Here is a 115,000-nt window from a genome sequence, read left to right as displayed (position 1 = left end):
CCTGGACTGCCATTTTATTTGAGTGTCTGAATTCTGTGTCAGAAAATATGCACTTCAATTCACACGATGTTCAGAGGATGGACATATCTTCTCCACAATGAATTACATACAGTAGATGTGAAAAGGATCTCTACACCTGTGATGATGCAAAATGATAATTATTAATACCTTTCTGTTCCAGGCAGGCCTTTCGTTTCTAACTGTCCTGACTGAGCGTGTGGTGTTTAGAAGTCTTAATGCTCCTGCAGTGATATTTCAGACAACAGTGACGTTCAGAAGTGTGGAGGCTGTAAGCAGCAATGACTGAACTGTTTGGGTTTCCACATATGTTTGCCCCTGGAGTGTGGTATTGTTTTTATTTACCCGAGTTTTGAGAAATCACAGCTCCTGCGGACTCTTTAAATATCACCTGTGTATGACATCATCCAGGACCTTCTCGTGTTGTCTGTATATAAATAAACATGTTATGTTGTAGATCAGTGGCTCACATTAATGTTAAACACGTTTATCGAGAGAATCAGGAGTTTGAGGCGTCGCAGAAAGAAAACTGTTTGCAGACTTGTGACATCCATCGTGCACACACGGACTTACTCTAATTGTTTTCTTTACACTTGTGTGTTTTTGTCGTTCTCCTGCCCTGTGAGAGAAGGTGAGCGCAGCGGGCTCTACACATACAGCTACTGAAGCCTTGTTAGAGCTTATAATGAGCCATAAAAGTGCTCAACTCTACGTAGCATGCATGTGAATATCACCTGCCTGCACACACACACACACACACACACACACACACACACACACACACACACACACACACACATCAACACACACACACACACCGCTCTCCCGGAGGAACAAATAAAGCCATATTGTCCCCGGTCTGATTGCTGTGATAATTAATGTAACATACGAGCAGAACAACACACTGAGACCAATTACACCCGAGGCAGTGAAAGAGGGAGGAAGAGATGGGAAGAAGAGAGAAGAGCGGATGAAGCAGCATCCAGATGTTTTACTGTGTGGAAATACTCTGTTACAAGTACTGCATTCAAGTTAAGTACAAAAGTATTAGCATCAAAATACATTTAAAGTACCAAAGATAAAAGTACTGATAACGCAGAATGACCCATTTTCAGTGATATACTGTATATATTATATTAGTAGAGATCACTAAAGAATTATTCTATAATATTGCATCATAATGAGTAAGTAATAAGATAAGTAATTTGTGGCTAAATGTAGTGGAGTAGAAGTAACAGAAAAGGGAAGTAAGGAGAGGAAGTGATGGAGAAACAAAGAGAGGGATTAAAAATAGAGGGGAAATGTACTTGATGATTAGTCCTACTTTTCAAGAAAAACTTCTGAATTACTTTGCTAATAAAAATAATCAACAATAACACATATGATACAAAGAATCAAAACAAGTTGTATTTCGATCGACTGGAGTTCAAACCTGCAGAAGAACATCCTTAAATATAAAGAAAGGCAAGTCCAAAGACTTCAGATTTGTAAAAATGTTCTTTTCCTTTCATAAGTCATAAAGAATAACATATATGAGAGGAATAAGGGATCTCTCTCTCAGTCGCTCCCTCCCCCTAACACCATTGGTTACATTGAGACTTTAGGAGTGACATCCAGGTGTAATTAAAGCAGCAGAGCCACTTTCACCTCACAGCCTGGAAACATGTGGCAACTTGTTAATTTACCTCTGTCCCCCTCCTCTTCCCCCGTCCTCCCCCTCAGTGTCCCTGTGGAGATGAGACAGATGGGCTGGGAGTCACCTAAAGGCAGCAGCAGGAGAGAGGCAGGAGACTAAGTTTAGTTTTCAAGCGTGAACAGGTATAACATATCTATCTATCTATCCTTATATCCATCCATATATCCACCCATCTATCCATCCATCTATCCACCCATCTATCTATCTATCTATCTATCTATCTATCTATCTATCTATCTATCTATCTATCTATCTATCTATCTATCTATCTATCTATCTATCTATCTATCTATCTATCTATCTATCTATCTATCCATATATCCATCCATCTATCCACCCATCCATCTATCTATCTATCTATCTATCTATCTATCTATCTATCTATCTATCTATCTATCTATCTATCTATCTATCTATCTATCTATCTATCTATCTATCTATCTATCCATATATCCATCCATCTATCCACCCATCCATCTATCTATCTATCTATCTATCTATCTATCTATCTATCTATCTATCTATCTATCTATCTATCTATCTATCTATCTATCTATCTATCCATCCATCCATCCATCCATCTATCATCTGTCTATCCATCCACCCATCTATCCACCCATCTATCCATCTATCTATCCATCCACCTATCCATCCATCCATCTATCTATCTATCTATCTATCTATCTATCTATCTATCTATCTATCTATCCATCCACCTATCCATCCATCCATCTATCTATCTACCTATCTATCTATCTATCCATCCATCCATCTATTATCTGTCTATCTATCCATATATCCATCCATCTATCCATCCATCTATCTATCTATCTATCTATCTATCTATCTATCTATCTATCTATCTATCTATCTATCTATCTATCTATCTATCTATCTATCTATCTATCTATCTATCTATCTATCTATCTATCTATCTATCTATCTATCTATCTATCTATCTATCCACCTGTCTATCCATCCATCCATATATCTATCTATGAATCTATCCATCCATCTACGTAATACATACTTAATAGAATAAATGTAAATCAATGTAGTTTGTGGATGTAACAAAAGTTCTGGGGAAATGGGGTTTTGGGATATTGCCATCAAACAGGGTTGCATTGGTGGTGTTGTGTTGTTACCAAGTAACGGTTAGACTTTAAATTAAACTTGACCAGAAACTTGAAAATGGAGATTATTGTGTTAAACAGGAAATACAGTTACATGTAATGTCAACATTTTCATGAGACAAATACAATTATATCATGTTTTATAAGGTTGTGTCGTAAAAATAAGCGCAGCGGAAGAGGATGTCAGTTTATATTAATATATATATTAATATATATATCTGGAGCTCTGTTTAAATTTTAATGAGGAAGTCGAACTTCACATCTTTATTCTTATACTCTATACCTTTTTTCATATTTCCAGTTCAACTACCTCCTCTTAGAAGAGCTATTAAATCAACCTGTTTTTAAAGATCTTGAGGTAAATAATGTTTTGTTAGTTTCAGTGGAATAAAAAGCACTAACAAATCAAGTGGGCTTCAACATTTTACACTTCGTAACCTTTAATCATGCACAAGCCTCTGCTTTTTATTCACCCAAACATCTGCTCGCTGCTAATATTAGCTTTTACAGCATTCTCAGGAACTAAACTCAAGTAAAATAAAAGTTCCTGTTTGCCTTTCCAACATAACTGATGAGCAATAAAGATTCCAAAGAACAAAACAATAATAGAGAGCAACAACACAGAGTCCTGAGGTTTCATTGTAGTTTACTGTTGTGTTGTGTGGCACTGGTGTTTGATTTGGTGTTAGACATAACCACATTAACACATATAGATAGACAGACAGCTTGAACAAATAAAGTTTAAACATTATATTTTACATTACACCAAAATGATACTCCCTAGTCATAATAGTAATATTAACATACTGTCTGTATGGATACTGTTCACAAGTTGAAGCAGCCATGAATATTGTGTTTTACCAATAATTGATGTTTTGTGCAGCAAAGTTCACCCTGATGGTTGCTGGTCCAACAGTAAGTGCTACCTACAGACCAGGGAATAGTATAAGGGGGGCACAAACTGCAGTCCATGAACAAGATTTAGACTCCAGATAAAGCTCCTTAGTTTCGAAAAAGCTTCTAGAAATATTCCTTTTATGGTAAAAGGTCAAATTAGTCATCTGTTTTGTGGCTTCATGCTAACATAAGAGTTGTGTGTCGTCTGCATAGAGAGACAGGTTATACCAAGGAAATGAATTAGGCTGCTAAATGGGAAGTGTTCAGAGAAAAGTAATGGACCCAGTGACGAGCCTTGAGGGATGCCAAATGTGTAGGAAGGAACTGCTGACATATGCTGAAGACAAACTGGGACTAACTTGTTGGAGCTAAAAGATGATTGTGTTGTGGTTGATGTGTATTGGTTGCGGTGGGTATAGTTGATGTTGTTGTTAGTTTTGCTGTAGTTGTTCCAGTGGTTTTTGTATCTGTTGTTGGTTAAGTTGTTCAAACTATCGTGGTGGCTGTTTTTGGTTGATTTGTTTTAACTGTTGTTGTCAAATGCTTAATATAGCTGGAAATTTAAGGAACTAAAGGAAGTGAGATGTAATATTAGCAATATTATAAACCTTACTGCTTTGTGTTTTTTGAGCGTTGATGTGTGTCAGTGTTGTTGTTTGTTTAGATGCAGGTGTTTTTGAGTTCTGCACGTTGGTGATTTCATGTGTTTATTTAATTACATAATTACACTCTATATCTATTTACATTTGTGTACTCATTGTTTTAATTGACATCTTCATGAATCTATAATGTATGTGTGTATGTGAACGAGTGTGTCAGTTATACTGTCAAAACCCACTCTAATATTCTCCAACCTCTGTACTCAGAGACACACTCGTCCTCTCAGCTTTGCTAGCAGGATTGTGTGCAAGTACTTCCCTGGTTACCGTGACAACAGCACTGTGTGTGTGTGTGTGTGTGTGTGTGTGTGTGTGTGTGTGTGTGTGTGTGTGCATTTACTGAAGAGTCACCCAGTTCAGAGTTGATGTTTTTTTTTATGTCTTATATCCATGTTTGCAATGTTTGTGTGCATGTGTTCTGTTTTTAGGGAGTGTTCACCAACTTGAGACCAGTGCCCTATGGTGCAACATCACCAACGGGCACTAGAGGCTCACTTCCTCCCCACATGTTTATTGGCTTTTCTGTCCATATTTGATCTAAATTAATATCTATAACTGTATGTAACAGTACTTTTGAGCAATACATGACAAATGGACCAAGATTAAAAAAATATATATCGTTTTTCTGCATTTTTAAAAGACCAATCCTTTTCTCTTTAAGGTTTACTCGTTCAAATGTCGAATTCACCAAACTCTCTTAACTGCACTGACTTCTCTCAAATCGCTCGCTTCATCCTGATGAATATATATTCTGTTCATGACCAGGTGCGTGTTCTTCAGATTTAATCATCAGTGTAATCAACGGCCCTTATAATTGCCTTATAAGGTGACCTGTTTTGGAAAGTTTCATTCACAAAAATGTAACCAAAAGAGTAAAGAGAAGACTTTCACACTGCAGAGCAACACATCCTGCTGCCAGAAATCAGCAGACAAAAACATAACACATTTTGAAGTGTCAACATAGTTAGTAATCATAGTTTCTAAATAATTAGAAAATATTAATAGTAGAGCTGCCAACGTGTCACCAGAGCAGCTCTATACTGTGACGTAAAGAAGGAATGTTTTAACGTGACGTTAGATGCTAAAAACGGTCGCTAGCAGCACTGGACTGTGCAGCTCTACATTAGTTTCCTCAGAATCAACACCCGCTCCTGCTTTGTTCAGCGATTCAAACGTGTCGTCATCAGCTGGTAGGAGAAACAAGCTAGCCAATCAGATCATCTTCCTGCAGAGCCACCTCGCCATCTCCACGAAAATGTATGTGAACGAGATTGACAGGAGGATGTTGTTTGTCAATAACAACTCTTAAATTAATAATTACGACAAAGCATAAGCTTTCTTTATCTATTAAAATTATGTCAACAGAATTTGTCGAACATCACCAAAATGTCGAGTTTAATAAATGAAGTGAAACAAGATGGCATTTCAGTCTCATCAGTCATGTCATGAAATGTGTGTCATGCGTATCCACTGAGGAGAAGCACAAGATGTAGACAAAAAGATGGTTAGTGGACCAAAGTACTTTTTCCTAGGTCAAAAATGAACTTAATCTAATCTAATTTAATCAGAATCATATGAATTGCCAAGCATGTGTCCACATTTAATCCAATTTGACTTTTTGATTGTTTTCGCATTGCCCTGAAAGAACAGAACAGAAATAACAACAGATAATAACAAGGGCAACAAAACTGGACAAATAAAGTGAAATAATAGACAGAATGTAAGAATAGGTGTATATATAAATATATTAGAGCTCAAATCACAAGCAAATAAGTGTTTCTGTTAGTTGTAAACAATATGCATAGGGCAAAGAACTTAGTGTTGTTATAAAGAGCTTGTAGGAAGAGAAAGTGACAGTAAGTAAAGTTTCAAATACTAAACAAACATTTTACAGATATGCAGTTTGATTAACATTATACCTAACTGTTTTAACATATAACACCAGTAAACATGTGTTTTTAGTGTGTGTGTGTGTGTGTGTGTGTGTGTGGTGTGTGTGTGTGTGTGTGTGTGTGTGTGTGTGTGTGTGTGTGTGTGTGTGTGTGCGTGTGTGTTTGTGTGTGTTGGTGTGTGTTGGAGTTGTTGAATCTCCCTCTCTTGCTCTGTGTCAGTGGTTATTATAAATACACTGACATGTTGGCTGGTTAATTAAAGCGTATAATTCTTGTTGTTCAGTGCCGTCACATGAAGAGAGATGATAATAGAGAGTGTGTATGTGTGTGTGTGTGTGTGTGTGTGTGTGTGTGTGTGTGTGTGTGTGTGTGTGTGTGTGTGTGTGAGTGTGTGTGTTTGTGAGTGTGTGTGTTTGTGTGTGTGTGTGTGTGTTGGATAATAATTGGATGAAGGTTGGTGCTGTGTAGTAATTGGATGTCTGAACTACAAACACGGTGACAGCAGCAGCAGCCTGCAGGCTTCGTTTGTGTTTGTTGTAAACGTAAAGGGAACAAACAGCAGCGATGTGTTTACTCCAACTGACTGTAAACACACTAAATAAACAAGAGAGGAGGACGAACAACAGGACACACTGTTCCATACCTCTCTCTCTCTCTCTCTCTCTCTCTCTCACCTCTCCTCCAATAAGACTCATATCCTCTCACTCTCTCTCACTCTCGCGCTCTCACACTCTCACTCTAGGATCTCTCTCACTAACTTAGATCTCACTCTCTCATCATCTCTCTTAATCTTCTCTATCTATAATCACATCAATCTCTCTCCCTATATCAGCACTTCTCTCTCTCGCTCTCTCTCACTCTTTCTCTCTCTCACTCTCTTCTATCTCTCTCTCTACTCTTCATCTCTATCTCTCTCCTCTCTTCTCTCTCTCTCTCACCACTCTTCTTTCTCTCTCGCTCTTCTTTTCTCTCTCACTTCACTCTCACTCTCTCTCTCTCACTCTCATCTCTTCTCGCTCTCTCACTCTCTTCTCTCTTCTCTCTCTCTGTCTCTCTCTGTCTCTCTCTCTCTCTCTCTCTCTCTTCTCTCTCTCTCTCTCTCTCTCTCTCTCTTATCTATCTCTCTCTATCTGCAAAGTGATACCTTTTTATTTCTTCTGTTTATATTTTTTATTGCGTTAATTCTTCAATGTTGTTAGTTTAGTACATTTTTATAAAGATATAATTCTGATTATGAGTATATTAATTAAAAAATTATATATTCCATTGAGGGTTTTACTTGGCTCAGTTGTTTTCACCGCTTGTATTAAAAATACAGTGATTAAGTACAACAAACCAATATTATAATTGTTAAATATTATATCAAAACAAAATTTTATATTTAAAGCTACATTACCATCCACATCCTTTGATCTTTGTTTTTAATATTTCATTCAGCACAGATTTAATTGGAAACATAACAACAACAGATATAATTTAAGTAATCTGACCTGAATATGAACAGTCGTCATTCTGCGGTTCATTCCCTGTTCTCTGCTGCCATCTACAGGCTGCTACTGCCACTGCACGCTCACAGCCTGACGAGGAGACACCAACACACACACACACACACACACACACACACACACACACACACACACACACACACACACACACACACACACACACACACTCTCAAACACAACACCTTGTGTGTTATTTGCTTACTGATTCTGACCCTTTGTTATAATCTAAATCTCATTATTTCACAGTATCTGAGAGGGAGAAGGAAGCACTGAGGTTTCAGGAAAAAAACAATATATTTGATTTAATTTTTCTGACAGTTGTCTCCAAAAGTGGAGAGATTTTAAAGTGTATTTTTTATCCAAATGTCCTCACTCGCTCATTTGGTGTTTTGACTCACAGATAGATTTATCTGTTCAGGTTTTGAGAGTTCTGCCTCAACACAATGGAGGTGAAAGGAATTTAATTTGTGCAGCTCATTTCAATCACATTCAACAGCAACATCGTTGTTCAGAAACAGGAACTGTCACTCCACACGAACTCACCGGAGACCGTCCTTACAGCGACTCTCCGCTCTGTAAAAGCAGACGTTAGAACTGCTCAGAGATCCTCTGATTGAAAGCGCTGCTTCAGAAAGCGTGTGACCACATGGTGTTTATTACCAGGAGAGCTGCAGATGTAGCTGGTCAACATTGTGAATGTTGTTTCAGAGTATATAACATATTTATATTCTTAAAGTCCAACTGAAACCGAATCACAGCAACATATCTGCTCTGTAAATCACTTCCTGAGTTCTCCTGTGAGAAACAAATCAGACACCAATAAGGGGAAATTTATATTTTATACTTATGGTTTTGGAATTTGGAGGCTGTTAAAGGGGCACTGCGCCAATTTTCAACATTGTTTTACTAGTTGTGTAGAACTGTAGACAGATTGTAGTGTTGTATAACTCCTAATGAGGTTACCTCAGTTTAGGCTTGGCACTAACAGAGGGTCTAATGAAAGACTATCAAGTTGCATTATGGGAAGTGTAGTCTCCAGGAGCTTGACTCAATTTTTGAGAGCTAATTTCTACAACAAGTCCCGTGAATGTGTGTAGTTGTTGAATAGTAATAAGTAAATAAGTAAAGGTGAGTACAGGGTTGCAGCTAGAGGTAATGTTTTCAGTTGAAACATTATATATAAAAACATAATTGATGAGCTTATAAAATTCAACGCATTGCAGCGTAGTTGCCCCCAAATTGACTTGTTATACTTTAAATACATTTGGATTACTTCTGTGAATACTTCTTCCCCCAATGATCATAATAGTACTGCTTCAAAGTGACACGATGTTTAATTTTAAACCTCTCCGTGTAATTGAAAGTGTCGACACTCTGGGGTTTTGACTCCCGTCTGATCTGCAGATTGATTTTAACTGCCGCCCATGAGGGAATATTCTTTACCGTCACGGCCAATCAAACGAGGAAGTATTAATCCTGTTGTCGTCTATATGTCTGGGTATAATGCTGCGCTTATTAAAACGTATCTTCACTCTATAGATTCATCTGCAAAATAAACACATTTTCATTTGCAAACATTTCAAAGTCAGTCTCTTAATTTTAGCTGTTTAAAATCTTGTTTTAAATACAAAGCATGCTTTTGTCCTTCCCCATAAAGCCTGTGTTGCAGATGCGTGCTTTCCACTTTCCCCCATGTGTGTCATCCATATGATTATGTACCTTCTTCCATATGGTCAGAGGTGGGAATTGAACTGGAGGCGTGGGAGGGCGACTTACCACTATCATTTATTTAAAAAAAGGAACTTTGTCTCCGTTTCTTTTACAGCTCTGATTAAAGGTGCCGTCACCGTGTCATACCTATGATTATGTCTGCTGTCAGCGAGGGGAGTGTGACAGGTCAGTGAATACCAGAGGGAGCCTGCTCAGTAATGTGACTAACACAGTGTACATCACAGCGCGGTGAAGCTTGACAACATTAATAATAGCTTCATCAGCCGGGGAGACAAATTACCTGCCTCTGTGTCACAGCCTCCTGGAGGCTTCAGGGTTCATGAACCTCACACGTCCACCTGCGAATAATGAGGCGGAAGAAATAACAAACTTTAAAGATCAGTGTTGGAAAATCCGATTAATGCAACAGCAAAGAGAGTAAAAAAAGTACGCTGCAGCTCTAAAATATCGTCATTATTGATGTATTTTTAACTGTGAATTAATATGTTCTTGTATATTTAGGTTCCTGAAATATATAATAGGGTAATATTAAAACACTTGTCAACGTGGGACATAAACACAACACACTCCTACGCGATACCTCAGGAACACTCGGACACGAAGATGAACTGATTAGATTTTAGAGGTCAAAGGTCAACGTGACCTTACGTCCCTCCTATTCTTGTGAATGCGATATCTCATGAGGGAATTTCTTCAAATATGGCGCAATCCACTTTTGGGGGGGGTCAAAGGTCAAGTTCCCTGACATGTCCCATCTGTCCGAGTCCCGTGAACGCCACGTCTAAGGAACGCGTTGAGCGAATCTCTTTAAATTCAGCACAAACATCCCGTTGGATTCAATGATTAGACTTTGGGGTCAAAGGTCAAGCTCGCTGTGACCTCACGTGACACGTTTTTAGCCGTGTCTCACAAATTAATACGCTAATTATGACAATTTCACACTAATGTCTAATAGGATGAAATGATGGAGTGGTGACATGTTGGACAGACATCTTTGTAAACTGGTTGGCACAGGGCGAGGATTATAGTATATAGTATTATAGTATATATATAGTATATAGTATAGTTCTATACTATATATGGTCTATATTTATATAATATAATATATATATATATATATAGTTATACGTGAATTAGGAGCTCACTAACATGCAAAATTCAGGACAATGAGGAAATCTTCTTCTTCACCTCCCTCCGTGACCTCTGACCTTTCCTCTCTCGCCTCTTTAATAGGAGGCTAGCCACCTCCGGCCACTCCATCAACAGTCCGTTATTACCCTGGAGTCACTTCCCGTGACACTTAACATGTTCAAATGCACATGTGAACATCGGGGACGGAGGAGGAGACACGTGTTGAACAGACAAACGAAGGTTGACAGTTCAATTCAGTGTTTATGTGCTGACATGAGACAAAAGAGAGAAAGAGAAGAGGGACGTAATGGACATCAGTGTGGACACTAACACCACAGACACATGTGGCACCGTGGTCAGTTATGTGCTGCACTAACAACCGCTTCTCTGGTTTCAGGAAGTCGTCAAATAGTGATGGAAGAAGTATTCAGATCCTTCACTAACTCTGAAATCCTGCATTCGTAAGTAAAGTAAGTACAAGTATGCAATTAGTATCAGAACAATGAATGTAAAGAATAAAAAGCATTCATTGTGCAGTAAAATGTTCCCTGTTAGTGTTTTACTATCATATATATGATGTTTCTGGATTAATATTACTGCTGCATGTATGTGTATGTTGCATTTACATACTGTTGTGTAGTTTAAACTACAGCAATGCATCACATTCTATAAGATCATCACATGTTTGCAGCGTCTACTTTTCATGAGCTTATAAAAAAAGATTTGTGATTATTCATTTTCCAGCTGGTCGGTTTCCTCCATTAATTCCTTATATATAGATATGTATATCTATATATATGTCTGATTTTTATTTACTTATTGTAAGTTACCAAACGAAAGCTCATTTACACGTGCAACATTTGATAATTCTGGGTACAAACGTTAAATCTGCACATACAAACGTTGACATAATGAGGCCCAATGAACGACTGAATGCCGTCTTTTAAAATCTTTTTATTTTCTGGGTCTTTCTACGAAGAAATAATACAGCTGGGAGGTTTTTTTAAATGTGGAAAGTTCCTGCCGTCTCTTTGACAGGCAGATATTCTGTAAATTCCCGTTTTTTAACAGAAGATCAACACAAAATGTGTCAGTAACATTAAAAAAGAGACAAAAGAGAAGCTGAAATAAGCCACAAAAAAAAAAAAAAAAAAAAACCATAGATGGAAAGACAGATGAAAAGAGAGAGAGAGACGGTTGGATGGATGGTTGGATGCAGCTTGACTTGCCACTGCGCCCTGCTCTGAACCCTCTTTTGTACCAAATTAGGGAGAGCATGAAAAGACAGAAAGAGAGAAAGTGGCTGCTCTCTCCTTCTGCTTCTTGTTGTGCGGTTTAATTTCCCCCAGCGCCGGTGCTTCAGCCGAAATCTAATTTGAGTGAAAAATGGCAATCCAGCTGTTCGGTTGACAGAGCCCAACCAAAACATGGTTTTCTTTCAGTGCAAAAACATGCGGCGGCCATCTTCATCTGCACATCAATGGCTGCTGAGCGGAGGCTGAGCGCCGCGCAGGGTAGTAATTACAGTGTTTTTGCATGCGTGCACGTGTGTGTGTGTGTGTGTGTGTTGTACTTTCAGTGTGTGTGTTGCAGTCGAGGTAATTTGCGGCTCTGCTCCTCCTCTCTTCTCTCAATGACGAGTGAACGAATACACAGAGAGAATAAGGGTATTGAGGCTGCAATGATTGCGATGAGAGGGAGTGGAAATGATTTGGTTGGTGCCCTCTCTCCCTCTCTCCCTCTCTTTACCTCTCTCTCTCACTCACCCTTCGTTTGCTTTGTGTCGTCAGGCAGGATGAGATGAACTGAGAGTTAAATACCCCCCCACTCTCCACCTCCCTCTCCTTCTCCCCAAATCTATTATGCAAACAGAAGTGGTTAATTGTCCACATATTTGCATGCAGCGGGTAAATGAATTATACAGTACAAGGGCTCCGTCGCTTAGGCAACTGCCCAGGGTGAGAGAGGGGGATGAGATTTGTGATTGGAAGGTCTGGGATGACATCAAGGTGTCATGGAGCACGCTGCGAAGACAAACAGAAGACGAAGAAGAAGAAGAAGAAGAAGAAAGAAGAAGAAGAAAAGAAAAAAGAAGAAGAAGAAGAAGAAGGAAAGAAGAAGAAGGAGAAGAATGAGAAAAAGGAAAGAGAAGAAGTAAAAGAAAGGAAAGAAGAAGAAGGGAAGAAGGAAAGAAGAAGGAGAAGAAGAAGGAGAAGAAGAAGGGAGGAAGGGACGAAGAGGAAAGAAAAAGGAGAGAGCCTACTGAGCGAACAGACGGAACGACGCAGAAGACAGACTTCTCAGACATCGCAAGTATCCTAACATGCACTCCTCCTCTCCTCCTCCTTCGACTCCTGACCGCCGCAAGGACCGCCGCCGGCCCGCCTGACACTGCCCGCGACCGCAGACGGCGATACGTGCCACGCCTTCCGACTGACGACGCATTTACTCCGCCGCCTCCCCTTCCCTCCTCTCCGCCGTCTCCGCCGCAATCCGACGCCGGCCCTGCGCCGCCGCAGAGCAGGGCGACGACCCTGCGCAGTGCTCCGCCGGACATAACGGACGCACACTGGCCCGTCTCCGCCTGCCCGACGGCTCCTCCGTACCTCCGCGCCGCCGGCACGACCTCCTCCGCTTTCCTCTGCTCCGGTACCCCGCTGCCGCCGCCTCCGTCCCGCTCCGGCCCCAGCACGCCGTCCCGCCGCAGCCTCCGCCCCGCCGGCCCGGCCCTAATCTCCAGCCGCCGGCCCGCCTGGCCGCACAAACGCCCACCACTCCCCTCAGCAGAGCAATCCGGCCCGCCGTCTCCGACTCCTCCTCCGCCCGCCTCCTCCTCCTCCCCCTCCCCTCCTTCCCTCCTCTCCTCTTCCCTCCTCCTCCTCCTCCGCCTCCGCCTCCCTCCTCCTTCTCCTTCTCCGCCGCCTCCTCCTCCTCCTCCTCCTCCTCCTCCCCATCCATCCTCCTCCTCCTCCTCCTCCTCCTCCTCCTATCCTCCGCCTCCGTCCCTCCTCCTCCTCCTTCGCCTTCACGCCTCCTCCTCCTCTCTCCTTTTCCTCCTCCTCCTCCTTCCCTCCTCCTTCTCCTCCTCCTCCTCCTCCTCTCTCCTCCTCCGTCCCTCCTCCTCCTCCTTCCTCCTTCCCTCCTTCCTCCTCCTCCTCCTTCCCCGCCTCCTCCTCCTCCTCCTCCTCAAGAATACTACTACAAGAGCCTAATCCACCCGAGCTATCGATCCGAGTGAGAGGAAAACAAACAGGAGGTTGTCGGTCGTTGAAGTAAACAACAACAACAACAACAACAACAACAAATGAAAAACAGTTTTGTTTTATTTGGTTTTGTTTGTTGACCTTTGGAACACAGATCCTTAAAATACTGTAAACTTCAGGTTCACTTCCTGCAGCTTCCTCCTGAGGCTCAACATATTCAAACCCTCTCGACTTTTATTTCTTTTTATCTTTTCTTTTTATTTCTTTTTATTATTTGTATCCATATTGTGTGTGAAATGTGATATTATAACATTGATGGCCACTTGCTTTTCTCTTACTGTGTTTATTGTTGTGCACCAAAACACATGTCCTTGTATGTGTACAGCAGAGCTGAGCTGAAAGATGGACTCCTGTAAAGTTACATGAGATATCCTGATGCTCCTGTCCTCTGGTCCTCTCTCTGTCCACGATATGAAACCGTGTGAAGGATGATGCAGGATGACGCTGGAAGGTTTAATATAAAAAGCTTTCCTGCCCACGACGCTAACACCTGACAGGTACGATGCTGCTCATTCTCAGGATGTCTCCATCTCTTCATATCGTCTTCCTGCGTTTGCAGACAAACGGCTCAAACTGTGTCTCTGCAGGTCTGCCAGCTTTATGAGCCTCATCACCGTTAATACCGTCAGTCTTCCCCTGCCTCTAATTGGCTCTGCACCCCAATTAGCTCCGGCTGTTAGCACCTGCAGCTCCCCCGAAAGATTAACGGCGCTGAGTTTAAGACCCAGACAATTAATCATTATTAGGGAGGATTGACGCCAGGCATTGTGGGACTTTAGTTTGAGGTGTAAAATTTTGACATTGGCGGGAGTGTTTCAGGTGTCAAACAGTGTTGAAATGTGAGTCATTTAGCGGTGTGAAATATGAATTATTGAGAAAGAGTTAGCGTGTTAGCGGCGGAATCATCTCGCTGGTGACGAAAAGGCACTTAGTGATAGATATGAGAGAGAAGCAGCGGCTGTGTGAGCAACACGGCGGCGGTTTGAGAGGTGAACACAGCTGATCCTCTGACTGTTCTCATAGTTTATTAAATGATGTTATTCTCACTATTACTGACTGACAAGTAAAACAAAAAAACACACAGGCACAGGCTCAAGTATGCTGTAGGCCCCAAATACTTTCCCAGGGTGCATTTCAGGAGTCAGGTTTTAAATGACTAACCCCCAAAAGGTTGAATACTTTGTTATATAATGAACGTCTGAAAAATGTCCCCAGGGTGAAGTTTGTGGACATTTGTTTTAGATGTTTTTGGATAAAACTCCAACATACATGCAGATTGTTGAGTGTGCTTGTACTGTAAATGGACATACCTACCATCGGGCTGTAAGGGCGCAAAATATAAATCTGTGTGAAAAAATACTACAATTGAGTAAAAATACTGTGATTAATGAGGTAAATCCAGTTGATACAGTAAAGACCAGCCTCATCTAAACACATCACATAAAGCTTATAAAAGTTGTTCAGTGTGTTAATGTTGGTCCACACATCTATAACTCATTACAGCAGAAGTTAAGTTAAGAAGTTGTCATAATAAATGTTGGGTAGCGTGTTCATATTGTGCGTACTGCGCCTTTAATTAAATCTTCAGTATTTGTATCTAGCTGAATCAGGGCTTTATTGCCGACGCCTTCTTTCTGCTTCTGGAAAAGATTTAGCGAAACACTTGTACGTCGCACAACTTGAAACGTAAGTTGTTACAAATATATTCTGTGTTCCGCTGAACGTGTTGTCGTGTCGTCTGCACAAACGTTTGTCTTTTTGCACGACTTTCTAATTCAACTGAATGATTTATACTGCAGTGTGCATCGGGAGAGGTCAGGTTAGCCTCGCTTCAATGGCTTCAAACATGCAAGCATGCACAGGTACACACACACACACACACACACACACACACACACACACACACACACAGAGAGCAATCTTCACAATCATAAGAAAACCTCTTGTTGTTTTGTCGAAGCTTTAAAGTGATTCATCGTTGTTGTAAAATCTAAACGCTGCACTGCTCTTTACCTGCTTACCTGTTTAACCTTTTTAATTTAATTTCATTGTGGCTCATAAACACTATGTTATCAAGTCAGAGCTGATCAGATCATTATTTCATTATTGTGACATCGTCTCCGTCACAGATCCAGATTAACGGCTGTGTAATCAGTCGTATTGACAAACGAGGGATCACTGAGAAGGAAGATTGCCCTCCCAACTTTACTGCCACACATAACCTTTATTTAATCAGGCACACACACTCAGATCTGTTTTAAGTACTGCGACACACGACAACACACACAAACAGCACGAGAAACAAACAGACGTCTTTAAAATAGTTCATACACGTATACACGTTTTACCAGCTTAATGTGGACTTCCTCATTAAAGTCATTAAATCTACAGCAACAAAGCATCTGTTATCTAAATGATTTGCAACCAGTGGTGGAAGAAGTAGCAATAGTATATTAGAGAAATACTCTAAATGTGATAATATCATATTTTGAATCATTAATATGAATCTACAAAGAAAATAAAGTTTTCAAATAAATGCAGAATATTTACCTCTGAAATGTAATGGAAGTATAAATACATATATATATATATATATATATATATATATATATATAAATACATGTTTAGCACTCTCTGGGAACCATCACCTTATCGTGGTGGAGAGGTTTGTGTGTCCCTATGAACCTGAGAGCTGTGTTGTCTGGAGCCTAGTGCTCCTGGTAGGGTCTCCCAAGGCAAATTGGTCTCAGGTGAGGGGCCAGACTAAGAATGGTTCAAAAACAACTTCATGAAAGAAAGGGAAAGGAAAGGAGAGACCCTGCCCGGAGGAAGCCCGGGGCCCCCGTCTGGAGCCAGGCCCAGAGGGAGGGCCCGACAGCGAGCGCCTGGTGGCCGGGTTTGCCACGGAGCCCGGTCGGGCACAGCCCGAAGAAGCTACGTGGTGCCTCCCATCCATCCATCCTGTGGGCCCACCACTCATGGGGTGGTGCGCTGTCACATGGGTGGCAGTGATGGTCAGGGACCTCGACGGACCAGACCCGGGCAGCAGAGGCTGGCTCTGGGGACGTGGAACGTCACCTCTCTGTGGGGGAAGGAGCCGGAACTAGTGCGGGAGGTGGATCGCTACCAGTTGGATCTGGTGGGGCTTGCCTCCACGCACAGTCTTGGCTCTGGAACCGTACTCCTGGATAGGGGTTGGACTCTATTCTTCTCCGGAGTTGCCCAAGGTGTGAGGCGTCGGGCCGGGGTGGGGATACTCACTAGCCCCCGGCTGAGCGCCGCTATGTTGGAGTTTATCCCGGTGGACGAGAGGGTCGCCTCCCTACGCCTTCGGGTTATGGGGGGGAAAACTCTGACTGTTGTTTGTGCCTATGCCCCAAACCGCAGTTCTGAGTATTCGGCCTTCTTGGAGACCCTGAATGGAGCCCTTCAGGGGGCTCCAGTAGGGGACTCCGTAGTCTTGCTGGGAGACTTCAACGCACACGTGGGAAACGATGGAGACACCTGGAGAGGCGTGATTGGGAGGAAGGGCCTCCCTGATCTAAACCCGAACGGTCGTTTGTTGTTGGACTTCTGTGCTAGCCATGGAATGGCCATAACAAACACCATGTTCGAACATAAGGATGCTCATAAGTGCACGTGGTACCAGAGCACCCTAGGCCAAAGGTCAATGATCGATTTCGTAATCGTATCATCTGACCTGAGGCCGCATGTTTTGGACACTCGGGTGAAGAGAGGGGCGGAGCTGTCGACTGATCACCATCTGGTGGTGAGTTGGATCAAGGGGTGGGGGAAGACTCTGGACAGACCTGGTAAACCCAAACGGGTAGTGCGGGTGAACTGGGAACGTCTGGAGGAAGTCCCTGTCCTGGGGATCTTTAACTCACACCTCCGGCGGAGCTTTTCAGCCATCCCTGTGGAGGTTGGGGGCATTAAACCTGAGTGGGCGATGTTCAAAACCTCTATTGCTGAAGCTGCGGTGATGAGCTGTGGTCTCAAGGTCTTAGGTGCCTCAAGGGGCGGTAACCCTCGAACACCGTGGTGGACCCCGGTGGTCAGGGAAGCCGTCCGACTGAAGAAGGAGTCCTTCCGGGTTATGTTATCCGGGAGGACTCCGGAAACAGTTGCAGGGTATCGAAGGACTAGAAGGGCGGCAGCTTCTGCCGTGTCAGAGGCAAAGCAGCGGGTGTGGGAGAAGTTTGGAGAAGCTATGGAGAAGGACTTTCGGTCGGCACCAAGGTGCTTCTGGAAAACCATCCGGCACCTCAGGAGGGGGAAGCGAGGAACCATCCAAGCTGTATACAGCAAGGGTGGGACCCTGCTGACTTCAACTGAGAAGGTTATCGGCCGGTGGAAGGAGCACTTTGAGGAACTCCTGAATCCGACTAACACGCCCTCTATGGTTGAGGCAGAGCTGGAAGCTGATGGGGGATCATCGTCAATTTCCCTGATGGAAGTCACTGAGGTAGTCAAACAACTCCACAGTGGCAAAGCCGCAGGGGTTGATGAGATCCGTCCAGAAATGCTGAAGGCTTTGGATGTTGAGGGGCTGTCTTGGTTGACACGCCTCGTCAACATTGCGTGGAAGTCTGGGACAGTGCCTAGGGGTTGGCAGACCGGGGTGGTGGTTCCCCTATTTAAAAAGGGGGACCAGAGAGTGTGTGCCAACTACAGGGGTATCACACTTCTCAGCCTCCCTGGTAAAGTCTACTCCAAGGTACTGGAAAGGAGGGTTCGGCCGGTAGTCGAACCTCTGATTGAAGAGGAACAATGCGGATTCCGTCCTGGTCGTGGAACAACGGACCAACTCTTCACTCTCACAAGGATCCTGGAGGGGGCCTGGGAGTACGCCCATCCGGTCTACATGTGTTTTGTGGATCTGGAGAAGGCGTATGACCGGGTCCCCCGGGTGAGGTGCTGCGGGAGTATGGGGTGAGGGGGTCACTTTTGAGGGCCATCCAATCCCTGTACGCCCAAAGCGAGAGTTGTGTCCGGATCCTCGGCAGTAAGTCGGACTCGTTTCCCGTGAATGTTGGCCTCCGCCAGGGCTGCGCTTTATCACCAATCCTGTTCGTGATTTTCATGGACAGGATATCGAGGCGTAGTCGTGGAGGAGAGGGGTTGCAGTTCGGTGACCTGAGGATCTCATCGCTGCTCTTTGCAGATGATGTGGTCCTTATGGTATCATCGGTCTGTGACCTTCAACAGTCACTGGATCGGTTCGCAGCCGAGTGTGAAGCGGTTGGGATGAGGATCAGCACCTCCAAATCTGAGGCCATGGCTCTCAGCAGGAAACCGGTGGATTGCCTACTCCGGGTAGGGAATGAGCCATTACCCCAAGTGAAGGAGTTCAAGTACCTCGGGGTCTTGTTCGCGAGTGAGGGGACAATGGAGCGAGAGATTGGCCGGAGAATCGGAGCAACGGGGGCGGTATTACAGTCACTTTACCGCACCGTTGTGACGAAAAGAGAGCTGAGCCAGAAGGCAAAGCTCTCAATCTACCGGTCGATCTTCGTTCCTACCCTCACCTATGGTCATGAAGGCTGGGTCATGACCGAAAGAACGAGATCACGGGTACAAGCGGCCGAAATGTGTTTTCTCAGACTGGTGGCTGGTGTCTCCCTTAGAGATAGGGTGAGAAGCTCAGCCATCCGTGAGAGACTCGGAGTAGAGCCGCTGCTCCTTTACGTTGAAAGGAGCCAGTTGAGGTGGTTCGGGCATCTAGTAAGGATGCCACCTGGGCGCCTCCCTAGGGAGGTGTTCCAGGCACGTCCAGCTGGGAGGAGACCCCGGGGAAGACCCAGGACTCGGTGGAGAGATTATATCTCCTCACTGGCCTGGGAACGCCTCAGGATCCCCCAGTCGGAGCTGGAGGATGTGGCCCGGAGAAGGGAAGATTGGGGTTCCTTACTGGAGCTGCTGCCCCCTCGACCCGATCCCGGATAAGCGGTAGACGATGGATGGATGGATGGATGTTTAGCACTTAAAATAAAATGTTAAAAAATAGGTCCTTCTATAAGAATAAAACTGCATTATCAACATAAATATAAATATCATTTTATCAATGATTTTGAGGAATATGTTCCTTTAAGATTGTTTTAAACAGAAATCATTCAACATACATGTTATGTTTCTTTAATGTGCAGTTGTGCATTTGTACTTCTAAATTACCTCTTTTTTAAAATGTAATGTATCCATCCTAATAATTCTTTTTAATTGTTCACCTGATTGGAAACAGCTTCTGCCTCCTGATTGGCTGAAACTGTTTGTCCTGTAGCCTCTTTCACTTCCTGTATATGACATGAAAAGATCTCCAGAGGCTCTTTTAGAGTCTTTTTCCCGGCGCGTGATGAGACGACAGCACACAGCAGATGTCACTTCCAGGTAAGCCTTCATCACCCACTCCACGTCAGATTCCATATCCCTCATCACTTCACTCATTTCTCTTCAGTGCTACCATGTCCCTTCATTATTTTAATGTAACTCTTTGATTTGAACTTTTTATGTCTCGTCAAAGGAGGTGGTGTTTCCTGCTCGGTAAAATGACGGACAAACAACCCGATTTTGGGCATCGACTCCACCGCTGATGCCCATTCTTGGATTAGCCGGAAGTTACACGGTGGTGTCACTGCCAAGATGGCCCACTTTCAGGAACCTATGGGTGACGAGAGATCAAGGCCACATTTTATACAGCTGATGTTCTGCGCTCACTTAAACCTGTTCTAGTTTACACATATATGTAATACTCTTTGTACATATTACACATTTACACATAATAGCACTAAATGTTTTCATTCCCCCACATTGTCCTTGTATAATAATGTGCAATATGTGACAAACAAAGATGGATTTTGATTTGATTTAATTACAGCTTGCTTGAAAAGAGCTCGTACAGTGCAGGCTTATTCTCTGCCTGACCCTTGTAGCTCCTCATGTTTGTTTTCTCCTCAGCAACACATTGTTACGTCCCAAACGCTCGAGCGTACACACAAACACACGGATACACGCCGAGGCAGTCACGCACACTGTATACACACAGACACACACACACACATACACACACACACACACACACACACACACGTACCGCAAACATTTCCTGTTTGCAGTGTTGAACAACAAGCTGCTGCAGAGAATCCACACAGGAGAGGGAGACTTTCTATTCTCTGCCCACGTTCACCCAGATTGTCAAACAATATTTCCATCACTGCGGCCGTGTGTGTGTGTGTGTGTGTGTGTGTGTGTGTGTGTGTGTGTGTGTGTGTGTGTGTGTGTGTGTGTGTGTGTTGGCTACATGAAATCAGGCCTCAGTCTGAACTGAAACCCCAGCAGGAAAGTCTGACCCAGAAAACAGGTTATTATTGTCATTATTAGAACCATATAAGGGCATACATTATTTTTTTAACATAAAGTCTTTTTTAATTTGCATGTAAACCTAAAAAGTGTGCAAATAAAATACTTCACATCCCTGACAAAAGAGCACATGTTCTCACACGTGGCGCTCACATGTGGAACATGTAATAATCCCATCTGCTCATATCTGGTGAGTTTATCTCATTTGAAATGGAGCATAGCTCTACGGAGAAAACTGAAATATGTCAACAACTATTGTTAATGAAATGTGCTTCATCTTTCAGGTTTGTCTGAAGGATGAAATGTAATAAGTTTGCTGATCCTACACATTTTCATGGAGCTCCTGCAGCGTATAATGGTGCCGACAGGAACCCAATAGGAGAAATGAAAATGTAAAATAAGAACAAATATAAAAAGAATATAGAAAAAATTTGTAAAAGTGTGTATGACAAATTATAAAACATGTGTCTGTGGTAGTATTGTGCAAAAATGTGCAAAATAGTGAGAGGAATATGCAAAAGTTCACAGTACAGAGCGTGAGGAAGAGTTTGTAGTGTTCAGATATATGTACATAGTACACCTGCTAAACATCTGCACGTTCCTCCACAAAACTAATCAAACTACATCTTCATCTGTTCTACCTTCAATGATGAATCGTTGAATTTGGGTGAAAAGCTTTACATGCAGCGAACTGAAAAGACAATTTGAGGATTAAATGCATCCCCTCACACTCATGTTGGTCATTAGTTAAGACTCAGTGTGTGTGTCCAGGTGTTGGATAAAAGATGCAGATGTTGTATATAAAGTAGAACAACATGTTCAGTGTGTGCAGAGGGAGCCGTGTGCATGAAGACCACAAGGAAAGTGAGAAGTTAGAAAGTAGTGAGCACACCAGACCCTTCTGCAGGCTCGAGGCTCCGGGACACATTAGCTGCTACTAGCACAGGACACGATCTATCACAAGCTACCGCACAAGAGGGAGAGTTGCATTGTGGGAAATTTTGGGGCTTTCAGGTTTCTGACAAGGGATAAAATAAATGACATCTCTGGTTCTGCTGCATTGATTCTGATCATGTGTCCAGTTAGAGGAGAGTTCACACGATGGGTGGGCTAACACCATGAGACTGACACACACACACACACACACACACACACACACACACACACACTCAGGGTCATGTGACGGTGTGTTAATCTGTCTGTGTTGTTTTTCTCTCAGCGGTTGAACCTGCCGTGACCTCTGACCTTTGGCCCGCTTACATTTTTCCAGCAGGTCAAATACTGTTGAGTAACGTCTGTACTGTACTCTGCCTGTGTGTGTGTGTGTGTGTATGTGTGTGTGTGTGTGTGTGTGTGTGTGTGTGTGTGTGTGTGTGTGTGTGTGTGTGTGTGTGTGGCTTTACTACACAGTTTTCTACAAACAAACACTCTGTGATCCCCTCAGGCTTTAATTCAATCTGTAAACTTGTCTGTATGTTTGTGTATCAGCAAAGCATCACTCTCACTCACACACACATACACACACACACACCCCTCCTTTCAAATCCCTCCCTTCTCTCTTTTCCCTTTTCCTCTCCCCATTTCCCTCCCACTCATGTTGTTTGTGTCCACCTTTTCCTCCTCCTTCCCTTCCTCCCTCTCCCTTTCTTCTCCTTCATCTATGCTCTCATCTATCTCCTTTTCACCTCTCTTTCAACTTTTTCTCCCACATATAGTATCTCCCTTTCCTCCCTTCTTTCTCTTCCTCCCTCTGTTCTCCTTATCTTTCCCCCTGTCTCCTCCCCCTTTCCTCTCCTGTCTTTACTCCTCTTCATCCATCCCACCCATCCAATCTCTCCCTCTCTCCTTCCTCATCTCCCCGTTCTACTGCCTTCCATCGTCTCCTTACTCTCCCCCTTTTTGTTCTTCCTGTCTCCTCTTTTCTCCTCTCATACTTCTTCTTCATCCCCCCTTCCATGTCACATCTCTCCCTTTCCTCTTCTTTCCATTTTCTAACCCTCACCTCTTCCTCCTCCCGACATCTTTCAATCCATAGCTTCCCCTTTCCTTCTCCTTTCCTTCAGTCCCTCTTCATCCTCTACCAATTTCACTCCATGTCTCTCTCTTCACCCCTTCTTTCTTTCATGCCTCCTTCAACTCTTCTTTCTTCCTCCCTTTCTTTCCTCCCTCCATGCCCCCCCATGCTCCTTCCTCCACCTTCTTCCCTCTTCCTTTCTTCCTCCTTTTACTCCCTCCTCTGCTGCTCTCTTCTACCTCTCTCTTCCTCTATGTCTCTGTACTACCTCCTCTCATCATCCCTCCCTCCTCTCCCTCCCCTCTCTCCCCTCCCTCCCTCTCCCGCAGCGTTGCGTGCTAGCTGCTCTCCTCTCCGTCCGGCTCGCTGCTCTGACGTTAACTCGCTGTGACATGTTACACTGAAACTACTTTATGGAATCAATATTAAATTCACAGCCAGTGACACTGAGGGCTAAACACACTGCCTGTGTGTGTGTGTGTGTGTGTGTGTGTGTGTGTGTGTGTGTGTGTGTGTGTGTGTGTGTGTGTGTGTGTGTTATACTGGAGCTGGGTCACGGGTCATTCACGTGTGTGTCTGTGAGTGTAAAGAGAGAATGTGTGTGTGTGTGGTTTTTTTATACTTCTGAGGACCAGAAGAAGGGAAGCAGAAATATGAAAATTAGTAAAAGGCAAAATAAATAAAGCAAAATAAAATGTTACTGGAAGTAATTTTACCAGTTTAACTAAATTATATAATGTTTACTATCTAGAACTTTATGGATTTTTTATTGTGATTAATGTTTTTAAATAGACATAATAAGAGAAAATAAAAAAAGATTAAAAGCAAGTACTGCAAAAGTCAATAGTAAATAGAAGAAAATGAAGAAATACAATATATATAATTTTAAAAATAAAGAGCTGGACAGTTTTGTGAAGGAATTCGCAAATGTTCGCAATATGAAGCATTAATAAAGTGAACAGAGATAATAGTTATCAGGTATCTAATTAACCGGATTATCCATAAAACATAATTCACTGTCTGTCCTGTCTTTAAAAACAATTTTTATACAAATGTATAAACGCTTTTTGTTTTTTTCTTGAAACCCACCCCTGCTATAACAATCAGGCTGTTCTGAGGTTTTGGGAACCAGACCTGCAAGTAAAACTATTTTACTATAAGTAATAAAATAATAACTAATACAAATCACACTTTTTAACCACATTTGTTATGAAATGTGTCCTAAATGTCTTCAAGAACCTAAAAATAAAGACATTTAAATAAAAATAAAAATAAATGTTTTAATCAAAATATGAAGTGTTATGAGTAAATGTCCTCACAAGTCTAGTGTCTAAGTGTGTGTGTGTGTGTGTGTGTGTGTGTGTGTGTGTGTGTGTGTGTGTGTGTGTGTGTGTGTGTGTGTGTGTTAGCAGACCGGACTGTTCATTCATTCATGTGTGTGAGTATAAAGTGAGATTGTGTTTGTGTGTGTAAAGAAAGAATGCGAGTGAGTGTGTGTGTGAGTGGATATGAATGATCATTCAAGTGTGTGAGAAAGCAAAAAGCCATGTGTGTGTGTGCGTACGCGCGAGTGTGTGTGTGTGCGTGTGTGTGTGTGTGTGGTGTCCTGGGGGTGAATTAGAGCAGAGGCAGTCATGTTTGATAGCAAGGTCTCGACATCGATGAAAACACTCTAAAACGGCACGCAAACTCTGAACGAAAGAAAAAAACAAAACAGCCAGGAGGTAGGAGGGGTGAGGAAGGGAGGGGGTGAGATAAGAGGGGAGGCAAGGGAAGGGAAGGGGGGGAGGAAAAAGATTAGGAGGAGAGAAAAGAAAGAAGGGAGGGTTAGGGTTAGAAGAAGGTGAAGAGGAGGAGGAAAGAGGGGGGAGGGGAAGCAGGTAAGAGAGTAAGGGGTGAGGTAGAAAATGAAAGGAGCGAGGGAAGGAGAAGAGATGGTGAAGGTGGAAGGAACTGGACATTTGTAAAAATAAGTACAAATGGGGAGGAGAGGAGAGAAGACATAGAAAAGGGGGAGGAGTAGGGAGGAATAAGGGGTAGGGCGTCTCTCGGCTCCATGCCCATTCGTCCTACTGAAGACGTAAATCTTTAAAAACACAAATATATAGTAGTTTCTTAAAACAGCTGCTCACTGTAGTTTGTATCAGCAGGAGGAGGTGGTGCAGTTGTTGGGTACTACTTTCAGCAGCGGATTAATTCACACTTTATGATCTGACTCAGACTGAACCTGCTTTTTTAAATGATAATAACAAGTTTGTAAATGAATCTTTCTTACATTAACACTAACCAGCCACAGGCTCTGTTATTAACTCAGGATCATCTCACGCAGCTGCTGAATCAGCATTAATAACAGCATGAATTAAATATTCATCATCACACAATTAATAAATCACCATTCGAGCTTTTTAAAAGAAAAATTCATGAATATTGCTGGTTCATTTGTCAACTCTGTTTTTAATAAGTGTGCCCTCTGTGTGCATGTGTGCTGTATATACGCTTAGCCTTTACATATATGCTGTGCGTGTGTGTGTGTGTGTGTGTGTGTGTATGTGTGTGTGTGTGTGTGCGATGTATAATTCATATCTTCATATAGACAACAGCCACTAATAAAGCCACTGTTGTGTGACCTTGTGACCCCAGAAAGATAATTTATCACATATTTCACAGACACATTTATTAAATAATGAAGATAATACAGAATAATAAAAATGTTAAATAGGTTAGAGTTTTATGTACATTACAGAATGGTCAGTAAACATTATCAAAAGCTACATTTAGAGGTGCACACATTGACCTCTCCAAAATCACTAAACATCTTTTATGTGCACTAAATATTGTCTCTTTTCACTTTACTCAAAAAATGCACCAATAATGTTGCTGAAGGTAATCTGGGGTGTGGCAAGTATTTTACATAAACCATTTTATTCATGCCACATAAAACTAACAACTATAGATGATAACAAAGTAGAGAAACAACATTTTGATTTTGGGACGGTTTATATCCACTCCAGGATGGTGTGTGAATATTAATGAGAGAAGAGAAGAAAGTTCTGATACACAGATTTGTTTTCATTTTTTAGATTTCAGATTATATTTATAGATTTATGAAATATCAGGTAGTTTTAGTTATTTGGGCCTCAAAAAGTTATTGAAATTAAACTATTAGAAGAGTTTAAAACGTTAATCTCTTTGCTTTCACTGCTTACAACTCATTCTCGTGTGACATGCAACAAGGGGACCCAACTACACAATACTTACAACTCATACTCGTGTGACATGCAACAAGGGGACCCAACTACACACTACTTACAATTCATACTTGTGTGACATGCAACAAGGGGCCCCAACTACACACTACTTACAACTCATACTCGTGTGACATGCAACAAGGGGCCCCAACTACACACTACGTGCAACTCATACTCGTGTGACATCCAACAAGGGGACCCAACTACACACTACTTACAATTCATACTCGTGTGACATGCAACACGGGGCCCCAACTACACACTACTTACAACTCATACTCGTGTGACATGCAACAAGGGGCCCCAACTACACACTACTTGCAACTCATACTCGTGTGACATGCAACAAGGGGACCCAACTACACACTACTTACAATTCATACTCGTGTGACATGCAACACGGGGCCCCAACTATACACTACTTACAACTCATACTCGTGTGACATGCAACAAGGGGACCCAACTACACACTACTTATAACTCATACTTGTGTGACATGCAACAAGAGGACCCAACTACACACTACTTATAACTTATACTTGTGTGACATGCAACAAGGGGACCCTACTACACACTACTTATAACTCATACTTGTGTGACATGCAACAAGGGGACCCAACTACACACTACTTATAACTCATACTCGTGTGACATGCAACAAGGGGACCCAACTACACAGTGCTTATTTCTAAGGTTGGAAATAACAGGTTCTTTATCCTAGTCAATGTGTCATATGTGTCTTGTAATCTTTTAATCTGAAAAGTAGTACCGTCAAAATAAAAGTCGTGCAGTAAAGCAGAATATGTGCGCTCACAGACCATATTTGGCAGCAGCTGTAGTATCTTCCTGGTGTTTAACTCGTCCATGTTGGAAAACATTTCACTACACGATGTTGGTTCATTCATGTGTGTGTTTGTTGTTTCTGCACAAACTTCAGTAACTCCCACGTGGACTGCTGATGCTCAGAGTGTGAAGGAACAGATTTAACTGGCAACACACATCCGTACACACGTACACATACACAAATACACACACACACACACACACACACACACACACACACACACACATTCAACAGCAGAAGTGTGACCACAGCAATGTGTGTTTGTGCGTGTGTGTGTTTCTGCATCAGTGAGCTGCAGCTGAAGGATGATGTTTGCACCGACAGCCTGACAGCAACAACACTGTGCAAAACGGTAAGGATCACACACACACACACACACACACACACACACACACACACACACACACACACACACACACACACTTTATTTTACACACTTTATTTAAGTATTAATATCTTATTGGCTGTAGTTCTGTTCAACAGTTCAACAGATGTTTTAAAGCAGTACAACATTTATTAACATGCAGGTAACCATAGCAACAGTGCTGATGCCTCGCACTTGTTCAGCCACTTTAGTCCAGAATTAAATATTTTCTACAACTGTTGGATGGATTGTCACGACACACGTTTTCATCCACCTCTTTCTATGCAAATTTAAAATTCAAAATACATTTTAAAAGCGCAGAAATTTAAACAAAATCTGGAAATATTGCAAAGAAGTTTTGCTGAGGGAGGAAAGTTGGTGAATCGATAAAACTAACATGCGACAAAGTGGTTAAATGATGACGTAGATCTGATGTAACCTCCCTCATATTAATAAAACAAACAGAAATGTTATTATATCCAGTTTCCTACTTTTGTTTTACCGTTTGAGCTTCGACTCGTGTTCTTTCAATTCCATCATCTTGTTTCCTCCTTTATCTGCCAGGGTATAAAGCTTTTCTGACGCCACCTACTGCTAACGTCGATACAATTTCTAATAATGGCATTATGGTCGAGGATGGAAACAAGCGTTCGTTCACATTTTCTTCTGCAGATTGTCCCAGAAGTGTTGGTTGGAAGGATCAAATAACATCATATTCATGAAGAAGAAATATGTAAATTTAAGAAATACTTCTGTAAATTGCTGGCTGCGTACATCTCATCCACACCCGTCCCCATTTATGTGGCCGTTTGTCTGATGCTACGTCTGACTGCTCGATTGTTTGTCCAACCAGTGGGGATATCAGCTAATGACCCTGTGAACAAATGTGCAGTTTAGCGCCGCGATGAGGTCTGTGCTTTAGACTGAAGTCAACATTGCATTCGTCAATGCTTTTTCAGATGCTATTAATCTTTTATTTTCATACCTTTTCATCAGTTAGAGTTAAGAGTATCCTGTGCACTTGTGCAATGCATTATGGGATGACACATTGGGATGTTATCGATTTGTAAAAGACACAGCTTCAAAGTCCTGTTCTGTTATTCTAAACATCGACTGGCTGCTGAGATAGTGAAATTTGGGATTTGGTATCTGCTCATGCACACAAGTACACAAGCACACACACACACACCCATACACACACCCACACACACACACACACACTCACAGAAGGAGACACAACCATTGAAACCTTGACATTGCGGCTCCAAAAGAGACTAAATGTTTTTTCTGTCCTGCTGAGACATTATTCCATTTATACCACTGAGAAACACACACACACACACACACACACACACACACACACACACACACACACACACACACACACACACACACAGTCATTAATGACACAGAGGTCTGAGCTGAGAGCTGAAGAGTGACAGACAGCTCGTTAAGATCGTCATCATGCTGAGGCCTGGACCTTGTTAGTGCAACACACCACACACACGAGTACAAAACACACACATATACACACAGTCACTAACAAAACACACTCACACACCTACAAAACACACTCAGAGTGTTTTTTCAGACATGCTGGATTGAGGCCCTGGGCTTTGTTACCGAGTCTGAATAGAGGACCCCGAGAGTGAGGGTGTGTGTGTGTGTGTGTGTGTGTAGTAATATCCCTTAACTTTAAACCTGAAAACCTTCATTGTTTTACCAGATTATAGTTTTATGGGATAAAAGAACTAAATTTGAGTCTAAATAATCTGAAAACAAGAAATAAAATTGTATTATATATGTTTATATATATGCTCCACAGTTTCTTTTGTATGAGATTCTCTACAAACACAGTCCTTAACCCGCCTCACTGCTGCAGAATACACCGTTTATAGTATATAAATACATGCACAACCCCAATACAAAAAAAAACAGCAACAAGAAGGAGCAAATGAATTGAGAAAATTCCCTGAAATTATTTCTTAAATTAAGAAATGTATCAGACGGGACAGGTGGCAGGTTAAGAGAGTTTAGCTGCCTGAGGATTATATTGTAAATTTAAAGGTACAGAACGTATTTTATCGGCTCAATCAGTAATTGGACTCAATATATTTGTATTTGATTATTTATAGGCCAATATATAATAATAATAATAATAATAATATTAATAATAATAATGATAATAATAATAATAATAATAATAATAATAATAATAATAATAATAAAGAAAGGCGAAGTATGTCTCTTTATTTCCTAAACAGTGTATAAGACCATTTTTGGGAATACAATTTACAGAAAATACAACTGGATGTATATTTCTATAGATAAAATATGTAATTTCTTGCTTTTATCTTTTCAGTTTACAGTTCTTTATTATTCTAGTCTTTTAATCTCATATGTTGTACATATTTTTTATTTATTTGTTTGTATTTATTTATTTGCTTATTTTATATTACGTTTGTTTTTTGTTCTACTGTGAGACAAAAGGGACAATAATATGTTTTTTCTATTCCATAATATATTTGTTTTTTTGTAATTTTTGTGTAGTTATTCATTATTAATTTATAATAAACATAGATTTTATCATAATAATAGATATTATTCAATTCAGAGGTTTATTGAGAGGCTCATGCTCAAAAATGAAGTAAATAAGAATGAAGTGACAACCTTTGATTTGTCTCTTGATTTACTGAGGAAATTAAGAGTTTAAATCATGTATTTAAAAAGGTCAGATATTACATATTTTTAAATTAATCACTAATTCACAGTTCACCAGTAAAAATATCATTTTTTTTAATGAAATTAGAAATTAATTTGATTTACTTTTGTGACATCAAAAGCCAAAGAAACATTTGTGCCGAATATTACGAACTGATTGTCAGAAGTAACTTTCAGTTAATCAATGAATTTATCAACTTATTTAAAAACTAATTGTTTGAATGTGTGTGTGTGTGTGTGTGTGTGTGTGTGTGTGTGTGTGTGTGTGTGTGTATGTGTGTGTGTGTGTGTGTGTGTGTGTGTGTGTGTGTGTGTGTGTGTATGTGTGTGTGTGTGTGTGTGTGTGTGTGTGTGTGTCTGGGTGAGATCAGACAAATAATATGTGCGTCTATGAACTCTCTCTCTCTCTTGCACACAAACACACACACACACACACACACACACACACACACACACACACACACACACACACACACACACACTTAGTGTATACAAAGGCCCTCTCTCTCTCTCTCTCTAATTGGATTGAGGCATCAGGAGGTGTCAATCAAACGTCTTTACAAACCGACAATCTCTTCAAAAAGCTATTATGTACACCAACGGACCCCGGGGGCCGGTGCACACACACACACACACACACACACACACACACACACACACACACACACACACGGTGAGAAGGGAAAGGAAGGTAATAATTAGTTGTTGGTGGTTTGATGGGTGCTCCTGACACCTCGAGGCCACAAGAAAATGTTCTCACAGCTCTCAGCCTGTGTGTGTGTGTGTGTGTGTGTGTGTGTGTGTGTGTGTGTGTGTGTGTGTGTGTGTGTCTGTGTCTGTGTGTGTGTGTGTGTGTGTGTGTGTGTGTGTGTGTGTGTGTGTGTGTGAAGTCACACTGGTTGGCAGATGTAGCAACCAATAAATAATCTGCTGTGTTTACAGCTGAACATTTCTGTTCTGTGGGACGTGTTTAATTATTTTCTTCATCTCAACATTGGAGAAAAAGGAGTCAAATGTATATTAATCATTGTGATCGGGATGTTATTCAGCTGTGACCTCCAACTACAGTACATTATATTGATCCTTCGTCTCTGTCTCCACAACATGAGAAGAACTGTAGATATTCTCCAGAATGACCCCTGCGACCTTTTTCCTATCGCCACCTTCAGGATAAAGTATATACACCATATATGTTAAGTCTTCAGGTCCTTTACTTTAGTAAAAGCAGTAAAACCACCCTGTGAAAATATTCAGAGAATGAGCGTTTTCCCATCATATATTGTAGGGTTATTATCACTCATGCATTAATGTGTAAGGAGCATTTTGGAGCTGATTCGAGTAAGTTTAATATACTTTAAGTAACATGTTTTTTTGTTTAGAAGGTCAAATCTTAGTGTGACAGGTTTAGTAAATAAAGCTGTCAGACAAATGTAGTGGAGACAATATTTTCCTCTGAGATGTAGTGGAGTAGAAGTATAAATTAAAATGTAAAATGTAAATAGTGAGCTGAACTGTGACTGCATTTACAGAACCGCTGACTTATCCCGGAGATAACAACACATCACCCGGCGAGCTGAGACTTGTCGTGACTCCGCCATGAGCCTGCAATGTAAACAGAGTAATAAAAAAAAAACAGCCTGTGCGAGTTCCCTGAATGTAACTGAGCTAATGCAGTGTGTTCCCTGCTCAGTCATGCAGCCTGATACTGAGACTGTAATATTTAAACCAGATTCAGCCTCTCAGCCCAGAGCGACGTTTGAGCGGAGCGTGTTGAAACCAAACATGCCGCCTTAAATCACACGTCGCTGATGCTGCTGTTGCTGCTGCTGCTGGAGCAATCTGCAGCAGCTGCAGGCGTGTTTCCTCACACACTGTCACAGAGCATCTGCTCAACAGCACTGCAGTGCAGGAAGACGAGGCGCCATCACTGCCGGGGTTGAGGGTTCAAATCCTATCCTAAACACACTGCGTGTGTGTGTGTGTGTGTGTGTGTGAGAGATTAGGAGGAGTTAAAGTTATTTAATGTTTTTTCTCTTCACACGTTGGTGAATCTGCAGCGTGTCGCTTTAGCTGCTGTTTGCACTGTAACCATGGAAACAGACAGTTAATCGCCGAGATTACTTTGACACCAAAGAAAACATCTAAATAATAATGATTATGAGGCAACATCTGAGCTCACAAGAGATTCTCTTGGGGTTAATCTAGGTCACTTTAAGACACTTAAGGAAGCAGTCTGCTGATAGTATTGTATTTAGTCAGTATTGTGTGGATATCAAAGCCTGGTGTATCAATGAGTCACACTGTGGCATGTTTCTTCATTACCATGAACCCACACACACACACACACACACACACACACACACACACACACACACACACACACACACACACACACACACCGTTCTGCTGCCCATACTATTCAGTGGAGGACCAAATGTGGATTAATCCGCCACCTAAAATAGTCCCCAACAAATGCTATTTCCCCCTGTTTTTTTTTTTTAATAAAAACTACAGTGACCAGCTGTTTTAGAAAATTACTGAGCCTTTAAAGAAAATGAAAAAATAAAATAAAAATGGATGGATGGATGGATGGATATATATATGTGTTTTTATATATTTACTTTTTATTTTATTTTCACACTTATGATATATGATATATATAAATATGTCCATGTGTTTATATCTTTGTGGTTACTTGTATTGATTTTTTGCATCGATTCTTGTTTGCCATATGTCATCATGTGTGTGTGCTGCTATGCCTGTATGACACGTGTATTTATCTATGTGTGTGTGTGTGTGTGTGTGTGTGTGTGTGTGTGTGTGTGTGTGTGTATGTGTGCGTGTGTGTGTGTGTCTGTGTGTGTGTTTGGGCCACCTGCTGTGTGTATGCATGTTCAGCTGCTCTCCCACTGAGTCTACAGCCAAATAATACTTCATTAAAATACCAATAAATACTCCAGAAATCACTCCAAAACCCACAGAGAAAGAAACTTAATTAAAATACCAATAGGCAATTAACTTAATTTTCATCACCCAATAAATCTCAGAAACTTCATCAAAATACCAGGCAGGAGCCAACTTCATTGAAAAAACCCCAATGAGACGCAGTGAAAGGAGTGTGTGTTGGTGCGGGATGTGTTTGTGCAACATCATACTGAATGTGTGTGTGACGTTACGTGTGTGTGTGTTCAGATGACGTTATGTGTGTGTGTGTGTGTGTGTGTGTATGTGATTTACATGGTAATAAGCTGGGCTTCGCTCTGGAAGTTTCTATCCACGAAAGATAAGATCCGTTTCATTCTTCCTCCGTTCATCCCACGTTCATCTCACAGCTGGACTTTTGTCTCTGTGCATCGCCTCCTCTCCTCTCTTTCTGTCTTTTCTTTCCTTCGCTCTTCCTCTCTCTCTCACACACATGCTAATCCGGGTTTCAAAAAAAAAAAAACGACAAAAGGTTGAATCTATAGACGTTGCTGAATGGGAATAGGAGAGATGGATGGTACTAAATGGTGAAGACCTTATGTGTTTGTGTGTGTATTCACATGATATGTGTGACACCGCCATGCGATCGTTTCATATAAACACTTTGAGAAGAGTTGGTTTAGGTAGACAAACGCTGATAAGAGATACATGCATACCATCCAATCATGCAAAACCTTGATGTGAGTGCCCTATTTAAATAAAAAGTGCTATTTGATAAGTAAAATGAGCAACATTGGGACAAACCCTCCTGGCAGTCAAGAACGTCAATATTGGACGATTCTGCAAAACTAAAAAAAACCTGTAAATCTGATCACTTGTATGAGAGTCATTCGAGTTTCAGGTCAGTCCACCGGCCTGAACTCAACACTTTTACTTTCTGCTTCACGAGGCATAGCAGGGCTCTTTATTCACATGTGTTGGGGGCACAGTTACATTAATACTTCACCTTTTAACATTAAACATTAAACTATTGAGTGATTACTAAATTGGGTTCAGTCTCAATTCATGCTAAGTCTGCTCAGCTTTACGTAACCATAGCGTGACCCTTCTTTTCTCTGCGATAGCCATGACGTTGGTGTTGGACATTTAAAAAAAAAAAACATCCCTGAAGGTAATCCAAGGTTTCCAAATTGTCCAATATCGACTTTAGTGGAGGAAGTAAAGATGGAGGGAGGGGGAAAGAACAGAAGACAGAAAAGGGAATAAAGAAGAGATGGAAAGACACATGGAGGGATGAAAGAGATGGAAATGATCCTGCTGCAAAATGTTGGGAAATATTACATATACACACACGCACACACACACACTTACACACACTGCTTTATTCCCCAGTGTCAGAAGAACATTGAAAGTGTGAAGAAATAACAAGGGGCAGAGTCAATTAATTTCACTTCATAGTGTGTGTGTGTGTGTGTGTGTGTGTGTGTGTGTGTGTGTGTGTGTGTGTGTGTGCGTGTGCGTATGGGTGTGTGTTTTCGTCGGTGGGTTCAAGTGGTTCGCAGCTCGCCGACATGGGGCCGATAATCAAGTCCCCACACTTTGTACATGCAGTCAGAGAGAGAGAGCCGAAGGTGACGGGAGATAATGAAGCTCGGCCGTCTGCTGTGCAGCGCAGGCCGACACGTGGAGCAGGTTTACCTGGAGGTTCACTGTGGGAACAAAAGAAGAGAAGCTGCGGCAACCCAGCCAGAATGTATTGTGGCGTTCACGTCCTGAACATGCAAACCTTCCTCTGTTCGTCCTTTGCACTTACTGTACATTCATCAAGTGGACACAAAGACACAGCTCCAACACAATGATCATGTTGCTCTGTGTGTTATATCAAACTTACCAGGTAAAAATTATCATTATTGTGTTTTCAGATTGCTGTGCTGCCCTCAAGGAGGCAAAAGAAACATCTTGATTACAGGTTGAAGCTTCAAGAAGGTGGTTTTGGTTGAATATCGAAAATATGAAATCATCTTGTCTTTTTCAACACTTTTCAAAAACACAATCACACTTTAACTTTACAAGAGATGAATAGAGTTCACGCACGTGTCGTCATCGTAGTTCTTTGGCTTTTTGCTATTAAACGAAGTGTTTTCAATCATCTGTGCTATATCTGAAAACAGCATCCCTGTTTGTACCATCATTGCGAGCGCTTTTATTTCCTCCCGACGCAGACCCTCCGTGCTCTTTCTGAATCTTTCCTTGTCAGAGTGTGGTCTCAGCGGGGCTCCGGAGAACGTTGCTGTGTGACAGACGGACTGACAGATCCATCTATGTGAGAATGTAGAATAATACGACCTGTACGCACGGAGTCATCACACACGCTCCATAGGAGACGGGGCCGACGTGGCGGCAGGAATGTAGATAAGGAGGTTATGTGCGAGGACCAATTTATTTTTCTTGGCAGGGTGGGAAGACCTCTGAGACGCATTTCACATGTCCACATGACAGCAGAAGTCTCAATAATGAAATCCTCTCAAACTGTATTCACATCCGGAGACACTTCAGGTCCAAAGATGTGACATGTGGGATGATCTGTAGGCTGCAGGATAATGATCCATCAGTCCCTTTGCATTTCCACCTGGTGTTTATTTCTCCGAGCACAGACCAGAGCTTGTTTTTCACATCAGACTGAGCGGAGCAGACTGCAGACAGTCAGTAGGTGTCGGTGCGTAAAACAAACACGGGGTTTGTCGGGATAGCGAGGCTTCTTTTATGAATCTTTTATAGGACGGGGGGGGGGGGGACAGATCCTCTGCTGTGACACAACAGTGAGGCAAAGCAGCAAAGGCTGATGGGAAAAGATGTGGAAGCGTGATTCCAATTTATTAATTCAATCTGTATGTAAAAAAACAGCCGGAATGTAAATATATTTACTCACTAGATTTAAATTTTCTTCTACTTTATACTTAATCTGAGAGGGAATCATTTGACTTTTTACTGACAGCTTTAGCTACTTTTCAGATTATGGTAAATGGACTGCTTTCATGTAGCGCTTTTTCAATCTCTCAAAGCACTTTACAATGTCAGTATTCACCCATATTCATTCAGAGGCTACCATGCTACTACTACATGCTACTACATGCTACTACTACATGCTACTACTACATGCTACTACTACTACATGCTACTACTACATGCTACTACTACTACTACATGCTACTACTACTACATGCTACTACTACATGCTACTACTACATGCTACTACTACATGCTACTACTACTACATGCTACTACTACTACATGCTACTACTACTACTACATGCTACTACTACTACTACTACTACTACTACATGCTACTACATGCTACTACTACTACTACTACATGTTACTACTACTACCACCATGCTACTACTACTACTACTACTACTACTACATGTTACTACTACTACCACCATGCTACTACTACTACTACTACTACTACTACTACTACTACATGCTACTACTACTACTACATGCTACTACTACTACTACATGTTACTACTACTACCACCATGCTACTACTACTACTACTACTACATGCTACTACTACTACTACTACTACTACATGCTACTACTACTACTACTACTACTACATGCTACTACTACATGTTACTACTACTACTACATGCTACTACTACTACTACTACTACTACATGCTACTACTACTACTACATGCTACTACTACTACATGTTACTACTACTACCACCATGCTACTACTACTACTACTACTACTACATGCTGCTACTACTACTACTACTACTACTACTACTACTACTACTACTACTACTACTACTACTACTACTACTACCACACAAGGTGCACATCAGCTTGTCAGTAGTGATAACCATTCACACTCACACTCACACTCACACTCACACTCACACTCCATCAGGAGCAATTTGGGGTTCAGTATCTTGTCCAAGGACACTTCGACATGCTGACTGCAGGGGATGGGGGTCGAACCGCCGATCGATTGGTGGACGACCTCTCTACCTCCTGAGCCACAGCCGCCCACAATTACAATCATAATTCTACAGTCAGATTACAGTTCTGCATCCCCTCCCTGTCCAGTGAAAACCACGTATCTCCAGATGTGTTGATTGTGAATCTTAGTGATAAACTGAAGCATGAAGTGTTTATGTGTTGAGAAAATCTCCTACTTCTTTAGTTAAATAAAATGTTTTAAAAAATATCTTGGATCAGATGGAAAATTCTTTCTCACAGCGAGGCCACACTCACATGTGATGATCTTATAGAATAAGATGCTTTGCTGTAGATTAAACTACCAAACAGTTTATAAAGAAGTTCAAATGAGCACAACTTTAAACATCTACAGCAGTAAATAAATGCAGCAGAAATATTAATCCAGAAACATTGTATATAATAGTAAAACACTAACATTTTACTGCACAAAGAATACTTTTAATTTTGATATTTTATCTACATTTTGATGATAATATTTATACTATTAAGTAAAGTTCAGAATGCAGTATTTTCACAGTGTGGTATTATCATTTTCCTCCAGTAAAGGATCCAAATACTTCACCCACCACTGAACACAACCACAAGGAAACCATTTCTTCTTCTGTGGGGACGTTGGGGGGAAGATATCTTCCTGCTTTTCTAAAAAATGCTGATGTGCTCATCTGAGTCACCTTTAATCATCCCCATGTGCTCACAGCAGCAGACAGTGCATGGAGCTTTTTGCCCTCAGTTTGGCCTCTCAGGTTCTCTACAGGCTACCAGACACTGATTGGTGGAGCTTCTTTGGGGACGCAGCTTGACAAGATTTGCAGAAAATTATTGTGACCTTTTCAGCACGTTTTGGAGAAGTACAAACATTATTTTAGAGTTTGATCAACCTGTACCCAAACCAGTCAGTAGGGGCTTGTACTGTGAGCTGTAGGGTTGCTGGTTCAAGTCATCGACCCGACCCCGATTCTATTCTATGTGTTTCAAATTTAAGTAATTGATAATAGATTATGAGATAATGCATTTGTTCTCCTGTGGTGGTGATGATAACGGACTCAAGTATTAGACGTATTGACACACAGACCTAAGAGGTTGTTGGTCAGACAAAACTATTTGGGTATATTTTACAAACCTAAAAATATATGGCTGTCTATTAGCGTCACCGGGTACCTCGCCAAGCTTCAGGGATGGATGGACGGACGGATGGATGGATGCTTTATACATCCCGAGGGATGAAAAAAAACCTTTAAGTTTTTACAGGAAAACGATGCATGTGATTCATTGTATCTTCTTGTTTACAGTTGACTCTCTTTACATGTATCAGAGTCACTGCTAATGCCGACCCAACAGATCCTCCTTCTGCTGCTGCACTGTAAAATCATCAGCTGTTAGCACATTGATTTTGCTCCGAAATCTCAGCCTTACAAATCTCTGTTGTTGTTACTAAACTGCTTCAGTCACATGTGATGAAAATAATATTCTGAGGTGAGTTACACACACACACACACACACACACACACACACATCATGTGTTTAAAATAAACTGCCCGCAAAATGTGTGATGTTGCATTTATACTTCTGCTGAGAGAAACATGTTGGCGCAACCGTTCGCTCTCTGAGCTTCCTTCCCCGTCTGAAGGCCTCCATCTGTTCTGACCGCGTTATGTTTTGTGTCTGAGCTCTGAATACTCCTTCTCACACACACACACACACACACACACACACACACACACACACACACACACACACACACACACACACACACACACACACACACAAAGTCTAACAGTGACACATCCAACCCTGTCGCCTTCCAACACAGCTCCACGTAATTATCCCTTCGCAGCAAAAGTCTGTTTTTTCTTTTCTTTTCATGAAATTGCTGTGTATCGCTGGAAATCTATTGAAAGCTTCAAACAAAGATGAGAAAAGGCAACTGTGTCTGCAGCCTGGATTCCTACACACACACACACACACACACACACACACACACACACACACACACACAGTCCATTGTCTTCTCCTCCATTATCAAAGCCAACAAAGTGTTCTTTTTCCTCCTGTATGTGTTTTGTGGTGGCAGTGAAGCCGACACCCAGTGGGAGAGCCCTCCTGCCGGGTGGGGGACAGATGGGTGTAATTTTGTTATTTTTACCTCCTCCAGGAGCTGGCTGCCAGCTCGGGGAAATTAGCATCACACCTGTATGTAATTGGCTAAATTAGCTTGTCGAGCGGCAGAGCTGAGACAGAGGTGGTCGGTAAGGTGTGTGTGTGCGTGTGTGTGTGTGTGTGTGTGTGTGTGTGTGTGTGTGTGTGCGAGGCAGGTAAAATCAGATAGGAGTTGTTTAGTGTGTGTCGGAGAAGAAGAGGCTGTCAGGGGAGCGAGATGTCACACCTGGAATCGAAAATGTCACCCAGCAGCTCCACACACAAACACACTCTGACACACATTCACACAACAGAAAAACATGTTAAAGGACAAACTGCAGGAGAAAGACACAAAACAAACAGCACACACAGACAGACAAACACAAACAGAGGACGACATAAACACACAAACAGAGCACAGAGGCAAAGGAAGCGTACATTATGTTCAGACACACGTGCAAATCGATTTAATTTCTCTGATTGTGGTCGAGAGAAACATGTGATCTGAGTGTAAATATCTGATTTGGATCAATGTTCATCAGAGGTAAATGCACGAAGAACACATTGGAATCAGATGTGGTGGTGACCAGGTGTAAATATCGTTTGTGTTCGTCCACTCTAAATGATGAACGCTCACCAAACTGCACCTCTCTGGAGCTACACACAATCCTCACCCACGTGTACCATGTTGTGGTCGTAGAGTCGGCTGTGGCTCAGGAGGTGGAGAGGTCGTCCTGCAATTGAAGGTTCGATCCCCGGCCCCCGCATCCAACATGTCGACGCGTCCTTGGGCGAGATGCAGCCGATGCAGCCTCTGCTGACATGTGTTGTAAAAGTGCTTTGAGTGGTCACAAAGACTAGAAAAATCACAATTTAAAAGTAGTCCATTTTTCCAATCCAGTGTAAGGCTGCATTCAGACCTTTAGAAGAAGAATGCACCCAATACACAGGTCTCTGGCAAAAACATTGTAGTTTTAACCAGGCTCAACTTTTGCCTCAACACAACGTCATCCAACGAGAAACACTCAAGCGCACACGTTCCTAATGGATTACTTTTAAACATGAACTCCAGATTTCTACTGAAAAAAACTTTGTAGACCTGTAAAATCTTGTCTCCTAGTATCATAAACCATGTGCACAGTGTTTCTGAGAAGCCTTAAAATGTGTGGATCTGTTACTCAAGCTGTACTTCACCTTTTATGCCAAATATAAATCCAGTTTAAGTCGTTTTTCTTAAAGACCTTTCTGATTTAATGCATCGCTGATGAAGCCGGTGTGGTTTGTCCAACTTTATTTTCAAACGCAGGTAATACTGATCTTCTCTAATGTGTAAATTCACCCAGATGTGTTTGTTTAAGGAAACTGCTTTGTAAAAGTTTTGTCTCGTTAGGAATCCTGTTTCTAATACAATACAAACTTGTGTTGTCTGCCCTCAAGCAAGGCAGTGTTCAGTGTGAAGAAGGAAAACTTCCATTGGAAAAACAAAAGATTGAGGAAATATGTATTCATCCCTGTATGTAGGATACCTCTTTTTCCCTGTTTCACTTACACACCGAGGTCAAAGGTCAATGTTTAGATCAACATCTGTGGTGCTGACAGGAATTTACAGATTCCTTCTGTCATGTCATGGACTGGCCTTCAGATGAATCTTAAAGTGGCCTGACCTTTGAGAAGGGAGGCGAGGTGGAGATGTCTGATCTGTTGGCTCCACTTAGTGGTGGTTTGTTGTAACAGCATCAGTGTGAAGCGTCGCATGTCAGGAAGTGGGAGCAGTGTGAGTCCAGCTTTTATTACTATTGATTCAGCATCCCTGCTGAAAAAAAGGTAACTCAAGTGTTTTAATATCAATCAACAGTCTGGGAACGTATCAGTCAGCCAGTGACGAGTGGTGTCATTAGTTTAATTTCTTGATTTGCCACAAATCCACTTCTCAGATACAAGACGAGTTAAAGTTTTAGGTTTACGGTTTTACCTGAGACTTTTATTCTATGTAGGGAAAGAGTGATATTTAGAACATGTTTGGATGACGTATGAGAAGAAATACAGGATACATTTATGTTGGTGTGTAAGATCAAGAGATTTTATTTTGTTTTATTTTGTATATCTTCATTGAAATAATAAAAGGCAGAACATAATTAATCCGGTAGGACCTAGATTCATTTTATTAATATTTTAGAAAGTCCTATCTTTTTATTTTTACTCAAATAATTCAGTTTAATCAGAAACATGTAGATTAATATATATTAAGAAATATTGTGGGTGCGATTTGAAGATGAACATTGCTTTATTTATTTTATTCATTTGTATTTTTTATTTATTTAATTTTATAAATTTTATAAATTTTATTTATTTTATTTTATTTTATTTTATTTTATTTATTTATTTATTTATTTATTTATTTATTATTTATTTATTTATTTATTTTATTTATTTTATTTATTTTATTTATTTTATTTATTTTATTTATTTTATTTATTTTATTTATTTATTTATTATTAATTTCTTTTATTTCCGCCCTCCAATAGGTGGCGATATTGTTTCCTCTCCATTCCTACTTCCGTTTAACCAAACTAAAGAAGTAGAAGAAGCGGAAGCAGTTGTTCGTAGGCTGCAGCTAGCTCGCAATCTCATGTTGTACTTTTGAACTTTTTTTAACAGTTAAAATGGACAAACTGAACAAACCACAGGAGTTTGATTCGTATGAGATCGAGGAGCCCAGTGATGAGGACAGAGCTGAGAGCAGGTTGGAAACAAATACAAACAGTTCGCCTTAAAAACGGTGCATCTTTAGAACCATGAGGCTAACGTGCGGCTAGCTAGCTGAATGCTAACATGTAAACAAACTCGAACAGGCGGAAAATGGGCAAACTGTTTCTCAGTAGCTACTGATTATAATTTACTTTTTCTCTCTGCATTGTTGTCTTTGTTAGGAACAAATTAACGCCCTTTATAAATACTAGTAGATGAAGAAGTATTCATATCCTTCAGTAAATGTACTAATACTACACAGTGCTGCACTACAAGTCAAAGTGATTCATTCAAAACCTTGCTTAAGTAAATGTATGTAGCCTAAGTATTATCAACTAAATGTACTTACAAGTTTGAAGTAAAAGTATTCATTGAGCAGTAAAATGTTGTCTCAGTATTTTACTATTATGTGTGGTGATTTTGGATTATTTTACAGCGACAATAATGTCTATATCGTATTTTACTGCAACAGTTTTGCAGTGAGGAGATTGAGAGGGGGGTTTGACTTGCAACAAAGGTTCCCAGTTTGAATCAAAACCAGCAACATTTTAGGTTATATAGCATGTAGCATGTGATGTAACCACAGAGGGTATCAATCAGGGGTGGATTTTTTTTTGTCTCCACTGGACTTGTTGCCTGAAGAATGTAAGACAATGTGAAACATTTCTCTCGCTGTGTTTCAGTTCGGAGGACGAGCTGGACGTGCTGCTAAACGGGACCCCGGAGCAGAAGAAGAAGCTGATCAGAGAGTATCTGACAGGGGAGAGTGAGTCGTCCAGCGGAGATGAGTTTGAGAAGGAGATGGAGGCTGAGCTCAGCACAACCATCAAGACCATCGAGGGAACCTGGACACCGTCAACAGCAGGTTGTTAACATGTACTTTACACTTAAATGTGAAGGCGTTGTTTTATCCGTCCATTGTGGTTAATGGTCGGCAAACTTGTTGTTAAAGCATTCCTGATATTTGTGTGTTTATTCTCCAGTAGAAACCTCAGGAGGAGTTGGAGGAGGTGGCGGAGGCGGCGCCCCCGGCGCCCCCCCTGGACTTCCTAACCCTGAGATGTACGATGACGTGTACTTCGACTCTGACTCAGAGGGCGAGGACATGCCAAGTAAGCATGAATGTTGTGAACTGTCCTCCACACATAAACATGTCACCACCATGACTGAAGAAGTCATCACTAATTCAATTCAATTTAATTGATACATTTCTGTTTGCCCTGCAGGCAGCTCCACTGGCCGGAAGCGGAGACAGCGGGCCGTACTGACCAATGACGAGCTGCTGTATGACCCCGACGAGGACGACAGGGACCAGGCCTGGGTGGACGCCAGGAGGAGACGGTAAGACGCTCAGGAGTCATTCAGCTTTCATTAATCATTTGTTTTTCCTCCTCTCAGTCATTGAGCCTTGTGTCTTTCTGTGCAGGTATAACGGCAGAAAGTGTACCGCCGCAGGGTCTCGGTCGCAGCCTCAGAGTTTACGGAGCAGCGACGCCGTGCTCAACTGTCCCGCCTGCATGACGACGCTCTGCCTGGACTGTCAGAGGTGAGGCTTTTAGGATTTGTTTGTTCCACACTGATGTGTAAACTTGACAGAACATGCTGCTCCCCAACTATGTGCTGCAAATGGAGACTGCTGTTCTAATAAATGATTGAGTGCCCAGACGGCTGCTGATTGGACTAAAACTCAGCCTGTTGGGATTTCATGCTTTCTGTTCTGTGTGGAAACGTTCCCCTTATCCAAAAACATTTTTCTTCTCACCGCAGTCTTCAGCTCAAATCATCAGTTAGTCGATCAACAATAATCGTTGATACTCGATTAATTGTTTGACGTCATTTATCAGTCAAACAGTCTCTTGTTTAAGACTCTTTAGTCTCAGGAGTTGTTGTTTTTCTCTGTTTTATATCCTTGTAAACTGAATGTCTTGGACACAGAAACAAGACGATTGAAGATTTTACTTTGGGACATTAATTTTAGATTATTCAGCTGCACTTCACAACTGATCTCATCGTCTGTTGTATTTTTTGTGTCAACTCAGGCACGACAAGTACCGGACGCAGTACCGAGCCATGTTCGTCATGAACTGCACGGTGAAGAGGGACGAAGTGCTGCGCTACAAAATCCAGCAGGAGATGAAACGGAGGAAGAGGAAGAGGAGGAGGGGACAGAAAACGGAGACTCCTCTGGACGAGACTCCGGACCCGGCGCCGGCGGGGTTGGTAGCTGATGAGATTTACCACCCTGTTTGGTGCACAGAGTGCTCCACTGAGGTGGCTGTGTTCGATAAAGACGAGGTCTACCATTTCTTCAACATCCTGGCCAGCCACTGCTGAGACAGACGAGCAGACAGTTTTTTTTTATTTCATGAGTTTGCCTGAGACTATTCACCTCACAGCAGCTGTTTCAGCTACAGTTTTGAAGAAGAAGAAGAAGAAGAAGAACCAGTCTGACTGCTTCTATCTGTCTGAGAGCGCAGAATCTCGCTGTGGCCGCTCTGAGTGCATCGATCAATCTGCCAGGATCGGCTCACAGACACTCTGAGTCATAAAATTCTGAATAGCAGTGGAATGTCGGCGGCACATCGTCTATCTGTGACATTTTTTAAATATGTCACAAAAATAGGAATTTGACACTGAAAATCTGCTTGTTTCAGCTCGAATGGTCAATACTGGAATGAAGACACAAAAGCCCCAATTTTGAGGAAGATACCGATATTAATATTTGAGAATTACAAAGGCTGGATAGCGATATATTGGCCAGTATCCATTTCTTTTTACCTACACACCCAAATATTTTTTATACGATTTGGTAACTTGGCTATTTAGCATTCATCAGTACATAAATATTAATCAAATGGTTTATAACACTCTATGGCTGTAAGCAGATATAATTGTTTTATTATTGTATTTGTCAACAACTATAACTCCTTCCATAAGTGGAGGCTGCTGTATAAACAGTTGTAATAATATAAAATGTCTCCAAAGGAGAAGTTCTAATTATTGACAAATACTGTCCATTAAAGTGCCCTTATAGCTGTGTACAACTACATTATAGGGTGTTATAAAAATAGTTATTAAATGTTTGTACATTGCTCATGAATGCTAAATAAAGGGGCTTAAAGTGAAATGTTACTATTTAAGATATGTACTGAGAGGGATATTTTACAGTCCAAATAAACTTGCCAGTGCTTTCTGTTGACCAAGCTGTGTAATGACGACATTATTTCTAAATGAACATGTTTGACATTTATAGAGCTAATATACATCGAAGGTAGAGTGACGAACACATATGTTTTCATGTATAAAACAGGCTCAGACACCTCCTAAAAAAGCTGCTTACTCTAATTAAACAGGAGGAAGATATTGCATTTCGTGTGTGTGTGTGTGTGTTGTAATGAAAGGCACATGTCACCCAGTGTGGCTCATGGTGTGTTTTTAAAACTTTGAACATTTCAAATATGTGGCACAGACGAATAAGACATACATTATCAGTCAATACATAAGATTAATGTATTGTTGGGTTTCCCCATAGGTGATTTAATACACAAGTAGAAAATGTATGAACATTTTAAACATGGCAATATGACAAAGTAATTAAACTCTGAAACTGTTAAAAGTCAGAGAGAAGACATGAGTAATAAATAGGAAGGAACACTGTGATTAAATATATTGAAACTAGCACATAATTAGTTTGTGTTCTAAACTTCTAAACATTATTTTGAAACCAGGATGTTGGAACTTCCTGGTTGCGTCAGAGCGTACGCCCGAACGCGGAGTTGTGATTGGCTGAAAACGTGCATCTTATTAGAAGTCATACGCCGCCTACCACGCATCGAGTAGTAAGAGGAAAAAACATAGAGGAAAGAAAAATAAATCGGCTCTCGTAAAGTTGGAACCATGGCCCTGAGTGACTTTTGGAAGCAGTTATCATGGTTTTACTACCAGTATATTCTTGTGACGGCGCTGTACATGCTGGAGCCCTGGGAGAGGATGGTGTTCAGTATCCTTTTCCGACTGGAGCAACTTCCGACTGTTGAACTAGCGAGCTAATGTGCTAACTTAAGCTAGAAGCAGAGCTAACCTAGCATTTTGCTAGGGTAACGTTACATAGCTGTAACTTTTCTAATGGATAATCGTATTTAATTTGTGTTGTGAATATCAGTCAATTTATTAACAAAGGTATAGGGGTTAATGGAAAATACTACATACAGTGATTGTACCGGCAATTATTTTACCTTGAAATGGAAACAAATCAAACTAGAAGAAAGAAAAATTGTATTCTTAACACAAATTAATATTTTTTTCATTTTTGAATAATGCCGAATTAAGAAACCTTCTATATATGTTTTGAAAAAGTCTAAAATGTTGTTCTGTAAGTTAAGTGCATTCACCAATAAGTGAAGGATCGTTAAATACACAGGATTTTAAAGAGAGCCTTGCGTGATTGACTGATTCTTATCGCTAGTCCCTAAAGTGTTGGCGGAAGAGGACAACCCTCAACACAAATACTTACAATACATAACTTCATGGTTAAGTGCCGAGTTAAAAACTATTCACTAATGGACTCTATAGTGTCTCAAACTTTGTTGTACTACTGTCGTACCTTTGCCTAAAAGTAAAAACGCACTAAAGAGGTAGACTTGTCAACGGAGTTCAGCATAGTTCAGAGAGGACTGGCGGCGTCAGGTGACACATGCTGGTGAATACAAGTTACATCATGTGCTTCTAGTTTTTTTATTTACGCAACAGAAACTTGGTAAATCAGGTTCATCTAAGAGGAAGGATCGGCGGTTAATAATTAAAGTGTATCTTGTTAATGGTGTTCTGGCTGTACTTTGATCTGTGGTAGTGCAGTATCACATTATGTACCTGATGTACAGTTGGTGTCACCCTCATCTCGTTTTTCCTGAGGGTAGGTGTGTCATTGTTATGCTGTTTGTCGTCATGCTGCTCAAGGATCACGCTGATGATTGTGTTATTTAGTAGAGTTACAGTGATCAGTAAAGGCTTGTGTAATAATACCAAATACTTGTTGATTTACAGCTTCCTAAACGCCAAGATAAACTTAATTTCTATTTGACATGAAGGCTGGTTTATCTGGCTGAAAATAGGGCCACAAGACATTGGGCTTTTCTTCCTTGTAATGGGAACTAGTCATGTTTACCATTATTTGAAAGACAAAAAAAAAGATCAACATCTGTTTGTCCTATTTTCTCATAGACTTGTGATCATTGTGGAATCTTGTTATTTTATAAACGGACACCAGAAGCCTGTGAGTCGGGTGCATTTCAGTAGGAAACACCCAATCACAGAGCTTGAAATGTTGTGTGTGTGTGTGTGTGACGCCAACGCCGAGATGATTGCACTTAATCAAACTGCAATTAAACTTCAGCAGTTGAATTCATTTATCTCTAGAACTGATTATAGATTTAGTCTGTAAAGTGTTAGAAAATAGTAAAAAAAGGTTTCCCAGAGTTAAAGGTAATGTCTTCAAATTGCTTGTAATGACCAACCAGCATTCCCATAGTTAAAGTTATTACATTTTCTATATGTTTGTGCATGAAAATCTACTAATTTGATGAATCCACTAGGCTAATTCAGCTCTAATATCATCCAGCCGTCATCTGTTGGCTGCATTAAAGTCCGTCTGTATAGCTCTGGTTGTGTCTTGTTGATTTGTGATTGTATACACAAGCGTGGTGCCACAGAGGTGTGTCTCTGCCAGAGCAACAGCTGAGCTGTGGTAATCACCTGAGATCACACCTGAGCCTCCACATGCAAGATCATATTTGTGATAGAACAGAGCCTAGTCTACAGAAATGCTATCTATGGCATGTAAATGTAAACATGCACACATACCTGCACAATCTAATTTGACAGCGTAACCTCCTTCAGTTCCTCCTTAACTCCTCCTCTTCAGACTCCCTGTTGGTCTCTGTGGCCGGCATGGCTGTTTACACCGGCTACGTCTTCATGCCGCAGCACATCATGGCTATCCTACACTACTTCGAGGTCGTCCAATGACACGATGACCCGCTCCATCCGCCCTCAGCTCCTGTCTGACTCTGTCCTCCGTCCACCCACCCGTCTGCCGTCTCCTGGGCTGGACGTGGGGATTGTTTCCAACCGTGTGGAGGCAGAACCTCTCTCCTCATCCTCCTGTTTTGCAACGCTAATTAAATATCTACGGTCAAAGCTCTGAACGTCGTGCTTGAGGTCACGCTGGACGATCTTATCACCTGGGACTCTTTGGGATTGTGAACAGTGTCGGGCTCGAAGGCAAGGCCTCAGAAGAGGGTGTGCTTGGTTTCCTTTCACATTGGTTTTATTTTTAAATCAAGCGTGCCTTACTGTTTTTGAAAATGTGTAATTATACGGTTGTGTGGAGAGTGACTGGACTATTGTTTGTTTTTTAATTCCATTAAGACGTGACACCATTGTTGTCTTAGAGTTAATGCATGAAACAAAGCAGCTGACGGTCCTTTTACTCCATAACTATAGGGAGGGGGGGGGGCAGGTTGTGCATAATAATATAACAACGCTCCAATCATGCAGCACCTGCACCGACCTGTATCAGGTGTTTCTCATCATTCTCCGCACGTTCCTGCTCATGTTAAAGCTCAACAAACTGGAGAAGATGGCAGAGAGCTAAACTGGTCCTCCAGGGTTGGAGTGGGAGTTGGAGTCGCTTCAGCATCTCTCTTGTTACCTGTTGACTTGTGGCTGCAGCTGCCTGTACACACACACACACACACACACACACACACACACACACACACACACACACACACACACACACACACACACACACACACACACGCATCACTCCGTAAGAGCTAAAGGTGGAAGTTCTCAGGCGATGCAGAAAGTGACACTAAAGGTGTCGTGAGGTCCTAAATGACACAATTGTTCCTTATTTTGAACCACTCAGCAGACATTAATAGTTTTCTCTTTGTACAGAAAGGATAAAAGTTTTATATAATCATATTTCATGATATGTACTGCCCCTTATAGAAAATTGTGATTTTTCTTTTCCCCTGCAAAAGTATGTATTTCTCTCAATTTTGTGTACATAATAGAATTAAAAATATGTGTGGTTTGTGTGAACTACTGATGCTAAACACTGTTGTATGATTCTGACATCATTAAAGGGATAATCACTTTGTTTTACCTGCGGTTACTTAGAACATCTGCAATAATCCCCCCCCAAAACCAGGAGATCCTGCTCACCTGGTTCTATCGGAGGCTTTCTGCAACAGTGTGCAGTTATTTAATCTTTTTGTTTTTGAGCGTAAGGATCATGTCGTTCGTTCAGTTCAGAAGAAGTGCTGACGTTTCGTTGTGAGGGAATATTCTGCTCAAGGATATACATTTGTTTTATGTTCTTATTGACAGTGAAAAGCCACAAAGTCTTAAATGTAAAGCTGATGAAATGTGTTCTACATGTATTAAGTTACCCCCCCCCCCCTGTATCTGCCGTTATTAGACACCAGGTGGAAGTGTTTCCATGTGTTGGACACGTTTCACAGCTGTGTCTGAATGTTTTCTTAAAGTAACTCAAAACAGACAATTAAGTTGTTTTATTTATTTAGTTGGAACTTTAATGAATGTGTGTTTTTCTTTCTAGACATCCAGGAAATGTACATGTATACTTTTTATTTTATAAATACACTATTGGTCCTTACAGTTTTAAAGAGCTTGACGGGAGAATCTGCTGGTTATTAACAGCAAGAGAAGATTTATCATCATTTCATTATGTCAAATAAAATGTATGATGAGCAACATTTTTAAAAGTTATCAGCTCAAACCTGGAACTCCAGCGGCCGATGTAGGGCATCAAAATATACTTACATTTCAGAATAAGACATGTTATATATTTGTTATTATAATTATTGATGTATTAATGTTGCGTCTGGTAAAGGTGGAGCTCATTTCAATTGCGTTGTATACTGCTGGGTATCTTCACCTTTAATAATAAATCATTATTCATTTGATAATTTATCATTTGTATTAGGCTATTAATCTGAATCTGCAAAATAACTAAAGCTGTCAAATACATATATTAGTACATATTACAATACTTCCCTCTGAAATGTAGTAATTAAATTAGAACATGTACAACAATATATGCCAAGTTGTACATCATCAGTAGTAAGCTCTTTAGACGAAGCACACAATGTAACCAGAAATATAACATACCATACCAACACCATTCTCTTGTCTTTTTCATATATTGCAGTGATATGCAGTACACTATTAGTTATATAATAAAATCAAACAAAGGTTGTAGTAGATCACCACACCAATTATCAATGCCTGTGCAATATTCTCTTTTATAACTTTTGCAATTACACTGTCATGTGCGACTGTACTCATATTATATTACTGTTACTGTATTTTTATTCTATTTAATTGTGTACTCTCTTTGCTGTAACAATGTACATTTCCCCGTCGTGGGACAATTAAAGGATTTCTGATTCTGATTCTGTATCTTAGACATTTATATTTATGGATAAAAACAGAAAATAAGTGGTCTTACCCTCTACTGTGATTCCAAATGTAAGAAGCTATTTCTGCTATACTCATCTCTCAGTGAGAGAGAAATTAGTAGAAGTATAAAATAGAAATACTCAAAAGTGTACAATACTTGAGTTTATGTACTTGTAGGTGCGACACTCCGCCACGAGGGGCAGCACTGAGCGAGCCGCTGCTGAACTCAACTCCAGGTGGAGCGCGAGGAAGAAACTACGGATTTTACACGGGTTGTTTTGTTTTTAGTGTCATTTCTTTGGACTTTGTTGGCATAAATTGTTGTAAAAGTTATATTCCTTTAAACACGCCTGCTTTCGCTGAAAAGTTCGCCCTGCCTCAGATGGGTTCGTAATGTAATTTAATTTACAACGTTTGTTCGGCAGGAAACCTTTATTTATGCTTCTGAATCTGTCTGCTCATATAACGTTAGTTATCTAACTTCTACAACCGACAAAATAGGAAACTTTATTTCGTCCTACAATTTATTTTATCTACTTATCCGCACGTATCCCGTTTTATTTAATCAGATAAAACAGTAGAAAGTCTGGAGACAACCTGCTACTTACATGCCCCGCCCATTTCTTTAGCGAAATCCTATTGGCTAGTTAGCTCGGATCTGCCCTACGATTGGTCAAACCCCCTTTCCAGGTCCTCTGCTATTGGCTTATGAACCTAGTTTTAGTGTGGTCGTACAAACAAAACTATTAAAATAAAAATATAGCAGGGACAATAGGAAATTAAGTAAAAACAACTCATCATAAGTGTTTTACAGTTACCTCTAAATAATTACAGTTTTTTTTGTTGTGCTTTGCTCTTAGAATAGAATAGAATAAAGGTTTCAATAATCTTTTATAGTGATGTTTTTATCGCTATAAAATTTGACTTTAGTACCATATATCAGCAGACATACTTTATTTGCTGATTCACGAACAACATTGTTAATCAGATCTTATATGATATACATGCCAATAATGTCTGCCAAAGAATATGACAATATTAAAACCCCATGTTAAGAAATGTGCAGTATTTATCATGATGTACACTGAGAGGGTCTGTATGATTCCTATACACACAATATACAAAATATTTAGGAAAACAAATATGTAATATTGTAATTTTTATAATCCTATTCAAATGAACACATCATCATAATAAGGTGACAAAAAGCAACTTAATTTATATAGAATTTTTCAAAAACAAGTTAGAGAGTGCTCATGTCATGATTGTCAGGTGCTTGTGTTTTTCTGACCTCACCCTGTATGCATGAACTTTAATAACATCACCAAACATCACGCATCCTGGGCGTCAACAGGTATCAGCAGCTCCAATCTCCATTCTCTATTACTCTTTAAAAACACATAACTCTAAAGTCAACCTCAGGCATCTTCTCTCTGATAACATCACACGCCCAAGTCCTTCTCTGGCAGCAGATCACAATGGAAACAAGAGGGCTGGTTACTGGTTAACTCAGACTATAAAGCACTTCTCACGTACTCAGCTGCTAATGGAGTTTGAATCGCCGTCATATCAGGGACAAAAACACATACAATACAGTCAGATTTGACTAAATATCCTCTGATATCTGTTTCAGTTATTAAGTCGTGATCAAGATATGAACTGAGCAGAATTTTTGGAACTTTGGCTTACATTATTGAAACAAGATTACTTATAACTTTCATCCCAAAGGAAATTGTTGCAAGTAGAAAAGAGTGCAAATATGAAAATATCTATAAAAATGAATATACAACTGATATATAACTATATATCAGTTATATATATAAGTGAAGCTATAATTATAGTAGGGCTGTAACTACCCATTATTATTTTTTATCATATATCTTTATTTGATTATTCTGTGAAAGTAAAGCTCACACTTTCCCAGAAGCGGACATGTCCGGATGTCTTGTTTTATCTGACCAGTAGATAACTTTCACAGAAAAGCAGAAAATCCTTAAACCTGAGAAACTGAAATGAAACAGTTTCATAACGTTGACCAACCAACACAACAGTCCAATAATCCACAGAGATAAACATGAGTTTTGATTGCTCTGTACATTTTAATAAAGTCAATTAGGAAAAGTAAAAAGGACAGGAAATGTATAAAATATATATTTTTTAACATTTTATAAACATTTTGGTATTATAGAAAATTGGTATATAAGTTGAGTATAATAATAATAATAATAATAATAATAATAATAATAATAATAATAATAATAATAATAATAATAATAAATATTATTAGTAGTATCCGGTTTGGGGCTCTCTGCTCTGCTCAGCTGTTCCATTGGCTGCTCTCTGTCTTTTTCTTGCACACATGGTGAAGTTCACGTGTACTGTTTACTTCCTCGTGGACAGGAGGGAGGGAGCACGAGGGCTACATGCTGCTCGTGGAGTACTCAATGGCGGCGGGAACACCCAGTGCTCGCTCATGGCACGTAGCAGAGTGGAGTGATAATAATAATAATAATTATTATTATTGTAGGCCTACATTTGACGTGTTTTATAAATGTAAAGAGAATTAAGCAAATTATATCCAGTATATTATTATAATTATATCCAGAAATGAAGTTAAAATGTTTGACATGAGTATGAACAATATGCCTTTAAATAATATAGGTTATAATAAATGTGGGTTTGTATAGAACAGAGTGAGCAGTGATGCCTCCTCCCTCTCGTAGTAAACATCACATCCAGCACGTCTCACTTTTCTCTCTCATCGTGCTCACTCACTTTAAAACAGCCAGAATGTAACCGGAAGTTAAAAAGGAATGCCTTCAAAATAAACTCTTGACTCGCCAACGTTGCTGATGATTAAAAGTTTGTTGTTGTTGCGAAGAATAGATTTCTAATAGAGAAAAGAGGCAACTAACAATGATTCCCATCAGCATCAATTTATCTTTTAATATTGCCTAATTTAAATAATTGCTTATAAGATGTCATTAGATAGTGAGAAATGCACAATCAGAATCAGTTATGGCATCTTCAAAACGCATGTTTTTCCAACAATTTAAATTAAAACCCCAACATATCCAGTTTAAAGTGACATAAAACAGAGTAAAGCAGAAGGAAGGTTTGGTATTCATGATTGATGAATTACTTTCATGATTAATAATTAGTTGTACATTTGATGTCAAACCGCTGATCAGTTATTTGACGAGCAATGAATAAGATACTTAAGAATAATAAATAAAAGCAAGTATCGTGGGAGGCAAGCTTGTTCTTGCGCCCTTATAACAGAAAACACAGTACAATCCATACTGAGTAGATAAAGAATTGAAAAAAGAAAAGGCCTATGCAGGACAGTAATGCATTTATTTTGTAATCGACAACCGGAAGTAGTGTAGTTGCATGCTTGCTAACTTGACAGCGTTGCAGCCTCAATAAGAGTTAGCAGGATCAGTCCTGCAGCATTAAGTCAAATGCTCATCTTCTGATTTTACTGTTGAATTTCAGGTGTCAATGAAATACCACAGTGAAAAATACTACTTTACCTCAGTGTACCTGTCATATAAAATTACAGTTATTCTGCTCTGAAAGGATTTTTGACCCTCTCATAACAGATCAGTCTGCATTTGTTCCAAGATTGCAACATCCGTCAAAATGCCTTTTATCGAGCACGTATCGGACGCCGATCTGGAGTGTTTGGCGTTGGAGCGGGTCGTCCCGGCGCTGCAGGCTTATGGCTTCTGCTATGTGGACGGTGTCCTCGGGGAGCTGGCCGGGGACGCCGTGCTGGAGCAGGTGAAGGAGATGCACCGCTCCGGCGTGCTGCAGGATGGCCGGCTGGCAGGCTCCGTCCCGGGCGTCCACCGGAGCAGCATCCGCGGGGATAAGATCGCCTGGGTGAGCGGCACAGAGCGCGGGTGCGAGGCGATCAACTTCCTGCTCAACCTGATCGATAAGCTCATCTCCGTGTGCGCGAGGCGGCTCGGGAGCAAGACGATCCGGGAGAGGTCCAAGGTAAGAGCGCGAGCTGCTGGAAGTTCAATAATGGAAATCGGAAAGAAGCAAGATATAGATCTATTTAAAAGACCAGCTAAATATTATATTATATATTATTATTATTATTATTATTATTATTATTATTATTATTATTATTAGCTGACAAAACATATATATATATATATATATATATATATATATATATGCTTGTTTTTAACAACATGTTTTTATGGTAAAATGATGTCAACATATAGATTTATCTGTTTCAAATTCAAGTCTACACATCGAGATATAGATTTATATGAAGACCAGCGATATTACATTATCAGGGCTTATCATTAAGCGTTTAAAGTTTTTGTATTACATTTCCCTTCACTTAGTATGTAAAACTACACACACACACACACACACACACACACACACACACACACACACACACACACACGCAGGTGTTTGCACTTATTCTGGCTCATTAGATCTCTGCAGAGCTAAATTAGATTATTGATATCATCGGTCTTTATGTGCAACAAAGCTAACAATAGTTAAAATCACTCGTACGGATGCAACGCCTTTAAAATATACACTTTGTATACTTATTGTAAGGGGTTAATGTTACATTACGAGCAAAGGTTCACGTCCCTGAGCAGCTCGTTTGATGTGTTGGTGAAAAGCAGCAGATTTCTTGAACTTGCTCGTTGTCTTTCACGATCTTAAGTATTTTTGTTGGCTTCCCTTCAATCGTTGAACTTGGTGTTTAGGTTGTTCAGTAACACGGTGTGCCGGACTGGACTCTGGCAGGTGATAGAGACATGCTTCTCTTTGTGAGGGCGTCTCGGTTCGTTCAACCATTCAAGATGCTCAATGTTTGTTTTCTTAAGAGTTTATCTCTCGACGGATCACTTTCCTCCTCCATATCTCCTCAGGGAACTGTTGTATTATAATAACTGTATTTAGGTCAGTTTTGGTCACAAAGAGGCATCGATCGGAAGCTTTCCGGTTCCTTTTTAATGCCCTTTTGGCAGCAGTCTCGGGACCCACTCTGGGCCCTGAGCCAAGGCTTCAGAAACCAGAACACGCTTCGGGAAGGACAGGAAATGTACTGGACCGGTTCAGGCCCTCTGCTGCGGCGGCGTGCTGATTATTCCTACAGGCATGTGTTTGTGTAGACTCTGCTGAATCCTGGGAATGTAGATCTTGAACGTTCCTCACAATCTGCAACCTTCTGTCGGGAAAACGTATCTGCAGGCTGAGATTGTTTTAGGATATGCAGACAAACATGTGATGATCTTATAGGATGTGATGCATCGATAGTCCAGTAAATAAAGGAGTTAATCTTCTACAAGTGATATTAATCCAGGGACAATGAATTCCTTTTATACTGAAAGTACATTTACCTGGTAATAATTACACGCTTTGGCTTAAGTGAGGTTTTGAATGCAGGACATTATAACAATAGTAGTGGAGTATTTTCTCAGCGTGCTATTAAAAGGTCTGTATTTGTGAATACTTCGTCCACAGCTGCAGATGTAGCGCTGAAGATTCTTCTGCACACGTTCAGCCACTTATTCAACTATTCACTCCCTCACTTCTCCTCAGCATGCACTCGCACACGTACACACGGCCTCTGATTTACAGTATCCTTACTTCCATCACACACACACACACACACACACACACACACACACACACACACACACTCCCAACATATCCGCCCTGTCTTCACGTGCAGCAGCACTTGTGATAAAGGGGCCCTTATCGTGTGTGTGTGTGTGTGTGTGTGTGTGTGTGTGTGTGTGTGTGTGTGTGTGTGTGTGTGTGTGTGTGTGTGTGTGTGTGTGTGTGTGTGTGTGTGTGTGTGTGTGTGTGTGTGTGTGTGTGTGTGTGTGTGTGAGATCAGATATAACTTCTTAAGAAAACAGGTCAACTCAGTTACAATAGGAATACACACACACACACACACACACACACACACACACACACACACACACACACACACACACACACAGGTATCTGGAGACGCTGCAGGAAAATAAACATTGCAAAGATCAGCAGGATAAAAAGTTTTTATCATCTTACAGTAAATCTTTTAATAGTTTAAAGTTTAAAGCCCTGCAACATGATTAGTTTGTCGTGTTGCCTTCAGGTGACATCTGTGTTTACCCACGTTTTGGTGATTTTTGTCACGTATCTAAGAATTTTCTAAAACTTATATTATGAATCTGATCAGATACAAACTCGGTTATGGAGAGCATGATTTATATTTCAGCCGTAAGACGTCTCACTCCGTTGATATTCTTGGTCACATGGTCTTTAACACACATCGTACAGAGACGGATTATTAAAGGTCCGCCCTAACACGATACTCACATGCCACAACAACACAGAAGAAGAAGAAGAAGAAGAAGGAGAAGGTTGAACCTCATCATGTATTTAAGATTTTGGGCTGTTGGTCCGTCAAAACGAGACATTTGAAGCTCGACTCATAAAAGTAATCGTTAGCTTCAACCCAAACAAAACGGAGAAGGACACGACAGGTGATCTCTTCACTCGTCTGGACTTGACGAATGATTTGCAGTGAAAGATGCATAAAGTCCGTCATGGAGCCGCTCGGAGTTATTGACACTTTGGGGCTGAAATATAATAATAGTATAGTGAATGTTCAGATTCTTTTAACGTTTTCATCAACGGCTTCTGGACTGTGTTAACACAGACGCTGTGAAGTGGATCCAGAGTCTCACTCACGCGCCACACGTAGCTGTCATTAAACCTTCAGCAGGCTGGAACCCTGCCAGACCTCCGCACACTCTCGCAGCCCCCCCCACCCCCCCCCACCCCCCCCCCCCCCCTGTGTGTGTTCGTGCCTCAGCAGCGCCGTGTAAACAAACTTGCGTGATCTCCCAGCATCCCCTCAGTGCAGAGCGCCCGTGGCTTCTGGAGCACGTCAGACGCTCTTTAGTCTCTTTGGTTTTGACGTCATTGACTTCCAAGGAAAGCCAACAGGTGAACGCTGACGTCAGTTAGGTGACTGAAGGTAGTGTCGTTGTTGCGTTCAGGGACCTGTGTGTTAGATAAGGGTTAATTTACACTGACACCTTCCTGTATAAAGTGGTGTGTGTGTGTGTGTGTGTGTGTGTGTGTGTTGATTGTAAAGGAAAGGGAACATCATGTGAGACCTTGTGGAGGTCCTCGCACAATAAGAGCCCTCAGGAGAGAGGGGGTGTCCGCAATGATGTGGTGGCAGCAGGTGATGCAGCTACTTTATTGTAAGACAATAAGTTAAACGCCGACTCTTGACCAAGCCCTTGAATGCAAAACAATTCAAGGGCTTCCCCTCCTCCCGTCTGTGCCCCCTCCCTGCAGCGCTGCGACCTTTTGACCTCCATCAGGAAGCGGATGCTGATTGGCTGAGAGCAGCACACGACATGAGACTGAGGGTTTCCTTCCAGGAAAAACAAACATGATTCTCTGTCGCTTACACACACACACACACACACACACACACACACACACACACGTGTATGTATGTATGTATATATATATATATATCCTCCCAGCTGCTCCGTCAAGGTCGGTCAGTCACATGAATTAATGCGTGAAAATAACTCTGTATATATATATATATATATATATATATATATATATATATATATATATATATATATATATATATATATATATATATATATATATATATATATATATATATATATATATATACACACATGCAAATGGCGTGAAAATAACTCTGTGTATAAATATACAATAAAATAACTATAAATAAAATAAATAAATATATATATGTGTATGTGTATGTATGTGTGTATGTATGTATATATATATACTTATTTTCACGCCTTAATTCATGGAGGTTTATTGAAAACTTAAGTGCGCATGCTCTATGGGCCCCATGGATGAGGAAGAACAGCGGGAGATCTGGGTAATTGTATACTTTAATGTAGAGCAGTTTTGGCTTCATGCGCCGCAGAGCAACTTTCATAGGAATGAACGAGGCCCCGCCTCCAACGCTGCACTCGGTTCATTTCATACTTCCATGGTCTCTGCAGAGCCATTAAGGCTTAAGTGGGACTGATCCAGCTTCCTCCCTGCATTGACCGGCTACACACACACACACACACACACACACACACACACACACAGCTTTTATTTTGAAACTGTGCCAACTTGCCTCGTTAGTTTTTATCACCGTGAGGAGAAACATCAGAGCTTCCTCGCCGCTTGATTTGAGCAGATAAAATCCCTGAGTTTCCTAAATCAATCCTTTCTTCATTTAACAAAAGATGTGAAAGATATGAAATGTTTTCCAAATACAAGCAGCTGTACACGTTTGAGTTTGTTTTGAGATATCTTTTAATACCTTTAATCTGACCTCCCATGTGCTGCAGCGTCTTGTGATATATAAACTGCCGTGTTGTTCCTGACGTCTGATCAAACGTATTCTGTGTGTGTGTGTGTGTGTGTGTGTTTGTGTGTGTGTGTGTGTGTGTCCTCAGGCCATGGTGGCGTGTTACCCAGGAAACGGGGCGGGTTACGTCAAACACGTGGACAACCCGAACTGCGACGGACGCTGCATCACCTGCACCTACTACCTCAACAAGAACTGGAACACCAAGGTGCGTTCAGGGACCTCTGTTCATTGCGCTCTTCTCTGTTTGACCTCGGACCTTTTGATCCTTTTATGATCAGACCTTTTTAATAACGGAGATTAAATGACTTTGAGCTCTTTTCTCCTGGTGAAACACGATGTGATGATGTCACTACAAGTGAAAGTCAACTTTCAATGAGCTCAGAACAACTTTCAGCTTTGTGACGATGAACTTTCCAGCTGATCCAAGAGGGTTTTTACATCATGTATTTATTAAACAAATAAAAATACTCAAGTAAAGTACAAGTACCTCGAAATTGTACTTCAGAGATCAGAATTTAATTGAATTTACTCATATATGATTTATGATATTGTGGGAACAAGTAAAATAACAAGAGATACATTTGATCAGCCTTTCAAAAGATTTGAATGTTTAACAATCATCTCCACACGTCTGCTTCTCTTCCTCGTTTGTGATCTTTGTTTTGTTTTTTTTAATCAGGAGCACGGAGGCGTTCTCAGGATCTTCCCGGAGGGGAAATCCTTCGTGGCCGACATCAAGCCGCTGTTCGACCGGCTGCTCTTCTTCTGGTCCGACCGCAGGAACCCACACGAGGTGCAGCCCTCCTACTCTACCAGGTAACCAACCAGATCATCAATCACTGGTCCTCACAGCTGTTCGAGTAGGAGCTCGCACTCAGACAAATTCTCATTTGGTATCAGTTTAGATTTTGATGTAAAGTTAATGAATCCTGCACAACCTGTTTCAGTTCCCTCTGAATGAATAAAACTAACCCACCCCTCTGTCTACATGTGCATTAGGCTGCATATAAGACATTTAAATATCAAATGTTTTTACCAATATTTCAGTAAAAAAACCCACAACATTCAGATTCAGAAGTAAAAGAAACATGATAATGTAAAAAGTATTTAAAAAACAAAGTTGCTTTCAAAATATTCAGTATATATTTTATCATCAGTAAAGTGTCACTGAGAACAGAACACAGATAAATGGCACCACCTGCTGGTGGAAACGTGCAATTACACGAAATAATTAATTTCTAGAACAAACAGGATCTTATATTTACATTTCTCTCCTCCATGAATATAGAAATGTAAAGACACTAATAAATCACATCCTGTCCCTGCAGAGAGACAACTTAAGCCAAGAGTTGCAGTAAACACCGTTGTTGTGGTTTCTGTTTCAGGTACGCCGTCACAGTTTGGTATTTCGACTCGGAGGAGAGAGCCGAGGCTAAGAGACGCTTCAGAGACATGACAGGTACAAACACACAAAGGAGAAGTAGTTATAAAGTGTTGTTACCTTGTACATACAGTAAATTAATGTTCTAAACTCTTATGTTTCAGCCTCATCTCTGCAGCAGTGCAGCAGCTCCAGCTGATCGTCAGGATTCCTCCCGACTCTCAGAGCTTCTAGAGAAGCTGAATAACTTGAATCACCCTTCAGCCTATAACTGTGCATACCCTCTAAGGGACGGAGGCGGCCTGCACGTGCTGCTACAACCTGTTGAGTTCAGAGGACCTGCAGCTGCTCTGTACTTACCCCGTTTAACATGATGTCTGTGCGATACTCTGCTGAGCCGAGGAACGCTGTGGACTCCGCCGTCGGCTCGCTGCAAACTAGAGAAGGAGACAAGTCGTGACGCTTACACGCCCGTGTGATAGAAACGTGTCGTAAGATGAAGACACACAGGAGCGTTGTGGGTTTAGTCGTAGAGATATCATCTACAGTCGGGCTGGAACTCTTAACGTCGAGGAAGAAAAGTGAGCGACAGTTGGTGTAAATATCAGAGGCCACAAAATGTATGTTTGACTGAACTCAAAACTCTAATGTACACGAGTGACATGTTATCTACGATTAATACCTAATTAAATTGTTCTTTCCTGCAAAGTTTAGAGAAAATGAGACGTAAAAACAATCTTAACTTAATGTCCACTTGGAAACTGCTGAGGAAGACTGAGGATTTAACATCCAAAAAGCTCAGAAGTGGACTTAACGTAGTTGCTTTTCTTTCCGTTGTGTTGCACGCTGAGCTGCATTATGACTTCACTTTCTCCGCCCTGACTTGTCGTCTCTGAATCTGGTGAACAGAGTTGTGTGCGTGCTCCGCCCTCCACCGATGGAGAAGGACGAAGAGGAAGATAGATTCCAATGATGCAGCAGATTTGCATTTATAGAATGCTCTGTAAACTGTCACATGATATTTACAGATGTGTTGAATAAAACTTCTATTTTAAGAACAGATTCTGTTTCTTGACTTGTTTTTTAATGTATAATAATAATAATAATGATAATAATATCTTCTTCTTCTAAAGTCTTATGTCTGAGTTAAAGGCTTTGAAAAGTCTTTTTGGTGAGTTCTGTCCCTGTCAATAAAGTTTTAAATACATTCACACACATGTTCATGAATGTGTGTATGAAAGAACGTATGCAAATATGTATACTTTATATTATGACTATATTATTTAAACTACTTTTAATGGGATTTGTGACGACATAATATACTATATATTATTAAGAATACTTTTTTATTACTTATTATACTATACTATGACACATTTATTTATGACATACTATACTATGATTTTTTTATGACATTTTAATGCCATACTATATACTATGACTTGGTTCATGACTGTTTCATGACAAACTATTCTATTACTTTTTAACATGCTTCTCACCTGAAAGAGTTTCCTCCCGCCTCCCGCCACGAAAAATCATTACGAGCAAATCATTCTTCACTGGTGAGTTTGTTTTCACCTCCTTTGAGTAGCAGACGGGTGGAGTCGATCAGCCTGAAGTGAGAAAACAAACACTTAGTTTTTTTAAACCAAAGAAATGAATTCAAAAGGAAGTTACAAACACAGGGAACAAACTTCTCTTTGATTGACATTAATGAATGCAGTAAGCTCCACCCCCACGGTGCTTCAGTTTGAATAAAACAAACACTACAAGTTATTTTTGAACATATTTAGTTCTGATCTGATTTCTGCTGTCAGATGTAGCTGATATTTAAACAATACAAATGTGTAACTGATCTCTGGAGTCAGTTATTATCTTAAAAAACGAATTACAGACTCTATACTACATTATCTATATTTAGATAAATACAAAATATTACATTTCTCTACGGGTTATCGCCCTACGGCATTTAAAATACTTATTTTTACACAAGTAATCTTTGAAGAAATTACCATTGCATGAACTATTACTTTTTGAAAGAATACAGAAATAATAATAATAATACAAATTCAAAGATGAACATATCTAAGGTTATGACGCACTGATAAACATGTTTAGTTTGTGTAAATTGCAACAAATAAATTGTAAATTAAAGGAAATTCTGCAGAAATGTTAGATATCCAAATGCTGCTCATCTAAAAATAACAAATTAACTTCATGACACTGGTAGTTACAGAAATCAGTGAGCCGAAGTGAACATACATAATAACTGAAGTTACTTGAACTCACCTGCAGTTCCCGTGTTGATCCTCTGGATGTCTCTGTAGCTCCACCTCCAGCTCTGTGTGATGACATGCGGACGTGTTTTTAAGGTGAAGATAATATAAAACAATGTTTTTAATACAGTCCCTGTCGAGTCCTGTCTTACATATTAATATATTTCATTCCTTTCCATGAGCCGGATTCTTCATCTGCAGACAGTGTAAAGTACGCAGCAGACTCCATGCAAAAAGAAATGCAAAGTTTACTGGCAAAAATATTAATGAAACATCCGAACATAAAAGACAAAGAGCCTCAAGAATCACAATCACAGATAATAATAACCTGCAGCCTTTTATCTGCATCATCACACCCTCACCTGACTGGAACTCACCACCTGCTCAGGTAGCACAGAGGGCTAACTACATCCACAACATAAAGAATGTACAATAACACACACACACACACACACACACACACACACACACACACACACACACACACACACACACACACCTTCTAGAACCTGCTATCACTTAGCGAACATATGATCTGCACCATGTCACGGGCGAAACAAAAACGTAGGATTAACGAAACACAGAAATGTCAAATCTACCCGTTAGAGGTGCAAAGTTGTTCTGCACCACCAGGTACAGCGATGAGCCCACAATATAAAGTAAAATAACAGCTTTTGACAAGATTCAACCGGCTCAGTGTACATGAACACACGTCCTCACTCCTGCTCCCACACCAAACTCCATTCAAAAATGTGGCACTTTAACGGAAATGTTGAAAATCAGTGCTATTCTTTTTTAAATGTATTTGTAAGACGCACCTCTAAAGACCAAAGTGCCACATTTGAAAATCTGGCACTTTGAAAGTACTTATTTTTTTAATTCTATTTTGAATTTTGTTTTATCTTTATAGACTTTTTTTTATCTTACTTTTTTATCTCACTGTTTCTCACTGATTCGCTGAGATGTGGGTGAAAGCTAAAAAAACAAAACAGTAAGCGGACCTTGGAGCTTTAGCTTAGCTGGGTGTGTTATTTGTCTATTTTATATAAACTAAGTACTTCTGTAATTATGTGGAGACATAATATCTAATCTGTAAAATGTAATCCTCATGTTCCATTAAATTTAAAAGAAAAAGTCCTTCATTTTCTATTTCACGCAGACTAAAATCACCTTGGTTTGTTATTCCAAGTTAAAATAACCGACCTGAACACGTTGAGCAGAGTTCATTAAAACTAATCAACGTTGGTTAGTGCTGCGATAGTCGATGATGGAACAAACCATTAAACACGAAGATGTTCACAGTGAGAGAGAATGAGAGCAGCCAGTGGTAGGAAGGTCAAAGGTCACATGGAGGAACCAGGATGTTCTCATAAGAGTGTCTGCAGGTTTACCTACGAAAAGTAATGCATTCATATCTATCCCACAAAATCAATTCGTGTTTATTGCCACAATGTATAACATATATATAGATATGAGGGAGTGAGATGGGATGCTGTGGCAACGAGTGATTGGGCAGGGGGGTGTTTTTTTAATGCACTTTTGTTAAGTAAAGGGTTGTTGAAGCCTTTCTTATCCTGTAAATCATCTGGCTGCAAAATACTTAAATGATCCCACAATGCAACAGGAAACACAGAGAATAATACATTTGAACAAATTCTATATAAATTCTCTTTCAAGCAGCGCAGGAACGTTACAGGACGGATTTTTCTTCAGGAACTTAAACGTCACATCGTGTCTTCAAAAATACTTGCACAGATTTTTGTGATGTTTTGACTTCTGATGCATGTTGGGAATTAGGGAGATCAGCCCCTGCAAGAGCACAGATGAAAAAACCCCGGTGACTTTTCATCTCTAACGCTTTGTTTCATCATCCGTCCATCACGGGTCGATGATGAAAGGCCGCTCGTTACGCCTCCGGTGAACGACTGACGCTGTCGGATCTAAATTCCACATCAGACCTCCTCGCTGAGACGGACAGCCAGAGGTTATTAAAAGGAGCTTCAGGTTCGAGCACCTCATCACACACACACACACATACACACACACACACACACACACACACACACACCAACGCTGCCTGTGATCTATGATTCATGTGCGCTCATTTAAAATAGTGTGAAATATTTAAAGTTGGCTGGTCGGCCTCAGAGGGTCGACTGACTGACCTCTCCGCTCTTATTACTGCATGAGGAGGAAGGGGGGAGGACAAGATGATACAGGCCGGAGAGAGGGAGAGAGGGAAGGTAATAAAAGTGAGCGAGACAAGGAGGACTGGATACGAGAATGGAGAGGTGGATGAATATATAGATATAGGCTTCACGAGCCAAAAGAAGCCTAATAATCAGACTGAAATGACATTTTAAATCACTTCATTAGTGTTCATGTCAGCTGGTTTTTATACCTTTTATGGGTTATTTTATTCCAATTTTAGAAATGTGTCGATTGAAGACGACTTACAACAACCTGCAATCTCGCCCACACTCACTCACATGGTCATAAACAACGAGTCTCTTGCCAGTTCCTGGAATGTGTCTGATGACTTCGGACATTTGCATTGACACAAGTTCAGGGTTGCAGTGCAGGTGTGAAAGGGGCGAAGGTCACTCAGAGCCCAACACACAATTACTAGCGGTACTAACATTACAGACGTATAGAATGAGTAAAATGCGAGCTGTTACCGGCCTGTGGACACTGTTTGACACTTGAGAGACGGACGACTGAAACATCTCCTGTGTGCACTGGCTTTTACTTTGTCTCGCTGGCATCGCTGAAGTGAACTCGCACAGTGACACTAAAGAGCACATCCGCCACAGGAAAGTTCCCAGGTGAACAAGAACCTTTTGAGGATCCCTGCAACTAAACGATTCTTCAGCGCTGGACAGTAATGCACAAAAGAGACGTTTACGTTTCTATTTTAGCTGCTAAAACTTAGCTCCTCTGGTTCCTGGGGATGTTTCTGGGCTCACGTTGCTTCCAGGACCAATCTTATCTTACGTATTTCACCTGGATGGCGAGGGTTTTGCAGGACGTAGCAGCGCACGCTTCTCAGCCTGTGCTCTCAGTGCACATTCAGATTAACAATTGTAGGGAATCCTGTAGCAAGCCGAATGCAGTGGTGGCTAATAAAGTGAGTTTACCACGACATCATGTGTTCACCAGTGACGCAAACCCCAAACGAGCAGTGTGTCTGGTAATGTATACACCTCCACATCTCCTCTGCAGATACACGTACCTGATTGGCTGTCTGGAGGTGTGAAGGTTTCCAGGCAGGACAGGAGCTTCGTTTTTTAAAACGCCTCAGGGCCTCCTTCACTCCGCAGCGTCTCCTCTGATCTGTCCAACTAAACGCTGAGAGGAAGGTCAAGGGGACGCAGTGAAAGAGAAAAAAATGCATATTTTAGAGGAAATGTCCTCTTACTTTGAAAATCCACAAATTCTAAGGTAATTTTCAGATTGCCGCGTGAAACATTAATTCATCACAAGGCTTCGATCTTCTTTCCTGACAATCTTTATAATATGCAGCAAAATGTTCTTAGCAGGAACCACAAAACAAGCAGGATCCTTCCTGCCCTTTCAAAATAAAAGAGAAGGGAAGAAAGAAGAAAAAGAAAGCGGTTTACTGAGATGTGGCAGCAGCTGTATTATTTTGGCGGGATGGCTGAAGGTGTCAAACAGAAGAAATGATGCAATCTGGTAACAAATTCGAGAGACATTTTTATTATGAATATGGCACCTGTAAGATGGTCAAAACCGGGTTACAGAAAGACAACCATGTGTGTGACATGTTCCTCTGAACGGATGAGAACCTAGTAAACTTATAAAAGAACAATTGCTATAAAAATGAAGTATGTACATTTTCGGATTTGCAGCATTATTCATGGTAAATGAACTCAAAAAAGATGTCTTTTACGAAAATAATAATATAATAATAATAATAAAAAATAAGCCAGGCACTCAAAGTTAGCATCAGTTAGTCGTGTGTTTTTCCCCTCTTCTGCGAGGAAAACAAATCAAAACAAAAAATAGAAATGTACCATAGTTTTCTCTTTTTTAATATTTTAATTTGTTTGTATTTAGAATTTTATAACACTGTTAACATTGATAATAAGAGATTCCCTCTCTCCCGTATTTCAGCTACTTGGCACCAAGTTCCTCATAAAAGAATCTGTATAATTGTACAAGAAATAGTTAAAAACACAGACACAGTTTCTTCACAGGTAAATGAAGTGATTTTTCAATATTTGTAATTCTTAAACACTATGTATTTTTGACAGCAGCTGTGATTAAGGTTTTTACGTTTTTAAAATCACCAGCAAAGTTTTCATTTTTCGACATAAAACACAGAAAAAACATTGAAACAGCTTGGACCGGCTGTTTGGTTTTTGTTACATGTGGGTGTATTTCCTGGTTTCGTCTGAGTTATGTGCCCCACCACCCCACATCCCCCCCAACCCCGCCGCCCAATCCCCTTTTCTCTACCAAATAGGGCCTTGACATTCATTTGTGTCCCGCCCCGTTTTCACGCAAAACCGCCAAAAGTAGAAAACGCTAAAATCCAGTGGAGCGCGAAAACAAAATGCTCCTGAAATGACTGAATTTAACATTCAACCACCAATGAACCAACAGTGGACCAATCACATTCCCCCTGCTGAACACAAAAATAAATAAATCCATCGTTAAATTTCATATACATGTGTTTTGTTTTGTAGTTGTTTAACATGTTAGTCGCAGTAACAAGACACTGATTCTTCACACAAAGCACAGACACTACAGATTGTTTTTCCTGATGTGATTGCGGGGGGGATTAGAGGCCCGGGTCGGTTTGACAGTACAGACTTTATTCTTCCAACAGGCCTCCACCGCTTCCCCGTTTTGGGCTCGACAGACTTAAAAAAAAAGCATGAAAAAAACCGCTGGACCGAAAAAAACAAAAACGAGGGATCGATGACGGGAAACGCATCGGACAAACTTACTAAACATGCAGTTCAGTTTTCCAAAACACCTATAAAAATAGATTTATAGTGCGAAATATTTTTTTCTTCTTTTAATTTCTTTAGAAATCTTTAAAATCGTTTTTTATTACGTGTCCTGAAATAAAACTGTGATATTTTTTTCTCCCCCCTTGAACCACTTGTGTAACTTTGTCCCGTGAGAGAAGTTTGCGCAGGAAGTCAACAAGTTTGGTGGGAACCAATGAAATACACCCAATGCACACAGGAAGCCCCAAGGGACTCTGGGAAATGTTTCACAACTCAGGCTTTAATGGGTTTTTTCCAGCACTACATCTAAAATGCTACTTTAGGCTTTTCCTCATCATAATTTAATTCTTTATAGTGTAAATATGTATTAGTCATTCAATACTTTGTATGCAAGAGCTGGAAACCGCAATTCCCAGAATTCCTTAGCGGCAAAAAACATGGCTCCATAAACCTTTGAGCTAGTTAAAGAATCTTTTCATCTCTGAGAGAAAGGACAGCAAGATAAAGAGGTTTGTATAAGACTACACAACAGCAAAAAGCAATAGCAGAGAGAGAAAGAGAGAGGATTAGAAAACAAACAAAAAAAACAAACAGAAAGAGGTTTTACAAAGACAAAAAGGAAGCAGCGGAAAAAAAAGGTGGACTCTACAAATTCTTTTTGTTTTTTGCAAAGGCCACCAAACACGAAATTCCACAAACCTCCACTGGTTTCACTAAGACTGCAGATAGAGGGAGATAGAGAAAGAGACGGGGCAAAGAGACAAAGAGGGTTGCCATTTTTGGGGTGTCAATCATCCCATAGACTCCACCCCTCTCCATCTAAGCCCCGCCCCTCCCCTCCCCCACACAAGAGATAGAGCACAGAGAAGACAAAGGACAAAAACAGCTACAGTAGCTCAGTATATACTGCATATAGTCAACACACACAGAGAGAAGTCGCCATGAAAGACTTTTTGACAGCCAGTGACACTAAACACATCGGTAACACGTTTTTACGGCTTAATCACACTGGGTAATAAGGTATGACAGGATGGTAAAGACGGGGCTGTCGACTTTAAAAAGATGGATGTCGTGACAGTTTTTTTTTACCGTTTTAATTATTACTTGTTCTCATCTTTTTTTTTTTCTCTTTTTAACAAAAAAATACAAATGAACGAGAATCACAGTGCTTTTAAAACACTAAACTTGTGAGATTTCTTTTTTTTTGGCAACGTAGGCTGGAGAAGAAAAAACACAGAACAGAAGAACAACGACAAAGACAACATTGTTTAAAGGAATGTGACTTTTTTTTCTCTTCCTCAAAAAATCCATATTTTTTTTGTAGTTATTGGATTGATTGTTTGATAGATTGATTGAAAATGCATGTCTTTATTACAATCTCCTTGTTGATATGTGGGGTTTTTTTTTATCACAGGGTCCGGCTATGAGATGGAAGAGAGTGGATTGTTTAGGAAAATCTTGTGGAGGTGAATCTGGTTTAAGGAAGAAGAAGAGGAGGAGGAGGAGGAGGAGGAGGAGGAGGAGGAGGAGGGAAGAAAATAAAAAACGACAAAGAAAGTAGTTGTAGAGATACAAAATAAAACGAAACAGTGATCAAACAGGAGCCGGTCGAGGTTTTGAACATTCATTTTTCAAGTTAGCGCCACTAGCGTATTAGCCTCAGTCTCACTGAGAATTAAAAGTGATTAAGTTAGAAAATACATGAAAAATAAAAACAACACTATGTAGCCTAAAATTCAACCAATCACCTCCATGTTGCCATGTGGAGCTGCCCCTCATGGCCCAATCAGATTAAGCATTTTCTTAGACAAACGAAGAAGGGACATATAGGATGAAACATGGAGATGATGTTGCTGATTTAGAGGTTCTAAGGTTCTTGCTGTGTTTCTGACTTTCCTGAAGGTCAGAAGAGAAAAAAAAACATCAAAACTGTTCCCCCTCCAAAACAAAAAACACGATCAGTCTGTCAACGAGCTGTGGGTTCGTTTACAGCACCCACATCAGCCAGCTGATTCAGGGTTACTGGACGGTCGATAGCACCATGAATCTGTAGATCGACAGGAAGAAATGTAGACGGTAAGATTAAAGATCAGGTAGACAGAGTGGTAAGAGAGAGCACGACAGATTGAGATGGGAGGAGATGTAGAGGAGGTTATGTTTGGTGCGAGACCTGTAGGTAAACTCCTGGAATAAAAGAGGAAGTAGTAACATTCGATAATTCACAGGTCATTACCCGGCTGAAATTGCTTTTTTTGTTTTTCTTCTTAATGCTTGATTCGTAAGTTAAATCTGAGCTAGAATATTTTATAAAAAAGGAAGAAATGAAAGTATAACAGCATTAATTCTCTATACTATTCCCTCAATTGAGAAACGTCCTCAAAAACCTTTTTTCAAAAGATTATTATCTCTGAGACCGTTGTTGGGCGCAAGAGAGCTCCCTCTTCTCGGTTTAAAAACGTTCTTTTCAAGCCTTGATCACATCAAGATACATATGGAGGAGCGCCGCATAGAGTTTTCTGTCCGTTACAAATCCCTGCACCGTCCTCCTTTAAATACACACGATCAGCATCTTCATAAAGACGCAACAGAAACAAGTGAAATAATATAAATGATCCCCGTCAGGCTCAGCGGAGTCCTTAGGCAATATGAATTCTCTGTAGGCAAAAAAGGAATTCTTTACAATAAAGAATAGTCTGTTTCTTTGTTCATTTGTTCCAGAGCAAAAAACGTTGCTGATCGCAAGAAACAGGAGCAAAGAGAGAGAGACTGAGAGAGGAGGAGAAGAGGATGAAGAGGAGAGAGAAAAAAGATAGAAAAGGGGGACATGTTTGAGGGTCATTCATGTCTATTACACAAGCTCAGTTGCTCAGATTCAAAGTGCTAGAGTACATTTGTCATCCTTTCCTTTCCTTTCTCCCCTCTCGGAAAAACAGTGCTGTGTTGATAAAAGATAGAAAGTTAATAGTCTCTTTTTTTTTTTTTTTTTTTACTAGTGAGTAGTCTTTTACTTTGACACAGTTGTTGATTCCAGAAACACAGTAATGCGGTCTCGAACGTTTTGCGTTAATCCTCCTTCCTCTCCAGAGTTGTCTGCGTGGTGTGGATGCCATTGCTGTACACTGGGAACGGTAACGTTGAGAAAAGTCCCTCCGCTGTGGTGAAAACGTTGGCTGCAGTTGGCATCTGGCCTCCCAGGGCGCCGTTCCCACCTGTGACTGCCGGGGATCCAACAAACGGGCCGGCGGCTGCCGCTGCCGACATGTTGAGCCTGTGGACGTGGTGGTACAGCATCTCCATGGGCGTCTTAGGGTCCAGGCCGAACCCCGAGCTATCGACAAAGTTCATGGCAGCATTGGGGAGGAGGTTGCCTTGCGCCATGGCCAGGGTGACGTCCGCTGGTGCGTACCTGATGGTTCCGGTGGTGTAGACCCGTGGAGCCGTCGTGCTGGTTGAGGCCAGAGTCCCCGTCACCCGGTGCACTAATGGGAGCACCACATTACCGGCCTGCAGACGCTGTAGCGCCTCAAGGTCGCCAGAGTACAACAGCGAGGAGGAAGAGGTTGATAAGGAAGAGGAGGAGGATGAGGAAGAAGACGAGGAGGTGGTGGGAGTGCCTTGTTGCTTATCCCGTGGGGAGGCGGAGAGAGGAGGGGACAGGGGGTCGGCAGAGGAGGCACTAGAGGGAGGTGCTAAACTGGCAGCGCTGGAAGCCGAGGACGGCGCAGAGCTTCCATTGTAAGGAGGCTTCCTCACTCCTCCCGCTCCTCCATCGGTTCCTGGAGGGGTGAGGACAGGAGTCAGGAATGGCTACCTGGAGAGAACCTCCCTGTGGTGAGGGGAAGTTCTCATGAGATCCCGGAGCAGCAGGCTTGGAGGTCATGCTGTACGGCGACTCGTTTCTGGAAATCTCTCTGTTTGGCGGAAAGTTCCAGATGCTGCTGTCGTTGTCAAAGTTGATCGGCTCTGCCATCTCCGTCTTAATTTTCAGGACCGAGGATGTTGCACCTGCACTAGTTGGGGAGCCAGCGGAGGTGAGGAGGTGGGAGGAGTTGGCGGAGGGGTCAACTAGCGGTGTGGTATCTCCCATGGCGACAGGGCTGGGCGTCGTTGAGGAGAGACGGAGCCTCCTGCTTCGGGATCCATCCCATTTCTGCACTTTCCTCCTCTTCCGCCTCTTCTGGAGCTTGCTTCCGACATTGCCGTTGACGCAATCTTGCACATTTCCGTCTTCTTCCTCCTCCTCATCGTCATCCTCTTCTTCCTCTTCCTCTGATGAAGAAGTTTGCGAATTGTGCAGCTGTACTTCTTCTCCCTCTCCGTATCGCTCTACTTTAATATGAAGCCCACCCAGATTACCCAGTCCTCCAATGGTGCTCAGTCCCTCTAACCCTCCCAGTCCCGCTAACCTCCCAAGTCTTCCTCCTCCACCTCCGCCTCCTCCTCCTCCTCCGCTTGCCTCCTCCTGTTCCTCCCCCTCTCCATCTGAAGGTTCCAGACTGTCATCGCTTTCCTGGCTCTCGGGGTTACTCGAGCTGTCTCCTTCCTCCTGACGCTTCATTTCCTGGTCTGAGGAGCAATGTGGTTGGCCGGGCTGCTGCTGACGCTTGCTGTCTGTCCCCGGGTCCTCGCGTTCTGATTGGTGGCTCGGCTTTCCTTCTGACTTGGCATTTTCATTGTCTGTTGAGAAGAAAGAGGTAAGTTAAAAATCCAGGACTTAGACTTAATATACCTCAACAAATAAGGATGTGTTAGCATAGAATTTGGTTTGAACCTTGGTGATCCTTCAACCTTTCCTCGACCAACACCATCAGTACTTTGATTAATGACGAAATGCCTGCAAGTAAGACATTCCCATCCGCCTTAGCTTCGTGTTAAGTGCTAGTTGTCAAATGATAGCATGCTAACACAATAACTACATGTTGATATTTCTTGTGTACAAGTGAACGTTTGGCTCTGATGTTGGATCTCATATGAGATCACCAAAATCATCAGCGTTCATCTTCTTGGAAACATGAATGTTTGAACAAACTTTCATGGCAATCCATCCAGTAATCTTTAAGATATTTCAGTATGTGTAAAACATCAAACACATATTGTGGCATGAAAGCAAAGGCTCTTCCTTTAAAACCTTTCTTCACTCTTATTGAGGTTTGAGTTTGTGCATTTGGATTCCCGTGCAGTGACTCTCTTTTCATGTGTTGTGTTGTTGATGCATTGATGTGTGTTCAGTATCTGTAGCTGCTGCTGTTCAGGCATGTTGGTGCTGTCCAGCCCATTACACACACAATACACACACACACACACACACACACACACACACACACACACACACACACACACACACACACACACACACTTCAAACCCTGCCAGCACACACTGAGGCCAGCGGCTGCCCAGCTGGCAGCTCTCTGACTCCCTCATGGCACCTGAAATGTCGACTCAATTGCTTTGTCTGGGGAAAATCTTGTATCTCCATTAAGTGTGCTTTCCAAGCAAAGACAAATTACTCTCAGGCTGGAATCAAAGTTTGACCCCGAGTCTTAAATGTTTCCCAGAGCCAGGAAGGGTTTGGGTTTGGTGTATTTATAACATACCAAGATGTGTTAGATATTAAACAATAAAGTCTTATTTCCATTGTTGTCCCTGATGTTTCCACGGGCATGATTGGTTCCTACTGAAGACGTAAATCTTTACCAACACCTCAATCATGTTTAGAAAAGTCAGTTTTTATCAAACAAACAGGAGGAAATAGTGCATTTGTTGGGGACTATTTTTAGCGGAGGAATAATCTAGATGTGGTGCTCTCGTGAGTATTTGGGGCAGCAATCAACAGTCTATATAAAACTTATCTCATATTATGTTAGTGCACCAATGGAAATAAAAAGAAGATAAAAAGACTGTTTCTGGCACCTGTACTTGTGTCCTCTCTGCACAGATTGCATCCTAACAGAACAAAGGTCAAAGGCCAGATATCTCATTTTAGAATATGTTGAGCCTGAGCACCTCGGGCGTGTTGGAGCCCGGCTGAAGCTGGCCGCCTCCTGCAGCAGCTGGCATCAGTTTACAGCCGACAGGGTGCCAGAATCATTCTCCTGCAGCAAGAATAACAGCTGGCATTGATTCTCATCATGCCAACACAGGCTGCAGGACTTGATAATATTTTGCTCAAGGTGGAGGTCCTGTATTGGTTTAAATTCAACTATACTGGCAGCGTGAGTGTCGTCTTCTTCAGTGTTGGCTGCTTGAGATGTTGGAGACACGCGACTAAATATTCCTTGATTTCCATTTCTGGATCTGAATTCGGTATTTTTAAGATCTCGTTTGTTTATGTTTTCCGTGGGAATGCTCACGTCATGGTCCCTGTAGTGTTACATATTATGTTTCCAGTGAAGTTATTATCATTATTTGTGCTATTTTCAACAACTAACTTAGGAATACAATCTTGTTTGTTGATTTGATAAATGAGTTTGAATTGAAACACTTGAATTATGTCATGAACTAACTTTTATTTTTTATTGCTCCAAGGACATTGATCTCGTTCTGCTCGTTAGCGTTTCTATTATTGTGCGATAAGAAAAACTATCGATCAACTCGACTGTTATTTCTTTATAATATGACCCCGTTTGGATGCTTGGGTAACTATAGAAAATGTATGAAAAGAAAAAGTGTTATGCCTAATCAATGAGTTTGGATTTGCTGCAGTGTAAACCTCCTAAATCCAACGACGGGGATCACTGATTGGTCGTTGGGTGCACGCATCCACAACTCTTTCAGCTTGGCTCGTGATTGGCCGGCTGTACGTGCCGCTGCTCTCCTCCACACACTGAGCAGAGTCAGTCCAACAGCACATTCACTGAGACGTATTCGCGTCTAGTTAATAGTTAAGGTCTGCCCGAAAGATTGGCAGCCATCTTGACATCACATATATAATCTTTGCAGACGTTATGATGCACGATGTGGGATTTTGTTGCCATTTGTTTTGTTTTGGTTCATTATTTGGCGGTTGCTCTGTGGTGCTTTGTGGCCTGTTTGTGCAGCTGTGTGAAGTTTGTAGGTATTTCTCGACGTTTTGTAGAGTTATGCCGTGTTTCAATGGCAGTTCCTGGTTTTTGCGGCGCTGCCATTGAGTGCTCGGTCCCTGCAGCTGCTGGCGTCCATCGCCATCCAGCCTGGCACAGACGGCACACTGGCACCAACTGATAAAACATCTTTGGCTTCTCTTATTCAGGCTGTATTTCTTTCTGCTGGTTATTATACTGGGAACACTTGAAGGGGTGCTTGAAAGGAATCATACAGGTTTAATAAGCATGTTGTGAGTGAGAGAGATGTGCTAATGATATAAAATCACTGGAGAAATGACGTGATATTCTGCTTGTGGTTCATATTTTCACACTTCTTCCTCCTAAAGTTCAGTTTAATACTTTCTTTATTTCCCTTACTATGGTCGTGTCCCGTCCGCCCTTTTAACTGTAAAACATTTTTTTCCCCAATTATATTTAATTGCTTCTCCATGCTTCTTTTGTTTCGTCTTTCCCTTCCCACCTACCGGAGTTTTCTTTGGACTCGGACTCAGAATCGGAGGTTTCTGAGGACTCAGAAGTTTTCTCGGGCAGGTTGGGCAGCTGGGCGATGTCCATAGGTATGTCTTTATACTCATGATTACTGTGAAGAGAAGCAGAACCATAGTTTTGTTTCAGTCAGTGACTGAATTGTCATTTGCTCATTTTTCCCTCATTTTGTTTCTACCACAAGCTCATTCATAAAATGTCTCACATGTTAAATACAATTCAACATAAAGTATCGTAGTTATGTTTGTATTTATTTAAAAAACAATAAAACATGTTCAATCCAAAAAATAATTTTGATGACTTTTTTTCCTCACATATTAAATGATTTGCAGTGAATGTGAACAACTCTTTATATTTAATGTGTATTTGTATAATTATATAATATAATTCTCATTAAATACATTAATTTAACTCATTAGTTGTTGCACATATGCGTTCAATCATAAAATAAAACTTGTCATCGACCGAGCCGAGTCGACCTCTGACCTGAGGACGTAGTTGACCCAGATGACGCTCTTCTCGTTGCCGTTCTTGGTGTTAATGGTGAGGGTGGCGCTGGACTGGATCCAGATGTAACCGCTGTTCTTCTGGATCCACCGGTAGTACTTCGTCACACACTGACCCTTATTTATCACTGAGAGAGAGAGAGAGAGAGAGAGAGAGAGAGAGAGAGAGAGAGAGAGAGAGAGAGAGAGAGAGAGAGAGAGACATATAGACACAGAGAGAGAGAGAGAGAGAGAGAGAGAGAGAGAGAGAGAGAGAGAGAGAGGTTTGTTATGTCATGGTGGATTTTGTTTGATATTCTGGCTGTTTTAAACTCTTGGACATCAGACTGACTGAGCAGCTTGTTCATCACACGAGAGAGAAGAGAGGAAGAGTTGAACAGAGGGTGAGAAAAGGGAGAGAAAGAGAGAGAGAGAGGCAGTCATCAGATGTCATGTGACAGCTGGCTAAGAGCTGCTCTGCTGCTGCCGTCATTAATCAGACCAACACACACTGCCAGCCTCTGTGTGTGTGTGTGTGTGTGTGTGTGTGTGTGTGTGTGTGTGTGTGTGTGTGTGTGTGTGTGTGTGTGTAGCTGTCTGTTTGTGTTTCTGTGTGTCTCTGATTGGTCTGAAATACATGACATGATGTGTGTCCCAATATGCACTTCATAATGCAATATTTTCATCATATGTTTTGAATTTGTTCAAATGTAAAGTTTTACGGCGTACAAGTGATCATGTTAGCCGTTAGCACGTTAGCATGCCTGACGAGGAGGACCAGTGTTGCTTCGTGCTCAGACAGAGAGCATTAAGTTTTGACATGTGTCGTACACACGATTCAAAAATCTCTTAAAGGGACAGTGTGTAGGATTTGTACATTTAAAAAAGATGCCAAGGCCCGGCGGGGAGTCAGCTTGGGCCAGTTGACCCACTGCTACGTCCCACGCCTCTTAGTTACCGTTCTTTCATTTCTTCTTTCTTCTTCAACTCAACCAGTAACAATAAACCCTCCAAAAACTGTAGTTGTACTGTAACAATAAATGCTTTCTATCAGAGGATGGAGTGCTTCTACCTTTTGCACATTGTGTTTTTGATGATCTAACCCCAGTAAAGGATGATTACACACAGTACCCGCCGCTCGCCACCAGATAGCGCTGTGTCACTGCGACAGCGCCCCGTGGCCTCGGGAGGTGGCAACCCCCCCCCCCACCACCCTTCACCCTCCACCCATGCTCCGCCCTGCGACGGTACGCAGGCAATAAATTTGGCTAAATTAACCACTAAATGGTTATCTCAAGCAATATGTATTGGCATTAATCAGGAGCCGCTCAAACAGAAACAGTCAGAGACCAGAAGAGAGGGCCACTAAATTCATATCCCTCTCCTCCATTTAATTACAGACACAAATAGGTTTTTGCACGACAGAGAAGAAAGAGAGAAAAAGTAGAGGGGTGATTTATATAAAAAGAAGGCCAGTAATTAAAAACTATTAGAAACTAATAGCATTGTTTAAGACGACATCCCCAGGGCTGCTGTAATTGACTTTGGTCGAGCGGCCGGTGCTCTATTCGTTCTCTATTCGTTCTCTATTTGCCTATTCATTGAGAGAAGGGGGGGGGGGCGGGAGGGAGGGAGAGAGAGAGAGAGAGAGATGGAGGAGAAAATAACTTGTTTGCATGTTAAGGCAGAGATGGTGAGATCACGTCACCTTCAATGTGACCTTGCTTTGTTTGTACGGCAGAGTAAATAACGACACAATGAATGCGCACACACGCACACACACTCACACACATGCTCACACACGCACACGCTGCTGCCTGTTCAGATGACTGCAGGTCCTTAGAGAGCAGCTCAGTGTATCAGCATGTCCAATGGAAGACACACACACACACACACACACACACACACACACACACACACACACACACACATTCATACAAGGTTTTATAACTCCAGCAGACTGCACACTGTGCTGTGTGCAGAATACACACCGCCTCGCACATGAAACCATACTGTCAGCTGATGTTCACTCCTCAGCAGGACATAATGATTTTTTACAATAAATACTCAATAAATAAAATGTCACATAATCAATACTGACATTGACCTTCTAGCTAATTCTTTTTATTTGATGAAATCTTGCATTGTATCCACATGGTGGGCTAAATATTCAGCCATGACATTGAAATACTTTTAGATAAAACTAAGCTACGGTAACAGGTCACATGACATCATGACAAACAGATCGGGGATCAAGCGAAACGGTGCGCTATGGCCCGATATGATTACACTGCAGCTAGTTTAGCGGTGGCCGGCTGTAGCGCTCTCCTAAATACTGGATTGATTGCATTTAGTCTCTTAGACACAAACACATAAGGAAATAGGGTTAAAAGTAGGGTGCAGGTTAAACCTAAGTTTACCCTTTAAGATCAGATGGCAAAGTAATGTAAAATAAGCATTACATGCACTTATAATAAATACGTATTTTGCGTCTTCAGGGAGGTGACAGCAGATTGCCTTTAATCTGGACTAAGAGCAGTCAGGGACGGTGGCCAGTAAAGGACAAAAATGGCAACGTCCCAACTGGATTTGATCGAGACCAGAGTCTCAGATCGCACGAAAATGAGTCTCGCTTCTACCCGCCTGCGTATCCTCCCTCTACGCCTCTCCCTCTGTCTTGCAGGTGAGGTTTATATGTTTAACCCTCTCCTCTTACTCCTCCATTAAATCACCAACTCTCTGATCGGCCACTAATGAAGGAGAGGAAGAGAGAGAAAGAGAGAGAATGTGTGCTGGAGGCTCGCCCGAGGCTGCAGGAGAGAGACCAATAGATTAAAGGAGCCCTATTCCCTTTTAAAGCCTCCGCCTCACCTTTTCCTCTTCTTTTCCTCCATCGCTCTCTTTCTCTTCCAGTCAATGTCACACGTTAGCTGTTGTCTTTCCCTCTGTGTTTACCTTTTCCTTTGTCACTTCATCTTCCTCCTCTTGCACCTCTCTTTCCGTCTCTTTAATCTGCTGGATTTCCTCTTTAGTCTCGTCTCCCTTTTAGATTGCCTTTACCCTATTTACCCCGTGTGTGTGTGTGTGTGTGTGTCACATTAATGCGGAGGTAATTTACGGCTGTGAAATTGCGTACGGAGACGTCCTTCCCGTCTGCCGGGAGATGGAGGGATAAACACCTTCTTGTTATGCAAGAAAGAGAGAATATATGTAATCAGATCGCTTCTCTGTCGCCTTCTACTGGCCCGCTGCAGAACAGGAAGTCCGCCCTATGGCTTTTACTTTGACAGACATCTTGTTGGGACACCTTACAACTTGTTGGAGAAACTTCTTCCATAAGAAACTGTTACACCTGGTTGTTGTTTTTTTTATATTTGATAATGTGGATGATCAGGATGTGTTCTTCTGTATTTCGTCACTCTTCTTCTACATTGTAGAGAAGTCTATGAAAAGATCATTCAGTTACTTTGCCCACTGTTTCCTTCACTTACTGTGTGTGTGTGTGTGCGTGTTCTTTTATTACTTGTCATTGAGGTTGTCCATGTTTCCCGCTCATCCCGACAGACTTGTGTTCTACTAACGTACCTGTGTGGATAGTTTAACAGGTGTGTGTGTGTTTTGTCTGTAGACATAAAAAAATGCCTTTCAGTGTGTGTGTGTGTGGATTCATTAAAGGCGGTGTTAGTCCAGAGAGACGAGCTCTGCTAAAACGCCTGCAGGCTTAAATCCATCGAGCTTTCACTTCTGTGCTAGTCTCCCCACTCTCTCTCTCTCTCTCTCTCTCTTTTGTTTCCCATTGCATTTAAATGTCTCTCGATCATCTCTCTCGCTCTCTGTCTGTCTCTTTCTCTTTTCAGTCGTCTTCTCCGTTGGTAATTCTCAGCCTTTTTCCTCTCTGCACGTCTCTTTTCTCATCATTTCCTCTGTGTTTTGCAACAAAAAGAAACAGATTAATTTCCTCCCTCTCTCTAAAAGACTGAATATATCCTCTTTTGTTTTTAAGACGGTTTCCCTCGTGTCCTACTTCGTCTCCCTTCTCTCCCAAGAACCAGAGTGAAAAGTCTCCTCTTCTCTTCTTTCTCTGAGAAAACGAGCGTATCCTCTTCTGTCATTTCTTCAACTGTGAAAAGACAAGTGATGGATCTACTAAATCGTCTCTTTCCATCTCTCACTTTTACTCATATTCGTTCCATAATTTGGGACCAAATTTGAAACAGATTTGCGGAATAGCTAGCTGAGCCTGACCAGTTTCTGTCTCTGTGAGTTCACATGGGTAATACTTTCATTTTCAGCTCTGCAGTTTCCGAATAATTTCCCAATGATGACATTCTTTAAGTTAGAAACTTTACCGTCCATATTGAGGGAAACTGTCTTCAACTTCATCACTCAGTTTCCTATAAAGCTTCATAAACAAGCGCACCTAGAATTAGTTCTCAGAGATGTATCTTTTTAACAACTTGTCCTTCTGCGATCAACTCTTTCTGTATTCCTATATTTCTGTCCTCCCATATCCTCAGTTCTTTCAAAAAGAGCAGCACATTATGTCTCTCTGTTCTCCACCTGGGATGGGTTTCCCCCTCTTTTATACTCAACCTGTTCTCATTCTTGCCTGCCTCGTTCTTTGACTTGTCTCTCCCTGAGAAGATGAGCATACCGTCCTCTGTTCTTTCTTTTCTCTATCTGCAAATCACTCGTTCCCCATTCCTCTGCCTTTCTTTGAGAAAAGATGAATCTCTCTTTTCATCCCTTGTGCCACGTTTTTCTCTGCTTTACCCTCTTTCTCTGCCTACAAATCACTCTCTCCAGTCCCCTCCCTTTCTTTGTGAAAAGTCAAGATCACCCCTCTATCTCTTTCTTTCTCTTTCTCTCTGTTCTCCGAGTGGAAACGAGGACAGATTGACTTTGAGATCTGACCCGAGCTAAGACCGGCTGTCAGCAGGTAATGATAGAGACTTAGAGAGTGACGCCTTTTCACAGAGAGGGATCATGCCTCGTCCTCCACTTAAAAAGAAGCCTTTTAAAATTTAGATCCCTGTTGCGAGAACAGGCTATCCCTCTAAAATACACCTTGATCGATTCCCTAACTATCCGACTCCGGCAGCAGCGGGGGAACGGAGAGCAGACGTGGAAATAAATCCCACAGAAAAAAGAATCAGAGCCTGTGAGCTGATGCCGTTCTGCAGAAACAGAAAAGTCTTTTGTTTTTTTTCTCACCTGAAAAAATCTGCAGCTGTTGGACAACAACATGAAGCTTCCTTTGAAAACACAGTGTGCAATCAGACACAACGCAAAGACAATGGAATGGCCTTTTTCAATCACAGGAACGTTTTTGGGGGGATGTTCGATTTCGATTTTTCGTTTCTGGGCATCAAAAAGTTTACGTTGCCTGAGGCTGAACTTGGACCACTAAGTATGTCGGTAGAGTTCACAGGACAGAAGGTCGCTGATCGGTCAAAGACAGTTAATGTTTTCCAACCTTCTGTCATGTAGTGTCAGAGAACGACCCGAGGACTCCTTGCTCCTTTCTATTCACGAGGCAAGAAACCAGTGGAAATAGTCCCTTTGAGCTCTCACACGAACGTGCACGCTGTCAGTTCGAGAAGTCATCGATCGGGGGGGGGGGGGGTTGAAAGCTCTTTAGAAATCAACAAAAAACGAGTTTACGACAAATAGAATGTTTTTTTTTTTGCCTCTACTTGATATCCAAACCCAACCAGACCTAAAACACATCACTGACAAAAGACAAACTGGATCTGTCACCATCCAATTAGGCAGAGAGCTTCACCACGCCCGCTGAACGAGTTGGGAATCATTAGACGGCTGCTCTGAAAGCCTCCGCACAATCAGCAGCGAGTTCATGAAGCCACCAAATTAAACCGCCCCACAGAAAGGCCGATTTCAGAACAATGTGACTGCGAAGAATGATGAGAGAGAGAAAAGAAGAAGACTTGGAGCACCTCCAGCTTCTCGTAGCCATCCATTTGTGAAAGCCCCCCCTTTCTGAGAGGAAATTAATTTTGAAAGAGGAAGAATAAAACGAGCAGCCGAGGTGACCGAAGGTGCCGTATTAGACTACGCTCGACTAAAACCAAGTCATTTAAACCGCTGGCTGCCGGCTCGCCTCCCTGACCTCCCATCCTCACAGCAGACAGAGACGAATAATCTCCCTCCATATTTCACTTCGTTTTTTTCCCCGTGTTTTACACATCCTAACCTCCCCCCTCCTTGTTCGGTTTGACCCCGCCGGGCCGCCGTAGAGTCACTTCCTGATTGCCACTCTTGATGTTCAGAGCTCAGGAACTTTTGAAGAAGGTAATTGAAAAAGTTTCAGGGAGCTTCATGCTCTTCTTTTTCTTCTTCTAGTGAGGCGTGTGACATGTTTTAGTTTTGTCAGGTGTTATGGAAGCAGAACTCAAGGAGATTTGCGAACAGGTAAAACATTTACGGAAAGTCATTTGCTAAAAGTATTGGCAATGTTTGGATATTCAGCATGTACACTGCAGACCAGCTTTTTGGAAACTGTTCTGGCAGCAGAAAACGCTGCGGCGGTCTCATTTGTGTTTAAAAAGAAAATATTTCGGTAATGTTTTGCAGCTCGACCCCAGGATGGAGCGTTACCTTAAAGCAACAGCGAGCACTCGCATCTTAAAACATGACCACATTGCTCAATGTATCTGACTGTAATCAGCTGCAGCAGATAATATTTGATCCCATCAGGCGTGTTGTCTACGCTGTGCGGTTGTTATTATTTAGCGTTCCGCCTAAACGCCTTCACTGCCTCCGACACACCGTGAAACGCCGTGCAGCTCTGAACGCCTCCTCAGCTTTTACCACCACAGTAAAGATCTGACTGCAGCAACAAACAGCACGCCGCAAATCATCCCGACAGCCACTAAACAGGGAGACCAAACCTCTGCCTCTGTGTGTGTGTGTGTGTGTGTGTGTGTCGGAGAGGCAGAGTGTATTATGCCTCCTGACAAGGGTAATAAGATTGTAGAGTTGCTGCTGTGAGGAAACTTTTCAAAGATACAGGAGAGCAAAGATTCTTTAAGTGGCCTTTAACTTCCAAAGTTAGATCTAGAAATACTACAGCTGCAATGTTGTTCTTATAGGATACACACGAGTCTTACTGTCCGACATGTTGGTTAACGTGTAAAACATTTCTATTGATAATAATTAAAATTATATATATATATAATTTCTTTAATATGTTTATATATTTAGTTTGTGTCATGTATCATCTTCTTTTTTTTTAACCACATCGAGTGCCTGTTGTATGAAATGTGTTGAACAACATTTATTTTTATTATGTATGAATTAGATTTAAAGAATCAGGTCAGCCATCTGTTGTTTCAATCAAGAAGGAAACCTACACGTTGACTGTATTGTCCAATCAGAGCAGAGCATGCAGTCAGGTGGGGACAGTACTCACAGTCCAGGTGAGACTCTCTGATTCCCTCCACGTCTTCAGCATGAATGAACTGGTAGCACCTCTTCCCCACAATGTCCACCGGAGTCAGGTCCATGTAGTCGCTAATCCTGAAATACAAAAGCACATTAGCTAAATTAATACACACGAAATAACTGACAATAATATAAAATTGAGAGATTAAACAAAACAAACCCTGAGGAACCCTAAAATCAGGCTGAAGATAATAGACCAGAGTTTGCACATCCTTACATACTCATTCAGTCCAATCCTACTACGTTCTACCAATCAGGGAGATTATGTGTTTTAGAAATCCCCCATAATCTGGGAAGTTGTGGCCACATTTAAATTCAATAAAAACTATGCTTATTAAGTGAACATGTTGTGACACTTTCAAACATTACACTTACACCCCAGGACAGTTTCCCTCTCTCTGATTCAGAAAAAAAGAAGCTAATAACTCAACAACAGCGACTGAAGCCTGTCGGTCTATTGTACAGGTAACACACATCTGCTTTAAAAGGTTTAATTTGAACAAATTTGCCACAGGAGAGACAGAACAATTTCCCCGGTATCATTCTGATGGCGGTGGGGGCGAGGTGTGTGTGTGTGTGGAGGGGGGGGGGGGGGGGGGGGGGTGAGACTAATGGCTGGCAGGCAGATAACAGCACATTCTGTTAGAAAAAGAAAAAAACATCCTCCCATTTTCTCATTCTCTTAGAAACTCATCCTCAAAATGGGGCTGTAATGGGAGCAACGCTTGTCTGCTCGCCGTGGAGAAGCTTTCTGTCGCTCCGCATTGAATATCATCATCTGCCTCGCATTGTGTCCCTTTTTCCACCCACAAAAAAAGCAATCTGTCTACTACAGTATCATTTTTTCCCCCTCCTCTCTTTTTATAATAAAACATGAAGGTATTCTTTTTTCTTTTTTTTTCCCGCCTGATATGAATCTCCCGCCGTCGGCCGGTTAACTCCTGAGCGAGATCCTGATGCCTATCTGCTTTATCTGGACAGAGAGAAGGAGCTAGATCCATCAGCAACACATTTCACTGTTAAACCAGGGAGGATTGGGTCAGACTTCCTCATGAATAAGAAGCTCCGACAAGGAAGACAACTTTTTTTTTCTTCCTCCCCTGAACAGCAGGTATGAAACAGGAATATAGAAACGGTGGAATGGAGTTCTATGTTTGACAATAGTGTTAAAAAAAAACTGGATATTTAGAACCTGGTTCTGAAGACGCAAAAAATATCCATAGGACATGAGAGTCACACAAGAACTCAGAACTGGAAAGATGAGATCTTACAGTACGAGCTCTTATTTTGAATTTTCCTTAATTTATTCCTGAATTAGCTCAAAAAATATGCCTTGACTTAGTATAGTCTTAGTCTTAGTCTTGACTTCCTACCTGTTCTCGCAGTAGATGATCTTGAGGTCCAGGTTGACCCGCGTGACGAACATTTGACAGTCGATGCGAACCTCGTTGATGGTCGGCGGCGGGAGGGCGTGAGCCACCACCACCAACCCCATGATCTGAACGGGCACCGAGCGGCTGTGCGTCAAAGCCATCCTGATGCGCAGACGCCCCGTGACGTGTATCACCTGACCGGGGATAAAAGAAAAACATACACACAGGGGGGTGTCAGAGAAAGAAGGGTCGGTTAATATCAACAGGAAGAGAGATATGAGTTGTTCCTAAGTTTTACTCCATATTTAGCCAAGAATGGTCCAAATGTCCAGCTGTAATTGGTTTCGCCCATTTTTACCCAGGATGCTTTGGGAGCCGATTTGTAGTGAACTCTAAGGAACAAAGTATCCAAGCAGTGATGGGGTGGTGATGGCCTAGTGGTCTAGTGGTGCGCCTTCCAAACAAAACACTAGAAGGTGCCACCATTGTGCCCCTGAGTAAGGTACTTAACCCTAAGTTGCTCCGGGGAGACGGTCCCTGTAGTTAGTTCACTGTGAGTCGCTCTGGATAAGAGCGTCTGCTGAATGACCTGAAATGTAATGATGGTGGCGGTAAGGGCCAAACAAACTGATGTATTCTTTGTTTAAAACTGTTATTGTGTCACAGTTTTGTGAGGATTTATGGCGGGAAATGAACCGTTTAGATTCTTTCTGGTTGGTTTATCAACATATTGCATATTGACAGTTTGCGTTCACGTTTGGCAGAAGAAAGGTGACGTATTAAGAGAAAAATAGGAGCTGCAACAAATGTAAAGGAAAAGAATTGAACATTAAATAGATTGGAGTCACCAGGACGTCCATATTAATGTGTTGCATTGTGAATATTATTATAGTAACGATACACACTTAAAAGATAGTTAATTTGACCTTTGAGTTACAGGTGTACAGGTGTGTTTGGTCTCCAACAGAGTTTATTTCCTTGTGGTTGGTGAAACCAATTCAGGGATTGTAAATTCTCAGAAACGGACCACAGCCTTTATATTATGGTGTAATATTTTTACTCTGTGTGTTTATATGTAAAGGAAGCCGAGAATCCAATTTGAAATATGTTCTGAAACAACGATGGCAGATTGAATTCAGAAGCAGAGGTCATCACAGATGAAGACAAGGTGAATTGAGGAGAACCTTTTGGGGATTTCACGTTTCTTTTTGTTCTTTTGCTGAACTCAGGGATGAAGTGAACGAGAAAGACAGAGGGAGGTGGAAACAGAGGAGATGACAGACAGAGGTAGAGTGAAGGGTGTAATTATCGAGAGCTTTAAACTCGTGTGAAGCTTCAAAAGTCTGTCGGACACGACGGATCTGCGAGAAATGTTAATTGGCTGCTGCTCGCCGGGGAAATGTTTGCTTCTCTTTTAAACTCGTTTTCACTTTTTTTTGTCTTTTTTTCTAAACATTAGGCAAATATGAGGGTCGGTCAAGAAAGAAAAGTCCAAAGTCTCTCGACCAGAAGTGTTGCACGGAGCTCCTTCACAGCTTTAGCTTTAGGCTAGCAGCTCTAGTAGTGTTTGTGCTAAGCTAATCATTTTCTGGATCTTTCTCTGTACCGGATGCACGAAATGAAACTGATATCCATCCTCTCAACTGACCCTGCAGTCACCTGGCATTGAAGAAAACAACGTTGTTTAGGTGGATGCCATAGGTTGTCAGGTTTAGGCAACAAAAGCGTTTTGTTTAAGGTTAGCGAACGATTCATGTACGTTCTGTCCCTGATATTTTAAATGTGTAACCAGGACCACCATCTTTTCCTAACCTTAAGTGCTTGCAGCAGCCTAAACAGAACCATTCAGTTGAAACAAACGGATATCGTAGGGAAAGAAAATAAATACGAGGTCAGGGAACATTTCGCTACTTTTCCGATTCATTCATTACTGATTCTTCATCATGATGACGAATGTGTCACACACACTCCGGCTCCATCCGCATGTCTTCTCTTCTGCACATGGAGCCGAAGTGTGCGACACTTTTTCTCACTTTCAAGTCTACTTGGAGTCATCTCATCTCAACTGTGCTGTGCGTGTTTCCAGTATTTGTAATGAGCGTTCTATCAGCTGCTCGACGGCAGCTGCTCTGCCTGGTTATATCTAAGGAATTCAAAGCATGTACTGTATTATCTTCACTCTTTTGTCTATTAGCATATTAGTTTTTGTCACGATGGAATTTCTAATTTCTCGGAGAGAAGAAAGAGCAAGAAAGCGCTGCTGGTACCGCTGCATGGAGAGTGTGGGAAGTTCTGCACTGATGAATGATTGTTCACGAGTCTCAAGACAATTTAGGTGCGACTCAAGTCCAAGTTGCCGGAGTGACTGGGGGCTAAAACTGATGTGGGTGCCTTGCTCAAGGGCACCTCTGCAGCGTGTAATGGAGGAGGAAGAAGAAGCTTTCCCCTCTGGGTCTCTGCTGCAACACAGCAGCTTTAAAACTACTAACTGTAACGCTGTATTATATCTGTGTGTGTGTGTGTGTGTGTGTGTGTGTTGCTGTGAAGTGTGTGTCACTGAGTGCAAATGTGTGTAGTAATATATGCATGCGTGTGGATGAATATTTATGTGCGTCTCTGCCTCCGCTGTGATTTGCATGTGAGTCTGCCAGGTGGAACATGGTATACGACACACACACACACACAACACACACACACACGCACGCACACACGCGCATGCACACACACACACACACACACACACACTCACACTGACTGACAATGCTTTTATTTTTGCTTTAACAACAAAATAAAAGCACTTCCTGATTCTTTAAAGATTTTTTGTTATATTATTATATTAGCTTCAATTAAAGAATCAACTAATGAGTAAAGTTTAAATGTTTCTCTCTGTAAACTCTGACGTTTTGTCTCTGACGATAAAGTTACAGCAGCTTGAAGACTTTCTCCTGCAATCTGCTCTCATCCTTGAAGAAAATCAAGTGTATTAGTCCGGGTTAAACCATGAGAGACCACACACACTCGGCCCAGACACACACACACACACACTCACAGATGGTGAGCACTCCCACACACACAAGTCAGACATAGGGCTTACTGATCACACGCAATTTAATTTATGTACTTAAAACAAGCATTCCTACACACACGGAAAAGATCTGTGCAATTAATGAACTTATTTATTTTCTCTCATTAGCTTCTTTTTCATTTCACTCGTGAGCCAGATGTGACGTAACGTTGCTTTTGGAGCAACATAGTGGAAGACGCAGGGAGCGCCCTGTGTAGATATGAAGCGCTCATTCTGAGGTAACACAATTCTTAGTTTCTCATAATTATACACGATTGAAAACATAGTTCTCCCTAAATCCTGCACACTGCACCTTCCACCAAAATAGTTTATGATGAGTTCTTACATGCTAAAGCTGCTGACTCTTCCTTCACACTCTGGGAAGACAGGATTATGTGATCTGGCCAACACATCAATGTGTGTGTGTGTGTGTGTGTGTGTGTGTGTGTGTGTGTGTGTGTGTGTGTGTGTGTGTGTGTGTGTGTGTGTGTGTGATCTCCTTAAAGACAGAATCATATATTATCAACCACTGGCTTATCTGTCATCAAATGAAGTGATCCATATATGGACATTTTTAATCCTACCGTGGACAAATAGGTACTCTTTGTGTGTGTGTATGTGTGTGTGTGTGTGTGTGTGTGTGTGTGTGTGTGTGTGTGTGTGTGGTCACGCTGCAGCCGAGGTTCTTTGTTTTTGTTCCATTGAATACATTTGATCCGGTTAAAGGTCACTGACCTCACAAAACACGTTTTTTCTCCATAACTTCATGTTTCACACAAACATCTAACAGGATGAAGAGCTGACATATTGGACAGACATCGATGTAAACTGCTAAATTGATTTGGTTCATATTGTTTCAACCTGTTCATCATTATTCATAACTTATAAAGTAAAGATTCATACTTTAAAGTCAGGTTACATTCTGAATAATAGAAATCCTACATTAAAGGCATCAGGTGGTCGACATGAACGCCATCATCATCATCATCATCATCATCTAACCTTAAATCCTGAGGACTTGATGTGCACTCCTCTCTTTGTGAGCGTCGACTTCATCCTGATGAAGAAGGATCGTTCCAGATTCTTATCAGAAGCCAGAAGATTGGGACTGCTGGACTCCACTGAGGAACAAACACACACAGAAACACGCGAACATGAGGAGACAGGCAAATACACTGTTATGAGGAATCACTTGACAAATTAAAAGACTTAAAAAGCTGCCGACTTGGAGGTTTCAAGACTTTTTTGACATCATATGAACACAAATTCCACAACGAGGCCATCGCAAAGTGAGCGCAATGGTTTTAAATCGGTGTTAAACTCGTTCTGTCAGAAGGAACCCGTCGGCCAATCACAGCCGCTGTCAAACTGTCAATCATCTCAAAGCAGATCACTGCAATCAAACAGTGAAATGTCAAAACACGTCGGCAGCCAAGACGAGACAGAAACAAGACAAACAGGAAGCTCAAAAGGTGTGTTAAGTAGAAATATCCAACGGGTTTGAAAGCTGTAATCTTCTTAGGTCAAAGAAAAAGACTTAAATGAAAGATGAGCATCCTCAAAAGGGATCAAAATCAATCGGTCGCTCAGATTATTGCTAAAACCCCCTGACTGTGGCCGTCTCATCCTTCAAAACGTAAGTACATTCCCAGTCAGGAAGTCGCAGCGGTTTCCTGAAGGTGAGACGCTCCATTTGTCAGCAACTGAAATTAACTGCATATTCATAACTTCTCCATCCATCAGAGGGAGTGATGGGAGGAGAGAGAGAGAGCTGGGAAACGTCTCATCACACACACACACACACACACACACACACACACACACACACACACACACACACACACACACACACACACATACACCAACACCGGACAGCCACCCAGGCTGTATTTGTGCACGTGTGAGGACCCTCATTGACGTAATGCAACTTGGGTCTTATTTGTTGTCGTTGTGGTGCATCATTTCTATCAGCAGGGCTGTAAGGGTGTGTGTATTCATGTCAGACCGTCACGGTGGAACACACAGTGTGTAGGTTGATGCAGCTGATGCGGAACTAAAGTTAGCATCATTTAGCAAAAGAAATGTTTGCACGTGACATATTAAGCAAGAACATTTTGCATCATGTCACTTTTAGCTGACAGGGTTGAATGATATCACATTATTTGATGCAAACATATGTTAATTTAGCAAATCTTATATGTGGTGTCACGTCAGGTGGTGTCACGTCAGGTGGTGTCACGTCAGGTGGTGTCACGTCAGGTGGTTTGGTCTGAAAGAAGAATCTCTCTCTTTGTGCTCCGTGTACATATACTGTACTTTATATGTATACGGTATACATGTACGTTATAACTATGTGCTAACCAGAGTACACTGTGAGGCTGGTTGTTTTACCTCCTTTACAACTCCCCTAACACACACACACGCGCGCACACACACACACACACACACGCACACACACTCGCTCAGGTCTCTAGTGGACGCAGCAGTTTGATCAGCGCTGATACATGTTGACAACGTCTAATCTGAAAAAATTGAAAGAAATGAATTAATATGCAAATTCATCCTTTATAATATAAATGTCCTTGAAGAGAGTGAGACAAGAGGCGAGGGAGGGAGGAAGAGGAGGAAGAGAGAGAGAGAGAGAAAGAGAGGAAAAATAAGCAGAGGGAGGAGAGAAGTAAAGAAAGGAAGATATGAGAAAGGAAATTAATTCCCAAGAGAATGAAGCGAAAGGAAGATAGACATGTGAAGAGAGGAAAGAAAAGTGGAGAGGAAGACAAAGAAGGGGAGAAAGGTGAGAGGGGAAGTAAATATAAGGAAAAGAGAGGGAATGAATGAAAGAGGAGAGGAAAGAGGCCTCCCGAGAGGAGCTGCTGCTACAATTCTCTCTCCTCCCTCTGTTTCCCTCCTCCATCCCTCCGTCAGTCGGTCCGTTCTCTCTCAGTCCTCCAGGAAATCAGCCGCCGATCTGACGGAGGAATAATGATGATGGAGGGAGAGGAAACAGAAGAGAGGGAGGACGTACTATCAACGGGGGAGCGGGACCCTCTCTCTCTCCCTTTCTTTGTTATTCACTTTGAATTAATAGGATTAGTTTCCACACACACGCACACACACACACACACACACACACACACACACACACACACACACACACACACACACTCTTCCACATCAACACCTAACTTCCAAGGCTGCATACTCACTATGTATGTGTGTGTGTGTGTGTGTGTGTGTGTGTGTGTGTGTGTGTGTGTGTGTGTGTGTGTGCGTTCGTGTACAGTTAAACAATTTCTGCATGAATAAAGTTAAGGGAGAGCAGACACAGGAGGAAGAGGAGGAAGAGGAGGAAGAGGAGGAAGAGGACGCGGGAGAAAAAAGAAAGAAGAAGACGAGATGCTGCAGTCAGAAAAACAACAGAAGAAGAAGAAGTGTGAGAGCAACGGAAGAGAGAAGGAGGAAGAAGAAGAAGACGCAAAGAGAAGATAAAGAGGATGAGGAGAAGAAGCAGTAGTAAGTAAGAAAAGATTAACATGAAAAGAAAACGATGAAGAGAAAAGAGAAAGAGAAAGATGGGGGATGAACACAGGAGAGGAAGAAAAGACAAAGAATTAGAATAAGAGGGGGAAGAAAGAGGAGGAGGAGAAGAAGCAGAAGAAGAAGAAGAAGAAGAAGAAGAAGAAGAAGAAGAAGAAGAAGAAGAAGAGGAGCAAAGGAAACAGGAAGAGCAAAAAGAAGATGGACGGAACAAAACGATGAAGAGGGAGAAGGAGGAGGGGAAACAATTTCTGCAGCAAATGAAGTGAAAGGAGGCGAAGAAGATGACAAACAGAAGAAGAAGAAGAAGAAGAAGAAGAAGAAGAAGAAGAGGGGGAGGGGCAGAGGGAAAGAAAAGAAGACGAACAGAAGAAGAGGAGGAGGAGGACCATGTGGGGATTCAGAGGTGTTTTCTCATTCTGCTCGTTCGGCGTGCGTTGCCGTGGCGTCTTCGGGGACGACGCTCCTACAAGACAAAGATTAGCGCTACAAAGGCAGCAGGTGGCTGCCGGCTCCGACTCTGGGACCTAATTATCTACGGCACGGAAACTTTCCCCCGTTTGAAGGACAAATGATTAATTAAAAAGAACAACTCACCTACGCCTGTGATCTTTGGACAATACCCAGAGTGCCGAGGGTTTCTTTGCACATGTGTGTGTGTGTGTGTGTGTTTGATTGCAGGGAAGTCTCTGCGGGACAGTGTATCATTGTCAGACAGTCTAATAGTGCTGCCTGGTTCAGAGAGCCTGTTGTGTCCGACTGATAACTAGCTAACGCGGCGGCGGGGCGAGACAAAGCGATGCTACAGCAAGGTCAGCGCAACCTCCACCAGCCGCCGCCGCCGCCGCCTCCGCCACGGCAAAGTGAAGGAAGAGTGAGGAAGACACAAATATAATTGGCTTAACAAGTGGGATATAATACAGCAGATAACACAGACACATGTCGCACATTAAGTGGCTGAAAGTAAACTCTGCTCACAATAACGTCATCGGAGTTGACAATGAAAACGAGACTTTAGAGGAGCGCAAGGAAACTTTAGCAAATATAATAATATACTAAATAATCTCAACTTTACAACTTCATTTAGGAAATAGAGACGCGTGTGCTCGAAGCGCCCCACAGCGAGAAGCTTTCATTAAGTCATTATATATATTGCGATAAAGGTATGTTTATAATGACCGTCCTTGTCGCTCCACAAGCTCAGCAAAGTTCCCAACAACCTTTTTGTTTTACTCAACTCAACTGAGGTGGATATGAAGTCTTCCAGGCCGCCATTTTTTATAAAAATAAAAACATCTGTACCTCTAAAATCAAGAGTCGCAGACACAATCTGTTCTTAAAGGTACACTAACTACCAATCAGAAGAGCCCCCCTGCTTCCAGTCTGTATGCTAAGCTAAGCTAACCACAGATCGATATCCATCTTCTCAACTCAACCTCAGAACTAATTACATTCTCCAAAATGTTGAACTATTCCTTTAACAGAGCAACAACCCGATGATCCCTCAGCACACACCAACTCATCTGTCTTCCATTTTTATCATAAGCTCTCTTCCTCCCTCCTCTTGTTTTCCCATTCCATCATTTCTCTCCTTTTCTCCCCCTTCCTCTCTCTCCATCACTTCCTCCTTCGCCTCCTCTCTTTACCCACAATGCAACAGCAGGAGCCAAGGGACATCAGAGAGGTGGCGGGCGAGAGGCAATCATGACAAATGTGCCGTAGCTCGCTGGCTTACACGCACACACACACACAAAGTGTATATATATAAGAGCAGAAACAACCTAAATATACAAACACACACACACACACACACACACACACACACACACACACACACACATGCGGGCGTGCAAGGCATTCATCACAGATGGAGAGTATTGTCAGTGAAAGTTTAATTGTGTAAACACTCTGTAACTGTCCTGTCATATTCCTGCCTCTCCGGCTCACTATCGCCTCCACGGCTGTAATTGAATTGCTACCGTCAGGGGGGGAGGAAGGGGGAGGAAGGGGGAGGAGGCGACACTTGCCTTATGAATAGAATGAGTTTCCTATCAGGCAGGATTTGACAAATTGTGTCAGGAAGAAAAGCCCAAGTGATCATTTTTTGGTTTACTGAAGGTGGAGGAGGGGGAGGGGGAGGGGGGACAGGTGCGTAGGGAGAGGAAAGTGGGGAAGGGGAGCAACAGTGGGAGGAGAATGAGGGAAAGACAGATGAGGAGGAGAAGAAGGAAGGGAAGGTGAGAAAAAAATAAGAGGTGGATGAAAAGATGAGGACACAAAGCTGGAGGAAGAGGAGAAGATAGAGGACTGGAGGGACAGGGAGGAAAACGAGAGGAGGAAGACAGGGGTGAGGGAAGGGAGAGAAAGAGGAGGGTGGAAAAAAACAAGGAGAGGAGGAGAAGAAGGTGAGGAGGAAGAGGAGGAACATGATGAAAAGAGTAAAGATGATGCTTCAGAGGAGAGAGGAGGGTCATAGAGGAGAAGACAAAGAAGATGGAAGAAGAGGATGGTGAGGAGGAAGAGGAAGGACTGGAGGTACAGGACGTGACTTTGAGGATGATGAAGATGATGATGATGATGCTGCAGAGGAAGAGAATGGAAGGTGCAGAATGGAGGAAGGACGAGGAAAGGAGGTGTAGGAAGGAAGAAGAGGACCATAGGAGGAAGAGAAAAGTTTAAAGAAAGATGGAGAAGTACAGGAGAAGAGCTAAAGGAAGGAAGAGAAGGAGGAAGAAGGCTGATGAGGAAGAGGGTGGTATGTAAAGAGAGGAGGAAGGAGGATGAGGAAAAAGAAAGTTGGAAGAAAGGGAAGACAACGATGAAGAAGAAGAAGAAGAAGAAGAAGAAGAAGAAGAAGAAGAAGAAGAAGAAGAAGAAGAAGAGGGGAAGGAGTAAAATTCTGAAAAGAAGGAAGAGGCCTGGAGATGAGGAAGAGTAGGGTGGGTGCAGAGGTGGAAAAAAGAGAGGAAGAGGAAGGAAAGAGGAGGAAAGTGATGAAAAGGATGAAGATGATGAGGGAAAAGAAAGAAAGAAAGAAAGAAAGAAACTGAAGAAGAAGAGACGATTGAGGAAGAGGAGGAGGAAGTCTTTATATGGCGGAATTTGACAAAATAAAATGAAAGTAAAATTTTAACAATAAAGGAGTTTAGGTTTATACAGGTTTTCATTACACACACTAACACCTGGTACTTTTTCACACAGTACAGTGTGAAGTACCAGTGTGTGTGTGTGTGTGTGTGTGTGTGTGTGTGTGTGTGTGTGTGTGTGTGTGTGTGTGTGTGTTTGAGTGATAGTAGATTTCCTCAAAGCCTTTTCCCACAATGTAAAAGCCTGGGAACCAAAGGTAAAGAAAGGTAAAACCACTCCTCCTCCTCTTCCTCATCTCATCAACTCTTCCTCCCCTCCCTTCCTCACCTCCCTCCATTCCCTTTCTTTCCTCTCTCTCTCTCTTCCCTTCCTCCTTTCATCCATCACCCCCCCTCTCCCTCCCCCCCCCCCCTGCTCTCTGCAGTGATAAAAAAAAAAAGACTTTTATTTTGACAGTCTTATCAGGACAATGAGCTCAAATCAAACAGCGCTCTAATAGTCTGGAGACGCCTTGATCCTGGCTTTGTCTTTCTTTCTCTCCCCTTTTCTCCCATCTTTCCTCCACAGAGACATCACCCCCTCCTCCATCTCATCTTCCTCCCCCCCCCCCCCCCGCCCCCCCTCAGTGATCTCCCTGTGACAGGACTCTTAAGGCTTTTCTAAGCTGTCTTTGGCCTCTCCTCTTTCTCCTTTGGGAATGGATCTACCTATGAAAGGAAGACAGATGGGAAGAGGAAGAGAATAAAAGTAGAAATGGATGAAGACAGAAGGGAAGTGATAGAGTGGAAGGAAGGAAGGAAGGAAGGAAGGAAGGAAGGAAGAATGAGGAGGGAGGAAGTGGAAGACAGATAAAGAAGAAAGAGGAAACACAGAGGAAAGAGAGAGGCGATGGAAAGAAATAAGGGCCAAAAGTATGTGGACACGTGGTTTTAAAGGAGTATGGAAGTCGTGTGGATTTCATTTTATTGTTGGAGCAGATTACAGCACAGAAAATACGCGTATCTTTCTATTAAAACCAGACTAATTATGTTGTTTTAAGTGATAACTTTGATTTTAGTGTCATTTCCATCAGTGCAGGGCGATAAGAGCAATATATGATATACATCTTGATATCTGATTTAACCCTTTGATGTGTGTGAGATCATTACCAGGGTGATCTGAGGTGGTTCAACATGTAACAGGCTCTACAGGAAGTTGAATATTTCTTGGCAAGAAGGGTTAAAAAGTAAAATATTTGACCGTAATTGTCTGTTTGTTTCTACCACCAACACAGATGAGTCCAGGTCATTGTTATGTGCTGTTTGGTAGTTCAGGTTGTGGTTGTGGAATTAGCAACAGTGGAAGATGTGGCACGTTCATATTAGAGACGGCACATCACATATGAAGGTAACTTTTGGCCGCGGAGAGAAGAGACGACGAGGGGAGGGAGGAGGGAGAGCGTGAAGTGGAGTGTAAATGAAAGAACAATTTGTTTTCTCTGATACGGACGACGAGACTGACAGCTCGTCTTTGTTTTGAATGAGGTCAGAGGTCACAACGACATGCACACGAACACACACAATGGAGAGATAGTAAGTAATTGTCTGTATCTGCAACCTGCATAATTACTTCCAGAGAGAGAAAGAGAGAGAGAGAAAGAGAGAGAGAGAGAAGGAGAGACGTGATGGAAGAATGAGTGACGGAAAGCGTAAATAAAGAGGGAGGGAGGTGTCGGAGTGGGAAAAGTGAGGAGGACAGATTGGCAGGAGAGAACCAAGAGAACGAGACAGACGAAAGGATGGGATTTGATTTTAAAGGAGCACGGCACCAACTTATTACAGAAAGATCACTTTACTCGTCATCAGCCTGTGAAAACAGCTGTCAGAGTGATGTCATAGTGGTGTCATTGTGATGTCATCAGGATATCAGCACCACATCTGTGACAGTAAGTTTGCGTTACAAACTGGAGGTGTTGAGTTTGACAGACTTGGACATTTGACAAGCAGCAAGGCTCGCACGAGAAGACCCCTAGTGAGATGCATTATGGGAAATGTAGGATCTAGTAGTAGCCCTTTAAAGAGCCTTTACTGCACCGAGGAGCCACCTGTGGCAACACGCTAACAACCACGCAGACCTTTGTATTCACACACACACACACACACACACACACACACACAGACACAGTCTCCCGTATAAATATGAAACATGCAGATAAATCCACAGCTCTTGGTCTCCGACAATAAAAACAAACAGACACAAACAAACAGCATAAATATCACAAATATCAGATTTCCCGCAGAGAGTATGGTTACCTAAACGCAGCGTCCAGCTTCTCCTCGTGTGGCATTTACACTGAAATCACCTCGATCACTGGACAAACACTGAATCCATAACATGTGGATGTTTTTACACAAACACAACAGGAGGCCGGTCTCTCGTCTCTCACCCTCTCACCCTCTGTGTCTACAGACAGGAAGAGGCTCAAATCAGTCAGTCCAACACTTTGGTCCACACTGATATCTCCATGTGTCTCTATATCTGCTTTGTGGCAGAACGTTTCCATACAAGAGCTCAGTCTCAAAGAATACGGTCGAATGTTGCACAAGATTATGACATTAGTTGGCCAAACCTGCTACAGCTGGTGGTGGCAGAGTTTGGTGCCGCGGCCACCCATTCAAAACACAGAACAGTAATGTAGCAGGAAGCAGATGCACCTTTCGAAATGCAGAAGCTCGAGGAAGCCATCTTGGAACGAGGTATCTAGTTAGAGGAGGATCATTGATGTGTAGGTTAACATGTGCTCTCACTTCTCGTGTGTGTTTAATGTTAATTTAGCATGCTAACACGCTTAACTTCAGGATTTTACACAAACATGCTAATTGTCAGCATGTTGCAAGTATTATCAGGGTAAAAAAATTTAAAATATTAATTTTAGTACAGCATGTACAGTTGGATGTTTGGAAGGAACATGAATTTGTGGTTCAGATCAAAAAACATCTTCGACTTTCAACCAAATAGCTGCAGTTGGCTTTCAAACTTGAATCAGTACATCGGCACTCATCAACACCTCCGCTCTCTCTCTTTGTTAAATTACATTTTCATCTCCATAACTCGCTCGTCTCTTTCTTCCTTTGTGCCTCCGACTCCTTCTGTCTATATTTCCTCTCTTTTAATTCATCACTCTCTCTCTGCGTCCCTCTGTTCCTGTTTGGCCAGATGACAGCGGCGTCGCCAACATAAAAGACGACCAAACAAGAAAGGGAGGTAGAAAGAAAAACACGAGTAGAAGAATAGGACGAGGACGAGGAAGAAGAAGAAACAGAGAGCGCGAGGATAACAGAGCGAGGAGTGTGTTTGGTGTAATTGAATCCAGGCGGCGGCGGAGAGAGGGGACAGATGGATGGACTGAACAGATTAGCATCCGTAATCAGAAGAAGGCGTGAGGAGGAATAGACGCGGCGGCCGTGTTCATCGAGCCGCTAACTGGTTTCACAAACATGTCTGCAAAGAGCTGCTCCGACTTCTGATGAACACAAACTACGACTTATTGTCTCTGATCAGATGAAACAGACACACGCGGTGTTTTACATGATAATACTTTCTACAGACAGTTTAGAAGAAGGTGCTGCCACATCTGATCAGGATACAAACAGGACAAGATGGGTTGAAAGTCGCACCTCCATCAAAAGTTATGTGTAAAAACAGCGAGACCATTTGATTCGGCCCTCGAGGTAATTCATAAACACACGCAAAAAATCAACTCCGACTGATTTTCCTGGCTGAGGTCAGGGTCCTTGAACACAACACGAGCGGAACGTGTCATCACGTGGTCATGTCGTGTCAAAAAAAGGTGGATGCGGAATGTCGCACTTTCCAGGAGAAATGGACGAACGATTATTTCTTAGCGGAAGTTAAAGGCCAGTGTGCCTAGTTTGTGCGGACGCGCTTGCAGTGATAAAAAAAAGATTCTCTTGCAGCGTCACTACAGCACGAAACATGCCAAACTGCACGAGCTGAAAGGACGAGTGCGTTTGGATAAAGTTAACGCTCTTCGGCGGAGTTTGGCCCAACAAGCGGCTCTCTGCAGAGCGTAATATACAAACATGGAAAGATGAAACAGAAAGATACGTGGATGCTTTTTTTTCACAGCATGAAGGAAAGGTCAAATGAAAGGGCTATCTTACATTTTCATTTTCATCCTAAATGTCAGTATTGTTCAAGGATAAAGCCGACGTTATTCTATATTTATCTTATTGTCAACACATCTCATGAAAAGGCTCAAACTGACCGTCTCTCTACTTTCTGACTTCCTGTTTGTGGCTTTCAGCTCGGAGCCCATTGGTTCCAACTGAAGAAATAAATCTTTAAAAACACAAATATATAGTTTAATTCAGTGTTTTCCTAAAACAGCTGGTCACTGTTGTTTTATCAAACAAACAGGAGAAAGTTCTTGTTCATACATTCACTGTTGGTTTGAGTCTGACAAGAAGAACAATAAAGAATACTTCCAGAATACTTGTACTTATACACTTAAATACATGTTAAGTGAGGTTTGCTTATAGTGTGAGGGCACTTTTCTATGACTGAACCTGATGTTTCAGCATGGCCGATGTTATCAGGAGACATGAGCCGATCAGAGATCATCATCAGCGCATTCAAGATAAAGTCTTCTTGTAGTAATGTTGTAATGGGTTAAAAAAAACTTAACTTGTTTCAGTTGTAATGAATCAGAATTGAGGATTTAAACAAACATGATGATTATTGACAAATATATATATATTTTTGAAAGAACTTTAAAAACTTTCCTCACACTAGAGCTGACAGGAGTTACGAGGTTTCTCACATCACAGCAGTGACCAGTCAGATCGCTGCGAGACAGACTGAGGCGCAGTGTGTGTGTGTGTGTGTGTGTGTGTGTGTGTGACCCCAGCCAGCCTCTGCAGAGCTGCGACCTTTGACCTCCTCCTGCTGTGCTGTCTGCTGCCAGCAGTTGAGCCCTGAGGACATTCACACTCTGGGTCCATCACTTTCTCCCCGTTTCTCTTTTTCTTTGTTTCCTTTCCCTTTATTCTGCTTCCTGTTGTTCATCCTTCCTTCATTTCTCACTTTCTGTCCCTCCATCGTCTTACCCTGCAACCTCTTTTGTTCTTTCTTTCCCCTCCACCAGTTAACCTGCCATCTGCCTCTTCTCTTCTTTCTCTCTTTCTTTCTTTCAACTCACCACAGATGGATTAAGCACACAGACATACAAGTACAAAACTAATAGCATAACAATGTCTTTTAAAATGACTTTCCCTCTCTACTTCTCTAAACACACACTTGTAATTTTACACCACCAAGACACACACACACACCTCTTCATCATGTTCAACACACCGTCGTACTCTTTAAACTTAGTTTGGTTGAGCACACACACACACACACATACACACACACACCCTGCCTGTCGACAAATTAAAAGTTGAGTCTTAAACCTTGAGAAGTTCCCGTGTTATCGCCGCTGTGACAGACAGATAGCGGCGAGGAGCGCTGTATTTGTCGTCCGGAGCGGCCCTGTCCTCTGCCGTCGTTATCTGAGCGGCTCCGGCTCCCATTGTAAACAGCCCCGTCCTCGTTAAGGAGCCTAATTAGAAACCTCTAATAATAATAGCCTGTGATTGGCCATTGTGTACTCTAAAGATTACATTTAGAGCGGCGGCGAGCGAGCGGCAGTTTAATAAAACTTAACCAAACGGATCATTTTTGTTTTAGTAATAATCCTCCGTCTCTGAAAAGTTCTTTGTTTGCCTCAAGTGGTTTTATTGCTTTTCTTTAAAACACACTCATGACACTGATTTAATTAACTTGAGCACTTTTACTTCACCCATTCTGACTAATTCTCCAAGTGAGTGTGGAGTACAGAGGATCTGCTGGGTGGAAATCATTTAGCGGGTCGGACAAAAAGACAGAAGCGCTTTGTGTTCCAGGCAGAAGTCTGAGGCAAACATATTGCAGCTGCACACCAACTCTCCACGTGTTACTGAAGGATTTACGTCATGTTACATTACATTACATGTCATTTGCAGTGTGTGCACACTGTCCGCTGTCACACTATAGTGGCCGCTGTGGACTGATCCACACAACACGTCCTCATGCACAAGCGAGTGATTCGGTTCTTTGCCGACGACTCTGAATACTACGTATTTAAGACTGTGAAATGGTCCCACGGTGACAGTTTCAAACACGTTGTGAAACTTCTTGGTTAGGTTTTGGAAAAGATTATAATTTGGGTTCAACTAATTAAGCGACGAGACTATTTTTAATTTTAAATAACTTGACGCCTTTTGGTTTCACACGGGACACAAACTTTGGTTTCTTGGGTGAAAGAGATTTACACCAAATGTAAATATGGGTAATAAGCTGCTTACCGCTTGATTCTTTTTTCAGTGAGGACAGTTTGGATCTACAGCAGTTTGCAGGATGGCCATGATGGAAGAAGAATGGGGGAACAGCGCCTGTATGTCACCATCGTACAGTTTCCCTCCGATGAGCCGGTCATTTGAGACTGAATAAGTAACAGATATCAAAAAATAATGCAGATGCAGTATGCATGATTTTTGAGGGGTATGAGTATCTGAATACTTTGTTTTTTAGTTTGGAGGAATACAAACTACAGTGGAGGTTTTACATTCAAAGAAATTAAAATAAAATTGCGGCAAAGATTTGATGAATGAAGGATCAAAGAAAGAGGAGGTGAACGAAGACACGATATTGGTGTATGTGTGTATGTGAGTATGTGTGTATGTGTGTATGTGTGTACATGTGTATGTGTGTATGTGTATGTGTGTACGTGTGTATGTGCGTATCCCGCCTGATTTGACCTTTGCCTTCTGTCCTGGAGTCCAAGTGACATTTCAAATGCAAATACAAACACGCTTCACCACCGAACACACACACACACACACCCACCCACGCACACACACACACACACACACACACACACACACACACACACACACACACACACACACACACACACACACACACACACCCTCAGAGAGTTTGTCCTTGGGCAGCAGCCGCTGCCGATGGCCGCTCTAAATGACATTAAACGTAGGTGACTGTAAACTTGGGTAATTATGATAAATGTGAGTGATTATGACGAATTATTCCCCTCCATTGTGCTAATAGCGTAATTAGCAACAATAATCAAAGACTTATGATGTTGAAATAAGGCGATGCCGCGGACAATTAGACCGCAAGGAGCTAATAATGGAGAACTTATGGTGTTTTCCTGGAGGGCAGAAATACTGTTACTTCCACAAGGACTTTGAAATGTGGGTGTTTTTTTAACTAATTTTTCTCTCTGATGAGAGAAAATTGAAATAAATACTCAATTAACTGCAAGCTTTTCTGTTGGATGGCGCCAACGCTAATGAAATTAAGTGTCGGCAAAGTGTTGCAGGTGCTGTTTGTACCTTTAAATCAAATATTACAACGGAAGTTTAACTTGGGAAAAGTTAAGTTGTGAATTCAGTGGTCATATCAGGAGGTTGTTTCCGTGGATCTTCAGGACAGAAAGATGTTATAAATGTGTATTTGTGGCCTTTACTTTGGGGTTTTCTCAACATGAGTGTTTATGCAGAAAGTTTTAAAGTCTGTATTGAAGCCCAATGTCAAAACACACATTAGAGCAGCAAAGAACAAAAGCTTGAGTTTAGATGATGAGGGACAAAGGACATAAAGAATGGAAACTCCACTATGAAATATGAAATGAAATATCAGTTTCCTGTCAGAGGTGTCATCATCATGTGGTCATGCTGTGTTGAGGAAGGAAGGGTTTTGAAATCTCGCCCTCTTGGTGTGTTCAAAAGTTACTTTGACATCAGAGATTTAAGACTTCTAAATACAAGAAAGGACCAAATTATCTCAATGATGCATTCAAGGGAGCCTCTGACATTCAAGAACTTTTGGGAAAGGTTCTGCGTTGATGAGCTGTATTTTTGGGAAATCAAACTATGGAGACAAACAAGTAAACTGATTGTTGAATGTGGTTGTTCAGTGACATAAAACAGTACAAAAAACAATGGTGGATTGTGCTTTAAAAGTGTATTTGCTGTATGAGAAGAGCAGAGCATCACTTAGGGCATCATTTCAAAGCGAAAATTATCTTTAGCTCCTTCACGATCGCAAGTACAAGTCGCCTCCAGTGAGGAGGTCAAAGGTCAAAGTCAACAGCCAGCAGACTCGAGTTAGAATATAAATGTTCTCATGACCCTGAACTGATGATATGTAATGAAGACACTGAAGTGAGAGAAAATAAGAGCTGCAGGGAGATTTCTTCACCGAGACTCTGAATTACACTTATGAGTAATAATTTTCCACCACTCACCCTTCAGAAGCGTTGGAGACGCGGAGCCTCTCAGCCTCAGTTTGACTGATATTAGTCAAATTGCGTCATGTGCTTTTAAAGATGACTCTCTTTAAGTGCAAGAGGGTGTTGAAAGCAGCGATGAGCTTCAAAGGAAGATCTCTCTCCTTCAAGGTCATCTCATATTTTAACTCCAATTTCAATACTTCATGAGCGTGACTGTAATTAAAACGATGGGGTCAGCTGTCTGATATATTATGAAAGAGCAGCCGGCGAGGTAAGCCCAGATATTAACTTAAAAAATAAAATAAAATCGCACTGATGAACTTTATGTGAGAATGGAGCAACTTTGTGCTCATTCCAAGCCGCATGGAGTCCCTGATGGGCGGGTTCATAGTTTCATACGAGAAAATGATTTGTAGGGAGTTTATCACGATCGAGAATCAATTAAATTACAAAAAAAGCCCCATTCAAGAAAATATGAACATCTGAGGACTTAAATAAATGAGAAAATCACAATCAAACAATTCAGAAAAATGCAAATTGAATAGCAACTGCATTGAGGCAGTGTAACACTGATATTAAAACAATAATGAGGATTTTGGTATGTTTGTCCTTTATATGTGTGTTTTTTAAGCCATTAGGTCTACAGGTTGTTGTTTTTCCCACACCCTCACACGTAGTACTACTTTAGATGTCTTTCTGATGTGACTTGTATTTAATGCCCTGCTTTTTTTTATTGGATTTGGGTTATAAATGCCTCATTTCATCCTCATCTTCAAAGCCTTTTCTCGTGCTAAAGTAGAACTTAAATTCCAGTCACTCAGTAAAATTCTGAACGACATTGAATAATCTATATTTTCCTAAACTGATGGCCACCAACTTAAAATGTGAACCTTAAAAAAAGGGACTCTATTAAATGTTACCTTTGTAAACTGTAGCCTGAACATGAACCTCTAGAAGGTAGAGATTGACAGCTGTAGCAACAGTAACTAAGGAGGGGCGGGGCTTAGCAAAGTGTCCTGGTAGTTCACCTGGTAGAGCAGGACCCCCCAGGTACTAAGGTACCGCAGAACATATAAATAAATATATCTACACTTCCATTCACTTTATGCATTGGGACAAAAGATGAATTTCCCATCCTCACAGTTTTTGATTTTTAGCTAATGTGAACAGAGACATGTTAGTTGCATAATCTTCGATGCCATTGGGGGATACGGCAAAAGTAATTAATCAAAAACCGTCATCACTGCACGTAATCATTGGCTCTGCAGAATCGGCGAACGTTTTGGTGAACAGGCTGTTTGACACTTCAAGACTGTCAGAAGTGATAAACATCCTACCCACTAAATGACTCTATGTCCTCCAGATAAAGTTGCCAGATTGAGAAACGCAACCAAACACCTAGAAAATCCCCTCCACTATAAACCATTAGCATACGGAAGGATGAAGTGGTGCCCGGAGTGTGAAACTTCACACAGAAACAAAGTCAGCAGCGATCGATCGGAGACTCCCCCGTGCACAGAGGAAGAGGCAGGTGATGAACGGAGAGAAAACTGGTGAGGGAGGACGAGAGAAACAAAGACATTTCAAGCAGGAGGCCGAGGAGGGAAAAACGATGTAAACAAATGGAAAAGCTCAGCCGGACACGTTAGCAGGCGTTGGTGTTCGCCAGGTATCGACTGGAATGAAAACTAATGACGAAGGCGCCTGTGGAAATGCATTACTCATCGTCTGGAGGGGAGGATGTTGTGAATTTAATGTTAAAGAAAAAAAAAGGACAAACTAACTAACAAAACCCCTGAAAGAAGCATGTCTTTCTAACAACAACACAATTGCAACTATTTTCCTTTAGTAGTGTTAGTTCACTGGTGTAATCATTGAGTGAATTGAAGGCTACGTCTTAAGCAGACGCAGAAATTTTGCTATGGTGGCCCATCAAACACGTGCAAGCAAACGTTTGTAACAACGGCATAATACTTCTGTTGACTTTGTCATTGTTGCAACAAAAGATCTAATTATTACTGCCGTAAAAACTTTCAGCTCGGATTGTCTGATGCGACAATCGAACGTTCGTAGCGTGTCATAGTGAACGACAGCCTACGCCTCTTCTACGAGCACAGCTCTTCCAACTGAAACATGGCGAAGCGAAAGAGGAAATATGTTGTTGGTGCAACTGTTAGTCTTTGTCTAAGACAAGACAGCCAGCATCAAACATGCCGCCATTGTTTGTTTACATTCTTGTTCCAGAAAGTCGGTTATTAGCACCTCCTTCCCGACGACATCACGCACCGCGATCTTTGCTTCGTCTGGGACCGACGTGCAGTCCGTCATGTCTCTCGGGCGAGTCGCTGCAATAACGTACGACTCTATACTCGCCCAATCCGACACAGTGATTATTGTAATGGACAGAAAGACCTCTGGAGTCGACCAAAGGAAAACATGGCAGCAGTGGTTCTCCAGCATCTCATTGTATTGATGATACAATCCAAAGAGTTTCACGTCTGTGCAAGAGTTTAACCACTCAGACAGAAAGTCACTTCACATTGTCTGTGGGAGAAATGAAGAAGCCGATTACCCCGAACGCCTGATATAAGCCCCACCTCTTCCTGGGAGACACTCATACAGATTCATCCCGGCCCTCCTCCTCTTCTCTCTTTTTTATCCCACCTCTCTTTCTCCAGACAAATTAACATTAAAGAACACATACATGAATCCTAATCCTCCCTCTTTCTCTCTCTCTGGTCACATTATCATTGGGGATCACTCCTTCACATCCATACATGTCTGTCTGAAACCTCTCCCTGCCGTCTCTCTCTTTTTCTTTGGACAAATTAACATTGCTAAGCACTCATACACATTCAAACACGTCCCTACATCCCCTGCCTCTCTTTCTTTCCATCTCTCTCTCTAGACAAATTAACATGGTAGAACAAACACCTTTGTCCTCGTCCCCTCCTTCTTTCTTTTGCTCTTTTTCTCTCTCTGGTCAAATTAACTTTGGGAATCTCTGAGACATTCATATGAAGCCCTATCCCCCTTTATCCTAATTCAATGTCTTCACATCTTTCCATCTTTAGGGCAAATTAGCATTGGGAAACACCCATCCATGTTTTAGATCTTCTCCTTATCTTTCTCACCAGAATTATTGACATTGACAGCCACATATGTCTTCTCATCCTCTGTCTCACTTTCCATCTCCAGTTTGGTGCACGGGGAGGCTCGCTCGGAGGTTTGTAGAAAGTCAAGGAAAAAAAAAACCTCAAATGTAGAACTCCAATTAATTTAAAGCCGCCCCTTACCCATCACCAGCACCAATCAGCCAAGAATAAATCCGCGGCAGATCTAATTACCGTGCCGTCTCCGAAGACCCCGGCCGCCGCGAAGCCAATCTTCCCCTCCTTGTTTGAACAGGCTGATGAACTAAGGGACTCGATGGATATCAAGTCATTTTGTTTAATTTATAAATGGATTTTCCCCTAATACTTAAATTATCATCAGCATGAGAGAGAGAGAGAAGCACAATGAAAAGCATTTGGAAGGTAAAAGAACATGTGGTGCAGGAGAGGATGCAGGGGTAACAGGATGGAGGGATAGAAGAAGGCAATGCAAAGAATCCCAATGAGGGATGTGTCCTTTCCTAGTTTACGGCAGTGATGGCTTTACAATGTGGCACACTAATTATATTCAAACTTCCAGCAGGGAATGCTGGGATATTGGGGAACAACTGAGGGAAGAGAGCATCAGGGTTAGAGAGTAGAAGGGTGCGAGAGAGATGGGGAGAAACATCTAACTTAAGGTGGATTTATTTGAAGAAGTATTGGGAAATATGCTTTACATTTTTTTTGCCAGTGGTTAATTGAGAAGATCAATACCACGCAAGAGCCAACAGCCAGTTAGCATAGCTTAGCATAAAGAGTTGAAACAGGGGGAATCAGCTAGCCAAACAAAAACAAGAACATCTGCGAACAAACATCTCTGAAACTCACTTATTCCCGCAATAAATCTCATTTGTGTATAAAACAAATACTACGTTCAGTCTTTATGCCATGCTAAGTTAATCTGCTTCTGGATCCAGCCTTATGTTTAACTAACAGCCAAACAAGCGTACTTCCCTTAACTTAACTACTTAATAGTTATATATTGGCAAAAATTACGTTGGTGAAAGAAACTCGTTCTTGTTAAATTCTTGATTTGTGGGTCAATAGTAAAAGAGGGATCAGATCTGTGAATCTGTGACTGGGTGGACCAACAAGCAATCTGTGCACATCCAGTGATGGACTTCTGTTTCTAAGCATCTATATACGTGTTTCTGTGCAGACTGAACTGATTATTCAGTTCTAACAACCAGCTCGAACTACCCTAACACTCTTCAACGTCATCCTGCTTCTTTCACTCCCTCCTGACCTTTCATCCTTCCTTTACTTTCATGACCTTTCATTTCATCCTTTCTTCTTCCTCTTCCACATTTCAATCTTTCCTGAGACCATTTCCCCTCGATGTTGCTCTTTCTTCTTCCCTTTCTCTTGTCTTCTTGGACTTTAATAAACAAACTTGTAGGCCTCATATTTGGTCATGACTAATGTCCTCCAGCCTTCCCTCCTTTCCTTATTTCCTACCTGGTTCGGGCGTCTCAGAGTGCGACGACGATGAAGCCGAGGACGCCCCATCTTCATTGACGGCTCCCTGGGACAGAGACAACCCTCGGCCCGGAGGAAGCTTCATGCCGAGCTGCTCTGCCGTCTCTACGTGATCGCCGGGGTGGATGTAGTCAAAGACACTGCTGCCGGTCAGCTCCACCTGCACAAAGAAAGACAGAGTTGAAAAATGTTACTCATCCCCTTGTCCCTGCTTCGGTCCTTTGTTGTCCTCTCCCGTACCACCTCCTCCACCTACTCCTTCCTTTCCCTTTTCTCCACTTCTCTTCAGTACTGTGTCCTACACAATCTGGTTGTAGCCAAAACAATTGTTAAATTCGTTCGGAGGAATTGTATTCCTTCCTGGATGTTCACTGGCAGCATTTTCCAGTCCACAAAGTTTAGTGGCCTTATTGGCTGGCTTTCCATTTACAACTTGCTCATCCTTCTCATCTTAAACCTCTTCTTCCTCCTCTTACAAAATGTCTTCCCTCTTACTCTTCTTCTCTACTACTTCATCTACTTTTCTTTCTTTCTACAAACTTACTTAGAGATCACTCTCTTCCATTCCTTCCTCCCTCTTTTTCTGTCGCTGCTTATTCTCCTCCCTCTTCTTCCCCCTCTTCATCTTCTACCTCATCTTTCACGCTGTCTTCCTCCTCCCTTTTCTTCTCCTCTAACCCATTCTTTCTGTACCCTCTTCCCTCATGCGTCTTTCCCCTTCTCCATCCAGCTTGTTCTCATCCTGTCTTTCCAGCTCTTCCTCCTCCTCCTCCTCCTCCTCCTCTAATCCGTCCCTCAGCGAATCAGTAGCGGCTTTTCATTCTCATGGAAATGGGATAAATAAGCTTCTTCTTATTAAATAAATACAGAGTCCCTTCACCTTAAAGACTCTCATTAGCGGCGATAGAAGCGGATTTGTCTTCGTTAATTGGGGATGAGACGAGGGAGCGCCGCCAAAACCATAGCGTTACGCTACACAAACGCACATACACACATTACACACACAGTCACACTTGCAGAATAAAACACACACACACACCATTCACAAACAGATGCATGTCAAGGTTATAAACACACACAAACACTTCTACTTTTGGGGTAATTAACACACACACTCACAATTAAGTGCACGATTTTCAACGGGATCAGGTGACGGATGTGCTCGTCGTTTAACGTGTGTTTTCATTTGTAGCATATCAAAAACATTGTGCACATTTATTTCCACACGCTAATCTGGTTATGTACTGTATACGTGCGAGTGTGAGTGTACGTGTGTGTGTGTGTGTGTGTGTGTGTGTTCAGGTTTTTTGGAGGTCCACTGGGACAAAAGGGATTACATGGGTGTAATCCCTTTAATAGGAAATCCCTTTAAGGCAATTTAGTCCCCTCATAAAGTCTCATCTGGAGCAGAAAGTGATGATTAAGAAATGAGACTCATCACTGAATCACACACCTACACACACACACACACACACACACACACACACAGACCCTGGTGCACCATGGGAGTTAGTGTTCATGTTTACACGTTACAGTGCTAATTGGATCTACATTGTTCTTCCTCGCAATAACACGCCGACTTTTAATCAATTAAAACTTGGCACAACTATTTTACATAAAGTCACTGGTGGAGCTAATTACACAGAGGGAACAACGCAGAAATGGAATTAGACATTCAGGCAGTTACTGCAACAACACTTTAAGAGAATTATCACACAATAGATTGAAAAAAAGCACATAACTGTAGGCTAATACAGCGCGTGCCAGTGTGAAGTCCAACCGAGACACAACTGTCATCAGACTAATGTCACAGGTTCAACATGTTAGCAAAATGAAGTTGAACTTTCAACACACATCAATGGATACGGCGCCAACATGTGATGCCCCTTTGTTTGTGCATTGAGTCATTTTAGTGTAAGCACTAAGTGAAGTTCAAGCATTAAAAATAATTGAAATTGAAGTGTAAGTGAAGTGTAAGTGAAGTGTGATCACAGAAAGCAAATGATGAAAGTATTTAAATCATCAGCTGAACAGTAAAAGATGAACGCAGTTAGTATTTAAGCCATAAAAGTGGTGAAATGTTGATTGTAGTGCTGAAGACAGTTAAACTGTGTTCTTCGTAAGCAGTTGAAGTGGAAGTTTAAGTGTGAACTCTATAACTGTTCAATCTTAAAGTTGTCAAACGTCCTTTGATTGGAAGTTGAAGTGCACATATGTGAAAGGACACAAACTAACATTCACCCCTGCGTCGACGCCTCAATGGCAAACTGCAATATGTTTACTTGGCAAATGAAGTGACTCTGATTGAACACGCAGGGTTTGTGCCAGAGTCTGTTTTTCACCAAAAACACGTGTTGAAGACGTAAGGCAACCTGAGATTATTAATCAGACCTTGGCACCCACAACCACTATATATCATTGTATCCTTCCAGCCTTTTAGACAGAGGTTGGCCAACTGATTTAACACCATTATAATGTTGTTTGTGTCTATATGAGACATGAGACGAAATGCAGGAGACAACAGCTTTCAAATCCATGTCAAACGTTGGCAAATATTCCAAAAAGATGTTGGAAGGACACATATGGTTTGAACTTGATGCAGATCTGGATCATAGATTTCTAAATGTGTGACGCTGTTTACAACCATAAACATTCACCTCTATAAGTCAAATCAGAGAGAGGAAGGACAAACCTTTGGCGGATTAACTCAATTACACATTTCCGTTTGTTTGGAGACTGGTTGGATTAAGGCACTACATGTAAACAGTAATCTATTACTTCAGGCAACAAGTGGTTGAAGCCAATTTTGGGATTGGAGACTCCAGATTTATAACAGAAACTGATGTGTTTATAGGTGCAGATGGTGTGAAAGATGTGGGTATTAATAGGGAGGGAGGGTGGGATGAAGGGCGTGCTGTTAAATTGCATTATAGGAATTGTAGTGTTTATAGAGCTTGACCCACACTAGGGGATACAAGTCAGGATATTTGAGCCTCTGTTGCCTTCATTTTGACAGTTATTTTCTAAATCTGTCTCTGAAGTGCAGCTTTTCAAACTAAGGAAACAGTTTCTCTACTACTACACTGTTAGTTTCTTGTCAAATGTTATAAAAATGGACGTCGGACGGGGTCAGGGCCTCTTCCACAGCAGCCCATATACAGACAACAACTGAAGTGTGTGTTAAACCTTCACTTTACCAAAACAACAACCAATCGAAACACTTTGTTTAAGCGTCAACACAGTGTTGGTATCTGCAGCCGAACAGCCAGAGTGACACGCCGGTGTCCCGATGACCTCCCTGTAGAAAACTCAACACTCCCATCAGGTTCAGTTCGGGTTTTTTTTTTGACATTGTGTGTCTGTTTGGAGTCTTCAGATAAAAGTTATTAAAACACAACGGAGACGCTGGCCGGCTTTATCGCTTCACTCGCCCTCCGAGACAAGGACATCAAGTGACAGAAGACAATAAGAATGACGGTGATAACCATGTCTAAAACCAACAAGAGAGTTTTGTGAATGTGACGAAATGTTAGGCGAACGTGTGTGTGTGTGTGTGCGTTCATATCTGTCCTTCCTCTCTTATCAGTCTCTTCTCCATATTTTAGGACGTGTGTTTGCGCTGCTGCTGCTGCTGTCAGCTGTAATTACCGCAGTGCAAGTGTTACATGCTGTTTAGGTGTGTAATTCTTTCTTTAAAGCAGAACAGTCGACACACAACTTAGTGTAAAATGTGCAAAACGAGTCAGAGACATTCAGTGTTCCCCACGTTGAGCAGACGAGTGGAAGTAGAAATGACGATACACTTCACGTACGCAAAGTATAGACAAACAACCTTAAACATCTAGAGTACTATACACACTTTGTCTATTTGTGTCTATAGATTTGACCAAAATGAACTCAAAGTTCACGTAAGATAACGCCACATTTGCATTTTAAATCTATATTCTGAAGCTTTTTACATTTTATTCCTAAAAAATGGCAAACAAATCCAAAAAACCGTTTTTGTACTTGGCTTTATCCAATGTTAAAATTCCTGTTTTGGATACATATGCAAATGAGCCGATATCTAATAAGATAACGCCTCATTTGCATATTTAAGAAAGTTTACCGTCTTCACCCGGGGAGTCTAAAGATCCATGGTCACATCAGCCAAGTGATCGTATCGTGCACAAATCAGTTTCACAATAAGACAGTAAGTTCTGTCAGTTTCTAGTTCAATCATTTGAACAATCATCAATTCACTATAAGTTAGAACACAATTAAATAGATATAAAGAGAGATTGTCTTTCTTATCTCTGGTTTTATAGGAGTGGAATTAGCATATTGTATATCAGAGGTTACTGCTGATTCAGTACATTACGCTCTTGATTGATGGAAGTGTGTTCATATAAGTTACTGATGAAGAACTCTCCGGGTCAACGTTTGAGGTCGGATGACTCATATTGACACTTTTTCTTCTCGTCTCCCACGTATGAATAAACCTCGCGCTCAGAATATGTGAAATAAAAACAGAAACCTCTTTTAGTTTTATTGTGAGGGGAAACAATTAAGTCCTGGAAAACAAAACAGCAAATAAAAGACATGAAAACTGAAGCGTTGAATTTCCATTAATCAGCTTCTCACTCTCTGGATCCCACTTTAATTAATATGGAAACATTTTAATATTACACACACACACACACAAACAACAGCTGAAAAAGTCCCCTCACACGCAGCACACACACACACACACACACCTCAAAACAGTAAAAAACCTCTGTGTGACTTTGCAAAGTACTAATCAAATAAATTGATGTTGGCTCGCAGGGTTCAGAATTAATTACAGCATTAAACATTAGCTAAGTGGGGTAATATTCCAAGTTTGATAGTGCATAATTACTCCGCTGTTAATGATTCATGGGGCGTCGGCCGCCGTTAAAGCCGAGGAGACACGACGGACTACGGCAAAGAAACTCTTTACCACCTCTTTCTGTGTCGGGCGACATTTTAGATGTTTCCGGAAACCTTCAAGTTCTTCACTTGAAAGTTGTATTTGTTTAAAAGGTAAAGAAGCTGCAAAGTCTTAATGTGAGACTAAATATAATATCACAATCTTACTAGTTGGACATTTGTGAAGCTGCTACACACACAAGGTCTTTGATGCTGTCGCTGGGTTTTAGAACAAACGTTAAATTGTTTGTTGAACAAATCCACGTGAGATAAAATAAACTTTATTGATCCCACGCAGGGAACATTGAAGCGTCACAGCAGAACGAAAACATGCAAAGTGTAGATATGTAAGAAAACAAAAGGAAATATGCGTCAAGTTATTGTAATTTCCTTGTTTATGTCACAGAACACTGTGTGTACACTTCTATGTGTATATATTAACCTTATTTTTCTCTTATTATACTTAATTCTTATATATTGTAGATTTTCATATTGTATTTAGTATTTTTAAAAATGTATGTTTAAAAAGTTAAGAAACTGCTTTTTAATCAGTATGAAGATGACACTTCTTGTTGTGCAGTGGTGCCTTCATGTGCAATGGGAATTATGAATATTCAACTTAACAGTTAGTGAATGGCTTATTTATTTTTTCTTCAAATAATTAAATCAGGTGAGAAAAACTGCAATTTAACTGCAAACTTTCAATTTAAGTAATTATTAATAAAATATATAAAAAGTCCATTAATTCCACAAAGAAAAGAGTTTCTAAATGTGTTAGTGTGTACAATAAACATTAGTGCAATTGTGAGTTGCATAATGCATAATTTTTATACAGTATGTAAATTCATGTGTTAGCAAGTGTGTGCGTGTGTGTGTGTGTGTGTGTGTGTGTGTGTGTGTGTGTGTGTGTGTGTGTGTGTGAAAGGATAGAGCTAGTCTCCAGTTGACAGCACTGGTGTGTTATCAGTCAGATGAATGGGGACAAATCTCTAATGTCAGTAGAGTAGCATGAACACACACACACACACACACACACATGCGCACACACACACACACATGCGCACACACACACGCACACAGCCCATATCCAAGACACTTTCCTTGTCAACAGCTCAGAGGATGACAAATGTACGGTCCGTTATGAACTGTTTGCCACAGTGTGTGTGTGTGTGTGTGTGTGTGTGTGTGTGTGTGTGTGTGTGTGTGTGTGTGTGTGTGTGTGTGTGTGTGTGTGTGTGTGTGTGTGTGTGTGTCAGCCAGGCTCTGATAGATGGTGATTTATTAGGTAAAACAAAACACAGAACATTGAAAGCAATCACATCGTCTGGACGAGAGTGAGAGAGAGAGAGAGAGGGAGGGGGGAGAGGAGTAGATATGAGAGAGAGAGGGAGGGGGGGAGGAGTAGATATGAGAGAGAGAGGGAGGGAGGGGGGGGAGGAGTAGATATGAGAGATGAACAGTAAGAGGAGTCATGATGGGAAAGTAGTTGGGAGGATAAAAACATATATTGTTTTAAATTGAACTAATTCATCATTTATATTGCTTTCACTGTTTAATTGTTTATCTTGCTTTACTCCACCGTCCAGAGCCGGATACAGTTCAACGATACAGTTGAGCTTTTATGTGGAGGGCAGGCTCACTTTTTTAAAAAGCAATCAACACAGGCAGAAGCACTTTGTTTCAATTCTCAATGTACACTTTGAACCTGATTTGCATGAAAGCAGGCCCTCCTTCCCACACTCAACACTCTGCACATCCTGCTGGAATCAGAGCGACTTCAGGTGCACCAACAGCACATTGCAGGATGTACCTCAAATTGACACCTGAAGCATAAACCCGACACGTCATACAGAGAAGACTTCAAGGTACAATCAGAGGGCTGAAGGCTTTTCTCCAGAGTCGACACGTGTCGGCGATTGGAAATAGTGACGGCTCCCGACAGGTAGAACCTGCAATGAGTCAGTGTGTAGGCTGAAGCCTGGGCTGCAGCGTCTACCTCTGACTAACACAGACAGCGACGCTGCTGCGACAGAAAAGAGCTTTTTTATTTCACACTCATTCACAGAAACAGACTCACGGCGAGTCAATAACTATCACGCTAACCTGACCAGTACTGCAACATGTGGACATGGAGGAGCAGAGGATCGAATCAAGCCCACCCTATGATGAGAGCTACAGCCGACCCCGAGGTCAGTTTATAAGACGTGATCATTTATTATTAAATGTACCTTTGCAAATAAACTAAGACGCTGTTAGTGACAGAGTTTGAATTTCCTTCTTTCTGTCTGTTCTGACGAAGGCCTTCACCAGTGGGATCAACTTCTACCTTTATGTGTGTGTGTGTGTGTGTGTGTGTGTGTGTGTGTGTGTGTGTGTGTGTGTGTGTGTGTGTGTGTGTGTGTGTGTGTGTGTGTAAAGAGATGAACAGACCTTTTCAGATCTATCATAAATCACTGAACACTGAAGAGCTCCTGACTCTGTGTGTGTGTGTATGTGTGTGTGTGTGTGTGTGTGTGTGTGTGTGTGTGTGTGTGTGTGTGTGTGTGTGTGTATTGATCTTGGTGAAGGATCTCTTACTTTCTGTCCCTCTCAGGGGGTTAAAACCACACAAACACACACATATACACACACACATTATGTCTCAATGTCCCAAATCACTAAAGCTTTTTCAACTTGCTGACTTGTTAAAGCAAA

General features: G+C 41.7%; 4 protein-coding genes and 1 long non-coding RNA gene across 9 annotated transcripts; 3 read left to right on the top strand and 2 right to left on the bottom strand.

The window, feature by feature from the left end:
• Positions 1-42,091: 42,091 nt before the first annotated feature.
• On the top strand, positions 42,092-45,493 carry eapp (e2f-associated phosphoprotein). 2 transcript variants are annotated; one of them, XM_029460651.1, is made up of 6 exons: positions 42,092-42,285; positions 42,974-43,155; positions 43,277-43,402; positions 43,517-43,631; positions 43,717-43,836; positions 44,330-45,493. In XM_029460651.1, exons 1-6 carry the CDS (start codon positions 42,206-42,208, stop codon positions 44,622-44,624), a joined length of 918 nt encoding a protein of 305 aa, XP_029316511.1. In that variant the 5' UTR covers positions 42,092-42,205; the 3' UTR covers positions 44,625-45,493. The 2 variants fall into 2 exon arrangements, with proteins under 2 accessions (XP_029316511.1, XP_029316510.1); XM_029460650.1 differs by having other exon boundaries at positions 42,093-42,285; positions 43,274-43,402.
• Positions 45,494-46,184: 691 nt separating this feature from the next.
• sptssa (serine palmitoyltransferase, small subunit A) lies at positions 46,185-50,773 on the top strand. Its single transcript, XM_029460652.1, has 2 exons — positions 46,185-46,290; positions 48,211-50,773. Exons 1-2 carry the CDS (start codon positions 46,188-46,190, stop codon positions 48,312-48,314), a joined length of 207 nt encoding a protein of 68 aa, XP_029316512.1. The 5' UTR covers positions 46,185-46,187; the 3' UTR covers positions 48,315-50,773.
• A 262-nt stretch (positions 50,774-51,035) lies between these two features.
• egln3 (egl-9 family hypoxia-inducible factor 3) lies at positions 51,036-61,636 on the top strand. 2 transcript variants are annotated; one of them, XM_029461375.1, is made up of 6 exons: positions 51,036-51,166; positions 54,386-54,785; positions 59,279-59,398; positions 59,873-60,009; positions 60,579-60,652; positions 60,739-61,636. In XM_029461375.1, the coding sequence occupies exons 2-6, from the start codon at positions 54,426-54,428 to the stop codon at positions 60,771-60,773; spliced, it is 726 nt and encodes a 241-aa protein (XP_029317235.1). In that variant the 5' UTR covers positions 51,036-51,166; positions 54,386-54,425; the 3' UTR covers positions 60,774-61,636. The 2 variants fall into 2 exon arrangements, with proteins under 2 accessions (XP_029317235.1, XP_029317234.1); XM_029461374.1 differs by lacking the exon at positions 51,036-51,166 and having other exon boundaries at positions 54,183-54,785.
• On the bottom strand, positions 59,688-63,580 carry LOC115027850 (uncharacterized). Of its 3 annotated transcripts, none has more exons than XR_003834404.1 (6): positions 63,450-63,580; positions 63,003-63,073; positions 62,864-62,915; positions 62,074-62,187; positions 60,935-61,011; positions 59,688-60,635 (listed from the first exon to the last, which is right to left on the bottom strand). It is a non-coding gene; the product is annotated as an uncharacterized LOC115027850 (long non-coding RNA). The 3 variants fall into 3 exon arrangements; XR_003834406.1 differs by having other exon boundaries at positions 63,350-63,472; XR_003834405.1 differs by lacking the exon at positions 63,450-63,580 and adding an exon at positions 63,213-63,304.
• Positions 63,581-70,765: 7,185 nt separating this feature from the next.
• On the bottom strand, positions 70,766-107,552 carry npas3 (neuronal PAS domain protein 3; the record flags this gene model as incomplete). Its single annotated transcript, XM_029461064.1, is given in 8 exon segments — positions 70,766-71,621; positions 71,623-72,506; positions 75,377-75,492; positions 75,885-76,032; positions 83,316-83,422; positions 84,721-84,914; positions 88,787-88,905; positions 107,357-107,552. Coding segments are annotated over 8 exon segments (2,493 nt in total), but the record flags the coding sequence as incomplete, so codon positions are not given.
• Between the last annotated feature and the right edge of the window lie 7,448 nt (positions 107,553-115,000).

Source organism: Cottoperca gobio, chromosome 22 (assembly GCF_900634415.1).
Source record: "Cottoperca gobio chromosome 22, fCotGob3.1, whole genome shotgun sequence".
In the NCBI taxonomy this organism is placed as follows: domain Eukaryota; kingdom Metazoa; phylum Chordata; class Actinopteri; order Perciformes; family Bovichtidae; genus Cottoperca; species Cottoperca gobio.
This window is presented reverse-complemented; position numbering and strand designations above follow the sequence as displayed.

Coding starts and splice junctions, on each gene's coding strand:
- egln3 (XM_029461375.1), top strand. CDS start 54,426: ATGCCTTTTATCGAGCACGTATCGGACGCCGATCTGGAGTGTTTGGCG. Junction 59,399..59,872: donor ACAAGAACTGGAACACCAAG/GTGCGTTCAGGG, acceptor TTTTTTAATCAG/GAGCACGGAGGCGTTCTCAG. Junction 60,653..60,738: donor ACGCTTCAGAGACATGACAG/GTACAAACACAC, acceptor CTTATGTTTCAG/CCTCATCTCTGCAGCAGTGC.
- sptssa (XM_029460652.1), top strand. CDS start 46,188: ATGGCCCTGAGTGACTTTTGGAAGCAGTTATCATGGTTTTACTACCAG. Junction 46,291..48,210: donor CTGGGAGAGGATGGTGTTCA/GTATCCTTTTCC, acceptor CCTCCTCTTCAG/ACTCCCTGTTGGTCTCTGTG.
- eapp (XM_029460650.1), top strand. CDS start 42,206: ATGGACAAACTGAACAAACCACAGGAGTTTGATTCGTATGAGATCGAG. Junction 43,156..43,273: donor CTGGACACCGTCAACAGCAG/GTTGTTAACATG, acceptor TTTATTCTCCAG/TAGAAACCTCAGGAGGAGTT. Junction 43,632..43,716: donor GTGGACGCCAGGAGGAGACG/GTAAGACGCTCA, acceptor CTTTCTGTGCAG/GTATAACGGCAGAAAGTGTA.